Genomic DNA, 144,179 nt, shown 5'->3' on the forward strand with positions numbered 1-144,179 from the left:
TGGCCTCTCCAGTCTGTATGTGTGCGAGTGCTTTTATTTCTATTGAGTTCAGTAGTAAATCTGGTGATATTATGTGTGTGCCTGAAACACATAAAAAGCGGCTCTGTGAAATGGCACACCATGAGGTTATTTGAGCACCCTTATTGTCACTGATTTCTATATATGTTCTCTATTATAGATCAGTGCTTATTGTATTAAAGTATTCTATGCTGGTTCACAGCATTTTCAGAAGTTACCTACTTTCTGACAATTAATGAGATACTCCAGAGTGAGTTTCTTTAAGTTCTCTAGGCCAACACCCATACACGATAAAAAGGTATACTCATGTTGTGAGGCAGGAGAAGGAGGAGAAAAGAGGCATGTAGATACAGAGCTGTTTATAGCCTTCTTTCACCCCTTTGGTCTTTGAAACAAAAAAACTAATCAATTGAGGAAAAATGAACACTTAATAAACACTGAGAAGATACAAAAGTATCTGGCTCAGTGCTGCACAAATAATCATAACAAAAAAGTTTTTATGCAATCTCTATTGTAGTTAAAATAATTTATGACCTCTGATAAATTGGTTTAATAGACTTCAATTAAGTTTGTTTTTCTGTATCCACCTATTACACATTGATGGTCATGATGAGTGTTGAAAGAAAAGTCCTATCTGTGTACATACAGTATCTATGATGTACTTTTGTATAGGAGTTGCTTGTGTGTCTTGTGCATGGAATACCTGGTACATATCTTGATGACCTTCAAGAGAAGAAGTTAGACAATAGCACTTTTGGGTGGATGGAATCTGTGTGATTCTTGACATTAAATTTGTAGTTGTTGCTTCTTAAGAAAGGGTGGGTGGGTGTAGCACTTCATGGGAGTGGGCTTCAGCACACTGCATAGTCTGGAAATACAGACCTGACAAGTTTCATTCATCTGACCTCTTAGAATTTAATTGAAACCTGACTGAAACTCTACTTTATGCAGTAAATGTCAGTTGGGTCCTGTTTGTTGACGCAGGCCTTCCTTCTAAAGAAGTCCCTTTCTTTAGTAGTCCCAAACATGTCTTTACAAAACAAAGTTGTTTTAGCATGATACAAAATGTCAGAATTTCAACATTGCACATTTACATATCAATTTGCTAAATACACGACTGAAAAAAATAAATAAATAAAAAATGTTTAAAAAAAAAACGGCTGATTCTGGCCTGGTAGCTTTAAGGCAGTCTTATATGCAAGACGCACATACCAAAGCAAAGTCCCTCAGGCAGGTGAACAAGTCTCTAAAGGACATGTACATCCAGGCGTGCAACATTTAGCAGCAGAAGGACTCATTGTTCAAATAATTTTTGTGATCAGTTCTAAAAATGTTAAAGACTGTAGTGTTTTAAAGTAATTAGTTCTTGGTATTATTACAGCCCAGAAATGCTTAACGTGAAAGAAAACCTAAAATAATGAGTTCCTTCCAAATGGGTTCGAAATGGAAATATTGAATGTATCATCTATGAAAAGGACAATGAAAAAGTAATAACAATCGCATCCCCCATGCATTATTAAAAATTAAAATGAATGAATGTGCTGTTCAGTTGGGTTTTTGCTCTGTTGACTTTTGTTTTGCATGCTTTGAAAATGCAAACAGGTGTTGTATGTTTCTCTTGTTAATCCCCTTCAGATATACAACTCTGACTCGACTGGATTAAAACATGATCCTGCTTCATTTTATCAGATCTAGACTGTTGGGTGTCATTGAAATGCATATCAATAGAAGTCCTGTTCTGTGCCACCACTGTTAGATTCGCAAATATGGTGCTCATCTAAAAACGATTCCACCCACATGACTGATAGGTGGCTGCATACTTTAGTCTTTTATGTAAAGAATGTAACAATGTACATCTGAACTGCTCTCATTAAAATAAAACTGCAAAGGAAAAATTATTCAAACGTGCATCTATTTTATATGTTAATCCATGTTATCATATGTTAATTTTTATGTTTCAAATATTTATTTCAGTGCATGCTGTAAGTCAGCTGATGATCCTAATAAAGGGTGTGTCCATTCTTGTCATCAGTTCTTAAACCAAGAATGTTCTAGACGCAGATCTTTGTCTCTCATCATTACACATGACGCTTTTATACACAAATAAATGCTAATGTATGTATACAGTCAAACCAAAAATTATTCAGACAGATATTATAAAAAAATAAATAAAAAAAAAAAATTCTAGTGTGTGCTGGACACTATAGTTCATTTATGTGAGTCTGGATAGCAAAATAAAGTAAACTATGACATATTACACCCAAAAATTCTTCATAAAGTTGACTAACAGTTAAATTTATACAAATTTAGGACCTAAAATTATTTAGACACTTTGACCTGATCATGCTATTCTTTAGTGTTATCTGACATTATCAAGATGAATTTGTTCTGACACAGTTTAACACTGAGTTATTGTCATAAATAAATATATTACCATTTTCTAAACCCTAGCGAATAAACTGTGATAATGTGTGAGATGTTGAAGGTGTTTGAATACATTTTGGTTTGACTGTATATTTATATATCTCTCTTTATATGTGTAAGTGTTTATGTGGAAATCTAAATCATTAATATATTCTGTCCTCAACCTTGATGCAAACATATTTGCATATTCTTATTCACAATACACTAAAACTTGAATATTCATACTCATAATACACTATTCCAATTCAAATGCATTTGAATAATGCATTTGCATTGCAATAATGTCAAAGGTGACAAACCCTGTTATGTTATTAGGAGCAAACGATGCACTTTGGAAAATATTGATAATACACCTTAACATCAGGACAGTTAAACGCAAAAACAAAAACATGCATGCACACTGATAAGTGCACATGAATAATGCCCAAAAAGTAATGAACGAGTCTGCACACTCCAGAAAGCCCCTGACCAAACCCTTGTCTGATTACTATAATGGTTTGCTGCAGTAGCCCACAATGTCCTGGAGTTCCAGCCTGGACGTGCAGTTTCTTGCCTTTCCTGTGGTGGAGTTTAGAGCCATAAAACACAGCTACTGTGCAGAAGTGTGTGTGTACATTTTCCAGTATCAGTACAGATGGAAACTGGGGTTGGGGGTGCCCTGTCGGTTCCAAACACTAGCAAAAGTAGATGGAAAAAAGCCATTCATAAATGTGAAAGTTGCTTCGCGGCCCACCCTGCTGAGAAGTTCAGAGGTTACTCACTAACTATGGTTGCCCAGCCAACCAGATACTGAGGAAGAAACACACCCGCTGGCAGACTCTGAGAGCTACACTGTCTTCTATCTTTTTTTCAGAGTTTCTACTGGAATGTCTGTCCAAGAGTCTCTGCCCCTCCTCCTGTTTTCTCATTCCACCTGGGGCAAAGCCTGGGGCAGGGTGTGACACCAGTTATCGCCACTTTCTCTCTGTACCTGACTAACAGGTAGGGCGTGTGGGAGAATGCATTATTATGCGAGTGTAAGTTTGTGAGCAGGTGGCTCCGCCTCTTGAGTGTGTGCATAAAAATCGGTCAGCCAGCTGCAGAGGGACACTCAGAGGGACTTTGACTCTCCTTTGTGAGCAACCTCCTCTACTCCTCTCTCAGAGAGCACTCTCATACCTCCTTCTCAGCAGCTCTAAGACACAGGCACCATGACAAGCACCAGGTCTGTCCGCTTCAGCACCAGTGGCTCCATGAGGAAGTCTGGCTACTCCAGCCAGTCAGCATACGCAGTTCCTGCCAGCTCTAGCAGGGTCAGCACAGTGACCAGTGTCAGGAGATCTGGCGTGGGTGCCGGTCCAGGCTTCGGTGCAGGATTTGGTGCTGGAGGCAGCAACTACAGCTTCAGCAGCAGCAGTATGAGTGGAGGCTACGGTGGTAGTCTTGGTGCTGGTTTTGGTGGAGGTCTCGGTGATGGCTTCGTTCCACCTCACATCACCGCTGTAACCGTCAACCAGAGCCTGTTGGCCCCCCTTAACCTAGAAATTGACCCCACAATTCAGGCTGTCCGCACTCAGGAAAAAGAGCAGATCAAGACCCTCAACAACCGCTTCGCCTCCTTCATTGACAAAGTGAGTATTCTTGGATTCAGTCTCTCTTAAAATAACATTGACTTTGACATATTATGCAAATATATAATGATATTGCTGTGCACAGAGCATGTGGTGTATTCAAATACAGAATTCTAATTTTATTACTAAGTATGACCTTTGAACCTGTGACTCTTAACACTGGATGCTTTTAGTATTACTAAATAGCATAATACCTTGCAGCTGAAAAAAAAAAAGAAAGAAAGAAAGAAAATGGAAAAGAAAGAAAGAAAAAGATTGACACAAATGTTTTCTCTTGCACAAGAGCTTTCTTTAAGCATAGCTGCAAGCTAAGTATTTTTCTTAGATGTAAAAGTTTAATCTGTTTACACAAGAGCCAGTGTGTATTTTAACTAACTGGGCAGAACAATCAATGTAGTAGCTATAATCTAATAATCTAATATATATGTAGAACCATTGTACTAGATCTCTCTCAGTGTGGCTTTAGCCTTGGAAAAAAGTCCTCAAAAACCCATGACTGAGGCTTTCCAAAAAATGGGTGGAGTTTGGGTAATAACCTAGCAACCATGTGAGCTATAGATACACACATACTGTATATACAGAGCACTAGAAGTAATCAGTGTGTTTGTAGTCCAAAGTCTATCGTGCATTTTTTTATTTCATCCTCTGTCTAAAAAAAAGTAACAGTCAACTCCGTTATGCTCATATTTGGCTGACAACGAACACTTCACAACTTTCTGAGCAAATGTGGAAAGAAGACACAACTTAAAGGCCATGTAATCAGCATATACACACACACACCTTTATTTTGTAGTGCCTGTGGGAGAATTTGCAGTAGGCAGTGTGTGTCCAGGATGAGTCATCTGGACCAAAGATACCAGATGCTCCAAACTTTTAGTCTGCTTTTTAATCTGTTTACAAGTCAAAGACTATGCCAATAAATGCCTTTGAACTTTTTCCGATGTTTAAGATAACAGTGACATGTAAATCATTATTAATGTAAGATAGTTAAATAAACATGTCTTGAAGAAAAGGGCACTAATATTTCCAAGGTACATCCAGGTTGTGTGTATATATATATATATATATATATATATATATACACAAGTTTAGTAGATTACTAGCTAGACAGGTGCTGTTATATATGGCTAATTTCCAAAGACCATACACAAAACTCTGCCTAAGGGTGTGGCAGTCTTGTTTCTCTGATGTTTTATCTGATAAGTAATGCAGGTTTGGGGCAAGGCCATTGGTGTTTTTTTTTCAGTCTAGGAGTTTGTAGCTTGTGTGCAGCACTGCCACACCCAACCAGTCCACTTTCACCCCCCCCCCCCCCCTCCACTCCACCCTGCAGAAAAATGCCTACTAAAATGACTTATGGCCATTTGTATTCCCCTAAACGATACTTCCAGGGAATATACACAAAGAGACTTAAAGAGCCAGGACTACAAAGGAGTCATACAGACAAAACCATCAATATATTTCATTTATTCATTCATTCACTATTTTATTTTCAGAATGCAATCTTTCTCCACTACATTTTTAACCTTCATGGAACTTGAATGTGATCATTTTCAAATAAAAACACTAATTTATTTATTTATTTCCCCAGGTGCGTTTCCTGGAACAGCAGAACAAGATGCTGGAGACCAAATGGAGTCTCCTTCAGGAACAGACCACCACCCGCTCCAACATCGATGCCATGTTTGAGGCCTTCATTTCTAACCTGCGCAGACAGCTCGATGGCCTGGGAAATGAGAAGATGAAGCTGGAAGGAGAGCTGAGGAACATGCAGGGCATGGTTGAGGACTTCAAGAACAAGTGAGTTGTAATTTTGAAATTGAATGAACTGATGGAAAAAAAAACACTGAAAAAAGAATAGATTTAATCACATTTTTCTTTCTCTTAACAGGTACGAAGATGAGATCAACAAACGTGGTTCAGTAGAGAATGAGTTTGTTCTGCTCAAGAAGGTAAAGACCATTAATCGTTTTCTTTTAAAGACTTCGATTTTTTTACGCCATTACTCATTTTTTTTCCTCTATTTTTCTCCTTTTTTCTCCTTTTTTCCTCATTTTCTCTTAGGATGTTGATGCAGCCTACATGAACAAGATTGAGCTGGAAGCCAAAGTTGATGCTCTTCAGGATGAGATTAACTTCCTCAGGGCAATCTATGAGGCTGTAAGTTAAATTCTGTTGTGTTTGGCCAACCAAAACTTGTTAGCATAGGCAACTGCTGCTTTGTAAGGGCAGGTAATTTACTGATTGTTTGGTCTACGTTTGCAGGAACTGCGTGAGCTCCAGTCTCAGATCAAGGACACATCAGTCATTGTGGAGATGGACAACAGCAGAAATCTGGACATGGACGCCATTGTGGCTGAAGTTCGTGCTCAGTATGAGGACATTGCCAACCGCAGCCGTGCCGAAGCAGAGAGCTGGTACAAACAGAAGGTGATTCAATCTCTTACAAATCAACTTACAAGATCTCCTCAGATGTGGCTACACAAGTACTCATTTGTGTCAATAAATGTTACAGTTTGAGGAGATGCAGTCCTCTGCTGGTCAGTACGGTGAGGACCTCCGCTCAACCAAGGCTGAGATTGCAGAACTCAATCGCATGATCGCCCGCCTGCAGAATGAGATTGATGCCGTCAAAGGACAGGTAATGATGAGCAAGGTTCGATATATAATTGTTTAGCATACTATTTACGTAAAGAAGATGACATTATGTATGTTATTGTCATTTTAGCGTGCCAACTTGGAGGCTCAGATCGCTGAGGCTGAGGAGCGTGGAGAGCTGGCAGTGAAGGACGCCAAGCTCCGCATCAGGGATCTTGAAGATGCCCTCCAGAGGGCCAAGCAAGACATGGCCCGCCAGGTGCGCGAGTACCAAGAGCTCATGAACGTCAAACTGGCCTTGGATATTGAGATCGCCACCTACAGAAAGCTGTTGGAAGGAGAGGAAAGCAGGTAGGACATTTTAAAAGAATATTTCTTTGACATTTATTTTCTTTGAAAAAACATCACTAAACAAAACTGTTGTCTTTTTTACTCTAGACTGTCCAGCGGTGGAGCTTCCGCCACCATTCACGTGCAGCAGTCCTCTGGAGGTCTCTCCTCTGGTAAATAAGTCTCCCTCTCTCTCTCTGGATCACTCCACCTTTCTTATAATCTCATTCTTCAGATACGTTTCTAAACTTCCTTTCTCTTGTAGGGTTCTCTGGTAGCGGCTCTGGATTCGGGTATGGCGGTGGTTTCAGTAGCTCTTCAGGATTTGGTGGTGGATCAGGATACAGTAGTAGCTCCATCCGCAAAACCAGTGTTTCCAGTGTCAGCAGTAAACGCTATTAAGGAGAAGCGTCCCCCAATCTATACCAGCATCCTATCTTCCTTACTTGCAACTAGATCACTTGAACCTTCTTACAACTCAAACCATATATGGTGCTATATTCTAGCCAGACAGCTATCCCCTGTTAATGAGGAGATGAGGACAATGATTTCTTAAACATAAAATAAGTTTTAGGTTGCTCTGTGAATTGATGGTAGTTACCCATAACATACATCTCTTGACTGGTGGTGTCACTACCATTTTAAATCATCAATCCAACTACACTAAAATATCACCAGAAAGAATGTGCTCCCAGACACTGAATTTGTTTATTTCTGCACTGATATATATGAGAAAAGTGAGACTTGAATGAAATATATAAGCATGGAAACCACTGGAGCCAATTAGACCTTTAACAACAATAGGATTTCAGTCTCATTAGCATAACCACAAGCAGTACCATGGTTTCACTGGATCAGAGATGTGCTGTACAGGTCCTGAATGTCCTGGTTGAATGTTTTGTGCTGTTACAAGCTCCCTGCTGTATTTCTGTTAACTAATATAACTTTTGTCATTATGCATTGGCTGTCAGTATTAGTTTACCTATTTACTATTAATAGTACAATACTGTCAGCCCGTAACTGATGACAATGACTTGTGGGCTTCCAATGTGCAGTTACCTCACATTCAAGGGAGATAGGAGATCTGTTACAACAAAAAACATGCACAATGGCATTTCTGTGGGCCATCCCTCTTAAACTTTGTGTACTTGCCAAGTTGAGAGCTTCATTTACTGTGGCGACTGTACTACCTGATACTTTCCCCTGTATTCAAACTGCTTCCAGAGCATATTTTTCAGTCCCTGTTATCAATGGAAAAATGCAACAAAACTGAAACCATGTTCAACCAGATTTATGTTGTATTGATTGACTTGACATCAAATGAATATCTGAATACAATAAATCTGAGACTACAAGTTTTGTTTGGATTTGTCTTTCATTGCTTTTTGGTGTTAAAATGTCTTCCCCATATATGGGCAATTTTTACAGTACATCAAAGAGCTCCATATGAATAAAAATTAGAAAATGGAACCCCAAAACTATAGACTATATTTACTATAAAAATATATAATAAAAGGATTTTTTTAAATACATTAAATATAATTACAATAAAGTTGATCCACTTTATGTTGAACATCTTGTAAGGTATTTTGTATTTGTTGCAATCATTACAGACTCCCTAGGTCTTATTTCTCTTATAACACTATAAGTTCATCATATTATCATATTATCAGCTTATCAACATATAATTTTAGCTAGAATCCCGCTTTCCCTTATGAAGCCAAATTTTAATACCTAAATACTATCTTCTCACATTTTCAGGAATCTTTGTACAAAATTATAGCAAAATTCACTTATCTCCTTTTTCAATATTTATCAGACATAACATTTAATGTGTATAATGCAAAAGACAAATAGAAATGCACATCAGTTAAGTTAAGTTAAGTTAAGTTAAGTTAAGTTAAGTTAAGTTAAGTTAAGTTAAGTTAATTTTTAATACTAAATTCTTACCAAAAATACTGTTTTGGCACACGCAATGTGGTGTTAATTGTAAAATGTAGCGTTTCTGTTAAAGCCAGAGCATTGAAAAACATAGTTGCAACAGGCTTAGATCTCACCGGCATCGCTGCGTGAGAAAAAAATACAAATAAAATAATTTGTAATGCCATTGTTTACCCACTAGTAATAATATACTTTATATAATAATATATATAATAAATAAAATCAGCAATAATATAAAAAAATGAAGCACAATTGTTAGTTTATCTAAATGTATTTTTGCTCATTACATTATTGCAGGTTTGTATTGCACTTTTTTAAATTAATTTTGTTGAATACTACATCTATTTTTTTTTGTTTGTTTTTGCGAGTGGAATGAATCGATGCACATTCACATTTATTCTAGAACTACATCATGTTCACACAGCGCACATAATGCCTCTGTACTTCCGATTTCTCCCAATATGGGGACAGGAGACTTGTCAGTCAATAAATGGGAAAACAAAGTAAATTGCGTTACCTTTTTGAAAAAAATATCCTGATTACCTAACTTGTGTTACTTGTAATGTGCTATAATATATATATATATATATATATTATAATGTAATATATACATATATTACAATAGACTGTTTAACCTTCTGCCCTCCGGGAGGCGCTTCAGGAGCCTCCAGCAGATTCAGGAACAGTTTTTTCCCTACATCTGTCTCCTTACAAAATTCTGCCCTCTGACACCCACCAACACCCCCCTAGTGTGATTTGTGAGAAACAGTTAACCAGTTGGTTCCAGGGAGGACAGGGAGGATGCAATAGTGTGAAGTTTGTGACAGGGTTGTAGTAATTTTCACCCTTTAAAAAGATTGGGGTGCACAGTCACTTTGGGAAGAGAGATGGCAGCTGGGATAGAAAGAGAGAAACAGAGTGACATTTCATTAGAAATTTCTGATGCATAATACATTAAGACATAATCACATGCATAATCAAACTTCCATACGACTAAGGTAACAGGGTTACTAAATTCAGAATATGGATTCTTCAGTTCAGTCCGAGTAGATTTGTACCAGCACACAATTTTTCCATCAAACTTGGCCGCCGCAGGGATAAGGAAATATTTTGTATCTGATCATCTGATGACCTTAGAGGTCACTCAGGCTTCTGTGGTTTCTGGGCTCTGTGAGGGGCTTTTCTACTTGCCCACAGACACAGTTATGGGATAAGGAGCACTCCAAAGGGTGGCACAAGCAACCTCTACTATAGTGTTTAATGCAACATTACTTTCATTTACTCTGAATTGATAGAGCATATGGGGGAGGTAAGAGACAGAATGAGAATGGAACAGAAAAAGAAAAGGGAGGACAACTTATTAATGACAGCAATGTCAAGCTAACAATTTTCTCCTAACGTGTTCCCTGGGATATATTTAGCAAAGAATACTGAAAAAAATGCATCTTGGTTTCCACATACAAAGGTGTGCAACATTGAAAATAATCAGAAACGTGTCTTGAGAACTAAATAAGCATTATTAGAATGATTTCTGGAGGATTATGTGACACTGAAGATTGCAATAATGGCTGTTGAATTAAAAATTCAGCTTGCAATCACAGGAATAAATAACATTTTAAAATATATAAAAATACAAACCACTTATTATAAATAACAATCTTTCAAAACATTTAAAAATTATACCAAACCCCAATAACATTGCAGAGCAAAAAAAGGTAAAATGAATCTTAAGAATCTTAATCAACATGTTACTGCAGGCATGATGAGCTTATTGCATATTATTACACATCTGATTCAATGATCATTCAAGTTTTTACACTACAAAATAGGCTATATGTACTTTTCTAGAAGAATCACAACAACCTAGAAATCTTTAGTTCATATATTTTTAGGAACAGGACAGGTTAGTGAGAATACTTCTTTTAACAACATGATAGATAAATGTAACTTTACAGGACCTGACTGAATAAAAAAATTGCACTTCCTACCTTGTACTACTACCTCAAACTAGTGGGTCTTACCCTGAGATGCTGTGCTTCTCACACACATTATCCAGCACACCAAAGCTACTGTATTGCTATAATAAAAAGAGTGATATACCAGTAATATAAGAGTGATTGCAATATACCAGCTAGCGTTGAATATACATTACAGTATATGAAATGTGCATGTTGCAATATTTTATAGATGGGGAAAAAAAACATGTAAACTCAGATATGTGCTAAAACAATAAAGCTATATTTACATTTTACAGAGTTAGTTTTTAGGCCTACTGTATGCAAATACATGTAACCCGGCTAGATCTCTAATCCAGCATGGCTTTACTGCTACTCTTCACATGACTGTGTTGCATAACTGTGAGAGAGCAGATTACTGACAATACAGAAGTTTGTTGCACATAATCCTAATTTCGACAGCTGTCTGCTGTGGGATACAATAGTCCTGCAAATAAACTGTGGTTAAATGATTATTATTATTAAATTTATGTCAGTGAAGGACTATAGGTAATCGATTTGTTACATATGAACTATAATATTTTTGGTTAAGACCAATTCAGTTCTGATGATGTCTGTAATTATTTAGATGCACCATTCATTCAGGAATTATTCTACATGTAAGTCATCCAATCAGAGACCTTAAAATGTTTGCTTAAACCTATAAGACTGACAGAAATGATCATTTCCCCAATAGGAAGCAGGACATGATTTTCGTGAGACAGGAATGCATCAGTGAAGCTTCAAAATGCGCTTCCTCTTTGTTCTCCACTGCATTGCTTCACCAATTCTGTCATCAAGCATTTCCTCACACACAATTAACTGTGGGCGTCTACAACCTTGAATGTTTTAAAGAGCCTATCTTAGTCATTACGCTTTTTCCTTTTTCTTTTATCCTTGTCTTTGCTTTTCAACTCTTTTTCCTTCTCTTCCTTTTCCTTCAATGCTTTCTTCTTCTCGTCCTAAGCCTTCTTATACTTCCACTTTGGAGGCTCCAGGTAACCTTTCTGCTTTTTATTCTTCTTCTCCTTTTTTGGGGTGGGCTCAGAGGATTTGGTAACTTTGATCAATGGGATACAACCAGAGGAGAAGACACTGTTGCGCCTTGATGCTACACTACGAGGAATGTGCGCATTCCAGACTGAGCAATAGACAGCAAACTGCCTCGTCTCACTGTATTCGCACAGCAGGACAAAGAGACAGACTCAGCTCAGTGGACAGATGGAGAAATGGAGGAGATGGAGCTGTTTCTCCTCCTCCAGCTGCTTCTGTGAGTGCTTCTGCATCAGTTCAGCCAGAGCAAGTCGACGTTTACCCATCTGCGGACAGGGGCGCCCCCAAGGGGTGGCCAGGGGTGGCCACGGCCACCACTGAATAAACTCTGGCCACCCCTAGGATGATTTTCAGTGTGTAACCTACTATAAATTTAAATGCAGAATGTAAATTCGTAATAGTTTAAGAAGTGGGGGAAAAATAAATAAAAATGCAACACATGCTGCAGCCATCAAAAAAGATCGCAGATTGGCAGCACCGGAGTCCTCCCCCCGTCGCCCTCCCCCGTCCAAACAAATCACAGAGTGTGCACATACGTCTAGATGGTCTAGACTGGTTCGCATACGCATTTGTAGTGCGTTCTTTCACTGGAAATTTAGAATTATCACATTTTTCAAGATATGGGGCAGAAAATGTTTAGATCTATATAGTTTATATAATGTCATATAGTTATTATCACACGAAGAGTTACATTTTTCTCTAAAAGTCAGCATAATTACAAGTGTGACATTGCTTTTATACAACAGTTCAAACAAAAATCATTCCAAACACAGACACAGTTTTGCGTCTCTGAGCAACATGACAGTGATTCGTTCCTGAATAAATCAACCGTTTAAATGATTCGGTTCAATCGCAATGACTCACTTATTAAACAGTGACTCACTGCCACCTACTGCTGGTTTTAATTTCATATTTACGGTACCTTCTTATTTTTTTAATAATTTCGAACATCAGTTTTCAATGTTTTATTTTTAAAATGTCAGAACATTATTTATTAATTTATAACTGCAGGCTAAAGTTACCATGTCCCACAGAGCTGCATTAAACAGTGTTTAAAAACATCTCAATGGCACTTCAGATGCAGCTTCTGTTTTCTCTGCATTGCAAAGATCATTTTTGTTGATACTGATTGAATTTGCTTGGTAACAGCCCAAATGCAAGTATTTGACCTAAAAGATGGTGCACACTTCTAGAAAAAAAATGGCGTAAAGGTAAAAAAAAAAAAAATTCAGGAGTCTTCTGTCAGCACAATTAGAAATAAGAAATCAGCACAATTAAAGTGACATTATTGTCTATTTATCGTTATCGATAAAATCCCAGAAATACCAGGGATACCATTTTTTGTGTCAATATTGGAAACCCTTAATTATTTTCTCTTTATTTTGGTGTGCCACCCCAAGATTTACTGTGGCCTCATCTGGCCCCCCCTTTTAAAATTTTCTGGGGGCGCCACTGTCTGCGGAGGGCTGCTTGGGTACAGCGGTCGTGTGGCTGTGGCTATGAATGGGCTGTGTATGCTGGTAGTCATTCGCACCATGTGATCCATGACACCATTGTCCTGTGGGTCACGTGGGAAACTGAAACCAAACGTACTCTTGAGATGGTGAGTCAGCTTCTGGCCAGCACTCTTATTGGCTGTTGCTTTGCAGACCAGCACCTTAAGGTTGGACCACTCTGGGACATAGGTGTCACAGAACTGTTCAACTGTGGGATGAAGTGCAAGGTGGCGCAGACGATTCAGTGTGTCAAAGCGACCTGTTTTCAGTCCCCAGTCACGTGCACATTTACCACAGTTGGAGTCTAGCCTAGTCATGTTGTTCCTTCCACAGATCTTTTGCTTGGCTTTACTTACACTTTTGCTTTAATTACTTAATTAATTAAACTTTGGATGCTAAACTAGCAAACTGGGTCAGTGCCAGCAACACCATTTGTGATTAGTTAGGTGGGTCTTTAGGTAACTTCCTGTCTCTCTCTACTGATGAGATGAATACAAACAAGGCCAACATTCTGAAGGATCATTTTCAGCACATCAATATGTGTGTGTTCAACTACTAACCTTGCATTATTAGAGCTGCCGCAACATCATTCCTGCCCTGTATGGCAGCTTTAATAAGGGGAGTGAATCCTCTGTTGTCTCTGATCTCTGTCTCTGCACCAGGGAAGTAATTCATGATGTAGTTACACATAGAGACATGACCTGTGTACAGAAAGATAAAAAAAAATATATATATATATATATATATATATATATATATATGTTACTTTGTATTTTGAAATATATACTGCATTAAAAAAACAATGAAACTTTTAAAAAACTATTATAGTATCATATTAACAAAAATCACTATTTGGCTGGGGCACTATTATTGCCAGCAGAATCCAGGCAGTAGTTCATCTAATTTCCATCAAAACAGTGAATTGACATCACACATGCAGAAACTGACGAGCTGCGATCATAAGAGCAGTGTTGCCGTCATTGTCTCGGTGGTTAATATCCAGATGAGGACAGCCGTGCAGCTTATATACAAAGGGAAGGAAAAAAAAGAGGGTATTCATAAATGCTGCTGCACCTTTAAGTCATTATCAGAAACCTCATTCTGCAGAAAATACAGCCATCAGTTTCACATCTTCATAGTATGTTGTTGTATTTGATGTGATTACAGATGGGCGTATACATACTCCTCAGGTCATTAGACTGACTAATGCCTTTCAGGATCAGAAAAGACCCAATACAGGCTTTCAGAGCATAATCACCTTTCAAACACACACTCACACACACTATCAAAATAGTTTGCTGTTCTTATGAGATCTCTGACAAACAAACGCATTCATACTCTAACTTGCTCACTAGAGTATAAGTATTAAAAGGATAATGCTTTGTTGACAAAAATATCATTACATGACCAGTTTAAATGTTGAATTTTGTTTAACTTTTTTCTTTTTTTCTTAACTTCAGGCATCTCCATAAAGCAGTCCCACAGAAATTTGCCAGTTTACTGTGGCACAAGTAAATAACAATAATCATTATGTAATTAACACCAGCATCAGTAGTAGGCTACAACAAACTATGCATATTTTGTGCATAATAAATCAACATACAGGCTCAAGATAAGCATTTTATGCAAAAATATATATAAATAAATAATGCCAAAACCACAAATTAATAGAATAAATACAATCAGAACAGAATTTACACAATTGCAACTGACAGGACTGAGCAATTTTGAATTATATAAAAAGAAAAGAAAGAAAGACAGAGAAAGCATATTTTTTATTAGTTTTTATTACTACAGTATTTCCATATAACTGAACTAAAACTATTCTGGAGTGTATGATTAATGTTTTCTATCTATTTCTATTACTTCCACAGATTTTTATAAAGATACTATTTAGTATGTTTATTGTTTTCTTTATGGGGACAAGGATATATAGATAAATGTCATGATGGAGACCTTCCATTGACTTCTTGTTCTAATTATAAGTCAATTAGACTAACCCTAAGGAAAAACCCTAATTATAAAATCCTGTACATATTTGTAGGATAACATGTTGAGCTCTTCCTCTTTTTTCTCTTGTTGCACTCTGTCTCTGCCCCAGGGAGGACAAGATGAAACAAAAGTGTGTTGGAGAAGTGGGAGTGAATGGGTGGTGGAAAGAAGAGGTAGAGAAGAGAAGAATGTGTGTCAGTGAGTCAGGAAGAGCTGAATGAGGATTACGCAGGACAGTACCAGTAGAGAAGACACAACAAAATAAGGCGGCAAACATTTCATTCATTTATCCAGAGACAGAGACAGAGAAAGATGAAGAGTTTGGCCAAACTTCAGGGAAACACAGAGCAACTGCTGATGTCTTTATCAAACACTCTCCCATCCTTGGCCCTGGATAATCAGCACTCGGTGAGCACACACACACACACTCTCTCACACACACACACACACACACACACACACGCGTAAAGAGTATGTAGACATTCTACAGATTTTTTTATAAAATTCTAATTCCTAAGTCCCTTTTGGGGACTATTTTCCCCCAAATTATAGTGTTAAGTATGTACATAGACATGTATAATAACTACTGTCCATATCAGTAAAAGGTGAAAGTTCTTTATATATATACTGTATGTATATAGTATATATATATATATATATATATATATATATATATATATATATTAGTATAGTAAATAATGTTTTTTTGATGAGTGTTCTTGTGAAACTTTACATTAATGTCTTTTAAATTAATGTTGATAAAATTCTGATGTTTTTGTTTAAATACCTTGGATGCTTTAGCAATAATGTAATAATGTACAATCATGCCAACAACACTTTGTTAACTCAGACCCACACACACTTAAACCAGTCAAAACAGGAGTGATTGAAAGCAGGTCTGTGTCTCTTTTCTTATGCCTTAGGGATGCATGTTCACTGTTTACCAGCAACACATCAGCAAAAAAGACATTACCACATGAGCATCTTTCTCAATTATTTTTAGTGAGTCTTTTTAGTTCCAGTCTTTTTGAAATATGGTTTGGTCTTATTTGAAATTCTCCAAACAGAAAATTATTCATTTACGGTTAAGATTTAACGCCTTCAACAGAAATTTGGCCAACTTGTCACAACAAGTCATCGGTTCACTGCTGAGATTGCTCCAACTAGGCCATACTGTCAAATGTTTAGTTCAGATGAAGAAAGCAGAAAATATAAGGATTCTTCACACACAGTATCATTAGGATCCATACAATAGGCATGCATAATAATAATAATAATAATACAAATCATTCTAGCTTAACCTGTGTTCTCTTGATTTTCTGTAAATGGAAAGACGTGCACCCCCCCCCCCCCAAAAAAAGCCTTAGACAATTGTATGAATTTAAGACATTTTCTCAATGTATCCATATATGTAGGTCCTCATAAAAAGGCAAATATCAAGACACCACTTGTATTGTTTAATTTTAATAAACAGATTTTTATTAAAAATAAATAAAATGTGCCCATCCTATTTTAACTTTTTTTTTTTTTACTATGGTAGAAAAAAATATATAATTGAATAACTGCAATGTTGAAATTAATGATATATTATTTAAGTTGTCATTGTTTTTATATGCCATGTAAATGTTGTGTTGTCTTTAATTTATGCTGATTTACTGTAAATAAACATAAAACCAGTAAAGACAATTACCATTGGGAATTCACGGGGAGTTCGAAAGTTTTGAGTTCGAGTCTCGGGTCGGCAGGAATTGTAGGTGTGGGGAGTGCATGTACTACAGTGCTCTCTCCACCTTCAATACCACGACTTAGGTGCCCTTGAGCAAGGCACCGAACCCCCAACTGCTCTCCGGGCGCCGCAGCATAAATGGCTGCCCACTGCTCTGGGTGTGTGTTCACGGTGTGTGTGTTCACTGCTGTGTATGTGCACTTTGGATGGGTTAAAAGCAGAGCATGAATTCTGAGTATGGGTCACCATACTTGGCTGAATGTCACTTCACTATACTTCACTATATACAAACATTCAAATAAGTCAATATTGGGATATATATATATTTCTTTTTTTCATGATATATATTTTTTTCCTTTGAATTTTGGGGTTAAATGTTTTCTTAAGACTCACAATGTGTTGTTGGTCTAGTTTGAGGATGTATGTGTTTATTCAAGGGTCATATGAATTGCTCAGGTATGGACATGTATTATCATAGCTGCTGTGATAGTAAAACTAGTTACAACTCTGCCCTTTCAGAGCTGGAGGATAACACACATTTTTATGACCCATTTCAGATTCAAGAACATACTGAAAGGAGTCTTTTGCTGGAAGACAAACAGGGTTGTTCAAAGAAGAGTACAGAATTGGAAAATGCAGAACAAAGCTGGAGCTCAAGACCCAAACACATACCTGAGGGCAAAGGTGAGGGGTCAAAGACACCCTTTCATAATGCTTATGTGAGGTAGAAGAGGTCTCTTTTTTACTGAACAGGAATTCTTTATTACATTCAAAACATGCAAACGCACTCTTTACCTAAGAAACTAAATGATAATTAATTTACTTTCTGTCAGTTTGTAAATCTGTGAATGTTAGGGAGAGAGAGAGAGAGAGAGAGAGAGAAAGAGAGTACCTTAAAGACAAGAAAAAACCCACACATTTTCAATTAAGCCATATCCAAAGATAATACGGTTCCTCAAGGGAACGAGATGCTTCATCGGAGGATGCTTTGGGAGCACCCTTAAGCGTGACCGGCTCTGAACCCTGTGTGTAATCAGTCCAATGGATGGGCAAGACGTCATAGGTGGGTAATGTCAGAGATCAGGAAGCTTAAAAGCATGTGCGGCAAAGCCGGCATTTAGCCTCTAGGAATGAAGCAAGCGCTCCCCCAGGGATGCGGGAAGTATGGCCCCGAGAGGCAGCATCTCGTTCCCTCGCGGAACCATGGTTATATGCGTAACCTGAGACGTTCCGCTTCAGGAACTCGAGCTGGGTCGGAGGATGCTTTGAGAATGACTATGCCCACGCCGCCAGACTTTCAAATCTCTGCCAAGTGTGGAAGAGCACAGCTAAAGTGAGAGAAGGAGCCAGAAGCCTGACAAGTAATCGGGGACATCCCACCCAATGGCCAAACTTCAGAAGGAGTGAGTCTTGACCCCCAAGAGAGGGAAGATCAGAGGACTCAAGGCTTTAGGTGAGCATCCTGATCCAGGATCAGTACAGCGCAGAGGAAACACATAACCAGAGGGTGTCTGCCCATTGACTGGCCACCGAGAGGGGTGCGGTAGGCCGCAATGGCTGCCAAGTAGACCTTCAGGGTGGAGTGGGTCAACCCTGTGGAGAGAAGGGCCTGTTCACGTGAACTGCGGCATTCGCCGGAGACCGCTGCGCCCTGGAACACTGGCAGGGTTGGCAGATCGATCTCCTGAGGGCACTAAGGAGAGACAAGTGAACACTGCTTTTCCCCAGTGGGGCCTGCCCTCCGAGGTCCTGAGCCACAGCATCAGGACTCTCAAAGCTGAAGTCTCCTATTAAAAACGATGGTCCTCAGACCCACATCGTCTGGTAGGAAGAATAGACCAGAGCCTGCTCGGGGCAGGACCCAATGAAGCACACTTGGCAGGGGCTCCCACACTGCCTTGTGACCTCCTTAGAAAACCAGTCTCACAATACTGGCCTCTGGTGTGCCTAGAGCAGCTAGCTCGGTGCCCTGAAGAGGTGGACCAGCAGGGGACGACTGCTGTACTAACTGCTCTAGAAACCTCCGTAGAGGTAGCGACCCTCTTAGTACTCCCATGTTTACTCAGCTTACATGAGGGATGAAACTCCAATAATGACGCAAGGTGTAACTTTTCCTGAGTTTAATTGAAATTTCCTTTTTTTTATTAGCTCATTACAGAACTAATAAAAAGCTACACACAAAACGCATTTGCACTTCTGAAAGCAACAGTGACACTAAATACTTAAAATGAGAACAATATATTTTAGTCCCTTACAGACAAATAGTGTCCAACTAAAGAGAAAATTTAGATGCACTATTTATCAAACCATGTGCTCTGGTTACTACTTACTAAATAAAATGCCTGAAAAGCCACTAGATGGCAGTGTTACTGAAGCAATAACTTCAAAATAAAAGTCCTGCTAGTCAAAGAAGGTTACACTTTTTGGAGGGGTTTCCCTGGTACAATTTGCAATTTTAGGGCATTTTTAGATATTTAGGGGCTAAATATCATGTTATTAGGGTCGCTTCAACAATCAATCAATCCGCAAAAATAGTGTTAAAGTAGCCAAATTCCATAGGAAAAACCCCAGACTTGGCAACACAGGCCCGAATGCTATGTGGAAGCATCCAGAGGAAATCTGCTGTTTTATTCCAGCACATCATTGAGTCTGATATTCGTTTCACTTTTATTTTCAGTGTGGATAGGCCTTTAGTTAGAAGCACATGTAAGGACAACTCGCTCAGGTGTTAGTATGTGCACAAGACTGGTGAATTTCATTGGCAAACATACACTATAAATATAAAAACTTTTTGGCACGTTTTAAAATGTTTTAAGGGGTGGAAAGAGTGTTTAAAGTCAATGAAATAAAAATGTACAACTTTTTGTATTATAAATGCTTGTTCTGTGCACATCATTTATTGCAGGGGTCTCCAATTCAGTACTAGAGGGCTGGTGTCCTGAAGAGTTTAGCTCCAACCTTAATTAAACAAACCTGAACCAGCTAATTAAGGTCTTACTAGGCATGCTCTGCGTCCCAATGTTCATATCCATCCTAAATAGCATACGAGAATAAGTGTGTCCCAAACATAGACTGTATAAAGACAATGGACGTAGTGTCTGTGACCTCATCGATAGGTTCCGAAGAGCGTTTTTGAAGCCAAAAGTGGGTGGAGGTGGCCATCGCCATCTTGGCAGTGCGTCACCATGCGTCACTCCCAGCCAGGTAGTCGAAAATGGGCAAAAGGCAGGAGCCGGTTGCTAAAACCACGCCCACATAGCCCGATAGTGGTGACAGCACCGGCAATCCACCTGTCACTCAAGTGGGCGCGCCCTTAATTATGCAGAACTTTAAGGCTTAATATAATTAAAACGGATGAGTTATAAAAAAAAATCACCCTCTCACAGGCAAAATGAGCTATATAGACCAAAATCTTTTTTTGAACCAAGCTTTAAACTTATTTTTTTGTTGTTGTTTGTTTTTTGTTTTTGTTTTTGTTTTTTGCTGTAAGGTTGGGCCTTTTAATATGGGGAGTTTATGGGATTAACTCCCTTTTGCAGCCAGCCTATAGCGATCAGTTGCATATTACAGTTTAAGTCACTTCCGTATGGGCTTCACGAGAGGAGGTGGGAGGTTACCACTTGGTCCCAAAGCATAGTATGTTGAAAAGACTATGCCAAAAGTCCCTATATGCCGGGTTGCCAGGTTTTCACAAATAAACCCACCCAATTGTTGCTCAAAAGGTAAACTTTGCATTTTAGGGGCTAAATCAAGGGCCGCTCCTGGCGAAATGGGTGCCCTAAGACGAATAGTATTGTTGTGCCCCTCCTTCAATAAATAAATAAATAAATAAATAGTATATGGGCTCAAATTAGAACTTTAATAAAGTAAATCAATAAATTTTAATTAAATTGTATTATTTATAAATTACAATTGTAGCTCTAGACAATTAACTAAGGCTATGATTTTATTAATACAGTTGTCTGATTGATTTTATAGTCTCAACCATTCAGACATTTTACTACAATAAAACCCTAGTTCATTTTGGTAAGGTTTGTTAAAGAAATTAAAGAGGCTGTAGCATTTTTATCGCAAAAATGTGGTAAAAAAAAATCTGATTTTAGATAAGATATTAAATAATAATAATATTGCAGCAACATAATATATAAATAAAATAGATAAATAAAAATAATATTTCAATTGTGGAGTGTATTTACTCCAAGGACAAATAGACCAATTTATTAGCAGAGACAATTTACATGAACTCTTCCCACCAATGCCAGGCTGTGATTAACAGTGCTGCAAAATACTCTTGCATTACTGAAGTATCAGTGGCGCAGTAAGCTGTATGCTTTTGATGCGATTGACCTGAGTTTGATTCCGGCTTATCTCAAATCTCGTTCTTCTCCTTTTCCCATCATATACCAGATCAGACCAGAAGTAAAACTTCTCAAAAATACACTGTTGTGTATGCTTTAGGTAGGTTTTTGTCCCAATGAAGTGACATTCATCTAATAAAATTTATTTATATGATAATTGAAACTGTTTTATATTGTATTACAGTATTGAAGTATAAATACAGGTGCTGGTCATATAATTAGAATATCATCAAAAAGTTGATTTATTTCACTAATTCCATTCAAAAAGCTATACTTGTATATTATATTCATTCATTACACACAGACTGATATACTTCAATTTTTGAGATACTTTCTATTTTGAGAAATCTTGGCCAACTGAAAAGTATGAACATGAAAAGTATGAGCATGTAAAGCTGCAGCAATGCGGTGTGGCATGGAGTCGATCAGTCTGTGGCACTGCTCAGGTGTTATGAGAGCCCAGGTTGCTCTGATATTGGCCTTCAGCTCTTCTGCATTGTTGGGTCTGGCATATTGCATCTTCCTCTTCACAATACCCCACATATTTTCTATGGGGTTAAGGTCAGGCGAGTTTGCTGGCCAATTAAGAACAGGGATACCATGGTCCTTAAACCAGGTACTGATAGCTTTGGCACTGTGTGCAGGTGACAAGTCCTGTTGGAAAATGAAATCTGCATCTCCATAAAGTTGGTCAGCAGCAGGAAGCATGAATTGCTCTAAAACTTCCTGGTATACGTCTGCCTTGACCTTGGACCTCAGAAAACACAGTGGACCAACACCAGCAGATGACATGGCACCCCAAACCATCACTGACTGTGGAAACTTTACACTGGACCTCAAGCAACATGGATTGTGTGGCTCTCCTCTCTTCCTCCAGACTCTGGGACCATGATTTCCAAAGGAAATGCACAATTTACTTTCATCAGAGAACATAACTGTGGACCACTCAGCAGCAGTCCAGTCCTTTTTGAAGCTAAATGCTTCTGACGTTGTCTGTTGGACAAGAGTGGCTGGACACAAGGAATGGCTGAAACCCATGTCTTGCATCCGTCTGTGCGTAGTGTTTCTTGAAGCACTGACTCCAGCTGCAGTCCACTCTTTGTGAATCTCCCCCACATTTTTGAATGGGTTTTGTTTCACAATCCTCTCCAGGGTGCGGCTATCCCTATTGCTTGTACACTTTTTTCTAACACATCTTTTCCTTCCCTTCGCCTCTCTATTATGTACTTGGACACAGAGCTCTGTGAACAGCCAGCCTCTTTTGCAATTACCTTTGCAAATGTCTTGCCCTCCTTGTGCTCGGTGTCAATGGTCATCTTTTGGACAACTGTCAAGGCAGCAGTCTTCCCCATGATTGTGTATCCTACAGAACTAGACTGAGAGACCATTTAAAGGCCTTTGCAGGTGTTTTGAGTTAATTAGCTGATTAGAGTGTGGCACCAGGTGTCTTCAATATTGAACCTTTTCACAGTATTCTAATTTTCTGAGATACTGAATTTAGGATTTTCCTTAGTTGTCAGTTATAATCATCAAAATTAAAATAAATAAACATTTGAAATATATTAGTCTGTGTGTAATGACTGAATATCGTATACTGTACAAGTTTAACTTTTTGAATGGAATTAATAAATAAATAAATAAACTTTTTGATGATATTCTAATTATATAATTTCCAGATAGGTGTGTTGAGGCAAGTTGGCGCTAAAGTCTGCAGGTCCTTCTGGACCTAGATTGGAGAAGTGTCAAGTGTCACTCAAGATTTTTATTTTGTTTTGATGTTCCCTCATAATCTTTACTCAAAAACAATAACTTTCCCTCCCCCACCAGCAAACTGGCAGATTTGAGCAATTAGTAAATGACAAGGATAGATACAGTCATTTTTTCTCGTTCAAGGAGCAATTTCACTCATTTGTCACAATACAGAAGAAAAGATTATCAGAATTTCCTGAAATTACAATATACCCTAAATAGCATTTTTGTAAATACATTTTTTGTGACCGATTTGTGTAATTGTTTCATTAAATAAAACATTTACTTTTGATTCCATTTTTGAATGAAACATCACATTTTAAAATCCAATTAACAGCTGATGTATAGAACTAAGTCCCTGCCCAGCATTGTTTATTTTCTGATTATTCGTTACACCTGGATATACGTTACAATACATAGGAAAATATTTGTCACTGTTTCCATTTCATTGCAATTTTAAGAAATTTGTTTGCAAATGAGTCAATAATTTTGTAGTTCCGTTTGGTGCCGCTAGAGACCATTTCTTTGAGAGACAGACTTCAAATGTCAAGTGTACATTGGTGGAGTGGAGAGCACATGAGGAGCCCAAGACATTAATAACATCCCTTCTTTGTCTCTGCATCCCTCTCTCACACTTTGACTGTCAGTACAGTACCATCTAACTTTAAAGTAGGATCGCTGTTTTACCTCCCTTCCTAGCTAATTATTTCACTTTGACCTTCCTCATTGCCTCCTGAAGGTGAAGAGGCAGTCTACAGAAATAATATATTTTTGAACCCAGCAATGATGTGATGAGAGTCTATGTGGATAAGAGCAGAGGGATTATACAGATGTAAACATCGTCACAGTGCCATGTGCCATGTGCCAGGATCAGAGGTGGGTAGTAACGAGTTACATTTACTTCGTTACATTTACTTGAGTAATTTTTTGGGGTAACTAATACTTATCGGAGTATATTTAAAGATGGGTACTTTATACTCTTACTTGAGTAAATTTTTGGGGGAAAATCTGTACTTTTACTTCGTTACTGTGGGCGACGCTCCTCTCGTTACTTTATCTTAATGCAATAAATGTTATAAATGCTTCAGTTTATTCCAAACGCGCCGTCTACTTTTCTCTGGGCAATGAGCGATGCCCATTCGCGAATGATTCATTCTTTTGAGTCAATTCTGTTCAAAGGCTTGATCAAAACAATTGGCAAACGAGTGAATTGGTTCATTAATCAGTTTGAATGAGTCGTTCAGTTCCCTGCCGCACGCGCTGAGCGTCTGAAGCGGTTCACTCAGAGTTGTAACGTTTAACATCAGCAGCGTTGAAAACGTGGCTGGAACTGCACTGAATTGAAAGCAAATCTGCAAAGGCTATTATTTGCTAGCGATGGAGATCCTTATTAGATGAACACCACGTGTGCTGTCTACTGTTTAACAGGTAATAACTTGGGCTACATTCGATTACAGTACACGATACCACTGTGACATTAGTGTGTTGTACGTGTGTGGCTTATAACAGAGGGGAGTCAAGTTGAATGCAGCTTCCAAAAGACAAAAAAAAGACGATTAAGATTGTATTAATTTTAATACAATCACACCGGTGCTAGTACGTCATCAGCTGCTAAATTCAGATCTGTGATCGCTTGCTGGCGCTTAGCCAGAGATAGATGCGTTTATACAGCGCTGCGCATTATAACCAATCACACATGATTCTTTTGAGCTTATTAAAGCATTGGCCAATCAGAGGCGTTCATATGAGTCATCGCTAAAATGCCGGTGCTTCCTTCACTCGCTCACTGACTGAATACCTCTTTCTGGCGAATTCTCTCGCAGGAACAACAAAGTGCAGATGTGTGTACGAATCTTTAATTAAGATATTGATTTCACAGTGTTAACAGTTTCAGTGATTTTAATGGGAGTTTCTGAGAGTGATTGAAATCTAGACTGTCAGTGAAAATTATCTTGAATAATGTAAATGTTATTTGCTCTCTTTCTGAACAATGAAGTAGCAATATTTATATCAAATTAACTTTCAATGTTAAATTCACATTTAATATAAAGTCAGTCGTATTAAAATATGTTATGGCATGACACCTATATCTGTTACTTAAGTAAACAGACAGGGTTTTATAATAAATTACATAAATTGGAGTAAAGGCTGATGAAATATAAACATTTATACACGCACACAAACATTACATACATTTTATCTATATATCTAAATAAAAATAGGCTCAGTATATATGACCCAAAGTAACTAGTAACTAACTACTTGAGTAGATTTTTTATCCGATACTCTTTTACTCTTACTCAAGTAACTATTCAAGACTAGTACTTTTACTTTTACTTGAGTAAATATTTCTAGAAGTACTTTTACTTTTACTTGAGTACAGTTTTTGGGTACTCTACCCACCTCTGGCCAGGATTGTACAGCAGTGTTTACTTGGATGTTATGAAGGGGCGTCATGGCCCAAGGGTGTGTGGCTGTGCATGCTTCTTTCAGAAAGTTTTGGCCAGGTGTGAGTGCTGCTTCAGACAGCAAGGCAAGAGATCCATTAGTTGTTTTTTCAGTTTTGACGTTTTTCTGAGAGTACTTTATTTGCATTTGTTTGGTTTGGTAGGTTTTGCCATTTTTACAGGATGACTATTCTGAATATGTTCCCAGCATACCTGATTAGACCAAAATTGTTAATTAACAATAAGATCTTAATTCATATACATTTTAGAGCTTGAAAACAGTTTATTGCATGTAAACGGAGTGTACTAATTATTACCATTGTTCTGTTGCTTCATCGTTTGACCTGTAGTTTGTAAAAATGCTGAACATGGATTGCCTATAGAAATGTATTTTGTGTTGACAAAAAACACAAATGTGTTTATACATTGTGTGTATGTGTGTGTGTGTGTGTGTGTGTGTGTGTGTGTGAATTTGTTGCAGGATTCTGGTTATGCTGCCTTTAGAAACAGCTAATCCATATTCCACACAGAAAAAGTAGAATCTCATTCTCTCTCAAAATCTTTTTTACCCTTCAATTCTTTCAAATAGGGCTTGGCCCCCCATTTTTCACATTAAAGCGTTTAAAACATGAAAAAAATTGCTGCTTATAAGGTAGAATCTCTTCCATGTGCTGCCAGTTATATTTGTTCCACCTTGCATGAGTATGTGGAAAATACAGCAAAAATAATATTAATTAATGAAAAAACAAACAAACAAACAAACAAAAAAGTTCTTCAGCACCAAAAACATCATATTGTACAAATGTTCGTAATAGATGTCAACTGAATAACTGAGAAATGTTTTCTTAAGCACAGTAAAAATGTTTCAGTAAAATAAATAAATAAATAAAAATACAACAGTAAGAAATGTTTTCTTTAGCAAAGTAACATATTTTAATTAAAAAAAAATTAAATGTAACTGTAAAAAATATATTTTTTTTAAATTTGGAAAAATATCAATACCATGAATTTTACTGTGAAGTATTTCAACACAGTCAGCAGATGTTAGGAAAAAAGTGTTTATTGTGTTTGAAATCTGAATATTTATCTCACAAAAAGGCATGAGTTCACTACAGGGGGACTTTATTCATCCCCCCAGAGCCGTGTGAGGGACGTTTTATTACAATTGCACTCACTTTATTTCACATCTTCTGAACAGTTGACAACAAACACCCGCTTACCCCCATTGAAAGTCTTGGAAGAGCATAGACAATTTTTAATATAAGTCACATGCACCTAGGATGCTTCGAGGGTAAGTAGAAGATGGACGAATTTTCATTCTCAGGTGAACTACCGCTTTTTTTATGTTGTTTTAAAGGTCTACTACTACATTTCTTCTCTCTTTCTCTCTCTCTCTCTCTCCTTCTCACTCTAGAGTCATACACATTGACAGGGCTCAGCGATGTCTCTTTGCCTCCTGATACACCTTCATCCTCCGTCTCCACTGATGACCTCTCTCCAATCTCACCCTGCAACCATCAGCCTCTTTTCACTAGAAAACAATCTACCACACCACAGCGCTCCGTCAAGGCCCTCAAGAGATGGTTGAGCAGCCCAGTTCGAAAGCTTAGTCTGGGCAGAGGTGGTAAGGGTCAGAGCTCAAAGGTCATTCAGAGCCCAGAAGGGTCAGCCCCTATGTTTCTCCATCTCTCATCTACTCAAAGCCCACTGAGCCCAGCGGAGTCCAAAAAACTGCCCCGCTCCTACAGATCTCTGGTATGGACATAATTTACAATCAGGGTTAGATGCTTCTACACCCTTGTTATTCACCTATAATTTACCTCTGATTTTAGGAATACATTGTGGGTAGTGTTAGGTTTAGGGGTAGGGATTAGGTAAGGTCTATATTTTTGGATAGTAATGTTTATCCAGGATCAACAAAAGATGTTGATCCAGGAACATGTCTTACTTGGCAAAATCACTGGGACCATTATTTACTCTATACCATTCAAAAGTTAGAAGACCGTAAGATTTTTTTTGTAAAATAAATTAATACTTTTATTCAGCAAGTATGCTTTAAATTGATAAAAAATTACAGCAGGGGCTTTTGAATTATTACAAAATCCTCAATGGATCCTGAAAAAATTATCAACGTTTCCACAAAAACAGATGCAGCCTTGGTGTTTTTTCTTTCAAAAACATAAAAACATTTACCAATTACCAATTTACCAAACTGTACACACTTTCTCTGTCTGTGGCATTTAGGACTGTGCTGAACTTTCAGGGCCAGCATCTCCTGACAGTCCCTATTACCCAAGATACCTAAATGATCTCCTGCAGGTAATACACAACACTGAACGATATTTAAATTTTTTATACTTATTTTCAGATTTGTGCTTGTGTCATCTAATGAGCCCAATTTCAGAGGTATCACTCTTGCCATGTGCATTCTGGGGAGAGAGATCCCGACTTGAGTGACGAGACACATGTACAGTCGCAGAGCATAGAGGATGATGAGCAGGAGAGAAGAACTGCTTTAGAGAAAAGCATGTTGGTATTTGATTGATAGTGACCCAAACCATGGTTTCTGGAAAACTATATTATTCATAATCCTTCTCCAAATCTGGCATATCTTATGTCTCTCTCATAGATATGTGCTGTCAGAGCTGATAGAAACAGAGAAGCTGTATGTGGACGATCTGGGGCTTGTAGTGGAGGTAACATATAAATGCATTCAGTCAGTAGATCTTACTCAATCATTCTTTTTAACTCTCATGTTCTCTATTCTTCAGGGTTATATGGCTACAATGAAAAGTGCTGGGGTGCCAGAGTATTTGGTGGGAAAGGATAAAATTGTGTTTGGGAACATTCATCAGATATATGACTGGCACAAAGAGTAGGTCACCTTTTGATAGGATATCTAACCATTGAGTTGTGTAAACCTGATCTTCTTATAGCTGCTGCTTTTATTTATCTTTTATCTCAGCTATTTTCTTGGGGGGTTGGAGAAATGTGTGTGTGAACCTGACCTGCTGGCACAACTGTTCATCAAACATGTAAGTCTATGTTTTATTTCCTTCTTGCAAGTTAAATTGCTAGTGATATAGTGAACATTAAATGCAGTAATCCATTTTACTTAATTTAAAAAGTAGGTTAAGAAATTAATATCTCTGTGTTTTTTCAAGGAGAGGAGGCTCAACATGTATGTGGTTTACTGTCAGAACAAGCCAAAGTCAGAGCACATCGTCTCAGAGTACATTGAAACCTATTTTGAGGTAATTAATGTTTCAATGAGGTAAAAATCTGAATATAATTATAAGGCAGTGTTTACTCTTTGGTGTATGAGGTCAAGGTCTATGCCTGTCCTGTGCTCTTTCTGCATGTAGGAACTGAGACAACAGCTGGGTCACAGACTGCAGCTAAATGACCTGCTCATCAAACCTGTTCAGAGAATCATGAAATATCAGCTTCTGCTAAAGGTGTGTTTGTGTGAGCTTGTAGACAAGTACAGTGCATACTCATTCAAAACAGTTACTTCTTCTAAAAATGCATGATTTAAAAAAAAAAAAGAAAAAAAATGATGGGTCATAATTGGACTCCGAAGTGGGAGTTTCCATTACCTAAGTGTTACTTATTCAGATGTTACAGAAAAATAGCCTGTTCATCTAATATTCTCTCTATATTCTGTGTTTATGTGTATTTATTTACAGGACTTCTTGAAGTACTACACTAAAGCAGGCAGACAAACAGAAGATCTTGAGGTAGGTGCAGTCTGTACTGGCTTATTAGACCGAGTAAACTCATTTTCAGCTTACATAGTGAATTATCATTCTGTCCTCTTCGTCACTTATCTCAGAGGGCAGTAGAGGTGATGTGTTTTGTTCCAAAGCGATGTAATGACATGATGAATGTTGGAAGACTACAGGGTTTTGAGGTAAGACGAGACAAAAATAAACTGCAGAAATGCAAATGGTTTACTTCACCTTGGACTGCTCCAGTATCCAAAATTAGCACAGCACGAGTCCATTATTTTTTTTTTATAATTATCTATTTAGGCCATTTATGGTTAGATTTATTATCAATCTTTTACATATATTTGAGGGTAAAAATGCACTCGAATGACTCGTGATTGATTGGGTTCAAAGGGTCAACTTAGAGCACAAGGAAAACTCTTGCAACAGGACACCTTCACATACACTGAGAATGAGAACAGCATCCTCTCCCGTCCCAAAGAGAGACGGGTGTTCCTCTTCGAGCAACTTGTCATTCTCAGTGAGCCAATCGACCGCAAGAAAGGATTTTCCCTGCCAGGATACATCTATAAAAACAGCATCAAGGTGAGAAATAGAGGAGAATGTAGACCAAACAAATATGAGGGCAATTGTTTATTTCTACATTTGTATCTTTCACAGATTAGTTGTTTGGGAATTGAGGATCATTGCCCAGATGACCCATGTCGGATGGTGTTGACATCTCGTAATATTGATGGAAGCATGCAACGATTCATTCTTCGTGCATCATCTCCAGAAATCATAATGACCTGGGCAAATGACATCATACAGATGCTGGAGACACAGCGCAACTTCTTAAACGGTATCATCATCGTCATGCGTTCCATGACCTTTCTGTGACCTTGCCTTAGAGCAGAATTCTTAATGGACACTGTTCTGTTTCATCTGTTTCATAGCCCTGCAGTCTCCTATTGAATTCCAGAGGAAAGGAATTAAATCTCTCAGCCTGGGAGAGAACTTGACAACTTCACCCTTACTGAACTCTGGGCTGCAACCTTTTTGCTCTGCCTCCATAGACCGTCACGGTCTGCCCTGTCTGCGCTCCTGCAGTTCTTCACAACCTTCTATGCCTCATTGAAAGGTTAGAGTTTGCTGAATTGTTGAGTTGACATCAGAATTTGTTCATTAAACATAGAGTCCACCTTTTGTGGAGAACTGACATTTCATTTAAAAAACGTTTGATTTCGCTCCATTCCTATAATTTTCAGCTCTCTGAAAGTCCTGTGAAAGCAGTTTCTCATCTTCATCTTCCCTCAACTCATACAATGGCCCATCCGTTACCCTCAAGAGAACATTATAAGAAGATAAAGGAAGACTTTGGCCATTTTTTAGTTAATTTCAATATAATTCACACAAACAAACTGTAAACCTATCACAAGCTTCAATCTTTGACAATGTTAACAATTTTGAGTATTTTATACCTACTAGGTTACATTTTCTACCATAACAAAAATTTTATGTATTTGACTATATATGCTAAACTTTGTGTCACTGACAGGATATAATTCATGAAGTCAATATGATCATAAAAATTATATTTGTAGCTACTGCTAATTTTATATTACTGAATGCAGAGGCTGAATTTAGGCATTTGACTTGGCAGATTCTGTAAATATCAGGTATGTGCACTTGAACCTTTTTGTAAATGGACACAATTTCAAGCTAGCCAATGTGTTACTATTTCTTATTTCAATGTAGATTTATCCATTAGCAGTTTATAGTCAATGACCGTAAGGATTTTCATATTAAAAGATGTCCATTTAAAGATTCTAAAAGATCGTCTATAGATTTACACAGCTCTTCAGGAACACAGAAGACATGGCACAAAATGTTATCACCAAAGCCTTTATCTCATTCCATTCAACAACAAATTATTTTTTTCTTACATTTACAAAAAAAAAAAAAAAAAAATCCCCCTTTATATTTAAGGGACATTTGCAAACTACATTTTGTTCTTTTAAAATATGATCAATAGGCAGCCATACTTTTTGGGAGACAGAAAATTAGCTACCTTCCTGTAGAGATACAAAACACCAACAGAAATTAGAAGTCATGCAGACTCAGTGAGAATCCAGAGATGAAGAGACAGAATCATGATCATTGCAGTGAAGTGAGGAGGAAGCAGGGAGGTTTTTGAGAAAAATGCTTTAAATATCATCAAAAATTCAAACTCTCCATTTAATACACAGCCAGAAAATCAGATATTCAGCTTCCAATATCTGTTCAAGCTCCTATCATCTTAAGCTCATCTGAAACTAATCGTAAGAATCAAGTAGCCTTACATCAATGCTTTTACATGCTACTTTTGACCTTGCGAATATGCAGGGCAGATAAATGGAAGCATTCTCCAAACAGAATCTTAGCAGCTCTATACTAAGTATTGCAGGACTAAATCCTTCAGTTGTCTTTTTCAGGACTGAAACAAGTATAATGACTGGTAGAGTGCGATAAAGAGCCATTTAAAAGGAATATATTTTATACCTTTTTTTTTTTTTTTGAGGAGCATCACATTCAAGATCCAAAGCAAGTGCACAAAAGTTAGTTTTCAATTCAATTTTACACCATTGCTTGTTATATTCAGCCTGTGTTCTCATTAAATCCATTATGTACTGAATTATGTATTATATAAAATTCATTATGTATCTCTTTTTTTAAACTCTGTTCTTTCACTTCCTTAACCTCTTTTAAGGCTTTCTAGACAGTCTCCTGTTTGGCACCGTTTTTAGACAGGATGGGGAAAACTATCCCACACATAGGTACTGTATAATCTTTGACAAGGCCATAATGTTGAACATTATTTAAAGAATCTGTGGTTCAATATATACTGTAAGCAAACAGTCATTAGGGCCTCATGCTGTTCATGAGCAACAATGAAAAGCACACTTGATGTATTTTAAAAAACACTTATCTCTCTCCCACACACACACACATAAAACAAACAATATGCAAACAAATGTAATTAAAATTATGCACAAGGATGTTATACATTGAATTAGACAGCTATTACATTAGCTTCTTACATGCTTTTGCTCTACAGGTGGCTGCATACAGGTAATTTTTTTTTTAATTATTTATTTATATCAAATATAGAGTACAAATTAAGGTTTGGACACATTTATAATGACCTTTTGATCTTAAAGGTTAATTTTGGTTAAGAAATATACATAGTGTCTGTTTATGAATGTCTTTTAAAAACCTAGTTTAAAAAAATGGATCATTGAGCAGAATTTGGCTACTTTAAAAAAGCTAGAGTATAACATTTAATTTTGATTTGTTTTTAGGTTCAACATTTTCATGACAAAATGTATGTGGAAAATAAGAAGAATGAATAAAGAATCAGTAGATGTGTCCATATTTTGACTGCTAATGTAGATATAGCCTAGCATTTGAATAACCATTTTATTTATTTATTTTTATTTGCACATCTGTGCCATTTAAGTTTATTAATTCTGCTTTTTTATTTTAGTAAAGTTAGTTGTCTCAGCCATTCTGCATAGCAAAAGCCACTGACTTGACATTTTCCCCAACAAATCTGGCATTGGATGAAATCCAGCTCAATCAAACAAACAAATAAATAAATAAAACCATTACAGTAAGCACCTTTGGAATATATGCTTATGATGGGATTGCAAACTAAATTTATAAAAGGTGGCATTCTGGCTGCTATATTCATGCTTCAGTACCTTAGGATACAATCTTAAAAAGATCCCAGAATAAAGGAAGTAAAAAAGTTACAAACAATAATACAAGGACAGTAATTAAGCCTTTGGCACAGTCACTCTTTTAAAATAATAATAATAAAATTCAGATTTTACTGATGTACAAAGAATCACCCATCTATCTTTTGCTGAGATATCTGTCGGAGTGTGTATGTGAGAGGGAGAGAGAGATAATGAAAGAGACAGATTGGATAGTCTGTGGTTTTAGCTAATGATGTTCAGTCCATTCCTTCTTTTTAGTGACGCTCAGGGTCGAGTCTCTCCAATTGAAGTCCATTTGGTTTAGTGCAAACGTACAGAGAGATGACCCTCACACAGACATACATAAGAACACACGATCAATGTACCAAAGAAATGGTCTCCCTTTAACTGGAATTTAAAAAATTCTAAAAGTCATTGTTCAAAATGTTTCCCTCGGCTGTCTTCTCTTTGTTCTTCCGTTTCAAAAGAAACCTCTTGTTTTCTCATCAATTGAAGGACTAGTTCTCTCAAAAATTTAAATTCATGTCATTGAATTACTTTCATGTCATGAATGTGCTTGAAAGTCTCTAATCAGATTGCAATACTGTAAACACTCTGAAGGCGCTGCCCATAACTGCATGTACACATGGGCGGAGCTTTTCAGATGTTTGTTTGTGGAAACATCTGAATGCTGTGGTTTGAGAAATATGCCAGTAAAAAAAAAAAAAACAGAAAAAGAAAACAGGACATTTGGCCAGTGATGTCACTCTGTCACTGTGAAAACTCTGTCTGTGACCCCCTACAAATTACCTTTATCTATGCAGCTCACTGGGTTATATGCATTTTAAACAACATCCACATGAGTAGATGATGACAGAATACTTTTTTCCCCTCATTATCCCTTTAAATGTGATACTGAAACACAATTGGCTAAGGAGAAAAAGAAGGCTGTGCATAATTTACAGAATGGTTTGATCAGCATCTAAAGAATTCTTGTGAACAAAAATAAAGCTAAAGAAAGGAGACACAAAAATACAACATCTTCAGGTATCAAAAAAATATTAACCAGCCATGACTGTGCATCTCATCCGTCAGTCATGTGTGATCACATTATGACCATTTCCAAAAGAACAGACTTGTTTGAACTCCCCCATACTCACATTGGACCAAATACAGTACATACACAGCACACTTCCAGTGTCTTCAGAGGTCCCTTTAGCTACTCGGGGAGAGAGTATTCAATTAAGGGGGGATGAGAGAAAGATAAGAAGGCATAGTCAGGGTGTGTTCAGTTGTGTGTTAGACACTGGAAGCGGTTTTTGAAGTACAAGAGGCCATTTTTGGTGTGTGTCGCATCAGATGAAGCAGGAGGGTAGCGGAACTTTGCGTAAGTTTTGTCACTTTCTGACTGTCCCCATGGCAGCTTGATTTTGGTAGCGTGGTTCACAATGACATCATCACATGACCCAACATGCAGGGAGCCGAGTCCATCTATAAAAAACTCTGTAAAACAAAATATGGAAATGAGGACATTGTTGTCCCTTTTTGTGAAAGCGTGTTTGTAATTTCTTATAATGACAATTGCTGCCGCTTTAAAGCAAAAAGGCATATATGCACATATATATATATATATATATATATATATATATATATATATATATATATATATATATATAGGATTCTTTGATGAATAGAAAGTCCAAAACCATTTATTTAAGTTTTTTTTCGTATTCGAAAAGTCTTTACTCTCTTTTGCAGATTTCAATAAAAATCTTTGAAAATGAAATCAGATCACAAAATGCAGATCATACTGTATAGCCAATTTTTGGTGCCTAAATTTGCATTATTTAAATTTACATGTACCCACTGATTTTTTTTTTTTAATATTTTATTTTGAATGTATTTATATAAAGTAGTATAGTTTTATTACATCAGTCATAATATAATTATCAGCAAAACACAAAATAATTATCTGTTTATCATTTTCTCGCCTCAGAATTTAATATTGGTGCATACCTAATTAAGGAGTTTTATTTTTGAGAAATGCAAAATACACCACAATCCTAGAAACACCTACTTTTGTGTTTGGACTCAAATGAAAACTCACCCAAATGTGCAACACGGGCAAGCCGGGGGTCAAAGCCCACCTGCTGCACTTTATCTGTCCTGGCAAGAAAGAAATTGATGACTCCATCAGTGACAACACAGTGAGGAAAGCCCTGGATGATGTGATGGAAGCCTCGCCGCATGTGCAGACAGTCCCCATCTTCCTCTCCAGCTTCAATTGAGATAGTCTGCCTGTAGGTAGCAGTGTAGCCTGTAGCTTCACGCACTGCTCCTCCAACCTAAACACATACACAGCAGAACACTAAGAACAATGCAGGGATGATAAACTGAACTGGAGAAGACTCTTTAGTACAGAGTATCTCTTCCTATTAATAAAAACACCTTTAAGCATTTTTCTGTCTCTTTCGCTTTTTTTAAAGCAGATGTGCTTGTCTGCTTATCGAAGGCATGACTCCAGCTGTATGACTGTGCACACAGAAGACCCGTTCACTGCAAAGGTCACATAGCTAGCTGATCCATTCCAGAGCAATAATCTGCCCTAGATCTGCAGCTGCCTAAAGCAAAATGTAATGAAAACTGTATTTATTGTACTCTTTCCTTAGCCATATTTTGTAATTCAAATAGATTTAAACTGTATTAACCTTTTAGGATGTGTCCACCAAAGCATTTTTAGCCAGGACCTCTGCTGAACACACCCAGTTTTGACCCCATTAGAGCACTTCTGCAACACAGGGTTTTTTTTTTTTTTTTTTTTCAGTGAGACGCTTTGGTTGCAAAGATATTGGATATCCTCGATATCTGCACAAGCAATGTGGCAGACACATCATAAATGAAATACTGCAATCATTATTTTTCCTATCAATATATGTAGTAGTCTGGGAATCAATTAAGACATGAACATGATCCCATGATTTACTCACCCTCAAGCCATACTAGGTGTATATAACATTCTTCTTTCAGACGAATACAATCAGTTATATTAAATAATGTCCTGGCTAATCCATGATTTATAATGGGAGTGGATGGTAGCTAAAAATTTTAAGTCCCAAAAATTGCACCCATCCATTATAAAAGAAGTCCACATGGCTCCGGGGGGTTAATAAAGTCCTTCTGAAGTGACACGATGCATTTGTGTAAGAAAAATATCCATATTTACAACTTAATAAATCTAAATGTCAAGCTTACGCTAACTGTCGCATGCTCATTCATGAGAGAATGGCATCCAGCAGATGACGTAGGCGTAGGCCAATGCGGTGATGAATGCGGAAGTGACGAACGTGGAAGCACAGAAGAGGAGCAAAACAAAACACCAGTCATTAATTAGTTGTATAAAACGAGGATTTGTAAAGAGAAATGTCAAAGGATTTCAATATAAGCCAAGAGGACACTGTTTTTCTTTGCTGTAAACAAAACTTGTTTCTCGCGAGACTAGCATATTCTCACTGGAGCTTATGCTATGCCTACGTCATCCGGATGCCACTCTCTCGTGAATGAGTGTACGACAGTTAACGGAAACTAGAAATTAAGGTTTATAACATTGTAAATATGGATATTTTTCTCACACAAATGCATTGCTTCTCTTCAGAAGGCCTTTATTTACCCCCCGGAGCCGTGTGGACTTCTTTTATAATGGATGGGTGCAACTTTTTGAAGTTCAAATTTTGGGCAACCTTTTACTCCCATTATAAAGCAAAGAGTAGCCTGGACATTATTTAATGTAACTCTGACTGTATTCGTCTGAAAGAAGAGTGTCATATACACCTAGGATGGCTTAAGGGGGGATGGGGTGATTTTAATTTTTGGGTGAACTATCCATTTAACGTCTCCTCCATTGTTGTTAAGCTGTAGAACAAAAATAATGTGTGACAGTTGGTCAGAATGATATTTGCCCCGCCCTTCCTCCACTGTGATTGGATGTCTGACTAAAATGTGAGTGTTAAGCACTGTGTTTTATATTCTTCAACTTTCTGTGCTGAGAACACTCCTGGGCTTTTAAAAAATGTGGCGCTCCCATTGAAAACAACTGAAAAAATACTTCAGCCTCGGGAACAAGAGTGACTATTTGAAACTCTTCCTGTGTAAGCAGGGTCCTAAAAACTGAACAAAAAAAATGTGTTCTAAAATTATCTTCCATTTTTGGACCATTTTGCCCTTACAGACTTGGACAATTGTATCCTCTGTTTGAATTCAACACCAATCAGTGCCAGAGACAGAGGCCGCATTTACACTGCATGCTTCAAGTGACCCAATTCTGATTGGGCACTGAAATGTGTTGCTTTTAAAACCACGCTAAATGCTCATTGCCACTGTTATCAGAGATGGTGGCTCTTGCACACATTAGTTCTTCAAACTATTGCTAACTTTTGTGGAGGCTCTCTGTTCCTGCTCTTGATATACAATCCCTGATGAAAACATTTGTTTTTAATGAGTAAAAAAACTATACTTGGGCAGATTAGAACCCAGACCTGCTAACTAAGCACAAGTTTAGTACACAGCGGATCTGTGTATATAATCACTGTCATGAAGATTCTGCACTTATTAAGGATTTTGAAGTAAGGATGACTAGCCTATCACTTTAAAACATTTTCTATGATCTCTGTCATTAAGTTAAACTCTTTGCTTTTGGTAGCTTTTGGTAAGATAGCAAAGTCCACTAAAGGAGGTAGAGCTTTTTCACATTTAGCTCCCAAACTCTGGAATAGCCTTCCTGATAATGTTTGGGGTTCAGACACACTCTCTCTGTTTAAATCAAGATTAAAAACACATTGCTTTGTCCAAGCATTTAAATAATGCATCTCATTAATTGTGACTGCAGTTGTATCTGATCAAATGCGCATTCTTATTCTTTAGCTTGGGTTAAACTAATTAATTTTACTTTGTTGGAACAGCAGCTACACTAATTATATCCCTATTTGTTTCTCTGTTTTGCCATGGCTAGGATTTACACAAGCTCCAGTCTGAATCCAGGACAACTGAGAAGAGATGATGCTGACCCTCAGAGGACCCCAGATGATGCTAACCCTGAAACAACATACAGAACTAACAAATATTGCTACTTACTATACAATCACATAATAATTGCTGTTAAGAGTGTTCATCGTCTGGTTGACTACGTCTTGTATTACATTTTCTGAAAATTCCTATCATATGCACATAAACTGACAGTCACCACTTATAAGCTACTACTAAATACTGTAGAAACACAACTTTCTGTAAATTTGTTTGAATAAACTTGAATTGAATTTGCATTCATATTCTGGACTCTTTACTATACAAAGAAAGCTTTATTAATAGTGTGTGCAGAGTTTGGTCTTTTAATATCACTGTTTAATGCATTGAGGCAGGTTGTGGTGGTTTTAAAGGTGTAAGTTTCTCACCAAAAAGGGACCTGAAAAAAAAAACACTTGTTTCCTGTGCAACGGAAAAAGTCCTCAGGGGGGTTTTAAGTCTTTGACGTGCACCTGATCCACTCAACATATGCCTCTGCAATGGCTCTTCACTAGATAAGACTGAATTATATTGTTTTGGTTGCTTTGTCTTTATTTGATGGCTAATATTCACTGGACTTAAGAAAACCTGTGAATGAGTGACAATTCTCATATATTGTGTATATCATACTACAAACCCGATTCCAAAAAAGTTGGGACATTGTACAAATTGTGAGTAAAAAAGGAATGGTATAATTTACAAATCTCATAAACTTATATTTTATTCAAAATAAAATATAGCTATCATATAAAACGTTGAAAGTGAGACATTTTGAAATGGCATGCCAAATATTGGCTCATTTTGGATTTCATGACAGCTACACATTCCAAAAAAAGTTGGGACAGGTAGCAATAAAGGGCTGAAAAAAGTTAAATGTACATATAAGGAACAGCTGGAGGACCAATTTGCAACTTACAGTATTAGGTCAACTGGCAACATGATTGTGTATAAAAAGAGCCTCTCAGAGTGGCAGTGTCTTTCAGAAGTCAAGATGGGCAGAGGATCACCAATTCTCCCAATGCTGCGGCGAAAAATTGTGGAGCAATATCAGAAGGGAGTTTCTCAGAGAAAAATTGCAAAGAGTTTGAAAATATCATCATCTACAGTGCATAATATCATCCAAAGATTCAGAGAATCTGAAACAATCTCTGTGCGTAAAGGGTCAAGGCCGGAAAACCATACTTCATCATAAAGAGGAACTAGAAGCCTGTATTAGACAAGAATGGGACAACATTCCTATTCCTAAACTTGGCAACTTGTATCCTCAGTTCCCAGATGTTTGCAGACTGTTATAAAAAGAAGAGGTAAACATGGCCTTGTCCAAACTTTTTTGAGATGTGTTGATGCCATGAAATTTAAAATCAACTTATTTTTCCCTTAAAATGATACATTTTCTCAGTTTAAACATTTGATATGTCATCTATGTTGTATTCTGAATAAAATATTGAAATTTGAAACTTCCACATCATTGCATTCTGTTTTTATTCACAATTTGTACAGTGTCCCAACTTTTTTGGAATCGGGTTTGTACATTGACTTTCTCACCAGGTCAAGTGTGGTTTTCTCCAGCACATCCACCAGCTTCTCCAGCTTTGTGTTGGTAGTAAAAATAAAGTCATCATCCACCCATAGCACATATTTGGTGGTGACCTGTGACACGGCCAGATTACGACCAGCAAACCAGCCCTGAAACATAGACATACATATTCAGAACCCATCATACTGCATGTAAGCACATAAATAAATGTGCCATCAATTCAACAAAGTGACCCACCTTTCCGAAGGGCATGATGTAATGTTCAATATATGGGCCTGATACTGTTTTCGGGTGCTCACTGTCATCTGCTATCACTATTGTAACTGTTGGATAGTACTGGCGTATGCTGTCAATTAAATCTTGGAGCTTGTCATAGCGCAGGAAGGTTTTAGTTGCTATGGTCACAAGAGCACTGATGTTATACTCTGAAATCGAGCAAACAGAAAGTCAAATGTAAATGAAACATGTGGCTTTAATTTCCTTACATTATAAATAGTGAATCATTATTTTGCCATGAGGAAGTGTAAATGTGCTGACACATCTAATATACAAAGAATAAATTGAATTGTAGCAGCATACAATTACTTACAATATTAATGTTTATTGAAGAACAGAAACCACTTAATGCACACTGAACATAACTGTTGGCTGATATTGAAATATGTAATTCTCTAGGCTTGCATTATAAGTACATTTCTAGTAAATTTCCTTTAGTATAATTTTGACTTATACCAAGAAAAACAAACACATTCAAATAATACTTATCCCTGCATATATCCATGACTGTATTCCATTTTAATTTCTTTTAAGATATAATTTATTACCGTGACAGTAAAAATGAACTTTTAGCAGACAAATCATTCTAATATACTGATTTGGTGATCAAGAAACATTTCTTATTTTCAGTGTTGATAGTAGCGGTTCTCAAACTGGGGTGCGCAATAGAACGATTTTGATGATTTTATGCAGGCACATCCATCTCACTAAAAAGGGTATTAAAGGGTTAGTTCACCCAAAAATGTCATTAATGACTCACCCTCATGTTGTACCAAACCCGTAAGACCTCCGTTCATCTTCGGAACACAATTTAAGATATTTTAGATTTAGTCCGAGAGCTTTCTGTCCCTCCATTGAAAATGTGTGCACGGTATACTGTCCATGTCCAGAAAGGTAAGAAAAACATCTTAGATGTTAGTCCATGTGACATCAGAGGGTCAGTTAGAATTTTTTGAAAAATCAAAAATACCTTTTGGTTCAAGAAGATCCAGTTACATCGAGTAATTCGTTCGAGAACCGGATATCACTAAACTTCAGTGTTTTGAACTCACTCACAACAGACATGGAAGAGAAGACAATGTTGAATAAAGTCGTAGTTTTTGCTATTTTTGGACCAAAATGTATTTTCGATGCTTCAACAAATTCTAACTGACCCTCTGATGTCACATGGACTACTTTGAAGATGTTTTTATTACGAAGATGAACGGAGGTCTCACGGGTTTGCAACGACATGAGGGTGAGTTATTAATTACAAAATTTTTTTGATGAACAAACGCTTTAAGTAATATTCTTTTTTAATGTATAACTGAAATGTTGATGTTTTCTAATATACAGTCAGGGCTTCACATTTAGTGACTTACATTTTAATACAATATTGTCTACGTTGACTGTTTTTGCTTGATTTGGTTAACAGCAGAACCTGGGCAACGCATCTCTGGGCAACACACAGTGGTGTTTCGTTACTGAATGATTCAGTGGTCCTTTCATAAAGGCAGGCAAGTTTCATTCTTTAGTGAATCAACTGTCTGAATGAATCGTTTGAATGAACGCCTCAATGACTCACACATTAAGACCATTGCTTGATTCCACCTACTGGTGGTTTACTTTCATGTTTAAAAGTAGCTTATCTTTGCATTTTTCCAAAACGTCATATTTGTATATATATATAAAAACTGATTTAAAACACCAAACTCACAACATTATTTATGCTGTTGTAATTCTGCAGTGTAAATGCATTCATGCTACATTTCAGCTTCATTAAACTGTCTGTGTAAATGCATCTAAATGCCACTTCAGCTGTTTCTGTTTCTTCTGCATGGAAAAGATCAGTTTTGGTAATACTGATTATATTTTATTGGGAACAACCCTTAAGTATCTTATTATAATACGTACAAATAAAAATGCCCTTTAAATAGGTGAAAAATGACCTGGAAATTGATTTAAATAAAATTAAAATTCAGTAACTTTAGTCCTATAAAATCTTAATTTTCCAACAAAATTGTGGCCAGTGAAAATGCTGAGCGGATAGTTACTTTGGAAAACCACTTGCCACAGTGGCTAGTGAGCAATCAAGTTAATGTCAAGCCCTGTATACAGTGATATTTTTGTATAATTGCAGTAAAAATGTGGTGTTTAACTGGAGTAAAGTAGTGGGGGTGCTTGTACACGTGTCAAACACTATAAAGGGGTGCACTCTGCAAAAAGTTTGCGAACCATTGTGCTATAGGATTTATTAATGTTATAAATTCACTTTTTTTTTGCTGTGGTTTTTTGTTTCATGTATTTATTTATTTTTTCATTTTGTATTTTATAATTCTATGATTTTTTTATTTCTATTTAGCTTTAACTTATTTTTATTTCAGTTTTAGTTGAAAAAATTTCAGTACTTCAAAAAATTCAAATCCGGGGCAACGATTATCTTTTTCATTCTTTTTTTAAGGTTTTCATCTAATATTTATATTTTATTTTAATTTCAATTAACAAATAACTATTTTTGATAGCTATAGTTGTAATTAACAATGATAACACTGACGTACTTACCTTGATCTGCATCAGAGCCTGTGTTGTAGAGTTTGGGTGTAACTCCATGACGGATCTTGACGGTAAACAGAGCTTGATGTCCTTCTGTGTCTAACTGCACTGAATCACAAGCACATAAAAACTACATATCAACATAAAGATTATCCAGTCCTGAGTTTACTTGTACATTTGAGATAATAATCATTTTTACAGGAATTACCCAGAGGCTTACCTGTGTCAGCTGTGCTGGGGTGGAACAATGTGTTAGTATATGTGATAAACTGGAGCTGTCGATTCAGACTGGACAAAAGGCTGCTGCTCAGGGTCATGTGCATCTCACCATCACCCGTGACCTTTACCCCCTCCACCTCTGCTGCCACATTAAATGTACCCAAAGATGCTGAAAAGTTCAGCTACAAAGAAAGATGAAAAACATAGTGTCCAGGAAGCATCCATCACATAAGGGCACAGAAAATAGAAAATAAATATTCATGACATCACTTACAGTATATTCATCTTGTGGCAGCTCTTTTAAGGCCAAACCTGAAACACATTACAGCCATGTATTCAGGGCCGGATTTATCTCTTATCATGACAAAATTAATTTTGGCATGTAGCTTTTCAGCTGCAAAAATATTTTGATAAAGTCACAAGGGGAAGTACTAACAAGAAGTTAGTCATTTTTATTATTTAGTTTTTTAATATTTCTTAGTCGATTTCTTTTTTCATGTGCCTGGCTATGCATAAATCTTGGGCTCGTGATTGGCTGTGGAGCAGATTGACCACCAGCCATCTGATTGCCAAAGCCTTACCACGCCCCCAACAAATTAGCCCTGTTATTTAGTGGCGCTTTGCTGTATATTCCATGCATTATCATTGAATCATTATCATTAATATTATAGTGACCGTTCGCAAAGACCCAACTCGTTTAGTTACTGTGTGACAAGCCAGGCTGCTCTCACGCGTCACGCACATCATGTTCTCACTCACGCAGTGAAAAATACATCGCAGGGGCAAAGACTAACCAAACACTGAGTGATTACGCGCCGACATACAAGAGAGAGCTCAGAGCAGCTTACTGGGTTGCCAACCGTACCGTATAATACGGAACTGTCCCGTAATTGACACATAAAAGTCTTGTTCCATATTGAACTGATACGGAACACACTTTATTCCGTATTTTTGAGAATGAATTCGGTGCAAATCCATGACAGACACACACATAGCTTCTAATATATATGCCAGACTATGAACGAAGACATTTGTAGGCTATGATAAGACAAAAAATACCCAGACGGTGCGGTAGATAGGCCTACTAATTTCTCCCCGTTTGTCTTTGATCAGCGTAGCTTTTTACCATCTTGGAACATCAGAGAATGCCCTTTTGATTGGTCGTTTCAGTCATTGTGAGTCACGTTATCTTAGCAACGATGACGACAAGTGACAACAGCAGTAAATGTAAAAATGACTACCTCCAAGCGGCCGGCGAAAAAGAAAAGAGCCCAAAGATATAGAATTGAATGGGAAAATAACTACCCGTGGCTGGAATGCGTGAGGGACAATGAATACAAGGCCAATTGTACCATATGCCGTCGTGTACAGTATTTTCTTTTTGTCACGTCGGAGTGTGTAATATTAAGCAGCACTCATCAGGCGATAATCACAAGAGGAGCGAGAGACTGCGGGCACAGGAGGGAGCGATGTCAAGGTTCCTTGTCCGTCAGACTCCAGAGGCTGATATAATGGTAGGCGATGTAATCATGTGGATTTTTAAAACTCAAATATAGTTTATATGAAAGTGATTATATTAAAAGAGATGGTACAGGTTTAGCCTAACATTCCATATACATCTCCCCAGTGTTCCCCCTTGTTGTGTTCCTGTCTCCCGCTCCCTCATAACGTGTCAATCATTTCTGATGAGTTTCTTAATAAGATATCTGGAGGAGGGAAATAATAATTATTTAATTAATAATCGTTTTTATGTATTATTGTTTTGCACTGGAAAGAAAGTTAATTATAATGAAAGTATAATTATATAAAGATATTTGCACTACACTTCCTTAAAATGTTGTCTAATTAAATTACAAATATTTTTGCACTGAAAAGAACATTCTAGAAGTCTAATTCTATTGAATAAGTTTACACAAGGCTACAGAAAACTGATGTGTTTATTTTTCTTCAAATGCAGTCTAAGCCAATGAGTTTTGAATGTTATATGTTGTATTTGTTTAAGTTAAAATTAAAACGTATTATAAACTAAACAAATCCATGGTTCATTGTTGGCAAAATGATCATGATAGCCTTTATATTTCACATCTATGTGGTTCAGTCTTGTATAATGATTAGGGCTACTTTGCTATTCTATAACTATATAGGCCTAATAAATTGTATTATAATATGCTATAATGTATTAAATATATTTATCTAAATGCATCAATTAGTTTCCACAAAATTCACCAGAAGTCATCATTTCAGGGGTTATTTTTTTAATTTCTCTTACGTGGGGGCATGTCACCGGGAGAGAATTCATTTTGTAAATGCTCGTTTTGAGACCATGGTGAACTTGAGACAGTTTTGCACAGGGCACTTGACTTGAGTTCAGACCCTGAGGTCTTAAAGTGACACAAGCTGCTATTAAAGCTGCTGTCGCCATTTGTGTCAGTGTTAATCAAACATCAGAAAGAAAGTAATTTAATGCCCTAGACTGAATCACTTTTTATTTTATTTTATTTATTTATTTATTTGATATGGACATAACAACAGCATTGGACAAACCAGATACATTGTTTTTTAGTGTTATAGCAAAACTGCTAATTTGCAACACTTATCCATAGGAGGCTAGATTAACTAAATATGTAATTGGTTGTAGCAGACTGTCCTGATGTTTTTTAATCAAGATCATACTTACGTTATGGATGTCTTTTGCCGCAGAGTTGTTCATATTTGTAATAATCTTTTTAACTTTATCAGAAGAGACTTCTTGGATTTTTAAAAAGGCCTGTGTTAGCTAAATTAACATCTTCAACACATGTCACCTTATTTTTTAATTTGTTTGCTAGTTCATGCACAGAGTCTATAAAAAATTATTAAAAACATTTGCCATTGACTCATTGTTATTAAAAAGGGTGCCATCCACTTTGATGGAATCTATCATAATGTGCTTTTTCTTTGCAGGGTTGGTTAAATAGTTTATGTGTTGCCACAATTTCTAACTGCTTCCATTAGCCTCTTCTATCTTTTTAGTAAAATAGTCGGTTTTGGCTTTACGCAGATTGTTTATGACTTGATTTCTAAGTGTGGTATAAATTAGATGATCTGTACCGTTTCTAGTTTTCATAGACTTTGTCACGTTTTTTCATAATGTGCCAAATATCTCCATTAAACCATGGGAGGGAATGTTTTTTTGGTTTACTTGTCCATGTTTTAGTAAACTTTTTTTGTAAAATAAATAAGAATGAATGTTGAATTTATAGTGAAAACTATGTATTGTATATTTGATTACTATATACAGTACAATATAATATTATTCAGTGCTTTAAGTTTTTCAAGTAGCTATTTTCTTAATTGTATATTGTAAAGGAATTGGCAACCGTTATTCTGAATGATTCTAGATTATATTTATGTAAAACAACTTCAGCAGTGTTTTAGAAAAATGCAGGTTTTTTTTCTCTCTCTATAGTTGGTGACCTAAAGTGGTGGTGGTGGGGGGGCCTGCAGTAACTCATAGCCCCGGGGCCCAGTGAGCTCTTAATGCGTCCCTGACTGTCCAGCCTCTATAACTAAATGAAAATGCACTCAACTGCCTCCTATTACAGTCACAGTACATTCAGTAACTTAACAATGTGCTCTTTTCGGATCTCAGTCATAAGCTTTTTATTATTATGATGCACATTGTCACTGCAATTCTGAAAAAAAGCAACCCAGGCTCATTGGAAGTACAATACAGTGGCTACATTTCTGCAAAAATGTACACACATTTCACTGCGGTTTCTAGGAGAAATGAACACTAGTGGCAGTAAAATCACCAAATAACTTTTGTTTCCTTTTGATTCAAATAATTATTACTGGGGCAGATTATCAATGAATAAAGCCTTTTTTTTGTGCAGTTCCTTGCCCAATACTGCATTACTATTACGTGAACATTTTTACTGTAGTGCATGATTTATAAACATGTTTTGTCTGGCAAGAGGAGAACTGGCCACCCGACAAAGCCTGGTTTCTCCCAAGGTTTTTTTTTCCATTTCTGTCACCGGTGAAGTTTTGGTTCCTTGCTGCTGTCGCCTCTGGCTTGCTTAGTTGGGGACTCAATATCTGGCAACATTGTTGCCTTGACTGCACACTGTTGCCTTGAAGCTGCTTTGACACAATCTGTATTGTGTAAAGCATTATATAAATGAAGGTCGCTTGACTATAAACAAATACATTTTAACAGTTTCATCACAATATGCGCTGTTGAATAAACCTGCAATTGAGAAAACTGATATAGCTTTTAGTGCCTCTTGTGGATCATCTAAAAAAAGTGCAGCAAAATGGACCTTAAGCAATGTTTTTTTCTGCAAGGTTTTGTAGAAATGTAGCCACAGTGACATATTTCCAATGAGCATGGGCTGCAGAAAAGTCAAGTATTATCAATAATACTCATTACATTAGCTTAAAGATTTATTATTATAATACTAAGTCTCATCACAGTTCTTCAGTATTATGGCAATACATTAATCTTACTAGGAACAGAAAGTGTAATACCTGGTATAAGGATTGTTTTAAGAGGCCGCACCTCCACACCCTGGGTTGGATACTGCAGAGGATTGTTAGCTTCAGCTACAATCAGCAGATCAGAAGGGGTCTGTGACCTATACACACAAGGGTTACAGTCGTTAACTAAAACTAAAACCATAAAAAATTACTATTTGCAAGATCAAACATAGTCTGTCATATACACACTTTTTTTGATAACATATATATGATTTATAAACCAAACAACTGAACATTTGCACTGGCATAAAATTATTAAATGCACCTCATCTGAAAGCTCTGATACTCTTTGGCACGCCGTTTCTTCATCTCATGGAGCTGGGAGGCCTGGAAGGCAGTGTGCAGCGGATGGGCAGACACTCTAGGGAACAACAGCTGAGCAAAGGGCAGGTTGACCCCTCTGCTGTCTCCTTCACAAACACAGCCATTGCGAGCCAAAAGCCTTGAGGAAGAGGAGGAGAGTTATCACATGAACAACCTGTCAATCTCTGAACAGAAGGAAATCTTTTGCATCCCCTAAGGTGACAGTAGACAATGTAGGTCTTTGTGTTTTATGTATACTGTATATAAATACATAAAAGATTTACAGGACATCAACATTACATTTCTGAGTTAACAAAATAGATTCATGTACAGAATTTAAAATGATGTTTAGAGATAAGTTTTCAATTTCAGAACAACTTTAATTTGGAGCACATACGCTACAGTTCAAAGGTTTGTGGTCATTAAGATTACTAAGGTTAATTAATTATTATATACAGCAAGGACAATTTAAATCAATCAAAAATCACAGCAAAGACATTTACAAGATTATAAACGATTTGTATTTAAAAAAAAATGTTTTTTCTTTAGAACTTTCTATTTATCAGAGAATCCTGAAAAAAAATGTATTTAGTTTCCACAAAAACCCTTAGATATTATAAGAATGTTAATATTTCTTAACGATCAAGTGACACTGAAGACAGAAGTAGTGACTGCTGAAAAATCTACTTTGCTATCACAATAAGTACATTTTTTAAAAATTATAATTAAATAATAAATTGTAATTAAATTTCACAATGTTACTGTTTTCCTATATTTCCTAAGCTTTTGAAGGGTTGAAATAAGTAGTTGTTAAACAGATACTCCACCCCAAAATTACAATTTTGTTAATAATCACTTACCCCCATGTCGTTCCAAACCCATAGCTTTGTTCGTCTTCAGAACACAATTTTAAGATATTTTGGATGAAAAATGGGAGGCATTGTGACTGTCCCATAGACTGCCAAGTAAATTACACTGACAAAGTCCAGAAAAGTATGAAAGACGTCATCAGAATAGTCAATCTGTCATCAATAGTTCAACTGTAACGTTAAGAAGCAACGAGAATACTGTTTGTAAGGGAAGAAAACAAAAATAATGACTTTATTCAACTATTCCTTTGTCAATACTCTCCTCTGTGTCTTTCCACATCACTCAAACTGCCTACGCTCTTCTGTATCAGCTGCGTCACAAGGATGCGCTGTTTTCTTTCAAATCAAAGCAAAAATACACTTAGAAACAGTGCATCCTTGTGGCCCAAAAACGAACAAAGGTTTTATGGGTTTGGAAGGACATGGGGGTAAGTGGTTAATGACAAACTTTTCATTTTGGGGTGGAGTATCCCTTTAAGAGTTGCAGTTGTTAAAGCCTCTACTTCAGCTGATGTTTCATAGAAAAACATTAATCAGCTTGTGAAGACTAACTGACCTGGCCACACTCTCCCTCACTCGGTAAGGGATGGTGCTAGTGCTGGGATCTAGTTCAGGAAGTCTCTCCTCCAACATCCGCTCAGCTCCAGGACCTGGTCTGTACCGGACATCCACAGTGCTGTAGACCCGAGTGGGCCAAGAATGTAGCACTGCCAAAACCAGCACCACTGATGCTACCAGAGCTAACAGCAAAGTCTTACGTAGGGAACGCATGCTACAAGCTAAAACAGAAAAACAACCGTGTTGAAACTTCATTCAGTGTAATTAAATTAAGTTGTAAAAAAAAAGGTTGGGGTTCTTCATGTGAAACTTCAAAAATTTGCAATCTCTAAAGTCAAATAAGGAAGCATTAACTTCAATAAAATTTTCTAATTAGGCTTCATTTAATTTCCCTTCACTTAATAACAATTTGGGGGAAAGCACTTTAGTAATTCCAAAAACAGTTTTTAACATACTCTATCCAATCAGAGCGAGAAGTACAGCAAGTTGCCATTACTGCTCCTAAAGGTCCATGGTACTGACTGGCTCAATCTTGATGTGCCTTACAGTAGCTGATGAGGCTGACCAAAGGCTCTCTCCATCTCCTAAGTTAGAAAAGAAGAATTGCATTAATTTACTGTATTTATTACATGAATCCAATGTACATAAATTAAATCACATAAGAGTCCAATATTTATTACATGAATCCAATGTACATAAATTCAATTACATAAAAGAGTCCAATGTACACTCTTTAAAAAAAGGTTCTTTATGGGATTTGTGGTTTCAGGACTAACTTTTAATATCAATTAAATATTTCCACCACACAGAATTTTCTTTATAGTAGAAGTATAAAAATGTCTTTAGCACAAAGGAAAAATGCTTTGTTTAAGAACTATTCTCTGAAAGGTTTTTGGGTTTCTCCCTTTCACACAGAGCGTTGATCCTTTAAAAATGCCAGAGTGCCTTCTGTGTGAATGCAAACACATCCTGGGAACCTAGTAACATTGTAGAAATCAGTCCGGGAACGTGCCCAGTGTGCACAAAAGGCTGGACCAATGTGATAAGGGGTGTGCCATGGTGATAACACACATTATGCAACCACATTTAAATGCATATCAACATTCACGACAAAAAACGTCCGCAAACTGTGATGAAGCAAAGACCAGGGAGCTCTTCACCATCCATGCTATGAGATTGTTTGCCAGCATAGTGGAATGATACTCATCACATTACGTCACTTCCCAGTGTCTTCACGGAATGTGTGGCAACACATACACATCCTTTTTTTGAGGATGGATCTTATAATATTCAACCGCAGCAAGCCTACATCTGCCATTTAACATTATATTGAGCAAAACCCATTGGTAGATCTACAATATTAGCCTAATATCAATTCACACGCAGGCTTATTCCAGTGTTAGTTGTAGTGTGTGACTTACTATCCAACAAGCTACAGTATTAAAGGGGTCATATAATGTTGCAAAAAAAACAAACAAACAAAAAAACATTATTTTGTGTTTTTGGTGTAATGAAATGTGTTTAATGTGTTTTAAGGTTCAAAAAACACATTTTCCACATACTGTACATTGTTTCCCGTTTCCCACTGCCCACTGGACGGTCAGTGAGATAAAGAAGAAAAACAGGCAGTGGACCAAACCACTGTGAGGCAAGGGAGGAGAGACTCAACTTTCTGAACATAAAAACACTATTTTTATACAACCAAACAAAAATGTATACAGTAAGTAGAAAAAAAGGTATTTACACTTTCACAATAGTTTAGAAGAGTCGATTTTAGTATACTGATGCATATTTCTGATGGGCAAACACAGTTAATGTATAAAAGACTATGTCTAAAACATATTCAAGGGTATGTAATGTAATGTTATGGTTCTTTATTGCGATCACGTTACAACAAGATAACATAGTCCCTCTACCAAATCTGCCAAAAGTGTACAAACAGAAAGATGTAGCACTCGGTAGCTGCTTATGCTTAAAGGTCCCATTCTTCGTGATCACATGTTTTAAACTTTAGTTAGTTTGTAATGTTGTTGTTAGCGTATAAATAATATCTGTAAAATTATAAAGCTCAAAGTTCAATGCCAAGTCGAGATATTTTATGTAACAGAATTCGCCTACAAAAACGACTCGTTTGGACTACATCCCTCTAGTTCCTGCAGTAATGACGTCACTAAAACAGTTTATTGACTAACCTCCGCCCACAGGAATACACAAAAGGGGGCGTGGCCTTGTTGCGCTCCGACGGAGAAGAGGAAGAGCTGCATTTGTGTTTGTCGCCATGTCGTCGAAACGCTGTTATTTTCATCTCGGAATCCAATCACCTTTGTTTGGGCTTCCCAGGGATCAAATGATATATAGGGAATTTTAATAATTAATCAGGAATATGATTAATATATATATCTCATATGACAGTTACATTAAAATTATTGAAGATGAAAAATAGGTCAATTGTATATATCAATAACTCATTACAAGGCACTGTAATTTACTCATTAATATGTCAATATTCCATTCTTCATATCAATTATAGTGATATCTCTTACTGTAAATTACCGCAAATCAAACAGTGGTTTGTCCAGCAAACGGCCGTAAGATTAATTTATCAACTTTCAATAAAGTTATCACTTCTTATAATTCAAGGAAAAATATTCTCTGGCCATGAAAACATTATCCTATCATTATGAAATTTCGGTTACTAAAAAGTAAAGAGCTTGTAGCTAAAGATCAGACATTTCATTGACTCGTGATGTGAGCATTTAGACAGAGGCAATCATGAATATATATTGGTTTTAATAATTGAACTAATAATACATCAAACTACAAATCACACAGAGTAAATACGCATACGACAATACAGACAGTAACTTTGTACAAGACATAACGGAATCCAAATGAGGGAGAGAGAGAGAGAGAGAGAGAATGAGTGAGAGAGGATGAGAGAGAGAGATGAGAGAATAGGCGGGATCACAGAATAAGCTCAGTTATGCAAACTCACAGACAGTAACCCTTGAAAGACAACAATGAATCAAATCACCTTGAAAAGGTAATAGACAAACTTTAAGCAGCATGTTAGGTGTGTTCTTTCATGTCTTCCGGGGCTGCTGCGGAATCGCGCGATATTTGAAAGGTCCAACAAACGTAATGATTCAGAATTCATCTTCCTCGTGTAGAGAGGAACTTAGTAAGTAAAAGAAATGAAAACAACGGAGATGAAAGCTCCCGAAGGAGCCATGAGAACGGCTGTTCTCTCATCCGCCGTGCTGAGATCAGAGACGATAGAAGAGCGGAACAAGCGGGGACCAAGAGCGCGAGAGACAAGACAGGAAGGAACTTCCTGGGTCAGTTCTACTTATGGAGTGACTGGTTCACGCCTCTGTTTGCGCAAACAACCAATGAACGTCCGCGATCTGAAGCGGGAAAAAGTTCCTTTGTCTCTGGGAAAACACCCACTCTAATAAGTTCTGGCTTATCAGATTTCAGCAGTGATATTCTAGCAAGTTCGTAATTCCAGATTAATACATTTTACAAACCTTTCCTATAGGTGGATAGTTCGGTCACAACATGACAATTCCATAGATACCATAAATGACATATATAACTGATAGAAACACGACGTTACATTCATATGCAGAATTACACACATTTAAAGTTTGATTAACACACGATAAAATTGCAGATACTCCAATTTATATGGGGAAACATCTACTGCACAAAAAGGCAACACAGTCAATATGTTTAGAAATACGTTTTAAAAAGGTACCAGTGATCTGGCTTTGCTGTTCTGTCAGTTAGGTCATAAAGTTTTACGACCTGGTCAGGGGGGTAGGGTTACAACTCATGATTCTATTTGAGAACATTAAAATTAGGAGAAACATTTCCAATTTACAAATCAGCAATTTATAATCCTCGCATAACAGGATTAACCATTTTATGCAACACACAAACCTATTCAAAATACATATTATAAAGGACTTACATAAAGAGCGAAAAGAAAAGTGTGTGTGTGTTTAGGAATGTGGGTGTTTTGTTTCTTCTTTGAGGCTGCTCACGTGACTGTGGAATTTCTCGTCCAGAGTGTCGTAAATAATTTAAATCCAGCCAGGCAGGCATTTAGTTGCCTGAATTCAAAATCTACAAGCTTTGGGTTTGCATTGTTTTAGATTCAACGAACCATGATTCATTAGTTCAGAACCAATGAATCGATGAACTGCATATCCGTTACAGCACAAAGATTATTCTTGAAAGATGGAGCAGTTCCTTCTTTGTTTGGAGAAGGCATTGTTTATGGACCACAACCTGTAAGTGTATTTTATTATTTAAGATGGTGCGTTTAACAGTTTCTGTAACTTATTACACAAAGGGCAACGCTGTTTAGCTTTGTTAACTAAAAGTTAGGACTGTGCAAAAAAATGCGATTTTCATGTGCATCCCGTCAGTAAAAACGCTCCTGTGATTAGAAGTACATCTCCAGCATGTGCGTTCTTTTACAGTCTATGGTTCAGATCAGGATTGCCAGGTTTTCAAAACAAATCCTGCCCACTTGCTTCTCAAAACTACTCCAAAACTAGCCCAATCGCGTTTCCAGGAGGGCAGCGTGCGCTCAGCTGCTGTCGAATCACAACACAGGAACCGCTGGCACAATCAGACACACACACTGTACACACACTGTCAACACACATTTCAGTTTAAACAACTTGTAAAAGTGCATGTAACATTATATGACCCCTTTAACCCATTAGAAAATTTAAACACATTTAGATTTAGAATTTTACGTTTTTGTATTTTACAAATACCTAGGTACTGCTCAATACTGCTCAATTAGTTATAAATTACAATGAGGGAAAACATGACAGACATCTAGTGCTTTTAGTGTTTCTTTAAATTGGAACAGTTCCATATTTGCAAGGACAATTTGGGGCTTCTGACTCACAGTATGCAAGTATTTTTACTAGTGGTGGGCCATTATCGGCGTTAACGTGCTGCGTTAATGGGAGACTCTTATCGGTTGGAAAAAAAAATATCGCCGTTAATCTATTCTCAAAGTTGGTTTGAGAGCTGGGACTATACTAGGCGAGCTATGATGACTTTCACCTAGATATTTTAGCACGGATGTATGCCTAACCGAATTGCACTGTAGGGGGCGAGAACGAGTCTTTAAACCTGTGTGTATGCCTACTGTGAAATTACCACATCAAACGTGACGTGCTAACATGGATGCAACTGAAGCCGTCGGGTTTGCTTCAGGGAATTTTTTTTTTTTAAAGAAGCTTCCCAATGGAAACCTCTACAAGACGCACGCCTTGGGTACGTAAACAATCGCTCCTGAAACGATCCAGCATGCCACACCGTAAATGCAAACATGGTATTTAATTAAAAATATTAATTTGACCTTAATCAGTTTTTATCAACCCCTTGTTTGTGAGTTGTGGTGAGCTATGGTTGTGTTAAATTGAGTTGTATTTTTTTTTTTTAACTGTCCCCTTCCAGGCTCAAGCAAATGGTGATCAATCCACACATTCCATAGTCCCAGCAATAACAGGTATTTTCAAATTATAACTGTATTATTATTGCATGCTAAAGTAAAAGTTATGCTTACATCAGAGCAATTGGATTACAACAAAAGAAAATCAATTTAAGAAAATCAAATTAAATCTTTCTTGTGTGTTAAAATTAATTCATCATTATAGTATATTTCATCATACAGAATATTTTCAGTGCATATTTTGAATTTCAAATATTTGATGTAATTAGTATTTCTGGACTGTCTCTATAGATACTGTGGGTTCGACTTATAGTCCATCATACCCAGGACTAGAGTTCCCTTGATGTCTAACCACATAAATGAGTCATTTATCATTTGACATTTACCTTTTGTACTGCTGTGTTCACTTGTCTTGAAGAAGTTCAGTTATTAAAAGCTTAGATTTTATATATTTCAATTAGATTTTTTTTATATATTTTTTTTAAATTCGATTTTTGCAAGGATTTAGTTTTTCCTATAGCTCTGGTATTTCAAGTCTAATACTGCATGTTAGTTTTTTTGTCTTTTTATGTTGCTAGGCTTGATGCTAAAATTATCTTTTCTTTCTTTTCAGATTTTTCAAAGGGAATAAGTACTGTGTAAGTTCTGCACATTTTGTGCTGAAAAGAGGGGCTACTTACTTAAGCATTACCGCTTAAAACATGGGTGCCACACTCAAATATCACCACTAACATGCCTTCATAAGGAATGCCTGTGCACATTTAAATCTTTCAATGCACTCAAAGTCCATTTATCAACATGGCACACTTAAAAGGACCTAGGGAACGTGGGTGAAACTGCTTTCCATTGTCAGTGGTGTGACTTCGTGGAGCCTTGCACTGAAGCTGACTTTTTTAACTATTTACGAAGACATTTGATGCTGAAGCAAAAGGTTTCTTGTCCATATCAAGGCTGTAACTTTCAGAGCAATGTTTATTAAACTTTTAAGGCACATAAAAGCGAAGAACATCAAGACCACAATAAGATGGCATTCAAACCTGAAATTGTGTCACATAATTAAATTGAGGAACCTTCACCTACTATAAATATTCAACCCGAGGATAGTGCCCCTGAAACTGATGAGGTTGAGTTTGAGGTTACTGAGCTCAGTGAAGATGTGGAGAACTTGGAGAGTCAGTTGGAACATAATGTAGCTGCTCTTTTTCTGAAAATGTCATCAGTTCTTAACATCTCTGAAAATGCCCTGCAAGAACTTATAGAGCAGATAAACCAAATTGATGTGCTTTGACAGCCATTGTTACATACATCTGTTGGAAAAATACTAAATTAACATTGTGGAGATGTTGAGGACTCTTTAGTGAGTGAGTTAGCTAAAGTATTTACTGAGAATAATTTATTCCTGAAATTCACTTCTACTGGGGGGTCATTGTCAACCACTAGCAAGAGAGCATCATACATTTCAAAAGAATTCTCAGTAGTAACGCCTGTTGAGTTTGTCCTAAAAAATGACAGGCAGACAGTTGTGTATATCCCCATACTAAAAATTCTGCAGACATTACTAAACAATGGAGACATTTTAGATAAGGCAATGTCACCTGAGACAAATTTGTCACAAGGATACAGATCTTACAGGGATGGTTCCCGGTTTAAAGGGGTGGTAAAACGCGGTTTTTCGAAGGCTTGATTGTGTTTGTGGAGTGCACTGTAACATGTGTTCATGCTTTGTTTTTTAAAAAATCGCATTATTTTTCATATATTTTACCTTTACTCTACACTGCTCTGTCCCTCCTTGTAAAACGGTCTGATGGTTTCCGAGTTCTATGAAGCCAGTCCCACAAAAATAGCAATGGGCTCAGATTGGTTAGCTGGCCCAGTGTGTTGTGATTCGCTAACCGCCTAGAGCACGTTTTTCGGTAACGTCACGCCCCTTACCTTTACCAGTAGTCTGTGCTTTGGTGGTATTAGAAACAATGGCGTCAATAAAACCATACCAATTTGAGCCCGAATCGGACCTAGAAAATTTTAATGAAGATGAACGAGCAGAACCTGTTCAAGAACGGCGTTTAAATGACGTTTCAGAATGGTATGTTTTTTGTTGTTGATATCTAATACTTTTTTAGATACGCTGTAATTTAATTGTACTAATTATAATAGTTGATGTTTAATTTATAACAATAATATGTGTTTGTCTATTAACAAAAGTGTATTCAAGAACCTTTTTTATTAAAAAAATATATATATTTTATTAGGTGTACATGTAATAACTGTGCAAAAATGCCAATTGAAGAGGAAAACATCTGCTGCAAAGAAATACAGAAGGTAGTGTAATAAGCTAGTACCAAAATTATGCATAATGTGTTAATAGTTCTGTATAATTCTTTTTTCATATTTAAAAGATGAACATAGGTTAATTGTACAGTATGTTCTCATTGTCTTACATTACTGTTTAGGTTGTAAAACGAATGATGGAGGTTCCAGACCCTCCTAAATGTATGGTTGAGCATCCAGGTTTTGAACCAAACTGCTTAAATCCGTATACTTTGCAAAATATCAATAATATTTACAGAGCCGACTATGGACCAGTGAGACGCAGAAATGAAGAGGAGTAAGTATTTATTAAATTTTATGAAATTATGTTGTGTAAAAGAACATAAATAAAAGACGTTAGATACAAAATATACAACCCGAATTCCGGAAAAGTTGGGACGTTTTTTAAATTTTAATAAAATGAAAACTAAAAGACTTTCAAATCACATGAGCCAATATTTTATTCACAATAGATAGAACATAGATAACATAGCAAATGTTTAAACTGAGAAAGTTTACAATTTTATGCACAAAATGAGCTCATTTCAATTTTGATTTCTGCTACAGGTCTCAAAATAGTTGGGACGGGGCATGTTTACCATGGTGTAGCATCTCCTTTTCTTTTCAAAACAGTTTGAAGACGTCTGGGCATTGAGGCTATGAGTTGCTGGAGTTTTGCTGTTGGAATTTGGTCCCATTCTTGCCTTATATAGATTTCCAGCTGCTGAAGAGTTCGTGGTCGTCTTTGACGTATTTTTCGTTTAATGATGCGCCAAATGTTCTCTATAGGTGAAAGATCTGGACTGCAGGCAGGCCAGGTTAGCACCCGGACTCTTCTACGACGAAGCCATGCTGTTGTTATAGCTGCAGTATGTGGTTTTGCATTGTCCTGCTGAAATAAACAAGGCCTTCCCTGAAATAGACGTTGTTTGGAGGGAAGCATATGTTGCTCTAAAACCTTTATATACCTTTCAGCATTCACAGAGCCTTCCAAAACATGCAAGCTGCCCATACCGTATGCACTTATGCACCCCCATACCATCAGAGATGCTGGCTTTTGAACTGAACGCTGATAACATGCTGGAAGGTCTCCCTCCTCTTTAGCCCGGAGGACACGGCGTCCGTGATTTCCAACAAGAATGTCAAATTTGGACTCGTCTGACCATAAAACACTATTCCACTTTGAAATAGTCCATTTTAAATGAGCCTTGGCCCACAGGACACGACGGCGCTTGTGGACCATGTTCACATATGGCTTCCTTTTTGCATGATAGAGCTTTAGTTGGCATCTGCTGATGGCACGGCGGATTGTGTTTACCGACAGTGGTTTCTGAAAGTATTCCTGGGCCCATTTAGTAATGTCATTGACACAATCATGCCGATGAGTGATGCAGTGTCGTCTGAGAGCCCGAAGACCACGGGCATCCAATAAAGGCCTCCGGCCTTGTCCCTTACGCACAGAGATTTCTCCAGTTTCTCTGAATCTTTTGATGATGTTATGCACTGTAGATGATGAGATTTGCAAAGCCTTTGCAATTTGACGTTGAGGAACATTGTTTTTAAAGTTTTCCACAATTTTTTTACGCAGTCTTTCACAGATTGGAAAGCCTCTGCCCATCTTTACTTCTGAGAGACTCTGCTTCTCTAAGACAAAGCTTTTATAGCTAATCATGTTACAGACCTGATATCAATTAACTTAATTAATCACTAGATGTTCTCCCAGCTGAATCTTTTCAAAACTGCTTGCTTTTTTAGCCATTTGTTGCCCCCGTGCCAACTTTTTTGAGACCTGTAGCAGGCATTAAATTTTAAATGAGCTAATTAAGTGGATAAAAGTGTAAAATTTCTCAGTTTAAACATTTGCTACGTTATCTATGTTCTATTGTGAATAAAATATTGGCTCATGTGATTTGAAATTCCTTTAGTTTTCATTTTATTAAAATTTAAAAAACGTCCCAACTTTTCCGGAATTCGGGTTGTATATATTTACACAAGACATGTTATTCAAAGACAAAAACTAATCAAAATATACATTTTTATCAAACATATTTTCACATCACATATACATGTTTCCAATATACCACTGGTTTTATACACAATATTGAGGTTTTCTATTCCTGCCATAGGCGTTTCCGTTATCTGGCCTATCGCAGCTTTGTCAGCTGGTGCTGGGGCTACCTAGGACGTAGTGTGAGGGTTGTCATCCCCTCATGTGTTGTTAACCGGATCCGTCTACAGTTTCCTGATCCAGCGGGACAGTATGTTGGGTTCCGGCCACCCCTCGACTGAATCGTGACACACGCTGGGCAATCACCTCTTCTTTGGAAGGTTTTTCATACTGTGATGACAGAGGAGGTGGAATGGGGATTGCATGCAGCTCTTCTGCATATGGCTTGGGGTCCACAAAGACTTTATGTAACAGATGGCTCATAAGGTCATCCACATAGTCTGTAAAAAACAGAATACTGAGTCACTCTATGGTTTTACATAATTACTGATAAATAATCTACCTTTGTTTTATAATTAACATTTGTGTAATATTTATAAATATTTTTTGTAAGCTTATATTTATTTTATTATAGGTTTTTTTTTATATATTATTGTTAATAAAACAAACTTACTGTATGTTGGTTCTATTTTCACTGGCTTTGCTGTGCATTCCCCTTTTTTGGACTTTGGAAAAACGATCTTATACACAGCCTGTCCTTCAGTTGTTGTTGCCTGCTCACGGTTAGCATTTTCATTATAGTGCATTGCTGCAAGATACCAGCCTGTAATCAGTGCACAATCCATAAAATATGAAAAGATTAGTAGACTGTGTTGTGACAAATAAACAAACAACTCAGAATAAGAGACAAATGTTCAATCAATGATTATAATGGTTTCTTTCTTGCAAGAAAGGCTCACAGTCGCACAGTCAGTCAAGAGAATGTGAGAGTTCTGGCCAAGATGGGAGGCTTTATAGCTCTTTATATCTCTGCTACTCATAACATAGATAACATACTGTAGGGCCACAGGCAAGGCTCCTAACCTATTTAACCTTTTTCTTCCTTATTAGGAAAGAACATCATTTATTATAGGTAAAGATCATTAATATTAATAAAATAACGAATAAAAAAAACATTTCCATAACAATTGTTAGAAACAATGCTTATAAATATTACTGAATATGTCAAAGATTATTACCTGCACAACATTCCTATGAAAGGGAAAATCACGTTCTTTGGGGCAAAACGCAAAATCAGACTGTGGAAAGCCTCCAGTGATGACGTCTGAAAGTTGTGGCTGAGCTTTTCTATATCCTTGAGAACTCTCTTGTTGTATAATAGCTTTTCCACTTTATGGAGCGCTATTGATCCTGTAACCAAACAGATAAAATATGAAGAAAATCTGAATTTTACTAGTTTACTGTCATTTTATTGTCATTTGTCTCTCTATACAGTCATACCTGGTTGGATCCATTTTTTTGGATCCCTGGAAACTTTGTCTGGGTGTTCACACTTGGGGAAGAGGTGGTTCTCATGAACATGTACATTTTGGATGTGGTTCTGCAGTGAATTCCACTTCGCCACCTTTTCTGGCCCAGACTCAGAGGAAATCACACTCCAGTAAACATGGTTTTTGATGCTGTGCAACCATTTTTTCAGCACCTCACAGTCCTTCATTTTTAAAAGTTTGTCAAGTTTCTTAGATAAACCTGTACAAAGTAAAAGCTTGGTTGTACAATCATTATTTCAAGATAATCAAATTACCACAAAACTAAAAATGTACATGTTAGGTTGAACAATTAACTGAATAAGAATCAATTAATAATACAAAGATAAATAATTACCTTTCTCAAAGTGCCACACGTCATAGAACTGAGTGATATTGCGGTCCCTCAGGTACTTCTGAATCTGCGGATGGCGATCGGTGACGATGTAGTCAACAGCTAAACCATTAGACTTGAGCTTATCGAGACAACGCTTCAATCCCTCCTTTTCCATATGATAACTTCCACCAACCTCGTTGCTCTGTTGTTGGGTACACAACATTTCAAATGTATAAACAGAGTAGAGTATAAACAATAACAGATAAAAGAAAATGTAAAAAAAAATTTAAATGCTTAATTACTAACCTGAACTAGTTGAAGATCCAGAATTTTGTTGGTTTCCATGTGCATAATGGTGTAGCTGCCAAATTTTGCTGAGTGTCCTATTGTAAACATCATAATCATATATAGAACATTACTGAGAACATCAGTATCATAATATTTTAGGAAAACTCAAAGACTATAAAATAAACGGCGTGATTTTTTTAAATATACTGTAAACGTACCTGGCGTGTCAGCACGCATATCTCCAGCCACAGCAACATTTCCTCCCTCTTGCAGCTGTCTTATAAGATTCAGTTGATCTTGGTTCCACTTGTGTATTATGGTAGGCTCAATGAAATTCCGGGCATGAATCCTAAAAGTTACGAAATGCATCATCTGGAGCTTCATGGCCTTGAAAATCTATTAACATAGAAATCATAGAAATCATACAGTACATACATACTGAAACAACACAGTAGTTTTTTGTGAATTTTATTGTAATTGTAATACCTTCTCTAGTTGTTTAAAAGATCCACCGGTAAAATACGTTGCAGCAGACAATAGCAGGTTTCCAAGTGGGGTACTCCCTACAATGGGCTGGCTCTGCCACTGTCTGTAGTAGTTACACTTTTCACAAAGCTGGGTGAATGCAACAAAAGTCCCCCTTCGTCTGCTCTGGACAACACACTTTGTCTTACAAATTGGACAGGACACAAACAGCTCTCGAAGACAGCTTTCAAAAACAATGTATTTGTTATCGCTTTGGTCGGGCTGTGGATCTATCCTAAGGCAATATAAAAAGAATAAATATTAGGAAGTTGCTGTCATGTTTTATATATTTTTTTAAACACAAATGTATTGGTAAAAAAGTGTGTAAATATGTATTTATATCTTACGCCAATTCTGATTCTTCAGTAACAACAGAATCTGGGTTATATGTGGAATCGGTGGGTTCGACATTTAATTCTGATTCTTCTTCCTCATCTAACACCAGACGAGGTCTCTTACTGGGCCTGAAGACTGAGCCCCTTACTGGTGTTGAAGACAGCTGCACATCAGGAAACATGTCAGTTGTTTGGGTGCCCACATCATGAACATAATATGTTGCCTGAATGCCTACAAGTACAAAAAAAAGTAAAAAATACAATTACTCATAACCATCTGTCATGCTATTACAATTTTTTTACAGTGAGAAACATAAGCCACTTTCTAATACACATAAGTTTCAGTAGCCGGTATAACAATTATAATAAAAAAGACAATATGTACTAGAACTGCATATGATAAAGTAACACAAACACATTTAATGTCTGTATTTCATACCTTTGCTCCTTAAGTGGAAACTGCTCAATGTACCCATTGAAAGTTGTGTGCCCACTGATCGCATCTTTGGCTTTATCTCTGTGGCTACAGTTTCGGTCTCTACAGGGTCTGACTGACATCCAACTTCATGAAGTGTAGATGTAGTGGGGAGCTCTTGGGAACTCGAACCCTGCTGAGATGTTGTCTGTAAGAAATAATGACAATATGTAATCAATGATCAAATTACAGCTTAAAACATACATTTGTCATGTAAAATAGTAGGAAAAAATTAATTACTGGATAATAATCATTGGACCACAAAAAATAAGCTTCATAAGCAAGAATTTCATATAATTGTTCTAACAAATTATATTAGTCCTCAAAGGGATTTTTTTGATTAAAGAGTGAAGATCTATAGTAATCGGTACTGAATGGAATCGTTACTTTTGTATTTTTAGAACGCTTATAGCAAAATATCTGTCGCTATAACTATTAACCCAAAACGAACACTAAACGTTGGATTTACTATAGTAGCCAAATCAAACACAGAACCATGTTTAGCATGCCTGCAGATAAACAAACATGTAGATAAACAATACATAAACGCTCTAATCAAATAATAATATACACTAATTCCAAGTTCGCTGTTGAGATTAAGAAAAAAAAGTTTGTAACGTTAACGTTAGGGGTTTGTCGAATGCATGAATGAGCATTTAACAAACTGGTTTGCTGAGCCAAACAGCGTTGTTATTTGTTCACTTCCTTGATACAATGTACAATAAGCAATACAAACTATTACAGTAAAACACATCGACGAAAAATAAGTCATACTTACAGGTTGTGGCCCGTAAACAGCTTCTGTTTTTAAAGTTGGAACTGCTCCATCTTTCAGGACAAGCCGTTGGGCGAATCCTGCATTGAACTCGCGAAGATTGTGGAAGCTTTCCTCCGTAAAATGAGCAGCACAGAGAGCGAGATTTGGGTAATAATTTTGAGGGACCGAGTTAAAAATAAATTTTAACCATTGATCCCTAACTTCCCCGTCCCTAGGAAGGCTGAACAAAGTGGACCTGCAATCCGGATGAAAATAACAGCGTTTCGTCTGCATCGCGGCAATGACACTCCAGCATACAACAACTCTTCTCAATCTCCACAGCAATATAAAATGGCCTCGCTCCCCACCCCACCCCCCCTAATTTATTATTCTCGGAGGAGGGGTTTTGGGCTTAGTGATGTCAGCAACCCTGGAGGAATGTCGTGTAGTCCCTACCGGCCGTTTGCTGTAGTCCTTAGAAATGGATTTCTTTAAAAGCAAATATCTCCCTTTGCTTAAAACTTTGAACGTTGTAACTTTGCAGATGTTTTTTATGCTCAAACAGGAACATTACACACTAGCTAAAGTTAGAAAAGTGAAATCGTGTTTTATCACCCCTTTAAAGACAATTCTCTCTTGACAGAGGAAGAATTCAGGATTGCTCTTTACTTGTACATAGATGATTTTGAGGTGGCTAACCCCGTGGGAACCTCCAGAAAGAAACACAAGCTATGTGCCATTTACTGGGTATTTGGAAATCTACACCCTAAATATCGCTCCTCTCTTCATACCATCCAGCTTGCTGTACTTTTCAAGGTCAGCAGTCTCAGAGACCATGGTTATGGTGAAATTCTCCGCCCACTCATTCAGGACCATGTTTTTCTTGAGCAACATGGTGTACAGTATATGTTGAACAGTTAGGAGTCTAAAAGGCACAGTATTATTTGTTGCAGCAGATAATTTAGCGGCCCATTCTTTGGGAGGGTTCTTTGAAAGCTTCACAGTATGTCATAAGTGCCAATTCTGTATGGCCACACAGGAGGAAATATAATACAAGGAAGTGCGGACAGGCTCATTTCAACCAAGAACCAAAGAAAATCGTGATAGACGTATGTATTGTACAATATGTATAATATGTATTGTAGGATCCTACCATGGCTCAACAATATGGAATGAAAAGAAGCTGCCCACAAAGCTTGGAACATTTTCATGTTGTCAATGGTTATTCTCCAGATCTTTTGCATGATCTTCTGGAGGGTGTTGTTCCGACTGAACTGGCCTTGTGCTTGGAGGCACTAATATCAAAGGAATACTTCTCACTTGATATCCTGAATGTGGCTATTAAAAAGTTTCCATATACATTTTCAGACAGAACAAACCAACCCCAGCTCATCCCAAAGAACATTGCTTCCAAAGGAACAATTGGAGGAAATGGTCATGAAAATTGGACACTCCTTCGCCTTCTGCCACTACTGATAGGTCATCACATTCCTGAGGGGGATGAAACCTGGGAGGTTTTAATGAACTTAAAAGATGTAGTGGAATTGTCTGTGTCTGCAAGCTTCTTAGAGGAGTCAGTGTGCTTTCTTGACTGCAAGATTGCAGAACATAGAGATATATTTCAGAAGGTTTTCCCGAACGAGAAGATACAACCGAAGCACCACTACATTGAGCATTACCCTCAACTAATTCAAACTTTTGGTCCATTGTGTGATGTGTGGACAATGCGTTTTGAAGGCAAACACAAGTTCTTCAAGAAAGTTATGCGTCACATTCACAACTTCAAGAACATACCCCTTACTTTAGCTGTCATACACCAGCATATGATAGCCTTCCATTTAGCTGCTACCTCCTTTTTCAAGCCATCTGTTGAAATTAACAAAGTGAAGTCTGTAATTGTTGCTTCATTTCCTGAAAATGTGAAGAACTGTCTCTATCTCATGAATAGTTATCAGAACACAGTCCTTGTAGCAGCTTCTGTTTGCATGGATGGCATTAAGTACAGTGCTAATATGGTTATTTCCGTTGGATCGTGCTCAGGGCTCCCAGATTTCAGACAAATAGCAAAGATTGTGGTGATCAGAACAGACATAATATTTGTCAGCAGACTCATGACATCATGGTACAATGAGCATCTTAGAGCATACAAGCTCTGTAGTAGCCATTTTTCCACGTTCTCTGTCACTCAGTTGTCTGAACTAAATGATGTTTTGCCGATTTCACTTTACAGAGTTGGAGACAAGCAGCTTGTCACACTTAAACAGCACATATTTTGCTGAGTGAGTCAACAGTTATCAAAATGGACCAGAGATTGTTGCTGAGAGTCATCATCGCGGAAGATGATATAAGGAAGTTGACTTTAAATAAGAGACCACAGTCCATTGAAGAATTCAAAGTGCAACTGGTGGATAAACTGTCTCTGCAATATGACTTTAAACTGCAGTATGAAGATCAAGACTTCAATAATGCCCTCTGCAATTTGACTTAAATAACTGATTTACCTGAAAGAGCTACAGTCAAAATCATCCCTCTTGTGATTCTCCATTTAACATCATTGTCATCACCCACCACAACATCAGACACTGAGTGCAGCACAGCAGACACTGAGATCCTGTTGACTGTTGGAGCATCACCATCGCTAAGACAACAGTGGCCAGACTTATTTGACATACCCAATTTCTCAGTAGATGTTGAGTATAGGCTCAGACAGGCAGATCTTGCCTTTAAGAAAGATGAAACACGTATGACTCTACCACGAGATATGAAGCATGACATACTAGAAAAGCTTGCTGAGACAATGTACCGTTTCAAGGCTTACCCTGAAGATGATGACTTCAGCAGTGTTGCAAAAGCACTGATTAGCAAATACCCCTGCCTCACTGAGCCTGGACCACACAGATGGTATGGCTGGAAAAACAGCCTTAAATTTAAGATGGCCAATTATCGCACAAAGCTTCGAAAAGCTGGATGTGAGGATGTAGCAATCAATGGATGCAAAAGAAGTAAAGGCAACCCAGAGGGAGAATCCTCAAGCAAGAATCTCAAATGGCCAAAAAGAGGTGAAGCAAACTACCTGCCTAACTTACCTGAAGGACATGATGAAACAAGCCTTGAAAATGCCAGAATGGTTCTAGTGGAAGAAATGAAGAAAAAACTACCAAATGGCACTCTAATTTCACAAATGATGGACCAATCATTCCCACTAAATTCTAAAAAGAAATTGTAAAAAAGCAGCCTGCTGTACTACAGGCCATGGTTGAACAATGGCCAGCATTCTTCACAGAGAGACAGATAAGCTATTTTGATTCTCAACCAATAAAATAATACCAATCAAAAATAAATTCAAGGTGTGTGGCTAGAAATCCAAACACTTGTTGTAATGTTAATACCTTTGCCAGCTCTCCATCCCTACCAACCCCTTCCCCCAGACTTCTTTGAGGCTCTGGACCAGTACGCCCCACGTTTCATCGAACTTTTCAAAACAAAAAAAGGGACCTGTTGGCCAGAAACTCAGGGAGCTGATGCAACACATTAGCTGGATGGTAAGTAGGTTCATTTTGCTTTTGATCTGCATGATAGTTCATCAAGCAAGTTCTAAATGAGCTGTTCCAGACCAACCTATTTTATTTCCTGTCTGCTCGTGCCTTGCAAATTACTCTGTTAACTCTGTTAACTTTTCTCTCTCTGTGTATCATTAGACACCAGACGTGACAGTACTTCGCTCTGTTGTCCTCAAAGGCATTCCCATTTTACTCGGTGACGACTCCAGTGAATTCTACAAGACCTGCTCTGTAAGTAGTTGCACATAAGAAAAAGTTTGGTCTGCATGAATATAAAACTATACCTGTGTTGACATAGAAGATGTAATTCTATCTGCTCAATATACAATATACATTTTGTACAGTGACTGATGTATTTTGTATAGCAATACCTCCACAACTAATCTGAGAGACATGTAAACAGTCAGGAAATAAAAATAAAATTTTCCAAATAAACGTTATACACATTCAATAATTTCAAATCTAAGGAGTAGGCGTCTAGGTTGAAAAGTCAGTGTCACTGTTCAAGAATGTATAGACCTTGTTGTATCTCCATAGCTTTAGTTTAACCATCAGACTGTGATGCTTGGACTAGGAAAGAAAAAACTCCCACCAAAACTGTTAACTCTGAAGAACAGTCTTCTGGGTTAGAACAGTAAAAAGCCGTCAGCTGTCAGATAGCACTCTGTAAGTTTTGCAGCCATTAATGTCCTCCTGTTATCAGAGAAAGTTTGATGCTTTCATGCAACTGTTCTCGCTTATTTACGATCTCAATTAAAAAAAAAAGAAGAATTCCATTGAAGTCTGTACCATGTTATGCAGGTATGCTAATGGTGGAAATAGAGTTGTTTGCAAAGAGTTGTTAGTTGTTATTAGATGATAATGTCAGAAAAGAACCTAGCAAGGTTGTCCGGTTTACATTTGTGTTTTGGGAACATTTTTAATAGTTGTAATGTAGTAAACATACAAACCCCAAGGAGTGATGTTTTTCTTTGTTTTGGTTTAATTTTTGGACTGTTCAGTTTGGGAAACAAAAGTATTTGTTGTACTTTCAGTTTTGATCAGAAATGCACTGATTTTGCATGCACTGAAGTCCTGTAGTTATCAGGTGTTTACCTGTTTAATATTGGGAGACTGTTATTAGCTCATAGAAATGTGGTTTTATTTTTTGTATTTTTCCATGTCATTTTCTACAGTTAAATCAAACAACAACTTTATTGTTTAGCTGCTGTTTGTACTTGAATGTGCATTGAATAAATGTTGTAATGGAGCTGAATCAACCCAGTGAGTGTTCTTTTAAAGTATATGTTTGTGGTGTGTTTGCCTTTATTAGATAGTACCAGTAAAAATGGATAAGAAATGGGGGAGATAAAAGGCCACAGGTTGGACCCAAACCTGGGCAGCTGCGACAAGGACCCGTTCAAGGAAATTGGGAAAGTGAAATTGAAAAATGAGTGAGCAGAAATAAAAGTGTTAAGTTGTAAGCATTTAGTAATTCTAAGTGGGGTTAAATTTATATCAAGCAATTCACACAAAATGAAAAAATTAAGTTAACACTAAGCATGTCTATTAAGTTACATGAACATAAAAAAACGTGTTAGTGATACTACTTGATTTAGTACTGCACACTTAAAATAAACAAGCTTTTCTAACTCACTAATCTTAAGCTTACTTTGCTTAATTATTTTGAGGCAACAAGTTTGAATGCTTTTTTTTTAAGTAAGGTCAACTAATTACATTTTACAGCCACAGATTTGCTGGTCTTGTCTTTTTCTTGCAGGACCCTGTACGTTATAGTAATAAATAAGGTTCAATTGTTTAATCAGCACCACAGCGTCTTGTCTCCATTGGCAACACGCACGATTTGTGTTGATTGCAAGTGACTTCACAGGTAGCGGAGAGTGCAAGTAGCGATTGCAAGTGACATTGTTATTTAGTTTCTTTTTTCTTGTCTTCACCACCTGGCTACTGTTATAAAATGTTTAAAGATTCAAACAAAAAGTAATAAAAAAATTAAACAAAATAAAAAATAAAGACTGCAAGTGATGTCACTAGCGGAAGTGCAAGTGTCTGAGAGTGCAAGTCTGAGAATGTAAGTCTGAGAGTTCAAGTGCAAGTCTGCAGCCAGACCCTCTTGAAAATATCTGCTTGATAACTTATTATGGAGCTGGGAACAAGCCCAAATAAGCAACTACACTTTAGAAACAAGCCCAAAAAAACGTGATTACCAATATTTGTAAGTGACTTTACGATGACGTCACTTCCCGGGAGGCATGTTGTACACGCCCCCATCCCTTGACTCAACCCCCACGTCAAAACAGTGCCAGAAAGTGAGACGCACAGGTAAATGAAGCGCAAAGGAAAAACGGCAGCGCAAGTTCAAACTAGACTGGCACGCAAAATAAAAGCAGCGTTACAAATAAATTAAAAGATATGACCATGGAAAATATGTATTGCAAAATCATTGCTTTCACACTGTTTAATTTTCTTTTGCAATTCTTTATTTTTGTTTGCAAAAAGCACATTATTATTATTTTTTTTTTTTTTTCAAATATGCGGCATTATTTTGATTCCATAAAAAGCGCCATATGGGACAGTCACAATGACTCCCAGTTTTCATCCGAAATATCTTAAAAATTTTGTTCCGAAGAGGAACGAAACTTTTACAGGTTTGGAATGACATGGGGTTATGTGATTAATGCCCAAATTTTCATTTTGGGGTGGAGTGTCACTTTAATTGCACCTACTAATAATTATTAATTAATAGCACTTTATCCAAGGTTATGAAGATAAAAAACATGCGTAGCCCCGTAGAGTGTATAAGCCCAATGGATGCGACTTCACTCCTAATACTGATTTGGTATAGTATACAGAAGGCCAATGTGCTGTGATTCCCAGCCCCCTGTAAACCATAGCCTACCTCACACAGGCCGCACATCTGACAGCATGCTCCATTGACCTTCGAGACAGAACCCATTCAAAGCCATGGCAAATAGTGATTAGCCATTAAGGGACTTGATAATTGGCGATCATTGCCACTGTTTAATGCTCATTCTGCCGCCTGTACACCAATACAGAGAGAGTTACCGAAAGCCCCTTGGTCTGTTGTCGCCATATGCAATTCTATAAATAAAATTAAACAGTTAATTACAGTCAGCAACAATACAAATAAAAAACAAGCCTGTAAAACAAAGGAACAGATAAAATAAAAATAGATGCACCATGTTTAAATTTGTGCGAGATAATTTGTGTATGTCAGCTGATTCAGCAAACAAGATAGGATGCAGTTGTCTTCCATCTAATGAGGAAGCATCAACTAGATTTGATTCAATTCAATTTAACTCACACTATTTGTATAGTGCTTCCCCATGTAGAGCTCAAAGTGCATGTCCCGTCTCAAACTTGGTGCCTGGGATGTTTTCAGCTCAGGGTAACCCACCACTGCATCAGAGCTGTGGCACCCTTTCGAAAACTTCTCCTTGCCTGTTTCAATCATTGCCTCTGACCTCCAGAAGGTAGGTAGTCACAAAAGATGCCTTCATCTTGGGTTTACTTGGGGTAAACAAAGCAGTTTATATCTGGTTCGCGAACGAATCATTCGATGTACCTGGATCTTTTTGAACCAGTTCACCAAATCGAACTGAATCATTTTAAACAGTTTGCGTCTCCAATACGCATTAATCCACAAATTACTTAAGCTGTTAACTTTTTTAATGTGGCTGACACTCCCTCTGAGTTCAAACAAACCAATATCCCCGAGTAATTAATTTACTCAAACAGTACACTGACTGAACTGCTGTGAAGAGAGAACTGAAGATGAACACCGAGCCGAGCCAGAAAGCGAACAATAGACTGACTCGTTCATGAGTCAAGAACCGGTTGCATCGGTTTTCGGATCACCAGTACTTCTTTCGGACAGTTCGATTCAATAAACCGGTTGAAGAAAATGGTTCACTGGTTCTTTTGCACTTGACGTAATGCCGTCATTGGCGATGACTGCCCTTGATTCAAGCCTGAATCACACATGCGCAGTATCATCAGCTCCTCGGTTCTCGAATCGGACACGTCTGACAGAAACGGTTCTTGACTCTTGAACGAGTCAATCTTTTGTTCATTATCTGGCTTGGCTCGGTGTTCGTAATTTTTGCTATTTTTGGACCAAAATGTATTTTCGATTCTTCAAAAAATTCTAACTGACCCTCTTATGTCACATGGACTACTTTGATGATGTTTTTCTTACCTTTCTGGACATGGACAGTATACCGTACACACAGCTTCAATGGAGGGACTGAGAGCTCTCGGACTAAATCCAAAATATCTTAAACTGTTTTCCAAAGATAAACGGAGGTCTCATGGGTTTGGAACAACATGAGGGTAAGTTATTAATGACATAATTTTGCTATTTGGGTGAACTAACCCTTTAAGGCTCAAGGAGAATAAAGATTACATCCCAAGACAGTTAAAATGATCTGGCCCGTCTTCGGCTCAGCAGAGGTGGACCTCTTCTTCTCAGAAGACAACTTACACTGCCAAATGTATTTTTCAAAACAGCGAGATGCCCTTCCTGGGGTCATCAGATGGATCAGGGAAGTCAGATGCTCTGTCCTCTTGGCTACTGTTATAAAATGTTTAGAGATTCAAACAAAAAGTAATACAAAAATTAAACAAAATAAAAAATAAAGACTTCAAGTGATGTCACTAGCGGAAGTGCAAGTGTCTGAAAGTGCAAGTGCAAGTCTGCAGCCAGACCCTCTTGAAAATATCTGCTTGATAACTTATTATGGAGCTGGGAACAAGCCCAAATAAGCAACTACACTTTAGAAACAAGCCCAAAAAAACGTGACCCGCAACTACCAATATTTGTAAGCGACTTTACGATGACGTCACTTCCCGGGAGGCATGTTGTACACGCCCCGTCCCTTGACTCCACCCCCACGTCAAAACAGTGCCAGAAAGTGAGACGCACAGGTAAATGAAGCGCAAAGGAAAAACGGCAGCGCAAGTTCAAACTAGACTGGCACGCAAAATAAAAGCAGCTTTACAAATAATTAACAGATATGACCATGGAAAATATGTATTGCAAAATCATTGCTTTCGCACTGTTTAATTTTCTTTTGCAATTCTTTATTTTTGTTTGCAAAAAGCACATTATTATTTTATTTTAATTTTTTTTGCGTATATGCGGCATTATTTTGCTTACATAAAAAGCGCCATATGGGACAGTCACAATGACTCCCAGTTTTCATCCGAAATATCTTAAAATTTTGTTCCGAAGAGGAACGAAACTTTTACAGGTTTGGAATGACATGGGGTTATGTGATTAATGCCAAAATTTTCATTTTGGGGTGGAGTGTCGCTTTAATTGCACCTACTTATAATTATTAATTAATAACACTTTAAGGTTATGAAGATAAAAAACATGCGTAGCCCCGTAGAGTGTATAAGCCCAATGGATGCGACTTCACTCCTAATACTGATGTGGTATAGTATACAGAAGGCCAATGTGCTGTGATTCCCAGCCCCCTGTAAACCATAGCCTATCTCACACAGGCCGCACATCTGACAGCATGCACCATTGGCCTTCGAGACAGAAGCCATTCAAAGCCATGGCAAATAGTGATTAGCCATTAAGGGACTTGATAATTGGCGATCATTGCCACTGTTTAATGCTCATTCTGCCGCCTGTACACCAATACAGAGAGAGTTACCGAACGCCCCTTGGTCTGTTGTCGCCATATGTCTCATCATGCACAGAAAATTCCATTAGGCAATGCAGAGCTATAACACCATTAGAAATGTAGCCTATCTAAGAAACCGAAACCCTTCTATTCTATTCAAATACCATAGAGTGAGTGGCGATCAATTTATTTTGCGGTGCATATTTAATCATATTCACTCAATCGTGCAGCGGAAACAAACAAATATGCCGTAAATGACTGATGAAATAATTATATCAGTGCCAATAACAGGGCAGATGGACGACGAGACACGTTCAAATAAATCTTACCTGTAATGTCGCCACCAAGAGGGATCTCCTACCCTTAAAATACTCCCTGCGCGCTTGCCATGTGAATGAAAATAGCCGATTAATGAAGAAAATCCGATTGCATGGAATCCACCTCTGAGACAGAATGGAGGAGAGAGGAGAGGAGTCTGGCTACCCCCTCTGTGAATAGCGATGTAGGGCTGCGGCGCGCTGAAAGGCGAGAGGAGAGAGGAGGAGAGAGTGATGCGGCTGCACAACACGCGCTCACGCCTGCTGCTCATCTATAGTGTTTATAAATGCTTAATTATCTAAATGGAGATTCATTTTTGTGGGAAAATTAACTAGATTTCTCGTACATGTATTTACTCACTGGATATAACTCAATGAAATAAAAAAGTTAGGCCTATTTTGCACACCTTAGAACGTTCTTCAACCAATCAGATTCAAACATTCAGCAGCCCCGTAGTGAAAAGCAACATCATTTATATGATTATGAACATTAACGCTTAAATTAATGCACGCTTTTATGGACAGACATCATTTTCAGAGAGGCAAGGGAAATTTCATGATAGCAATTGTAGGAGCCATTTATGTTTGCATAATATTTTATTTTGTTTGGATATATTTATAGCAGTATTTTGAACACTGGGTGACAGTTATTAGATGCACATGGTTGTATATAAGGGTGCATAGGTGACAGGAAGTGGTAGCCACAGGTAGGGGGAGCACAAACAGTTCTCACCAGACCACAGACCACAGACCACAGACAACAGAGCCACAGACAAAACTACAGAGCACGGATCACAGATCAAACAGCATAGGCCTACACGCAAACAACTGAAAACAAGATAAGAAATCAAAAGGTATGTTCATCTGTTTGTACAGTTTATTACAATAAACCACAAACCTCAACTGCAATAATCTCTGGAAAATCTTTGTGTGTCTGCGTATCAAACTTCACCCCTACCTGTGTGCATGATGGCAAAGTTATAGTAAAACAGGATAAGGATTGCCAAAACAGCAATAATAATAATACTAATAATAAAAAAAATCTTGTCGTGTGACATGTGACGCCTCTTTAATGAGAAGAGCTATATGTTTTCATCCGAAATACCATATGTTTGTTTCAGATGAAATCGAAGTGTTTTAGTTACTCAGCTAATGATTTTGAAACTTCTGTCTGCATGAAAAGACTTCTTGCATTCCTCATAGTAAAATGTATGATTTATTCAAACATTCTATAAATAAAATTAAACAGTTAATTACAGTCAGCAACAATACAAATAAAAAACAAGCCTGTAAAACAAAGGAACAGATAAAATAAAAATAAATGCACCATGTTTAAATTTGTGCGAGATAATTTGTGTATGTCAGCTGATTCAGCAAACAAGATAGGATGCAGTTGTCTTCCATCTAATGAGGAAGCATCAACTAGATTTGATTCAATTCAATTTAATTCACACTATTTGTATAGTGCTTCCCCATGTAGAGCTCAAAGTACATGTCCCGTCTCAAACTTGGTGCCTGGGATGTTTTCAGCTCAGGGTAACCCACCACTGCATCAGAGCTGTGGCACCCTTTCGAAAACTTCTCCTTGCCTGTTTCAATCATTGCCTCTGACCTCCAGAAGGTAGGTAGTCACAAAAGATGCCTTCATCTTGGGTTTACTTGGGGTAAACAAAGCAGTTTATATCTGGTTCGCGAACGAATCATTCGATGTACCTGGATCTTTTTGAACCAGTTCACCAAATCGAACTGAATCATTTTAAACGGTTCGCGTCTCCAATACGCATTAATCCACAAATGACTTAAGCTGTTAACTTTTTTAATGTGGCTGACACTCCCTCTGAGTTCAAACAAACCAATATCCCCGAGTAATTCATTTACTCAAACAGTACACTGACTGAACTGCTGTGAAGAGAGAACTGAAGATGAACACCGAGCCGAGCCAGAAAGCGAACAATAGACTGACTCGTTCACGAGTCAAGAAGCGGTTGCATCGGTTTTCGGATCACCAGTACTTCTTTCGGACAGTTCGATTCAATAAACCGGTTGAAGAAAACGGTTCACCGGTTCTTTTGCGCTTGACGTAATGCTGTCATTGGCGATGATTGCCCTTGATTCAAGCCTGAATCACACATGCGCAGTATCATCAGCTCCTCGGTTCTCGAATCGGACACGTCTGACAGAAGCGGTTCTTGACTCGTGAACGAGTCAATCTTTTGTTCATTATCTGGCTTGGCTCGGTGTTCATCTTCAGTTCTCTCTTCACAGCAGTTCAGTCAGTGTACTGTTTGAGTAAATGAATTACTCTGGGATACTGGTTTGTTTGAAATCAGAGGGAGCGTCAGACACACTAAAAAAGTTAACAGCTTAAGTCATTTGTGGATTAATGCGTATTGGAGACTCGAACTGTTTAAAACGATTCAGTTCGATTTGGTGAACTGGTTCAAAAAGATCTGGTTACATCAAATGATTTGTTTGCGAACAGGATATCACAAACTGCTTTGTTTTGAACTCTCTCACAACAGACACGGAAGAGAAGACAATGCTGACTAAATTCATAATTTTTGCTATTTTTGGACCAAAATGTATTTTTGATTCTTCAAAAAATTCTAACTGACCCTCTTATGTCACATGGACTACTTTGATGATGTTTTTCTTACCTTTCTGTATACCATTCACACAGCTTCAATGGAGGGACTGAGAGCTCTCGGACTAAATCTAAAATATCTTAAACTGTGTTCCAAAGATAAATGGAGGTCTCATGGGTTTGGAACAACATGAGAGTAAGTTATTAATGACAAAATTTTGCTATTTGGGTGAACTAACCCTTTAAGGCTCAAGGAGAATAAAGATTAGGCTACATCCCAAGACAGTTAAAATGATCTGGTCCATCTTCGGCTCAGCAGAGGTGGACCTCTTCTTCTCAGAAGACAACTTACACTGCTAAATGTATTTTTCAAAACAGCGAGATGCCATTCCTCGGGTCATCAGATGGATCAGGGAAGTCAGATGCTCTGTCCTCTTGGTGGAGGAATCGGACGTGGAGTTGATTCAGCTGAGGAAAGACAAATTTCAAGCAAAATGATGATTGGTGAAATCTCAGCATTGCGTGAATGTCATCTTGCAATCTGGTTTGTTTACATTTGCAGAGATTTACATTTATTATTTTTCTCTGTTGACCACAATGACAATCGAGCAAATAAGGAGTTTATTGAGACATTAAGTCATAGTTAATGGTTTGTTAATAGCAAACAATAGTAAAAGATTTAGACCTTAAAATAAAGTGTGACACTAATATATTGTCAGTTTATTTCTCTCATAGATTCTTTTGGTTCCTTTAACCTGAAAATGTTGCGAACACAATGTAGGCGTTTTCAAATTAACCACAGCGACCCCATGAGTCCGATGCATTACATTACTATGCAAATACTCGCAAAAACAGGTCCAATAGAAGTCATTTTCGTGGATGATGGGTGGCTATTTCCGCACGTGAACCAATCAATACACGGTCTAAGCTTGACTGACGTTGAAAATGTCCAATCACGTGTCGGCTTTGTACAACGTTGTCCAATCCACGTTCTTTGGCGCACTTTGACATGCACAAATAGCAAATCATTTGACAATGCTAGTTTGCGATATGAGAGAACTATGGCTTCCTCCTTGATTAAGTGGTTAAGAGGATTATGTGTTTTTTTCTTAACATGTCTCCTATCCGTCTTTGCTTTTTTGAATTTAGAAGAATTAAATGAAATGAAATATGGGATACAGATTCTGCCCGATCCAGTTATTATGGGACAGGTAAGGTTGTTTTGGCCGGGGATACAGTTAGCTAGGCATGTTTATTTGCTACAGACAGCTGTTAGCTTTATCCACAACTTGACTTATCAGACATTAAAACAGCTTGCCTAGGTGACATCGTTTCATACTAAATGTCTACTTATGCAATGCAGAATAACTCGTGAAGTAACGAGTGGGGAAATAGCTATGTGTCAAAAAAAAATTAGACCGTGCCTCCACAGGTAACGTTAACTTACTGTGATTTTGCATGTTTATAACGATATTAAGTTCGGTAAAAAAAAAAAAAAAAAAAATCAGCACAGTGGTGTAAATTTTATCGACTCCCTTTCCTGGTTCTCTTTTTTCTAATTCATTTTCTCTGTTTCCGTCACCTTCTTTCTGTTCCCGTTTTTAGATGGAAGATGTGATGGTGGTCTCTAACAAATATAAGCAGCTGTATGAGTGTCGTTTGCCAGCTCAGGCAGTGCGTTTCCATCAGGACCCGGTGTCAGAACCTGAAGTTCAAGGCTACAGTGGTCCTGGAGTCCCTGATCTCCTCAAGCCCATGCAAACTGAACCATGCCTTGTTAAGGTTGACATCACTTCTTGTTCTATGTCACAGTGACTTACACACATAGGAATATACACATACTGAATAAACACAACCACTTGTACTGGCAAAATTACATTTGGAGTAGCCATGATTGTGTGGATTATAAAATTATTGTCATTTGACACAACATGTTTATTTTGTTCTGCTTTTAGACCAAAGACTGGTGGACTTATGAGTTCTGCTATGGCCAGCACATCAGGCAATACCACTTAGAAGGTGTGTTAAATCATTAATGTCATGTGTCATTATTAAAAGTGATGTCTAAAGTATGTTTTGCCATGTCTAATGGGTTTGTAGTATATTGGTGTACAGTCTGGTATAGTTTTGGTATTTTAATAGGGAAAAAATAGCATTTTGGAGTTAAGGTTTTGCATGATTATGTATGGTCTATAATGTGTATTTGCACTATTCATTTTTTTTTACATATGTATATATTCCATGTCTTGAAAGATTCTGAGATCAAGGGAGTTGTGCTCTTTTTGGGATATTATGATTCAGAGTTTGACTGGACCAATGAAACTGCCAAGGTAAGGAAAAAAGTTAATGTGCTTCAGTATGTATTTATGTGTGTGTGTGTGTGTATGTATGTATTGCAATTTGAGTTATTTATTTAATAATTTAATAGAGAAATTGGAGGAATTAGACATTCTGATATTACCAACAATTTTTCATTTATAGCTGATTAACAATATTAGTAATACAGGGGGCAATATTATGAACATACTAACCCACATCTCCAGACGTATAGCATACTGTTTGTAGTTACTTTATTTATATTTCTGTATTTGATAACATATACAGATATACTACCGGTCAAAAGTTTGGGATCAGAACGATATTTAATGTTTATTACAGGAGTTTCTTATACTCAAGGCTGCATTTACTTAATCAAGAATACAGGGGAAAAAATTAATATTGTGAAATATTATTATGATGTAAAATATTGTTTTTCGGATTTAATATATATTCACTGTGATGCAAAGCTGAATTATCAGCAGTCAATACAACAGTCTTCAGTGTCACATGATCCAGAAATCATTTTAATAAGCTGATTTATTATCAGGGCTGGAAACTGTAGTATTACGTGATATTTATTTGGAATATGTAAAATAATTTCAGGATCCTTTGATGAATAAAAAGTTAATAAGAAGAGCAATTTTTAAAAATAGAAATCTTTTCTAACAATATACACTACAGTTCAAAATCCGGGGTCAGTAAATTTTTATTTTTATTTCTTTTAAGAAATTAAAATTTGTATTCAGCAAGGATGTGTAAAATTTTAGAAAGTAATGGCAAAGATATATATTGTTAGAAAAGATTTATATTTTTAGAATAAATGCTGTTCTGTTTAACTTTTTATTCATCAAAGAATCCTGAAAAAAGTATCACAGTTTCCCAAAAAATATTTGGCAGCACAGCTGTTGCTATCTTTGATCATTTCTAATAATAAATCCGCATATCAGAATGATTTCTGAAGGATCATATGACACTTTATACTGGAGTAATGGCTGATGGAAATTCAGGTTTGCATCACAGAAATAAATTATTTTTTAAAGGAGATTGATATAGAAACCATTTATTGAATATTATAATAACATTTTGCAACATTACTTTTTTGTTTTCTTTATTTTTGATCAAATAAATGCAACCTTGATGGTTATAAGAGACTTCTTAAAAAAAAAAAAAAAAACATGACAAGTCTTACTGATCCCAAACTTCTGAATGGCAGTGTGTATATATTTACATGTGTGTGTATATATATATAATGTGTGTGTGTGTGTATATGTGTTTGTGTATATATAAAATATGCATTTATTATTTTTTAGGCATCTAAGCAGCATAAGCTGAAGAGGTATCATAGTCAGTCATATGTCAATGGCTCTAAATGTGACTTGAACGGGAATCCCAGACAGACAGAAGTCAGAGTAAGATTGCACACACTCACAAATGTTCACCAGTGTTATAAAGAAAATGTACTATCAAAGTCAAACTGAAAGCACAGTACATAACTAAATATATGTGTGCACATGTGTGGGGATGATAAAAAAGGTAATATATAGTTTTATTCAGAAATAATACATTAAATTATCAAAAGTAATAGTAATTTTACATTATGAAAAAAAATCAATTTCAAAGAATCAGAATGAATCACAGTTTCTGTTTTCAACATGAATAATATCTAGAAAAGTTTCTTGAGTGCTAAATCATATTAGAATGATTTCTGAAGGATCATGTTACACTGAAGACTGGAGTATTGGCTGCTGAAAATTCAGCTTTGCCATCTCTGGAATAATTAACATTTTAAAATATCTTAAAATAGCAAAAGAGTTGTATTAAAATGTAATAATATTTCACAATATTTGTAAAATATTGCATTCTTGGTGAGCATATGAGACCTCTTTCAAAAACATTTAAAAAATCTTACCAACCCCAAACTTTTGATCAGTAGTTTACAAGAACCATACTTTACATTGTGCGCATGAATTGGAGCAAACCACTGCAGTCATTTTCCAACATCTATGGACCTTTTTCACATTTAACAGGTTTCTCAGCAGCAGGAAGTCATCATAGTTAGGTAAACTTTTATAGTGGTGAATGGGAGACTAAATAAATATGTGTTCCCATTCCCACTCACATAGCAAAAGAACAACTCCACGATAGTGTTTTCACAACTTTCAAAAAGAGGGGGAAAAAATAGAGAGAGACTAATAACAGCATTAAGAAGAGAAATGTCAATGTCAAATTTACCTTCACTCCCATAGATGCTGTGAACCTCATAGCAGCAGGAACTAGATTTTTTTGTAATTTGATGCAATGGCAATTATATAAAAAATAAAGTGATATAAATTTACATACAACTGAATTTTTTAAAACAAAATTTTAATGTTAAAATTTAAGTATATAAACTTTAAATATACATACATATTTTCATTTTTTTATTTCATTTAGTCATTCTTTCAAGTGACTTTCAAATGATGACAACGAAAGCGATCAAAATCAACAAAACAGCAAAGATACACAAGTGCTATAACAAGTCTTCGTAATCTTAACGCAGTACACATAGCAAGTTTTTTTTTTATCGTATAATAAAAAGAAAACCGATAGAATAGAAAAAGAATAGAGCAATCTAGTTTTAGAGGCCTTTTTTGCTTTTGTTAATTGTCTAATAAATAGAGAGAAAACGAATAGAATACAAAAAGATAGTAGTTTTTGTATGAAAACAAGCAGTTAGTAAATCTAATGTTTTGTGATTTGTTTTTTTTTGTCTAATGTTAATTTTTTTTAAAAGTATTTTTCAATGGAGAAAACATTATTATTATTATTATTATTATTATTATTATTATTATTATTATTAGTGATGCACCGATCATGATTTTTCATGGCCGATACCAATTTTTTTACAAGCAAACTTAAATTTTCTTTAATAAACAAACAAGAAAGAAGGAAAGTATACATAAACAAGATGTTTATTTGGTATTTAATAGGACAAACTGGCTTTTGGCTATTGAAAACAATAACTATAACCATCTGAAATTAACGGCAGTAACTGCACAGTAAAGTAGCCTACTTTCAATACAAACATAGATGCTACAGACATCAGCATTTAGCTTTTGTTTTTGAATTGGGTTGAAACTACATAGAACTGGTCTTAAATGAAAAATTAACTGTAACCATGTGAAATTAAAGGCAATAACTGCATAGTTCTACAATCCAAACAACACAATCAACACACATTCAATAAGATGTTTCTTAATCAGCATTCAGTATTTGTTTTAGTTTTTAAATTTGGTTTAAAAAATAATAATAATAAAAAAATTATTTTACCAGTGAAACTAAATAAAAGTATGCTATATAGACAGTTTCAACGGCAACAACATAAACAAATGTTACTGCACATGTGGCCCTAACTTAACTTCCGGTAGACATCCAAATATAATTAATAACAACAGCCAAGTCCCTCTATATTATATATATAATTTTTTTTTTTGATAACAAACAATATGTTTGCTATGTAAATCAGGCGGACTTAATGAAAATGCAAAATTTGGGGGGAATTGGTTATTTTTCATGAGTTGGTGGTAATGAAAATCTAAATTAATGTGTTTTTTCTTGCTTTTTTTTTTTTTTCAACAGTTTGTGTGCGAAGAGGGCTCTAGTGACTATATCACAAGGGTAGATGAACCTCAGTCTTGTCGCTATGTCTTAACAGTACACACCTCTCGCATATGCCAGCATCCCCTCCTGCGCCCAGCTTCCACTGCCAAACCACAAGGCATTGTGTGCCAACCTGCTCTCAGTGCCCAGCAGTATATGGACTATGTCAAGGCTCAAGTCTGTAAGTATGAGAGGTTCTGTTTTTTTCCTCCATCAGGGCCTTGTCATTTAATTTAACATATTGGGGCAATATAATAAATACATCTAATATGTTTCCAGTGACTTTGTGATACAAAATTAAGCAACACTGTCAATGTTGCAATGTTTAATTTGCTTTTATGTGGTCATCAAGAGCATGCCTTTCGACTGCTTTCACAATCTTTCATCGTTGTTATGCAATTATGTTACATTAAGACTTGGTGAAAAATGGTATTGAGATTCATTTGTCTGATTCAGTTGAAACCCTCCATTTCATTTAAATTGACTTTTTCATATATATTTGCATATGTGTGTGTAGGTAAATATTTTTAAATAAACTGTAAATCATATTTATGGATTATTTCATGAAAAATATTTATTGATCATTTTACAACATTTTGACTGTTGTGCCTTTTGCATTAAACATCTTTGACTACTTTTAGTTGAAGTAATGGAAAGAACACCCTTTAAATATTAACATATTTATTGAATAAATTAGAAGGATAAAACATTTAATATATTTTTTAAAGCTATATTAGTACTCCGCTCTAGTTCTAGCACACCAGATTTACACCTTAGTCATCTAGAAGAGATGACCTGTATCATATAATTTGTTAATTACAAGAGCAGGTAAAGCTGTAACTTCATTATAACAGTTGCTGGTTTCACCATTTTATAGTGCTGTAGAGGAATATTGTGCCAATTGGCTTGCTTACATGGTACACATTCAGGTTCAAGGAGACCTTTAGAAGCTTAATCAGACTTCAGGAGGAGTCAGATTTTGAGGCATGATTTTTTTTCTTTCGACTCATTACACTATTCATGCATAATGTCCCCACTGCGCAAGTCTAGTCCTGTTAGATGATCTCTCCAGAAATGCAGTCAACCTACATTTAATCTAACTCTAATTGAAGCATTATTTTAAGCTCATTGGCATCTCTCTTTGTAGCAATCATTCCCTCTTTCTCTGTACTCAGCTGACACTAAACGTAAAGTGGAGCAGATCTCGGAGGAGCTCAAGAACCTGGATGAAATTCTGTCCAAGGATGACAAGAAAAAGGGATTGCAAGACGACAAAACGGATGAGGACCCTGCGGTCCATTCAGATGATCCTCCACTTTCAGAGTCAGAAACAAAACGTTAGCATGCAACGATTTTATTTGTTTATACTTGTTTGGCAAGGCTAATTTGATTTAGACCATCCACAACACCTTTTCAACTACAGTCTCTCTGAATCCCTCACCTGAATCATGCAGTTACAAATGAATACATTGGGTGGTGCTGTGTAAATGTGACATTGATGTGGTGAAAGGTGACCCCGGCCAAACATAGAACATAGGCGCGCATAATGCAAATATGTTACACGTCACGGAAGTGGGATTCAAATTACTAACAACTTGTTCAGGTTGTACAGAGTCGATTCTTTATTTTGTGAGACAATAACTTTATCTGAGTGTCTTGGCAGAAGCTATTTACACACACTCCTTCTATCAACGTGTGATTCGGCTAGTCAAAATTACAAAAAAACAGCTGACAAACGATAGCTTCAGTGGCGCAGATGGTAAAACGTGCGTCATACTCATTTTGAAACGATTGACCCAGTCTCGAATCCTTTTCAAATTCCAAATCACATCAGAAAAGCATATATTTTCAATGAGAATTAAGGAAATAATCAAAAAGTTGAAAATAAAGTATCGGGTAGGGTTAGGGTAGGTGTAGGGAGGGGTTTATTGTCCCAGTAAGGTGGCATCCGTTTAATAATTTTAATTAAAATGTTATTATTGCATATTGTTTTATAATGTACTACAATATTGAGGTGCAGATAGTTGCCACTATTTGCAATAAGTAGTATAAATAGCAGAAAATCCTGCTATTTTATCATAGTGTAAATAGAATCTATATTTGCGCTTTGTGTAAATAGCAGATCACTAAAAAATGCTATTTACACTTAGTGTAAATAGCATCTATCGCTAAGAAAATATGCTATTTTAACTTCGTGTAAATAGCCTCTATCGCAAATGCCTAACTTTATTTATCGCGCACTTTCAGCTTTACAACTGCAATTACGCTTTGTATGAAAGGCAATATTGGAAATGGTATAATAGGGGCACTTTAACATAAACATTACCGTTCATTTATATTACACAGATTTTCTCCCGGTTAGTCTTTTATTGTTTTGCTTTTTATTCTTTTTTTTCCTCTCTCTTTCTCTTTTTTGTTTTGATAGCAGCTTCTGTACAGCATTCAAACAGTACAGTGTTTGTGTGTGCATTTGTATGTGTTAACAGAGGATGAAGTAGCTGAGGGGGACCTAGTGAGGGAAGAACCAGAGGACAAGGACTTCTGGGAGGGAGTTACCAAACCAGCAAGCACAGAGTCAAGCACGCCTGACTCAGAGGTACAGCATTGTTTAAAGCAAATCTTCAGTCTATAATATAAACCATATACTCTTTCTATTACCTTAACGCTTGTTTTATGAACCTTTTGAGGGGGCACTGATCATTAATGTGATCTACAACTGTCTTACAGAACCCTCAGGAGCCTCAGGACAACCAATTAGATGAAAATGACAGTAAGACAGTTATTCAAAGTTTAAATACACTTTGTGTAAATAATTTGTGACAAACCAAAAAATACTGCATCAATCAAGTTTTCCTTAAATAAAAGCAGTGCACCTTCATCTTTCTTTTTCTCATTAGGATTTGGAGAGGAAAATTTTAATTTTAAAATCATCACAGACCCTGCAGACCTCATGAAATTTGTACAACATCTCAGAGAGAGCAACCAAAAAGTAAGTATTTTTGAATTCTGGATACAGGCTTTGACAGAGGCTGATTTATCAGTCAACATGTATCCTTCTGGAAAATATTGGCCAGTAACTGTGGAAAATAACTAGGCAAAAATCACCTATGACCATTGCATGACCGTTGTCTTGCAGTTTTTCCAAATTTACTGCCATAAAGTAAAAAGCCACTCACCCATTAAAAACATGTATCGATCAACCATTAATTTCTGTGCTTTATGTTCAGAACAGGAAAGCTGAGCTGGAAAAAGAGCTCCAGCAGTCATCTCAGAAGAGAGAGGAGGAGGAGGATGAAGAGAAAAGAGAGGAGAGGGCAGCAGGAAGGGAGGTAGAGGAAGGGGACGAGGATGAAAAATTGCTGCAGGAGTTTGAGGATGAGATGGGAGATCTGTCCGTTCCCTCCTCCAAGATAGATGAGATAAAAGAAGAGATGCAGAAAGAGTTTGACAACATCATAGAGGAAGTATGAGTTACTACTGTTACAGCCTGTTATACCAATCAGCCAAAAGCTTTGGCAGTGAATATACTCTGTTTTTATCTCCCAGGCTCAGCAGGAGTTAGAGAATGAAGGTCTTAAGGGCGAGTTTGATCGCTCTCAGGCTACACAAACTTTAGAGAACACACTGGGCAAACTTCTGGACCGTCTTGAAGACAAGACTGGACATGAGAGTCAACCAGAAACAGAAGAAAATACGGAAATGCATAAAAGCACACACACCGAGCATAAGGCAGAGGGAGGGCCTTCTGCTGGCAGCCCAAACCTGGTTCCCAAAACACCAGGTAAATATACAGAATGGATACTGAGTGAACAGGTGCATGAACGAACTGATGGTAGAATGGATGGCCACCCAGGCATTCATAGAACCTGCTTTTGGGCATATTGTTCTATATACACACACACACACATATATATCTATTGTATATTGTCTGTAAATTTGTATTATTTCTATAATAGATATGGATGTATATGCATTATACAGTGGCCTCAAAGCAATAATCTGCAAACAAATGAAGCTAGTCCTTTTCTTCCTCCTGTGATGAAAAAGCCATTACTCCAGTCATGGAGTCACGTGATCCTTAAGAGATTATTCTAATATGCTGATTTGGTTCTCAAGAAATATTCCTTATTCTCAATGTAAAAAAAAATCAGGATTATTGATTTAATAGAAAGTTCAATACAACAGCATATATCTGAAATATAAATATTTGTTAAATTAATTTAATGCATAAAAAAAAGTTTCAACATTTTTTACTGACCCCGACCTTTTGAATGCTTGCATTAACTTCTAATCAACAAACTATGGTCCAAATACTTTGTGGGGCCACTGTATACTTTATCTGTATACTAAATCATTGTCACCACTTATACTACACAAGTATCATTCTGTTGTGCTATTGATGTTTTTGGAGAGAGACTATATTACATAAAATAGGGAGGGGGGATTTTCCACCATACCCGGGGTAACCTCCCCTTCCCTCTGTCTCTCATCACCCAAGCCCAAGCGGGCAGCAGTGGCGATCAGGTAAAAGTCAGGGTGACTAAGTATAAGTTGGGCGGAGGTGTGGCTGCAGGAGCTGTTACCGGGGGCAACGATGATGATGATGGTGAGGGGGGTGTGAAGGTGAAGGAACTGGGCGAGGGCGACCCCCAGTGGCAGCAGATTCAGGAAGTGGTCAAAGAGCAGCTAGAGAGAGCCGGCATCAAGGCCGAAGGTAGGCCGGAACACACTAATGCACTTACATAAAGTATTCTTATTTCCCTGTGTGTGTCTTTGTGAGTGGAGCAAAGACTTTATCCATCATCCTGAAATCTTAAATTATTCTTCTGACTGGTGCTGGGCTTTGCTCTCAGTAACTTATTTTCTCAAATAAGCACAACTTTTCTTCTCTTTGACACTTCCACTAAGGCACATCTAATCTTCATGATCCTCTTAGATTCCAGTAGTTTTGTTTTTCCCCTTGATGCTGGCTTATGCATGGCTACAGAGAAAGGAGGAGGATGTCCTTTTCTGTCTTAAGAATGGCTTTGAAAGAAGAAAACATTATAGGTTTCGTGTACGCTCACATTTGTCAGTAGAGGGTGGTTGCTGTTGCTCCTGTTTTTCTGGTTTTGGAGTAGAGTTGATGTTTAGGCTGATAGAATGAGAAAATTTTGGAGTGTGACAACACTTTGTGTCTTTCCTATATTCCATAGCCTTCATTACCATCTCTGCATGCATCATTTCTGTCTCTACTTATTTCTTTTATCAACTGTGCATATGGGAATGATAATCATTTTGTTATTCGTTAAACTATAACAGTATAATTGTTTATGTTAACGTAGATGATGACTAATGAATTTTGGGCCTGTTTTTCAGGAAAGATTGAGGTGAAGATTTTAACCCGTAAAACAGCAGAGGAAGAAGGAGACCAGTGGCTTACTGAGGAGGATACAAAATCATTTAGAGAACTCCTCATCAACCTTCTGGTATGACTCTATACACACAATTATACAAGTGATCACCTGCGATGTATAAAAGGCAACACGTACCTGCAAATTCACTAAAGAGGTCATACAAAATCAAAAGGTCTTCATCTTTTGAGATAAGAGTTCATTGCACAATAAAAAGTGTAACATGCTCACATTTACCCATCAATGAGACCTATTCAGTATTCCGGTGAATACTAAAAAGAAAGCTTCGTATATATTATTTATAATTTGGTCACATTTGTGACATTTTGGTCAAATTTCGAGGGTATAAGGTCCATTGTAAAAAGTATGGCAATGCATGAAGCTCACACAGAAGTCACTTTCAAACAGCAGCTTTCTATTTGCTGATGTGGCAAATTCAGGGAATTGTTTTCACCTTTATGCAAAACACCCATTTATGCAGGAATGTGGCCTGTAAAATGTTACCAAACAACGTTATGTGAGACCACACCTTAACAGCAAATAATAAGAGTAAAATGTGAGAAAGTTGGTCGAGCATTGTGTTTCTAGACAAGTGTAGCACCTGAAACTTTTAATTTTTTTTTTTATGAGGAATCCCAATATTACAAACTGTTCACACAACAATCCATGCTGAAATCTGCAATGTAATGCTTGCCTTGTACAGAATTTTATACTGGACTAAACTGAAATCCCATTGTCCACAAGCAAATATTAGCAGAAGGCCTTTTAAAAGCAAATATTAAAGGCAAACAAGCAAACATTTTATAGGCAGAGAAAGACCGGAGAAGAGAGAACTATTTTAGGTGCACAATTTTGAGTTTAATTAATAAATGTAAAAAAAATCATGATATGACTCCTTTAATATAAATGCACCTTACACATTTCCGTGTCGGTTAAGGAAAAGGCCTTTTTCATGCTTTGTTTCTTACATTCAGCAGGAAAATAAATTGGTTTACTCTTTTTGTGTGTAGACGGGAGGTACAGAAGAAGTATATAAAGAGCAGAAGAGACAGCAAGAGTTGGAGAATAACTACAAATTTGTCTGGGGAGAAAAACCGGAAGAGAGCCAGTCCACAGGAAACGGTGATTCTGATGAAACGGACTTTTGAGCCTCTTTTCTCTTCTCTCAAGCACTATTAACCTGAAAAAGGGTATACTGCGTTCTCTGAACTATAAACTGCCTGGTCATCACATGCATCAAAACCAAACTGCTCTCTTAGATCGTTTAAGTTCACATGACTGAATGAGTGTCTGTGAGTGGTTTATATTATTGCCTGATTTCAATCCTGGATGGGCTTTTTTTTTTTTTTTTTTTTTTTTTTTTTTTTTATATAAATAATCAAGTATACACATTTCATATGTGTTGTGCTTTGTTGTCTGTGTGTGACACAGACCATTCTCCTCTCTCGCCTGCAGACAAAACATCAGTTAGTATGCATGTTAAAGTTTTCTTTGCAAGACAGTCTAAACCAACATCTCATCCTTGGACAAACAGTGATTTTGTTTGTCTTGGTTGCTCTTGAAAGTCAGAAAATCTGGATTCAGTACAGTATGGCGGTGGAGCTTGATGCAGATTGAATGAATGACGAGTCACTGTATTGCAAATTGAAGCAGTGTCCTCCCAGTGTTTTCCTCTGGCACTTAATTCATATGTTTTGTTTTCAATATTGTTGGGCACAGGTTCACAACATATCCTGAGCCTGGCCCTGCCCTAAGCAAATAATTCAGTGTATCGCTTCAGTTTTGTCTTAATTTATGTTTTTCATTCAAGGTGCGATTTAGTTTAGAACTTGGGACAAAAACTGTTGCCAAACTTTGGGAATCTACTGCATTGAGCCACTGCTTCCATGTTGCCAGCTGACAAGGGCTAAATTATTTGTAAGTGTTTGGAATGATCATCATACATTTGTGGATTGTAAATAATGTTGCTACTGCATTGATTTGTTTGTTGATATTTAAGGCATACTTTCAGTTTATAATTTCTAGTGTACACTTGCCCTTTTTGAGAGGAATAGAGTGGATAAAGCTTATGCAATTAAGTAAAAAAAAAAAAGAAAAACACCACTGAATATGTCTTTAGGCATCACACTGTCTCAGTGAGAGCCCATGTGGTTGTTAAAAATTAAAGTAGAAGAAAAAGTCTGACGGAGGCCCACGCGCGTTAGCCAATCAGAGGACTTGGCGGCGAATCTCTGCCAGTTTGGCGCGGAACTACTTGTTTGTCCAAATGATGGTACGCTGGGGTATTGTCAAGTTTTCATTGCCTCGGACAGATCGCTTACATTAGCTTTAGGTTTTTTAAGTTCACCCCAGCAAACACAGAACTTTCCCTTAACATTCGTTTTTGGTTCCCATTTGTTTTTTGGAACCAAATACTAACGTTCTGGGAACCAAATATTGTGAGCTGGGCCATGAGATGCACAACTGTAAATTTTTGTACTGATGAAGAAAAGTTTAATCTCAAAAACCTGTTGAAAATGCATTGCAAGTTCTTGTATGAAAGATTATTGAACAATAAAATGTATGATATGCTGTCTACTATATATATTATTTAATTCATAGAGTTAAACCGTTTTGCCCTGCAGATCTCACATTTCAAATTACAAACTCACATTGTGTCTTCTGAGCATTGCCAAGTTAATATACAATGTGAATAAATCGGGTATAATATAAAATGGCGTATACCATGATATTAACATAACTTACAAAATATACCACTGTTACTGATAGCTTTAGAAATAATGTTTTTATACAGTTTGATTTAATAAAATGATAAATTCGTTTACTAACATTACTTTTAAATTGTGCTCATTTTATTATAAGGTTGTGGTCATACGCATTTGAGGAAACAGACACGACACGACTTGAACTGTTCCTTTTATTACAAACGTCGAACAAAATCTTTACAACTCTTGACATGATACTTTTGGCTCCATTCGCATGTGTTCCACGGTTGGATACATGTGGTCCAATCATAATCCGACGTTCAAATGACATACTCGTTTAGCGAAGATTGACAGTCCATCTATCCAATCAAATTGCGCCTCCGCGAACAGTTGACAGTTGCTCAAGCGTTTCGAGGACGGTGTGATCGAAAAGATTTCATTTTCTTTTCTGTTATTAAGTGACTCAACTTAGTTGGATGAGTGTATGCCACTGTCCAAGAAATAAAGACTGACAGGGAGGAGCTCTGAATAGGGTCGGCTAATTATAATACTGAACTGAACCGCCCCCATAACTCTCGGCTTGATACTTTTTTCTGAACACCTTTCAGTTAACATAGGCATAGATAGGAAGCACGTTGCTAGTTAGCTTTAAGTGAAACCTGAAATTATCCACCAGCCAAAATCTGCGTGAGGCAGAAAATAGGCCAGACATGATTTAGAAGCAGAATTGACTGATTAGGCTTTCGGATTTAAGTTGGAAACCACAGCTTAACTGTTATGTTAGCTCCCCGAGTTGGGTTGAAACGGCCTCACAGCCGAATCATGCAGTTTTTCTCACTTCAGTTCTGGAGGAAATAAGCTGTATGGTAAGACTGTGACGCCTTGTTACATAAAATAGGCTAAAATATTTCCTGAGGTACTTCTGCTGTAATCATGAAAAAGTTGCTTATTTTGAAACTTTATTGTTATCAGAAACAGAAGAGAGTATTTATAGATTGAAAATAACCTGCCATTCATTTTTTTGATACAAAAGGTGTAACGTTATGTTCTTTAATAATAACAAAGGAAACGGATGGTGTCGTTGTCGATGGTGTATGACGTCTTAACATTTTAGTTTAATATAATTTACTTAGTGTGTTATTTTAAATTGTTTTATTTACTTAAAATTTATGTTGCGGCCTCGTTAGAAGTTTATTTATTTTTTTAATTGATTTATTTAATACACGCTAGTTACATGACGCCTGATAGTGTTGCGTACACTTAATTTATTTTCCTAAGCAAATATTGTAATTCAGCATAAATTTCCAGTGTAGACGTTTGCGGTCATAAGTTGTATCCTGGTATGATGACGCATGCTGCTCTATCTTAACGTTGTCATTATCATTCATTAAGACCACACAGCTGATGTCACGCAGACTGCACGCGCCTAACATCGGGCTCATTATCAATTTTCTTTTTCTTTTAATGTGATCTGAATCTTGAACATAACCTACTGATATGCCTGATGAACACTAATCCATCTTCTGCTTGATGTAGCCAGGTATTCTTTTTGTCTTTCTGTCTGTGATCTAAATAGTCCCTCTCAGGTGATTGTCTCTACACATAGAGCTCGTGATGAAAGCTCTCGGTGCGCGCTCCGCGTTTTACGTGGGCTTCGTGGTAGGCACGTGCACCCTGTACGTGCTCCTGCGTCAGATTGGATTCACACGGGACTTGGGGTCTCGTCAGTCCGAGGTCCACGAGAAAAGCCTACTGGAGATGGTTGAAGAAGAAAACAAGAACTGGAAGAAGGAGAGGTTGGCTCTCTTCAACCTAAATCATCCTCACCATACAGGTAAATACAGAGAAGGAACTAATAAACCTTTACGACTTCTGTGTCTTATGTGGAACCTGAAAGAAGATGGGTAAAATGGCAAAACAGATTCAGTGAATAGTTTGAAATCAAGTCTAACAGGTTTAGAACAACATGAGGTGAGTAAATGATGGCAGAATCTGATTTCTTCTTCTTCTCCTTCTTTTGTCTTTAAGCATATTTGTCTATCTGGTTGGGAAAACTTAAATGGCATTGAAATAAATAAAAAAAACATTACGTGTGCTCTCTTATTTCACCTGTACAAGTTGCTCAACTTGTTTTGCATTGTTTTGTTGGATACCATAATGTGATGATGATAGCCCATTTAATTGCCTGTTACAGACAATCATGCTCAATTGTTTAGAAGTTGTTTGTCAGGTCTTTTGATCCACAAAGAACAAGTGAATCTGTAAATATTGTAATACCAAAAATAAAGACTGTTAGGTGTTAGATGCATATAGGTGTTAGACAGAAAGTGGCAGATGATGTATAAGGTACTTCGGCTTATTACACCCTTTTATTGGTATTAATTGTGGATATAATATCACCCTGATTTTACAACCGAAAAAACTTAACTTCTGAATGTGAAGATTTGAATGTGAACCGAGTCATTTGTGTACTCTTTGAGAAACTCTTTATGAGCATGTGTCTGTCTGTGATTACTCTCTGGAGAGATGGACTTTGCTCTTGAGTTTCGGCTCGCATCTAATGTGTTGACCTTGTTAAAGTTTACAGAAGGATTTTATCTGCAGCTGGTTATCAACAAACTACCCCAATAGTAATAAACTCAGGACTACAATATATCCATGGCTCTAAATTCTCTGAAAAAGTATTAGACAAATTTAAACCGATAGTAGTATTCTATGCTTCAAAATTCTGTCATTTACTCTTTCCTCATCTTCGAAAAACAAATGAAGATATTTTTTTATGAAACCTAACCTAAGGGATTTCTGTCCCTCCACTGAAAGACAGTACAAAATGTCTTAATGAGTAGATAAAATAATAATAATAATAATAATTTGTGTTCCAAAAGAAGTATTAAAGTCTTATAGCTTTGGAATGACATTAGGTTGACAAAACGATGAGGAAATGTTTGTTTGAGTGAACTATCACTTTAAACGTTTTGCAGTTTGACAAATAAATTATTCTCATTTAAAAAAAATATCACTATGATAATGCAAATTCAAAATATTCTTGTCTAAATGGTAGCATGTGATTTTTTTTTTTTTTTTTATATATATAAAAAAATTAGGTCTATATCATTTATTTTTCAGAATAATCACAGTTTGTCTTTTGTAGGTGAGGATGGCACACTGGCTGACACTCTCTTTAAGCATGTACGCGTTTTGTGCTGGGTCATGACCAGCCCTAATAATCTTGAGAAGAAAGCACAGCATGTGAAAGCCACATGGAGTCGCCACTGCAACATTGTGGTTTTCATAAGCTCTGTGGACGACCCTGATTTTCCCACGGTTGGCCTAAACACCAAGGAAGGTCGGGATCAGCTCTACTGGAAAACCATTCGTGCTTTCCACTACGTCATGGACAAGTATGGAGATGAGGCAGACTGGTTCCTCAAAGCGGATGATGACACTTACGTGATCGTCGACAACCTGCGCTGGATTCTGGCCAGCCACTCTCCAGAGGATCCAGTGTATTTTGGCCGGCGGTTTAAGCCATTCGCAAAACAGGGCTACATGAGTGGTGGCGCAGGTTACGTGCTGAGCAAAGAGGCTCTGAGGAGATTTGTGGAAGGATTTCACACCAAAGTGTGCACTCACTCTAGCTCAGTGGAGGACCTAGCTCTGGGTCAGTGTATGGAGAAGGTTGGAGTTGTGGCAGGAGACTCCAGAGACACCTTACAAAGAGAGACATTCCATCCTTTCGGACCAGAGTCCCATCTCACTGCCACATTTTCTAAGACCTTCTGGTATTGGAAATACTGTTTTTATCCCATTGTGGAGGTGAGTCCGAATTCAGATAGCATCAAAGGCTACAAAACCTCCATTATCAATATCTTAGTTTTTTTGCTTTGAGTATGGTGTATCTTAGTTTATCCATGCATATGGTTTTTGCCTCATTTACATATTTTTTATTAAATTATCAGAACTTGATCTTCCAGTGAAATGACAGACTTCTCCAAGCATTTTGCCAGTTTAAACCCCACCCCTTTTTACAATCAGCTGCAATTTTGTATTCCGATCTGCCTTTGTCCATTCAACAAATGTATTGAACCAAGTCCCTGCCCTACATTTTTTTTTTTCTTTTCAGTAATCTGTTTGGAATGCTACAGTGTTTCCCATAGACTTACACGCTATGTGTGGCAGCACTTCCCCTGGGTGAATTATATATGTATATAATGTAAATATAAAACATCAAAGAGGCTTATTGAAAGTTCAAATTCATTCTCTGCCAGCAGGAAGCACTTTAGGAACAGAAGAAATAGTGGTTTCCCCTGTAATGGGTGTATTCAAAGCAGGGCTGTTCTCATAAAGGCTACCTTATCAGGCATCATAGGAAAGATTCAATGATAATGAAATTAAAACTTTACTGAAGACAATCGGTTACCTTAAAAAAGATACATTTCTATTAAAACACCTGTGCCGCATTTTGATCTTGAAACTTCAGTGCTCATGTTTAATCAACCAAGTCAAAGCCAGTTGGAAAATATATTTGTGGCTTGTCACCACAAATGAATCAATGTATGGAAAACACTGATGCGACATTTAGGCAGTTAAGATATTTGCATATTTGCAAAGGGGAAAATCAGTCTTCACTGCCTGTGTTTGCACTTAGTGCATCCTGAACGTGTGAATCTAGCCCTTAACATCCTTTTCAAATAAATGACACAAGAACATACACTACATGTGCTTCAAGTCAAAAGGCATTCATCCCTGTGTCACCAGCCCAAGTGAGCATGAGTTTGTTTTGGCGCAGAACAAAGTCTACTCAATGCATCAGTGTAGGCACCCATTACTTTAAGCACTGTTGCCTGGTTATAGTAAAAACAAAACCAGTTTATAGCTAAGAGTTTTATAAATGAGAGAAACTTCTGTCATTTGTTATAATAATCCTTGTTTTGATTCAAACCTGTGTGGATTCTTTTTTCTTTCTCTCTGGAACACAAATTAAAGATTTTTTTTTCATTGTTTACTCATAATGTCACCAAAATCATAAGATGTTTCTAATTGTCGTTTTCTATTGAACACAAACATGTTTGCATAATATGGGCTCTTTTCCATTTCTATTACACTGAATGGGGACAAATATTTTCTTGTTTCGGCAAGGATCTAAAAGCACCATAAAATTAGTTGAATTGAATGGTGATTATATTCCAAGTCTTTTGAATTGGAGTCTGGAACTGACTTAAATCGAAGTGATTTTTCACTAAATCTTCCAGTTAGCTGTCAACTTTTGCAACTGTATCTTTGAGCCAAAACCAAATCAGTGTGATTCAATGTATTATAATCAGTCTATACAATATATTGTAATTTTATGGAGCTTTTAATTCCTCTTAAAAGATGCAGACCACTTTCATTGGAAGAGTAAGACGTGGGTTTGGAACCACAGGATGAGTACTCAATTACAGGATCTTTCTTCATTCTTATTTATAGAATAATACAATTTTTCTCTTTGTTTCTCTCAGGGCCCACAGTGTTGCTCGGACCTGGCTGTTTCTTTCCACTATGTGAATCCATCAAACATGTACCTGCTGGAATACTACACTTACCACCTGCGTGCCTTTGGTTACAAATACCGCTATCAGCCCGCTGAACCCAGTGTCATACAAGACTTCAATGCCCCAGCCCCAGACAAAGTGGAAATCGGAGACATAGAGGAAAGGCTGGGGGTAAGAGCAAAGGAAGGAGAAAAGAAATCCCCTGAACTCAATGAAAAGCTATAGCAGCTTTTTGCATGGAAATTTAAAATCTTCCAAAATAACTTTTTGGGACGGCTTTGCATTTTTTGGATAATGTCTTTTTATATTGTGCCACAGAAATGTGTGCATGACATGTTTGTGTAATTTAATGAACTGCTACAGCTTGGGAGTGCTCTTCGTTATAAGAGCCAGAGTATGTGGTTCTTGGGGTATGAGTATAGGAGCCTGCCTTAACAGTATAATAACATTGGATAATATTTTGGGGCAATAAAGGAAGGCTATATATATATATATATATATATATATATATATATATATATATATATATATATATGTATGTATATATATATGTATATGTATATATATGTATATATTCTGTGTTTGCTCTGCACTGTGAAATCATAAACACACCGCCATATATGATTTAACAGCAGTGCCATGAGTAAAAGGGGCCTTGATTCTTCTTTAATTTATTTATTCCATTGAATTTGTGCCTCTGCTCTGATCCAGAAAAATCATCCACTTCCATATGTCCCTGGACCGCATTTGTATTGAGTTAAAGCAATAATTGTAGTTGAGCAAACATTCAAGCTCCAGCAGTGTTTTCTCTACACTGTATACCAAAGTTGAACGTGTACAATTTACTTTGACTAAGATTACATCCATAGAAAATTAACCAGGATGTAGTCTTTCAAATGACACCAGAACAGCATATTACCCTTCTCTGAAAGGGATTAAAGGAATAGTTCAACCAAAAATGAAAGTTTTCATCATTTACTCATCCTCAAGTTGTTCAAAACTTGTATTATTTTCTTTCTTCTGTTCAAAAATATATATTTTGAAGAATGTTGGTAACCAAACAAATGCAGGTAGCCGTTAACTTACACAATATTGAAAAATACTATGGAAGTCAATGGCTACTTGTAATAGTTTGGTTGCACACATTCTTCAAAATATATTTTGTGTTCAACAGAAGAAAGAAATTCATACAGGATTGAAACAACATTAGTAGAGGATGATAAAATCATAATTTTTGGCTGAACTAGCCCATTAAGAAAGTTGCAGGGATACAAATTAGTAAGATCTTGTTGGCTGGGCAAATAGAGAGCCTGGGAAAGAAGTAAAGGTAGATAAGCCTGGAAGGTTTTTATTTTTATTTTTTTAATTCTAATGGGAGTTTGTAGATGAGTGCAATAGTGTAAAATACTGTAAGGAAAAGCAGTTTGAGAGTTGGGTTTTTCAGTCCACACAATAAATTATTTAATTGACTGGAGTGCATCTGTGAAGGTTTTTGTTGCAGGCAGTGCTCAAACGGTCCATTAGAGAATCTTCTGGCACTTGCAAGCATTTTGTCTGTGCACTATATAGTATGACACTTGGCACAGTTATGAAGGATTTCAAATAAAGTTAATTTGAATTAATAAATTTACTTGAAACGAAAAATGATTTTTGTTTAATACAATCCTCTACTTTCCTTTGACCACTCCAAGCAAATTGGCACTTTAGCATTTATTGTAGAACTGAAGTGAATTCAATTGTAGATTGAAGTGATTCAATCTAATAAGCAAATAAAAATTACAAAATACAGATGTTGTGACATTATTATTATTATTATTATTATTATTAGCAAAAATATCTTTATTTTAGTACCTAAATCAAGTTGTGCACATCAATTATATTTTTCATATTTTTCATGATTCTTAATCATATTAAGGTACTGTATGACCACGAAAATTTACAACATGTGGCTTACATATTCTACATTTGTCTTTTCATCCCAGGATTGTTGTCATTCCTGAAATCTAAGTAAATTTGTCAAAACATCCTTTATCTGATTTGAGTTTGGTACTTTCTGTACTCAGAAATCTTAATGGCTTAAATGTAAGAATTCTTATCCAACATTAATTACTACAATGTTAGTACTGCAATAAACACTGACAATAAATTAAAACTCATACAGCTCGGTTATCTTAAAAAGACTTGACTTTTTCTTTGGGATGAGTTCTGGACAGAAGAGATCAGGCTTCAAACACCACAGCAAAACCGTCATGGATACAAATACATTCAATTAAATTGTGCAGAAACCTCCTAAAAAGAAAGACCATTAATTTTAACATTCTAGCTAAAGTGAACTTCATTTGAACTTGAGCTAAATAAATTCTTACCCCAGCCTTCTGTCTTTTCAGAAACTGTTGCCTCTTCCCTCTCCTCTCCAAGCAGGAATGGCTGATAGTCAAAACAAACTCATACTGTAAGGCTAGTTTTTTAAGGATATTAATTTATTACAATTCTCCACAATGCCCGGTAGAGGTCAGTGTATTCCCTGCAATATTCTGTCTGTCACTCATTCTGCAAAATTCAGCTGTTACAAACGAGGTAGATCGGTTTGCTTGACTATAGTGACACTGTAAATGTAGACAATTATTTATAAATTAACCTCAATGTAATGCAATTTTTTTATACCCCGTTTGCTCTTTACATCTCCTATCACAGACTTACTAGACTCTGTGTTTCTACGTCCTAACAGTCCAACAAAGATATCCTTCATTCACTACAACGGACCAAAGAGAAAAATCCCATCAAGCCCTGGTGTTAGGCTACTTTAATTAATAATAGATGTATCATAATCGCCTAAAGTATGTTAGAAAATTGCAACTTACGTCTAAATGGTGTAGAAATACAAATGTTCCTGTGAAATACAAATGAATAATATAGCATAAATACCCTTGACCTTGAAGGAGTAGTTTTTCATTATTATTATTATTATTATTATTATTATTATTATTATAACATGTCATTCTGTGTTTCATACTCTTGAGGAGTAGATCTCAATAGATTTGGGGAACTATGATGTCACGTTGTAGGCCGATCGGCTGTTAGCATCGCACTGGTTCCCTCGACAAAAAAAACAATAAAATTTTCCCAAAGGCTTTTGTATTATTGCAAAAAATAAGCTCTGTGTTCAGTCATAGTTCATGAAACTTACGCATTTTGTCCATCAAAATCATCTAAAAAAATTTAACTGGTATCTGGGTGTAACTAGTGTGTTTTATGTTGTAGAATAAACTGTGAAAGTCTACTGAGCTTGTGTAAACCAAGGACCTTATTTTAGGGGATTTAACCAAACTCCCATTTAAAAAAAAAACACTGACCTTGGGACAATGGAACCGAAAGTGCTAAATTGCTAACTCGCTTCTGGGTTTTTACAATGTGACTTCATAGTGTCTTTTATTCATCCTCACACTGTTTCAAACCTTGATGATTTTTTTTTTTCTGCAGCACAACATGGAGGCGAGTATATTATGGCATTTATTATTATTTCCCAATATTGTGCACTTTTAATACTGTTTTTAAAACACTCCTCCTGCCCATTAGGCAGATGAAACTTCTGTTTGAGCCCATATTAAACACCCAGATATCACTTTAATGGAGCCATTAAGGTTTTAATGGATTCATTATGATTCATTCCAGCCATCTCTTTACATTCTCTCTGTATCGGTTGCCTTTTTGAGTGATCATATTCCCAATATAGCTACAAATAACAGCAGAATATTAAATGGAAATTACATACACCTATAAAATAATAAATTAAACATCTACATTACTGAAATATTCTTTGGGAATTTTGTCCTCCAACTGTCTTCCGAAGATGAACGGAGGTCTTACGGGTTTGGAACGACATGAGCGTGAGTCATTAATGACATAATTAAATTTTTTGGGTGAACTAACACTTTAAAGAGAGAAAGCAGAGAAAGAATTAGAGGAATCGAGGGGGCTTGAGGGTAAATAAACAAAACACCCAGAACACATTGATCCTCTCCACGTGATGTCACATTCATCACTGGGCAATGAGAGAGAAGGGGACAAAACGAGAGAAAGGGAGATATATATGTTTTTGTGAAGGCTGGATTCCAACACAGAGGTACTATCGGGATTTTTATAAACTAAGAGCCTTATTAATCTTATGCTAATCTGAAGATCAATGATTTCAAAGCATGCAAATGCAAAGAGTTGAGATATAATTTCCTCTGTAATTTAGTATTTTTTTTTTTTTTTTTTACTGACAGACTGCATGTTTTAAAATTATATGATGGAACCTTATGATAGAACATTTAAAAATATATATATAAAATATAAATAATTGAACAAACAAGACAAAGATAATACATTTGCAAATACAAAGCAAAGTTAATGTTATTTTATTTCAAAACTTGAAATTTGCTAAATATATGCCAGAAAGTGTAGAGTATGTAGAACAGCATGGAAAGACTTTTAGAAAAAAATTATTTTATTTTCTTCCTTCCTTACTTCTTTTTGTCCAGTTTCACTTTGAAAACATCAAGCACACAAATACACAAAGTATCCCCTGCAGATATTTGTGCAGATACAGTATTTAAATAAACAGCTTCATGGAAAGTGCATACACAATTTAAAGGGACAGTTTACCTAAAAATGAAAATGAAACCTCATTTACTCACCCTCATGCTGTTCCAAACCTGTATGACTAAGTTACAACTTTCTTCTGTGGAACACCAAATATATTTAGAAGAATGTTATTATCTAAACGGTTTCAGGTGCCATTGATTTCCATTGTATGGACAAGTCAGTGGGACCCGACACTGTTTAGTTAGCAACATAAAATATCATACCATCAAAATATCACATTTTGTGTTCCACAGAAGAAAAAATACATACATGAGAAAGACATGGGGATGAAAAAATTATGACAAAACTTTCACTTTGGGCAGGACGGTTCCTTCAACACATTCAGCTTCTCCTTTTTTAAATTCAGAAACCATAATTTGCTTGATGTTGCAGGTCTCCATAGTTCAACATGGCTAAAAGGAACTCAAAACTCAAATGGTTACTTCTCATCCACCTCTTACTATCCGATGTGGTATTTGGCAGAGTGCCACTCCCTCAAAGCAAACTGAGGCCCTTCAGTCACTTCAGAAATATTTCAAGAAGATAAAAAATCACAAGTGGTTGAAGATCTTTCTGCTGCCCATCAATTGGTCTTGTAACTCTCAGCCTCTCTACAAGGTCAGCTGGACCTCCAATGGAAGCTGTGCAAGCTGTGCAGAGCTCTCTAATGGAGGCTGGAAAGGAAAGGGTTTCTCTCAAGAGCTATTAGGGTTGGCAATGGTGCCAGTGCAGGTGTCAGCAGGATGTTTGTTTGAAGCCCAAGTGTTGATAATGCAACTATATGCGGTGTTGGGGCAAAATGATACACATACATTTTTTTAGGACATACTGGTAGTGATTAAGAGAGGTAAAGAGAGGGATTCATCACACATGGTTCATCACAGCTTTACCAATGGATTCAAAACTCCTTCATCTCCTTCTATGCTGAACTCTGAGTCACCGTGCTATCTACAGGCTGTTATATTTAACATTCATCAGCTAGCTGAGGTGGGTGAGAAAGATGAGAGTAAAGTTAGGAATAGGGGGCAATGCAATGGCTGGGTGAGGGTGAAAGGTACTCGGTTTCTCGGGCAGGCTGCAGAACAGAGCAAGCAATTGTGTCTTGAGGAAGCACAGCAGGCTTGTGGAAGCTTGGGATTCCAGTGTGCAGGTGTGACCCAGGATGGTGATTCTGGATAGTAGCGTGTTATCTCGAGGCCTGGAAGCCGCATAGTGTCTTTATCTAACGCTGAGAGCTGGATTCAAACTTGCAAGGTGAGATCTGTACGTTGGCACTAAAATGGGGATCCTCAGCATCAATGTGTAATTAAAAAAGATGAGCAAGTGTATACAGTAGTGGAGTGGATTCTGGCAGTCTCCACACTGTATAATCTGGGAACAGCCGTTTACTATGCTTTGGTTAGCTGCTATGACACTGCAAAAGAGAGAGCCATCTTCAGCACTGTGGATCTGGGCACAGATGCACTTATGGCTGTAACGGGGTGGAACTGCAGGAGTTGCCGGTTATGTGTTGGGGGCTGGATTAAAAACAGGTGTGAAGGCAGAGATTAAATATCTACTGAACAGCATGAAAGAGGAAGCTGACCTTGTAATGAACCAGAACAGCTGGGAGGACAGAACTATCACTGTCCAATAAAAGACCAAGGAGAAACCGATGAAGAGAGTCAAGAACAACAGTTGCATTGCTGCAGGGCCTCAAGGATTTTTCCATCTGTATTAAATAATGTTTAGATCACTCTATTTGTCTATATGTTCAGTCATAATAAATATGTTCCCGTTCAGTAATAAATACCTTAATATCCAAAAGGTATTTAATGACATCAGAACGAAGTGACTTAATTTCTTGTGCGGAAAAAAATAACAACACAAACTTGAGCTAATTTTAGCATTTTTCCATTCAACATTCTACTTTTTCAGAAATTGATATAGAAAGTTAAAGAACCCTGTATGATTTATATATATATATATATATATATATATTATACTATTATAATATGATACAATCAATATTTCAAAATACTTCCTTTTTATGAAATATGTTCAATGTACTTGTCATTAGTCCCTGAGCTTGCGCATATAATTACAGTCTGGTATTTATAGAAATAATATTTTAAAGGGATGGTTCACCCAAAAATGAAAATTCTGTCATTAATAACTCACCCTCATGTCGTTCCCAATCTGTAAGACCTTCATTCATCTTTGGAGCTAAAATTCATATATAACCTCACTGACCCTGGATAGACAGCAACAGAACTACCACGTTTCAAGGCACAGAAAGTAAGGTCATCATTAAAATAGTCCATGTGACAAAAACTATACTGGTAGACTAAAGGCCTGTTTACACCAATAACTTTAACTATAGCCTCAAATATGTTGCCGTCCAAACCAACTGATGATATTGTTCTTTTTATTTCCAAGTGCACTGTGAACATGATTATGCTTTATATGTCAATTATTCTTTTATTCATCAGCTGGAAAAAAAATATCTTTTTGGTAATAGTTTTTGATTGTAGAGCATTCATTTTTGACAGCTATGCATTTTTACATTTGCTTGTATGCAGAAATACCAAGAGGAACCCTATACTCTTGCTACTATTATCAACTGGTTCCTGGTGAAGGAGAAAGGGATCTTGAATGATGCAGAACTTGCACAGCAAGTTAGTGAATTAAAGTATCATCATCATCATCATCATTATTAATATCATTATCAGCATCATCATCAGTCACTTCTGATTCTCTCTCTCAATGATTCAGGTGCAGATGTTGCAGGTTCAGCCAGCTGCAATGGAGTTGGAGAGCCAGAGACAAGTAGAAAATAGGTTAAAAGACCTTAAGACCAAAGTAGAGGTGTGTGTCTGTGAGTATACACTTATACAGGTATGTGTGTGTGTGTGCGTGTTTGTTCAAGAGCATGATTCATTGTTTCTTTTGACAGGTGATGGAGCACAGCGTAAGGTGTTTGGAGGAGCAGCAGGATGAGTTTGATTTTAAATATCAGACGCACCTAATGGACTGTGAGGCTGCACACTAAACACACTGTCTTTGATTTCACTATATGTGGTGGTGTTAATATGTGTGTATATTTAATGTGTCTTTAGCTTGCACTGAAGAAGAGAAGAAAAAGCAATTAGAAGGGCTTCAGAAGATGCTCAATGCACTTGATAACTGCAGAAGGGTAGGCAAATTGTGTGTGCATGTCTATTCTATTCTATTCTATTCAGGATTATTATTGTTAACTAAACTTTTGAAATTAGGTTGCCAGAGAAACTAACTGAAAAGAGCCTAAAACAAAAACAAAAAAAAATATATATGTATATATGTGTGTTTATAAACCATGCTGTTTTTGTATCATTGTCTTAGAACTTCCTGTCTGATATCTCGGCTATGTTGGACGCTGCTGATGTTCTGCGCTCAGCACTCATAGATGAGGAACTGGTGGAGTGGAAGCGGAGACAACAGAAGTCCTGCATTGGTGCTCCTGATAATACAAGTCTGGAACACTTAGAGAAATGGTAACTGCTCATGAATTTCTCTGAGCGGTGATCAGTACAAACACCATTCAGTACTACTTTTAAGATGTTTATGGTCTTCGACAGGTTCACTCAAATTATAGAGTGCATGTTCCAGCTGCAGATGTTCTTACAGAAGCTTGATGAGCTGGTAGGGAAGATGACCTACGAAAATGACCCCATCCCGGACCGAAAACCCCCTTTAAAGAGTAGATTGGACACTCTATTGACCAAACTAATAAAGAGGTACACTCAACCATGTACACAACAACAAATACACAACTCTGTCTTCATGCTTATGTGCTTTATTATATGTTGGTGTGTTTTTAGCTCATTTGTTGTAGAGAATCAGCCATCCATGCCACAAGGTCGAGGCCTCCTGTTGCTGCGCACAAATGTTCAGTTCTCAGTCAAAGTCAGGTCAGGCTCTAACATTATACTGCACATTACTTGTCACCTGTGAAATTTTTGTGAAAGTTTAGTTCAAGTTGAGATGAAAAAAAAAAAAAAGGTTTTCCCTCAGACCTAAAAGGACAATAACTCTCCTCTCTACAGATTGTTATATAAAGTTCCTGAACTCAACCATGTTATGAAGGTGACTGTTTCTGTTAACAAGTAAGATCACTGTCTCTCTTTCTTTCCTCATATGGTATGATTTGTCTTTCTGAGACTATAGAATCTGGGAGTCATTCTTGTAAGATATATATTTGGTTTAGAGCTGTAATCGGGCCATAAAAGTTAGGCCCGACAGGACCCGAGCCCAAAAGGAATTGGCCGAGCCCGACAAGTACATTTTTATTGACAGCTTTTTAAAAGCCCGAACACGTTCACAGCCCGACATTATTCAAATGTGCGCACACACACAGCTGTTTTGCCTTTTGTCAAGAATGAGTAATTTATACATGTTTATACATGTATACACATTTATACATGTATAAACATTTCAAGGCACAGAAAGTAAGGTCATCATTAAAATAGTCCATGTGATGTGGTTTAACCTTAATTTTATGCTACGAGAATACTTTTCTGGGTCTTGAACGTGGTAGTTCCATTGCTGTTTGGTACAGAAAGCTCTCAGATTTCATCAAAAATATCTTAATTTGTGTTCTGAAGAAGAATGAAGGTCTTATGGGTTTGGAACGACCTGAGGGTGAATTAATGACAAAAAAATATATTTTTGGGTGAATTACATGAGGGTGAATTAATGACAAAAATATTATTTTGGGGTGAACTATCCCTTGAATTAGTTACAGACTTCAAAAGGTAGTACATAACAGGAATGACCAGTAGCCACTTATAAGCTACTCAATATAGCAGTTCTCCAGCTTCAGCTGAGACTTTGACTTGCGTCAATCATGGAAAATATTTAAGTTATTATATCGTTGGGAGGAACAGAGCACTACTAGTAGAATACAAGATAAACAGAAATGATAGAGCATAAAAACCAGAATTACGTGTCATGAGAGTTATTTGAATACGAATATGTAGTTACGAATATGTAGTTAATTTATAACAGTTGCACGTAAAATCAAATAGAAATGTTTAAACCAGTATCTCAGTTTGTAAACTCATTTTTTTTAAAATGTATAATCGTATTTTATATATGGATAGTGTAAAATAAATAAAATATTTCGTGAAGAGATCGTATGGCATTTCTGTACATCCATCCATTGACTTTCACTTCCTCATTTCTTGGAACGTGAGAGCTCGAGAGTTTCATTTCTACCGATGTTCTATCGACACCCCTCCGCTCTGAGTTGATTGACGGAAGCTTCTACCAAATATGGTAGTCAAGTGTGCCCTTCTGCGCCAATGAACTGACGCGAAGTTTCCCTACGTAACAAGATGGGTGGGATTTAATAATTCAGTAGGTGAGGAAAAGAACAACGCGCTGGAAGAAAAGCACAGCAGAGGGGGGTTTAGTGAAGAGCCGACGGTTTCCTGAGAAGTGCTAGTCATGTGTTTCTAGTCAGCTGATGATCAGTTCAGGACTGTTGTTGTCTTTCTTGTATGTCTGCGGAAGACACTTTTCAAACTGAGGTTTGACGATAGGTTCTTCAAACGTGCAGACGATTGTTTCAGGTAAGTTATTGATATTTTACTATACGCTAATATGACAGTTATTCATCATGGGATGGTTATCCAGTCGTCATCATCAGTCATTATGCTGTCAAATGCATCGGATTAGTGTAAGATTACTGTATATTAGTAGTCTATAACTTATCTTTATTATGACCGTGGTGTCACACTTTGTCCTCATGGTTGGTTAGAAACGCAGTTCTTGAGTCAGTATTTCCGTTTGTTGTTTGAGGGCAGTGTGAAGGAACTGTAACTGTGAGGACAGAGAGCGTGTAACATAAGCATGTGTTTCAGTCCTGGGCACCTTTGGCCCTGTGGAAATTTAAACGGTCTTCTAAAACACGTTTTGTACTCCCATTAGTTAGTTTAATTTGGTAATACTTTAATATGTCTTCTGTCATTTTTAGCATGGACATTTCGACACAATTTCAAACAGATCTCAAATTACGTATTTTGTATGATAACATCATATGATGGAAATGATGACAGTGGGAATGGACTACGGTGGAAGTACAGTAAATAATATGTAATATTGTATAATACTGTAATATTGCGAAAAATTAGTTTTAAAAAATTGCTTAATTCTTTTGAAAAGTGTTTTTTTTTTTTTCAGGATTCTTTGGTGAATAGAAAGTATATATATATATATATTTGAATTGTGAGTCTTTTGAAACATTATAAATGACTTAAATGTCTAAATATATATTTTTTAAGAATCTCTATTGTGCTTTTCGTACAATAACATTTCTTGCTGACCAAAAATGCTCAATATGCCACTCCATTTGCACAAAAATGTCAGGTTGAAGAGTCATTCCATACATTATTATTCTGCTCTTCAACTTCCAAACAAATCTCTCCATGGCTTGTTTTTAAAAATAACCACTGGAACAGTGATTCCGTTCTGACATTTGACTTGCCAAGTAGTGGCAGGACAGGTCCAGTCCCAGTCCTGACTAGTCCTTGATCTTTCGGCAAACATGAAATGTTTATTATTGTAATTATTTTGTAGAATGACACAGTGGGAGCGATTGCAGCAGCTGGATACAGTGTATTCACAGAGGGCTTTTGATCTGTACAATGGAGATGAATTCCCAATGGATGTGAGACATTACTTGGCACACTGGATCGAGGGCCAGGACTGGTGAGTGTATTCCCTATGTGAGCAAGAGCTAAAACCTGTGGATTGATTCTTATAATTCAATATCCTAGAATGTATTAATAACCATGGATAAGGAGAAGCACACAGCTGCACCAAGGAGTATCAACCAGGCGATACAAGCAAAGTTTCTGTCTGTGTGTGTTGCAGGGAACGTGCTTCTCGGGACTCTTCCCAAGCTGCATTCCTGTTTCAGGTGCTTTTAGAGAATCTGGACAACCAGTTCAGTCGTTTTGCGCACGAGAGAGAGAGTTTTCTACTGCAGCGTAATTTCAGACGCTACAAACAAAACTTTCAGGTAAGTGTACATCTGTTGCCAAAACCATCATGCCTGATGACCTCTTTGGATTTGTGAGGCTCTAAAATTGCTAAACATGCTAAACAAAAACTATACTGGTAGACTAAAGGCCTGTTTACACCAATAACTTTAACTATAGCCTCAAATATGTTGCCGTCCAAACCAACTGATGATATTGTTCTTTTTATTTCCAAGTGCACTGTGAACATGATTATGCTTTATATGTCAATTATTCTTTTATTCATCAGCTGGAAAAAAATATCTTTTTGGTAATAGTTTTTGATTGTAGAGCATTCATTTTTGACAGCTATGCATTTTTACATTTGCTTGTATGCAGAAATACCAAGAGGAACCCTATACTCTTGCTACTATTATCAACTGGTTCCTGGTGAAGGAGAAAGGGATCTTGAATGATGCAGAACTTGCACAGCAAGTTAGTGAATTAAAGTATCATCATCATCATCATCATTATTAATATCATTATCAGCATCATCATCAGTCACTTCTGATTCTCTCTCTCAATGATTCAGGTGCAGATGTTGCAGGTTCAGCCAGCTGCAATGGAGTTGGAGAGCCAGAGACAAGTAGAAAATAGGTTAAAAGACCTTAAGACCAAAGTAGAGGTGTGTGTCTGTGAGTATACACTTATACAGGTATGTGTGTGTGTGTGCGTGTTTGTTCAAGAGCATGATTCATTGTTTCTTTTGACAGGTGATGGAGCACAGCGTAAGGTGTTTGGAGGAGCAGCAGGATGAGTTTGATTTTAAATATCAGACGCACCTAATGGACTGTGAGGCTGCACACTAAACACACTGTCTTTGATTTCACTATATGTGGTGGTGTTAATATGTGTGTATATTTAATGTGTCTTTAGCTTGCACTGAAGAAGAGAAGAAAAAGCAATTAGAAGGGCTTCAGAAGATGCTCAATGCACTTGATAACTGCAGAAGGGTAGGCAAATTGTGTGTGCATGTCTATTCTATTCTATTCTATTCAGGATTATTATTGTTAACTAAACTTTTGAAATTAGGTTGCCAGAGAAACTAACTGAAAAGAGCCTAAAACATAATATATATATATATATATATATATATATATATATGTGTATATATGTGCGTTTATAAACCATGCTGTTTTTGTATCATTGTCTTAGAACTTCCTGTCTGATATCTCGGCTATGTTGGACGCTGCTGATGTTCTGCGCTCAGCACTCATAGATGAGGAACTGGTGGAGTGGAAGCGGAGACAACAGAAGTCCTGCATTGGTGCTCCTGATAATACAAGTCTGGAACACTTAGAGAAATGGTAACTGCTCATGAATTTCTCTGAGCGGTGATCAGTACAAACACCATTCAGTACTACTTTTAAGATGTTTATGGTCTTCGACAGGTTCACTCAAATTATAGAGTGCATGTTCCAGCTGCAGATGTTCTTACAGAAGCTTGATGAGCTGGTAGGGAAGATGACCTACGAAAATGACCCCATTCCGGGCCGAAAACCCCCTTTAAAGAGTAGATTGGACACTCTATTGACCAAACTAATAAAGAGGTACACTCAAACATGTACACAACAACAAATACACAACTCTGTCTTCATGCTTATGTGCTTTATTATATGTTGGTGTGTTTTTAGCTCATTTGTTGTAGAGAATCAGCCATCCATGCCGCAAGGTCGAGGCCTCCTGTTGCTGCGCACAAATGTTCAGTTCTCGGTCAAAGTCAGGTCAGGCTCTAACATTATACTGCACATTACTTGTCACCTGTGAAATTTTTGTGAAAGTTTAGTTCAAGTTGAGATGAAAAAAAAAAAAAAAAGGTTTTCCCTCAGACCTAAAAGGACAATAACTCTCCTCTCTACAGATTGTTATATAAAGTTCCTGAACTCAACCATGTTATGAAGGTGACTGTTTCTGTTAACAAGTAAGATCACTGTCTCTCTTTCTTTCCTCATATGGTATGATTTGTCTTTCTGAGACTATAGAATCTGGGAGTCATTATTGTAAGATATATATTTGGTTTAGAGCTGTAATCGGGCCATAAAAGTTAGGCCCGACAGGACCCGAGCCCAAAAGGAATTGGCCGAGCCCGACAAGTACATTTTTATTGACAGCTTTTTAAAAGCCCGAACACGTTCACAGCCCGACATTATTCAAATGTGCGCACACACACAGCTGTTTTGCCTTTTGTCAAGAATGAGTAATTTATACATGTTTTAACATAATTTTTTCATAACTAACATAGACTACACCATTTGGAAGTTGGAATACAGAAATAAAATAAGTCCTCTGTGACATCGTAACATCTCAGCAATCTAAATATAGACATGGGCTCATTTAGCCTTTAAATAGACCAACGCACCAATAAAAACAAGTATTTTTTAACAAATTAAATTGAGATAAATTTTACATTAAGATTGGTATTTGGCAATAACAAAATTAAGATAAAGGCTCCGCCGGATTAGCTTCGCCACTAGCAGCTGACATTTAATAAAAGAATAATGCCAACATTAGCGAAAATACTCTGTCCACATTATGCATTTAAGACTCAATGAATATTTAGTTATCATTTGAAAAACCTTTACTCACAGAGATTAGGCTAAGCCTACATGTTTTTGTGGAGGAACATTATTGAATCCACTGAAGATGTCTTCAGCGTTTTCCTGCGCTCATTGATGGTGCGTCATTATTCACTCATTATTCTCATTATAAACATGATCAAAACTTTTCCACACCTCAGACTTTGCTTAAGTTGCTGGTGCAACCAAAACGTAATCACCAGAGGCAAGCCTCCGTTACACCTACTCAGCATCCATTTTCGCATCTTTCTCACACTAATCGAAACACATCACATGACCGCTCGTTTACCTCGCATACCGGAGCGCAAGCCCGAGACCGGCCAAAGCCCGCGTAAGATGGTATAAATAAAGGCCGAACCCGTCAGGTCCCACCGGGTCCCGTCGGGTTCGGGCAAAGAAATCTTCAGCTCTAATTTGGTTTGACATGGTTTTAAGGTTAGAACTCTGAATTCTTACTGTCTTCTCTTGCTTTTGTTTTTATTTTTTAGTGAAACTTCACAACTGAAAGGGTGAGTGTTTCCATACACACTTCCCCATCGCTCTGCTCCACAAATCCATGACTATGATTTTAAATAACATGTTAAATGTGTTTATATGGTAGGTTTCGGAAATTTAATGTGCTGGGTACCTTAAGTAAAGCCCTTAACATGGCTGAGAGTATGAATGGGGGCATGGTTGCTGATTTCAGACATTTGGTGAGTCCTTCCAGTGTGCATTTGAACGAATAAAAAGTAACATGTTATTACTACATACTAAAACCTTTCATATTTAATGTTCAGTTGACATTAAGCGATGGCACAATAACATCTGATTATTTGGTATTGGATTGTGTTACATTTTTTAACCAGATTTTGATCATAATGATAAAACGATAATAAAAAGCTTAAGCATTGTCTATGTGTGCTTTTTCACAGAGTTTAAAAGACCAGAAAGTTGGTGGTGGAGGAAAAGGAATCAATGATGTGAGTTTTCTAAAGGTTCTAAGGATGAACTATACAGTAAATGCTAGTAATTACATTGCTGCATGTAACATGTATAAACCCAGTACCTGAGGCAATACATATTAAGAGTGTTTCCACATGTGTAGATTATTTGGTTTGTTCCAGAACAGGCTTAAATTGTTACAATGCACTGAATTCTCCTTGGGTTGGTTTGCCTTCACAAGTAAACGTTTCAAAACATACCCAAGATGTTCTTATGAAAATCACAAACCACACCAGGTTTATGAAACAAACACTCCAAAAGAGCCAAGTGTAAAAGTGCAAAATAGTCACTATAAAACACATTTAATTACAGTGCTTGGGATAATTAGATAAATAATGCCACAAAATAGAAATAATTGTGCAAAACTGTAAAATAATCAGAATTGGAGACGAAGCGATAAGTAGTGTTCTGTTTGTAAATCCTGTTGTGTGTTTTATGCAGCTCTCATTGAGTGTTACTGAAGAGCTGCACAGAATAACTTTCAAGACCCAGTTTGATTATCAAGGCATGTCTGTCCCTTTGGAGGTGAGACATCTTTTCCTCATTGAAAACATTCTCAGTAAAGTTCCATAGATTTCCCAGTCTAGCTTTTATGATCATGCTTCCTTTTTCCATCTCAGAACTCTTCTCTTCCTGTTGTGGTGATTTCAAACTCCAGTCAGCAGCAGAGTGCTTGGGCGTCTGTTCTGTGGTTCAACATGCTCTGCCCAGATCCCGAGGTCAGGAGCAGGAGTTACTTTTGGCTCATGAAAAGCTGTTTTTATTCATATTTGCATCACTAAAATTGGTAATAACTTTTTTGTGTGTGCATCTAGAACTTCAAGTTTTTTGAAAGCTCTCCTGCAGCCACTTGGCCACAGTTTGGGGAAATGCTAAATTGGCAGTTTCTCTCCAGTGGGAAACGTGGTCTAGACAATGACCAGTTGGAGACCCTTGCCATCAAACTATTTGGTATGTACATGCCACATCTTTCATTTATTAATATATCATAAAATATAAAGGTCATAAAGTTATCTGGTATATGTTAATAATGTAATATTTCTTATAAACAGGTAAACAACAGAGCTATGAAAACTGTACGATATCCTGGACCAAGTTCAGTAAGGTAAAAACAGATAAACACAGTTTATAGGTCTTTGTAAAATGCCTGGTGTTGATGTATGAGTGTTTTGTTTTCTCATGGTTGTCTGTGTGTGATTTAGGAGAACCTCCCTGATACAAACTTCACCCTGTGGGTGTGGCTGGATGGCATTCTAAACCTGGTTAAACTCTACCTGTCAGACCTGTGGAGTGATGGGTATGGATGCCATAGATAGATATATGGATAGATCTTCATTTTCAACAAAAGTTTGTTTGTTTTGTAGGTCTATAATGGGTTTTGTCAGCAAGGGGAAGGAAAGACTTTTATTGAAGAAGAAGCAGAATGGGACTTTTCTGTTGCGTTTTAGCGAAAGCATCAAAGATGGAGGAATCACGTTCAGCTGGGTGCAGTACGCTAATGATGGTAAACCATGTCATTAAAGTTATACTTAAAAAAAATATACATAGTTCAATATTTGGCCACTTGGGGTCCTGCAAATGTGAGCCTGAATATACAATGCTTTTTTTTAGGGTCTCCGAGTGTGCAAACAGTGAAACCATTCACCAGTACTGACCTAAAGCAGATTGCTTTACCTGATATCCTCTGCAACTTTCGAATCATGGAAGCAGAAAATATTCCAGTTAACCCACTGTGTTACCTTTACCCAAACACTCCCAAAGACCAGGCTTTCGGCAAATACTACAGTGAAAAGACTGAAGGTGAGTCTAGAATGTGGTCAATTTCAGACTTTACTACTTAAAATAAAAAAATTTCAACATTATAATTTTTTTTGTTAACAACATTTGACAAATCTGTGTATAAATATTACACTTTGACCATTTTTTTTTATCAATATTAATATAAAAAACAACCCTAATCAACATTTACTTAATTAGAACTTTCATTTCTTTCTTTTTTTAAATGTAGTATATATATATATAGTTGATATATAATTAATTTGAGCTAAGTACTAAATCGTTTCTGCTGTATTTAGTCATCATTTTCTTTGTCTTATGATGTTTTTGTTTCAGAGGAGAATCCTTACCTGAAGTATCTCAAAACCAAACTGGTTTTTGTCTCTAAAGAGTAAGTCTGTATTTGTTTATTGGTTTATATTTGAGTGTTTGCATGATTATGTAACATTTATGACAGCAATATCCCTGGTCTGGTGTTGACTATTTGATATTTTAACCTTTCTTTAAATGCACAACTTTTGTTTCAATCAGACTGAATTCATTCTGATTAATGAATCTGAATGTAGTGTCAACGGTAAATAAAAAACAAACAAACGCTAAATAAACTGATCAGGTTGATGTGCGTTTTAATCATAGGCATTATTATTATGCTCTCATATTTGAATACTTGTGAAGAAATAGTGACCTTATTTACAAAAAAATTATAATAAGCGCTTTACTATAACTATTCATGAGATTGTTTTGTTTAATCACCATCTAATTTATTGTGAGCTGAATATATCACCCAGCCTTAATTCAGTGCTTCATTACAGCAAATTTAGTCTTGCATACATGCAGGCATAATTTTCATCCTCAGCACAGCCTGCTGATGTTTTTTAAGGAGCGGAAACGGATAAATGAAGTATAACTTGGCCTTAGAAACGAGATGTACTTTGCCATACTTTTTATTACTCCCTGTGTATAAATTCTACAGGTTATTGCTAGAAGTTACCATTTAATGATGTGAGGTTCGCATTATGAGATTACAGCATTCAAGATGTTACCACAATATTATTTGAAGATAAGTACACCATCCATGTGATGTTGTAAGTTCAGGAGCGAACAGACTGTAAGGCCCCTATCATACACCCGGTGCAATGCGACGCAAGGCGCAGCGCAAGTGTGTTTGCTAGTTTCAGTCCGGCACCGTTCGCATTTTCCCGTCTAGCACCACGTCGTTTCATTAGCAAATGCTTTTGCGCTCATTTTTGCGCCCATGGGCGTTAGGGCTGTCACTTTTAGTTCGAAAATCGATTGCACAATCGATCGGACCAGCCAAAAAAAGTTTCGAAAATGAAAATAGGGAATCGATTTTAACCAAATATGTACACTATTAATTTTAAAATAATTAAACAATTAAAAAATATAAATGTAACAAAACTCAGAAACAAGCAGAAAAAGAAAATAAAGAATTTCGAAAGTGCAGTATGCCTTGCGAAAGCTAGAAAATACCAGCAATTTTACGCGCCTATAAGACCAAATGACGTCGAAAGCGACCTCTTATGCTGCGTTCATTCCAAACGCGAATAGAGAGTCTGGCGCGAATGACTTCAATGTTAAGTCAATGTAAATTAGCGTTTACCTGCGTCTGGAGGTCTCACGGCGCGGTAGACGCGAATTCGCCTCATTCGCGCATCTAGTTACAGGAGATTCTGAGTTATGAAAAGGACCATTGCAAGCTGACAGCGACCGGCTTTTGTGGTGGAGAATTGGCAGTAATACCCCCACCTTGCGCAGCTGTACCTGAGTGTCCCTGGGACATCAGTGCGGTCGGAGCGCGTCTTCTCAACAGCTGGACATATAGTGGATAAAAAACGCTCTGCTTCGCCTAGCCTAAGTGTCGGTTACGTTCAATAAAAAAACACACATGGCCTGTTCTCAAGTCCATTTTAAGTTTCATTTTTTTGAACAGTTGTTTGAAATTGATTGAATCATAATTTAAAATAATCTTGGAGATTTTTGAATTGTCTAAATCATAAATGCAGCCGGGTTGAAGCCTGCAGTGATGTTTTTCTTTTGTTATGGCAGCCGTCCCCTCTGCAAATATATTTTTTAGAGAATGTTGCACTCCTGTTGCTATTTGTTATTCTGCACGAAACTTCATGCCAATAAATAAGAAATATTGCTGACTTGTGTGTTTCCAGCGCTCTCTTTACGTTCGTCCGTTATTTGACATTGAAAAAGGAAACGTCTTTTTTTTAGACATGGAAAATCGATTTTACAATCGATTCAATAAACACTTATGTCTTAAAAATCGAAAATGATTTTTTCACAAAAGTGACGGCCCTAATGGGCGTGCTAGTCTAAGAAAAGAGGTGTGTTCAGGCGCAGCAGGCGCATTGCTATTTTAAGGAGCTGAAAATAGACTGCGCCATAGACCAACTCAAACCTGGTCTAAAGTCTGGCGCAATGTTTTTTCTTTATTTAAAGAGCGTACACGTTGCTTATTAAACACAGGGACGCACAGCAGCACACAAACATGCCAAATATTAAAAAATAAAGGATTGCAATGCATAAGACCGTTTAGACCATGCGCCCGGGCGCGCCAACTGTTTTTCCGTCGTTAAAATAGCAAAAGTGGATTTGGACACGCCCTGAGTGCACCTGCGCCGTGCGCTTTACACTTTGCATTTAGATCATTAAAAAAGGGCCCTAAGACTCTGGAATGAGTAGACACTGAGAGGGCTGTTCTGTTGTTTACTGTTGCTGCAGGAATGGCTGTTCTGGCGTCAGAGAGGGACCAGAGTCTGACCTGTGCACACAGGACAGAGGTGAGACTCGTCTTCACGGCCCTTCCAAATCCAATCAGCTCAACCCTAACCTGCTTCTCATTCGCTGGATAATCACCAAATGTGTCTTGATTGCAAAAGGCTTTCTGATGAATACAGATGTTACCTTTATGGATGCTTCTCTTTCATTCAGAGGCTAGGTCAAATTCATCTTGTTTAGACTCTTCCTCTCTTTCCCTACCATCCCTACCATTCCCTGCATTTGATTCACTGTGTACAAAGTCACCTGCTGTTTGTGTGGTGGGTGGTGACTGTAGTGTTTCTGTATTTCAATAACACAAACCTAACCTAACCATTCTGGTAACACTGATTGAAAAATGTTTATGGAAGCTTGAGCTTGCATGCCACATGCACATGGAAAATGTAGGGATGCTCCAGTATAGATAAGCTGATGATATAGCAAATGTTAAAATCTTGTACCCTTTTGTTTAAAACAAATTACATAAAAAAACTACAATGAGTTGTTTTAAATGATTGTATTATAATGTACAGTATAAAAAATGAATATTTTGACATTTACATTTTAAGTGTTTTTTTTTTTTTTGGCATGTTGCATGCCACAATTTAGGGATGCACCGATATCAATTACCTAATATTTTTGCAACTGATTTTATTTTTATCTGATAAATGGCTGATATTAAAATTCTCAACAGTTTTTATTTTTTTTACATAAATGAATAATAACTATGATTTTTTATATGTTGTTATATTATGATGTACAGTATGATAAATGGATATCCATTTTGAGATTTGCTGAAGATAATATTTACTAAATATCCACCTATCTCAAAAATGAAAAAAAAAAAAAAAAAAAAATCTAAAACTGGCTAATAACTTACCTGGTACCGATATATTGTGCATCTCTAAACTGACCCAACAGTCTTAAGAATAAAGTTTTTTTTTTTTTAATTGGCATTTATGGTTCCATAAAGAACCTTTTACATCCATTGGACCTTTCCATCACACAAAAGGTTCTTATAGTAAAAAAAACAATATATAAAAATTTTCTTCACTCTATGAAAAAAAAAAAGGTTCTTTATTGAAAGGCACTTTGGGGATCTAAAAATTGTTCTTCTATGGCAGAGCTGCGAAAACCTCCTTTTGGAACCTTTATTTTTAAAAGTGATGCTAATCAGCATAAAAAATACATGAAGTCATTATTATTGTAATGCAGCTATTGAGTTAATAACTTCTCTCTTTTGCTTTCTCATCTCCTTCATGTTTAAAAGACCCTCCTTCCTCTTCTGATGCGGGTGATGATGATGTGTTGCTCAAGGGGTCCGAGAAGTCTCCAATGATCTCCAGCTCTACCACTGATGCTGATTTTTTTAACAGTATTTTGGACATCGATGGCGAGAGCACTGTTCCAAATACATTTCCTGTAACCTCTCCCCACATTTCACACTCATGCCTCCAACAAAACCTTCCAGAGAGTGTCGAGGATAACCTTGGTGAAGCACTCTCTACAGACACTGATGTTAATTACACATTGCAAGAGTTTTTAAATGACATAAACCTTCATTTGCTGCAGGAGGAGCCAGATGACTTCATCCTTGATTCTAATTTTTAAGATCTTGGCAATCCCAACATACCATTGACCCCCTGAATTTGATCCATTTTACACAAAACCATGATCCAACTCAAGCCGTATAATTCTTTCCGTAGCTCTGATTTTTTGTAATCAAGTATCTTCATTTTCAGTACTGATTTTTTAGTATTACTTTATCAATTTAGTGTTTATATCTGAATGTCTACTCAGCCAATCATCTGTTACTTACAGTATGTCTATTAAATTTTAGGGGAGTAAAACCTTTGACAAAGATAAGTGAGGTCTTGTGAACTCACTATTCATAAGCTGCTAGTAAATATTTGTCCCTATAAAAATAAGCTGGAAAGAAAAAGTTACATTGAAATTGATTCAGAAAATATTAGAGCTCCTTAGCAATGAAAGTGGAAATTAGAGTTTGGATGACTTTATAAAATATATATATATATATATATATATATATATTAAAAAAACACTTCTGCCATTTAACCTAAGTTAAGCTCATGCTTTTGTGGTCCAAGTAAATGATCAGCAGAACAGTTTGTATTCTTCTATTCTAATTAACTGGGCCTTATTGGAGAGATAATTTGATAGTGAAACCGATAGACTTTATTAATGTGTCAAACACCTTTAGTAATGTGAATTAGCATTAGCTTTGAGCTAATGGTTTTAAAAGCGTCTTAACAACAGCCATTTCTGCGCATGCATTTATAACTATATAACTAATTCTCCATCTATATGGTGCAATTTTAAAGTTCTAAAAATTTAAAAATGTTTTTTTTTCAATGGCAAAAAAATTTATTACAGCACTTTAAACCAAACGCAGTGCTTGGTTTAAATGGCTTAATTTGACTTTTAAAGTCACTGATGTTGATAATGCTTTTATAGTAGTCTTTAACTTTCACTTTTATGATATGTTTATTTTGTATAACCACTATCGAGACTGTTGAAAAGTACCTGAATGCTTTGCTTTTAAGTCAACTCGATTTTTTTCCTTGTAGTTAATCATTTTAAAAGTGATTTGATGGCTTTCACTAAACCCAACTTCAAGACTATAGAAATACTTATAATTTTCCTGTTTTTGGTGCTGGATAGTTGAGTTATCAATTACAGATTTAATGAGGCAGATACTGGGATTAACTTATATATATAAAAAAGGGAAATGATCATTTTGACGCTTACATTTTCTAGAATTTCAAAAGCAGAATTTAGTTCGGATGTTCTGTTATCCAGCTGGTGAAAATACTTAATATTTGTTTTAGATGTTTTTATCTTTTAAACAAACTGAATTTGAATCCGACTGATTGTATGATTACTCTGAGAGTAACACTGAGATTTCTGATGACAGAAAAATGCACTTAAGTTAGTTGTTGTGTAACAATGTTTACAGATCAATTAAAAGTCCTAGAGGAGATTGAACGGTCTCTGAACTCTTTTAGAGAACAAAAAGAAAAAAAAAAATATATATATATATTTTTTTTCTCTGAAATGAAATAAGATATCATAGTTATTTAGGTAGCACTTTATTTTACAGTCCTGTTCCTCATGTACATACTATGTACTTATTATAGTAATTACAATAACTATGTAATAACTAGGTACTAACCCTGAACCTACCCCTAAACCTAACCCTACCCCATGTAGTTACCTTGTATTATCAGAACGTTCTTAGATAAATACACTGCAAGTACACTATAAGTACATTTTAGTACACATACTGTAAAGTGCAACCGTTATTTAATCACTTTATCTTTTAGATCTAAATACCCCATAGCACTTCTGTTTGAATTTGTAGACTTTGCTTCAAATGCATGTAACCATGTTTTGCATTGTGTCCACTGTCAGCCTTATTGTAATATGTTTTATATCTGTTAACAAGACTTTGTAGAGTTGAAATATGAGTGTTAACAATGGTACAATATTGGTCCAATAAAACATCTAATGAGAGATAAATCTGTCATAATGTCATTCTAAATGAAAACCAAGAAAACTATAACTGATCTGGCTAAATGTTTTATACAGTCCCGTAGTGGTGAGATGTTGTGTTAACAAGTTAAAACCAGTTAGGTTTCCAAGACTATCTGTTCCCTTACTCAAGGAAAAAAATTTATTTGTCCCATGTCATTGTACACATGCCTTTTAAACAGATAGACAGAATTTAGAATTGGTGTGACATATACTGTAATAGCTAACACTTGTGGCAATTCTGAAATCCATGAGTATGATACCCAGAATTTTTTGCCTGATGATCTTAAATTTTTAAATACAATATAACCTTAGTTATGACGTCATTTGTGATATGGCTGATCCTTTAAGGAATGTCACGAATTTGGACTTGCGATATGCTTGGTTTCAGTACCGCTGCTCCCTGTACGCAGAGTACACAGTTTGCTTAGAGCACCAACTCCCAGGGGGGCACCACCATCCCAGTTGTAAACATAAATAAACGAGGCGCCATTCCTCCATCCGCGCTCGCGACCGCTCGCACCTCATGTTTGCGGCTGAATGTAATTGATGGATGGATGGACATCTATGCCCGTGAAAAGACATCAGCAATCCTAATATTCTCTCTGACTTTCCATGTTCCCTTACGAAAATTTGCTATGGTTTTAACACAACATAACACCTAAGCCATCAATAGCCTTTAAGATGACTTAAAATGCATTATATAAAAAACTGATGCAAGTGTGATACACACAAAGTATGTATACAATTGTTTTTTTTATTTTTCACTGAAATCTGTATATTTTTATAAGTTCAACGATCACCTTATTTTTTTTTTGCAGTGTGCAAATTAACGTATGTATATTGGTTTACATGGACAGAAAAAAAAAGGACTCTTATTTTGATATTCTGGCCCGGGAGTCGCGAACGGACTGGTGAACTGCGCATGCTTCCTCATACCAACAGAGGAGCTGTGAAGAAGCAGACGTGACTCCTCCCGGTCTTTTCATTTTATCCTGTTTTTACAGGTACAGTAATCTGTCTGACGGGCCTCCGGAGGCGGGGCCTGCAACAGATTCTTGGGGGCTTGTCCAGGATCCACTCCATGTGACGCTAGGAGGCGGATCCAAAGATTTCAGAACAGTAGGGACCAGGCGGCGTTGGGGCTAGAGGCCGGCGGCTGCTACATCCACGGAGCAACGAGACAAGAGGGCGTGTGCCAGGCAATCTCCGAGTACTGTAATCATCCTGAGGTCCAGGCTACCACGGAAGGGACGACAGGCGGTGACATAATGGCCGATCGTGCAAGGAAACAGGTGGTGTGGGACATCAAAAGAGAGCTAATTTCCTTACCTGCTGACGAACTGTTCCGCATCGCTAAGATTATTGGGTCAACAGCTAAACACAGCACCAGTGAACTGGAGGACAGTTTTGTTTTGGCCTTATCAACGCTTTCATGTCCAGTGAACTTTTGCTAGAGACTGAGGACAAAGGTATGAGTGAACTGTTGTCATTGCAAGAGATGGTAAAATCAGCAAAATAGATTTACACAACTACATCTGATGTTAATAAAACACGCACCCTATACATGTTTTACATCCACTCACCTCTCATGACACTCATCAGACACTACCACGTTACACCTGATTCAGGGGATGTTAAGGGGGCCATATCTGAAACAAACACAGAAATGCATAACATGCTGGCAGAGTATGAAGAACTTGGCCGAAAAATCCAACAGTTTATGACACCGACCCAGAACACTAACTTGACTCACACTTTAGCACAGGGGGGCGCCACTACAGCACACGTGAACCAGACTGAGCAACCCAAACGTGTATCTCCTGACTTTGCGTTCCCTATGGGGGGTTTTCAGTATATCCAGCCCAGTTAGTTTAAAATACATGGAGGCCAGATTAGAGATCACTCATCAGACATCACGTTCAACAATGTGTGGAGGCAAATAGAAAACGCTTAAAAGAGAACTTCAGCAATACCGATGTTGTTAGAGGTGTGCTGCGAATTATCAAGCCCGGCATTTTTAAAGATATGCTGATGAACAAAGATGACATGACTGTTGAAACAAAAAATACTCTTTGCTGCAAAACAAGCTGACTCAGACAGGAAGTATAGTGCTGCTACTGTACAGGATGTGTTCTTACACACTGTCTACCAAGGACTAAGCCACCGGTGTAAAGATATTCATAGTGAGCTGAAACCCTTCTTGTGGTGTAAGGAAGGATATAGCCAAGAGGATCATACTGGCTAGCAAGAACTCTGTAAATATGACGCATAGTTGGAGTGGTAGATTCAATGGCTCTGTGCCTGTATCTGAGGGTATCTGTATGGCAGTTCCAGAGGAGGCCTAGAGTCGACTCCAAGGGATCAAGAGAAGGATGGTGTGATAACCAGAGCTCTGTTTGTTCTGACCTGGCTTCAGGAGGAAGGTGACAGATGACCGGAGGATCATTACTGGCCCATTGTCTGATTTCGAAGCCACCAGAGGAGAGGGTAGTGCGCAGACTATGAAGGAGATCTCTGGCTTCCTCTGGGGTAGGGAAACTCTGTAGACAGGCTGAAATGTCCTTTCTCTCCTAGGCTGGCAGCGGGCTTCTTGTTGTAGCCAGTTGGAAAAATCTACGAGGTTATAAGAAAGGGAACCTGGTCTACTCAAACATATCCATCTCTTAAACTGGCAGAACTGCTCATGGGGAAGCTTCTCTAAAAGACGCTCAACATGTGAGCCACAGGTAAGCTCAGATAGACCTTCAGGGCCCATGGACTGAAGGAGGCCCACTAATGCCTGCACTCGAAGCGAAAATTGGTCTAAGCCTTTACCATCACCTGTACGAATAACAGGCATCTCCATGATGGTCCGGAGCTCCTTCAAAGCAAGCTGTCTTGGTTGACCATAACGCTCATCTAGGGCTCGTATAGCTTGTGTAAGGATCTGGGGCATAAACATAAGCCAAAGCAAGTCTCCTCGCCTGGTCTACCTTTAGATGATCCAACAGGATGTGGGATTTATATTGCTTTGATTCTCTTGGATCTAACAAGTTGGATAGGGCCATCTTTAACATCATGTACTGACATTCATCTTCCCTTGTGAGATCAGGGAAAGAAGGACCTTCTACCCTCCTATGGTTTAACTGCAGGGGGCAACTAGGAGGAAATAGTTGGTTTAAAGGGGCAGCCGATGTCAGGTGGTGGGGCTGCACATTGAGAGACTGATATGCCGGCTGAACAGAATAGGACAAAACACCAGGCAAAGGTTGGTTTGGCAGTGTATAGGCTGGGTACATGGGGTTATAGTAGGCTGGTCCTTGGCAAGTGGCAGGAAACTGACCACAGCCAAGAGGATGCGTACTCTGCAATGACTGTGGCATAGGTTGGGTAGGAGGGGCACGACTTACAGGAGGCAAAGGAGATGGAAGCTGTGGCTGAAGTAGGAGAGAAGGGGGCCTATGGTCCTCCGTATGGGCTTGTGGAGATGCTGCTGATTGAAGGTTAAGATTATCAGGGCAAGGGGATGGCAAGCGAGACCGTGAGGAGTGAGTGCTGCTTCCAAGCATACACTGCTGGATTAGTCTACCCTGATTTCTTAATTCTTCTACTAATTGTTGTAGGAGTGCAGTTTGAGCATCAGGAATGGGAGCTATTGGAGAGGTATGTGGGTGCTCAACATCAGGGGTTTGCACTCTCTCAGATCTGACAGGCGAGTGAGGTTGTGGAATGTCCTCCTGAATGTCTCCCTCCGTGGGCAATTCCAACTCCTCTGGCTCTTCCTCAGACTCATCCTCTTTCCAGGGTTGATAATGAGGACCAGTACCAGGAATATCTGCAGGATGGAACGGTTGTGGTTCTGGTGCTTCTGCTGTAGGTTGCGACCGCTGATGATGTTGTAGGATGAAATCATCATAACGTGCGGGGAGCTGAGCCTGGCGACGTGGGCGCTCATGCGGAGACAATGAGGGCAGGGAGTGACTAGACATATCCACTGATCATCAATGAGCTCCGGCTCGAAGGACCATGAAAAGGAGTAGGAGGATGCTTAGGTAGCTAGCTTGAACCCAATGGGGCTGTCAATAAGAACAGGTCCAGTCTAGTCACTCTGATGTTAAGGTCTTTATTTTCCTTCAAAAATCAGGCATTAGGTATGGGTGTGTATGCAGGGGTGTATGTGTGCGAGCGTGTGGTCTCTACAAAAAGGACAGAATTACAATGATTTGGTTAACAATAAACATAACATTGAATTCACAGGAGATAACGTAATTTAAACAATGCAGAAGGCCATCTACTCATACTATAAATCTCAAATACATATCTAAATAACATACGCAAGCAGGAAATACAGCAAAATAAACACACTTAGGACAAACTTAAGAAATACAGAATAATAGTTAAGTGTCAAACAAAAGTACTTACATGGTCAAATACACACACGCAGGAAATAAACAAAGGAAAAAGAACTCAGTCCTCTGCACAGTGCATCCATGTGCACCAGAATGAAGGTGCTGTGGGCACAGGTGCAATTTATAGTGTCCTAATTGGCTTGAGATCAGGGGGGTGGAGCTAGAGGTTTATCGTAAATTAACAAGCCAAGAGGGGTGTGGCACATGCTTGGCACCTTGAAGCTTAAGGACACATAGCTTTTCAACAATGTAGTTTATCCAGGGAATGGAGACAAGAATAAAACCAGAACGCTGCACCGGAACCTACTACTACTGGTCAATGACTTACCTGTGGAAGCTCCCACGATGACACCTTGATCGCCGAAACCTGGAAAACAGAGAAAGACAAGAAGTCTCTTATTTTGATATTCTGGCCCGGGAGTCGCATGCTTCCTCATACCAACAGAGGAGCTGTGAAGGAGCAGACATGACTCTCCCTGTCTTTTCATTTTATCCTGTTTTATCCTGTCTGACGGGCCTCCGGAGGCGGGGCCTGCAACACAATAATGATTAGTTAACACTGTTAAAATACATAATGTAGGCTAATACAAAATAAACAATTTATTTACATAACATGTAATTACAAATGCCTGCAAAGGGAGTCAAAGGCCTGGTAATTGCTTTTGCTACACTTAAAGAACAATCAAATCCTTTTTTAGCCTGTTGGCCAAACATTTAATTCAAATATTGACTTTATCTTCAATTTTTGGACAGCTTTTTGCTATAGATGACACAGCCTCTATAATTTCTTCAAGAAAAAAAAAAAAAAAATGTGGACATCACAACCCTTATAAAAATAAACCATGATTTTATTGTAGTAAAACGGCTTAATTTTTTTTGCATGATTTCTGAATGCTTGAAACTATAAAATCAGTTAGACAACTGTAGGCCTAATGAAGTCATAGCCATAAGTAACTGTTGAGAGCTGCTATTGTAATTTGTAGTACAATTTATTTATTTACCTTTTTATTTTATTAAAGTTATATTTTGACCCCTATTGTTTTTTTTTTAAATAATATTTGAGGAAGGGGGCACAACAATACAATCCTGCTTAGGGCACCCATTTGGCCACCATTTGATTTCTATCTGAATGGCTCCTTTTGAAAGAAAGTAACTGGTTTTTAGTAACTTTCTTTCTGGAAAGAAAGTAATGTGGTTTTGTGTCAGGCTCTAAAAAAAGCTAAGCTGACTTGAGGTGGTAATATAAAAACACATTAAAATAGCTAATAAAAATGGGGATCTGGATATATTCAGACCTTAATCTCAATTAGACCCAACAACTCATATGCCAGAAGCAAGTGCATATAGTTTAAATATAGTATTTTTGCTTACTATATATTTTAAGTTACTTTCTTTCAAAAGGAGCAATTCAGAAAGAAATCATAATACATGTTATCATTTTATATAATATTTTAATAGTAGAAACTGGTAACATGTACAATATACATGTTACAGGTACACCTGAATTTCAAAGAATTGTGCAAATAATCCTTAATATAAATAAAATCATACAACTTATTTCATATTGTGGAGGTCAATCTTAAACCGTAAATATATCATAATGGAAACATTACAGCAAGCAAAAGATAATTAAATAAACTCTTGTGGTTTCCGGTGTGAGGTAATAAACAAGGTTACAAATTAATGTTCTTAATGTCATTATGAATAATTGCTTTGGTGGCACGCATAATTACTGCCTATGTGCAATCAGAAAAATTAGGAAATGAAACTGAGAAAGTTTGTGCATTTTGCAGTGAAAAGCATGACACGTTTTCTTTCTGATCTTTGATAGAACTGGAAAATCCCACTGCTTAAAAAGAAATGCCTTCAGACCATGATAGTCAAAGATGAGCTAAATAAAGAAGTACACGCTATTTGACAATATAGAAAGTGAATGGAACATATAACTGTACATAATACATAAAATGTAAATATGGTGTGCAGTTTTGAGTTAAAGTTGGTTCTATTGCTTTAATTGTGCTTTATATGCAGCTGATGGAGATGAATAAAAACAAACCTGATAACTGTGATGTTCTCCACAGAATGAATGGAGTGCAGCTCGATATTTCTTTATACATGATATGTGAGGTCACTGAATATCAATAGCGCAAGACCACTTAAAAAGCAGAAGCCTTCAGTCATATTCAGATTGAATTGACTCGGATAACATATGTAATTATCACTTAAATTGTTCTGAACCGATGGGTTCCCCATATCCAGGTTAATAGATGTAGAGCTTTGTACAGTAGGTCTTTGTATGCCTGGTTAAACTGCCGGTTCATGGCTGCATACAGCAAAGGGTTAATGCAACTATTTAGCCAAGCAAGGTTTGAACAGAACATATGAATGACCTGTGGCGCATGGTTGGCCTTATCAGCGACATTCAGCAACAAAAATGGTGCAAAGCAAACTACAAAACACAAGAAAACTGTAAAGCACATTCGAGTTACATGCTTAAATTCACTGTCCTCTCTTGAGCCGGCAGCTGGAGTGGTCTTTATTGTTACCGGAGATGGTTTAGAAGACGTTTCTATGTCTTTTGGGGCATCTTGAATGGAGTTTTTTGGTTCTTTTTTTTTGGTTGTGTGGCCCTCAGATTTCTCCTCTGCTTTGTTCCTATTCTGCTCCTCTACTGCTTCATCATTACTGATCTCACAGCTTAGAGTTGTTGAAGCTCCATCACTGATTCCGCCGTCATCCATCACCGCTTCAGCTTCGGCCCACTTGCGTTTTGATGAGCGATGACTGAGCCTGTACTTCAGAAAAGCCTTGGCAGCTAAACACACCTTATGGTAGATGAGTAAGTAGAAAAGGCCCACACAACCCAAGCCCAAGGAGAAGTACAGGTAAAGCAGTACAGTGGTGTAAGGCCGCCCTTTACTGCGGTGAAAACTGCAGGTGCACACTTGCGGGGCAAACACATAGATGGGCCAAAGTGGGGCGAAACTGGCTATACCCAGTAGCCAGGATGAGATGAGGAGCACTGCCACTCCACGGCGGGACAGGATCAGACGGGCACAGTGAGAAGTGCGATGTGCAACAATCAAGTAACGGCTCATAGCGATGAGGCATAATGTTATAATGGACACGCTGTAGGACAGGAATAGAAGGAATCCAAACATCCGACACCACGTGGCTCCGCCTCTCCAGTGCAAGTGCAGGTATGAGTCAACAATGACCGGTTGGAGCATCATGCAGTAAAGAAGGTCAGCGAGGGCAAGGTTTACTATGAGAACATTGAAACGTGTCCTCAGGCTGGCATCAGTGGCAAAAGCGAGGACCGTCATAATATTCCCTATGGTTCCTACTAATGTCACACCCGATCCCAAGAGGACGCCAAAATAACGGTAGCCCTCTACAGTTGGGGACGCACAAGAAAAGGTATCATTTTTCAAAGGATCAGTGCTGTTCCACATCCTGAGGAGACACAAAACAGTAAATTAATCAAAAATCAATGCAATGTCACACATTTTTTATGTATTTTTTCAAGCATTATGTTTTATGTCTACATGTCACTTTAAGAGCCGCTTGGTTTCATTTTTCTTTCTGAAACTGAATGCCACAGTCTAAGGTCACTACATACCACATAGATTACCATCATAGATTTAGTTTGCTTAATTCTTAAGGAATTAAAGGGATATTTCTACACCAAAATAAAAATTCTGTCATCATTTACTCCCCCTCATGTTCTTCCAAACCTGTATGGCTATACAACCTTTATAACACAAAAGATGATATTTTGATGAACCAAACAATTTTGGTTACCATTTTCTTCCATTGAATGGACAAAACACCTATACATTTTTCAAAATATCTTCTTTTATGTTACACAGAAGAAAGAAAGTCATTTAGAATTACTTTATTTTCCCCACTATCCCTTTAAACTGTCTATCAGCACATTGGCTAAATATAAGCATATGAACACAAGGCCATTTTATCCTGCATTTATTTGGGGGTAATATTTCCACCAGCAATTATTAATGACATGAGGTATATTATAGGCCAATAGAAAACTAACAACACTACAAAACTAACAACAGTTCATTAGTAAAAGAAAAAAAAAATCTAGATATATTTTTTCCGTCAGTGGCTTACCTTGCAACAGCTGTGGCATCCATCCACTATGGTTTCCTCAAGTTTTTATAAACATACCTATACTTTGTTCTTTTTTGTTTTTAGCACAATTTTTTCATATGTCTCAGTTTTCTGTTTTGTCAGATAGACCCTACAGCCACGACTCCATTGTCTCCTTTAGTCTCATAACTGGTACTGATGGTTTAACACAACATGTTATGTGCTTGAGACATCTGATTAAATGTGAGGTCTCTGTGAGCAGGGCCGGTTTTGTGCCCAATTCTGACCCCCGCCAGATTTTTAGGTGTGGGGGAGGGGGTTAGGATTAAGGGTGGGGTTAGGATTAGGCAAAAATGGACACAACACCGGTGCTTTCGGTTTCAGAGAATACGTGAATATCTGTTTTTAAGTTTTCCGGACATGCAAGTGAAACCAAGTGGAACCCCTGATCTATAATATAGATAGATCAGTGAGTGGAACTGATAATTTCAGTTCACGCTCCTTGCATATCAACAGGTTTATATATATATATATATATATATATATATATATATATATATATATATATATATATATATATATATATATATATATGTATAAAGGTAAATATATTTCCAGCGTTGAGGCTTTCAAGAAACTGTGCCGAGGCGATATCTGGTGGTCAGACTTGGTTTTTTCACCAAATGTAACAAAAACATCGCGGAACAGAGGATGGGTTGAGAAAAGTTTTGAATCTATGTCAACTCGTGTCATGCGTAGTCCGGTCAACGTATTTACATATTGATAAATAATATAAAATATACAAGTGTGTGATTATAATTAATAATTGACGCGAGTAGCGGCAAAGCTATTTTGGGTGAGCTGTTCGGAGTCCCAGAGCTGAGAGCCATAACGGACACAAACAGTTCTGTCGCTGAAGAACTGAAATGTAACCAAAGAAATTAAGATCCATATTACAACGTTATTGCTTCGGCCAAACGTGCTCCATGAGATGTCGTTCAGCGGACCCTTACCTTTCTAACTAAACCGGGATTTACAGCAGTGGATGTGTTTATGACTCGTTATAACTACGAATCTGGTATGTACAGCGTTTCCATAGGGATAGTTTTTAAGGGGTGTTCAGGACGCCCGCGTTCTGGTGCTGGCTAACAGGATAAACTATAAAAATAATATTAACTAATCTTTATCATTACAAAAGTTAATCAGCGACTATAGAGTAGTGAAGTGAGTTCTCCTTTTTATTTTGTTCTTTGATTTACATCAATGACACTTCAGATTTCACTTTAAAAGCAGCGCTATCTCTTTAAACCTGATGCACACGTGGCAGATAAGAGATTTTACCATCATTTAGGATTCACTTAAGGCCGTGTTTACGATGTTATTCGCAATAACCGCATCATTTTCATATAACTGGCTGCGTTTTTGTCTGCTGATGCGGCTCAGCAGTGAATGTGGAAAGTTAAACGCACAGCCTTTCTAACTCCATTTGACAATCAAGTACGGTCATTATATGAATTTAAACCAAAGTTGTGGATATCTCATAATCCCGTCACATGAGCGCTTTTCCGTGAGTGTATTCCTTTTCTTTTTCGGCTGTGAAACAACGGCCCGTGCCATGTTGACACCTTGTGGACAGTACTAACAACTAATTAGAGCAAAACAATTCAAGGCGTGTGTACGACTCCCGAGACGGATAAAGATGATTGGCGGGCCGCCAATTGAATAGCCCTGCTTTAGAGCATGATAAAGTGCAATAGAGGTCTGACATTCAGTTTCTGTCTGGTATGGAGGTTATGTTATTCTAAACCATTGTACTGAATCTTATATAAGTGAACACACACACACACACTCACAACCAAGTCAATGTAAAGTAAAACTCAAGAGTCATGCGAAGCCCCGATTTTTTTTTCAAACCAGCTGTCTCGAACTCCCAATACTGCATGACGTTGGAAGTTTCAAACGGTCATCAATCACGTGGTATTGTGATTTCGATACATTAATCAACACAACTGAATCGGAGCGTCGGAGCTTTGGTATCAATCGTCCCATCACTAGATCGCATTCGCCACACGGGTGCCTGCGAATTCTTCTTTGAGGTAAATAAAAGTTTTACTGGTTATGTTTAATGTAATACTTTTTAAAAGTGTGATATTTTGTATAATCGGGTGTATAAAAATATTTTGTGTAGATGGCAATGATGGTTCGTCGTAGCTAGGTATGAGATATAGCCTATATGAAGTGTATATTTGTTTTATATTGTGCTGTCCTTTTCATTGTGTTGTAAATGTATTGAAATGTGTATTTTTGTATTTATGATATTTGATGTGTTATTATTATTATTTAGCCCATTAATAGTGTTGGTGGTTTTAAAAATGTTTTTGAATGTTATAGCACAATAATGAAAGTTTTTTTCTGTCTCTGCTGTTTTTGGAGCTGGCCTTTGTTGGCTATTTTGAATTACAAGTTAACTCCGATGTAAATTTTTGCACATTTGCACGTGGGGTGGGGTGGGGCGGAACCCTTCCAGTATCAACTTGCTTCCAAGTAAGCCTATTGTCTGTTCTATAACTTTTGATGAGTTGATAATAAATTATGATTACAAGGATGATTGGGATGGAGAAATTTATTGCTGGTCATAGATCGGGTTTAAATATACATTTACACAACTAAAGATTATATCAACCAAAAAACTGTGTAACTGTGTATCGTTCTCTTTAGGTTCCTTCTAATAAATGAGTAAGAAGCATTTAAAACAATAAACCGAGAATACGCACTGTTGCTCAATATTTAATTACAGCTTCAGATTCATAATATTTTAATTTGCTACAAGCAGGATACACAAGAAGCACGTTCAACGCTGACACACAGTCAGTTTTCATGATAATAATAATCATATACAGTAACCGTTAGCATGTCTGCGATTAATGTGCACCATGAAAAACATTTTAGGGGGCCAAAGGCAGTCCTCGGCCTTTGACTAATGGGTAAGTCCGCCCCTGATGTGGACCTCAGAGAACACTAAGAAACAATAAAAAAAAGGCAGTTCATGACCCCTTTGAAGAAGTAACCACTCATTTGTCAGCAGATATTCATAAATGTTCAAATCAATTTTAAACATTAGGTAATTATATCACCTTTTTTTATATAAGAAAAGACAAATGCTTAAACAAAGGAAAAAAGTTGCCCATGCCTACAATTGACACTAAATAATGACATGCTAGAAATTGAAAGAGGAAACAAAAAGAGATGAGGATTCTACTAATTGAGTGAGGTAAGCACTGTTAGACATACAAGTATGTTGAACATAAACAATATGCATTTACAGCCCTGAGTGAAGTCAGTGCAGCAGTTCTTTGACTGTTGCTCATTCCTGACTGCGCAACTCATCCAAAGTGGTACTGAAGTAAAATCTCCAAAGATCATCTGATTTATGTGCAAGTGACATGATTTTAAGCATGTGATCAAATAATCCATGGAATTATGAGACACCTCACACTGCAGAGACACAAAAACAAAAATATAAGTCATGAGAATGAGCAAGAAAGAGTTAATTTTGGTCTATAATTTTTGGAAATTTAAAGTATATGTTTAATGTATTTTATGGTGTGCAGTAATTAAAAATTACGTATTTAGGTATGTAAAATGTATGCATATTTGTATATCTGCATTATGTACCAAAATGTGAAAGCATGTGGCATTGATTTTAAAGAAACACTTTTGAAGTAAGACATTTCATGAAGAACTGGTAACACTTTAAAAACATTGACTTTATACATCCATTCACAATGAGACTATCCAATTAAACATGATTTTAAAAAATGCTAAAAGCAAAAAAGTGAAGCAAGCTAAGAAAAATGACTAGCATAATTTGTTTGCAGACGCCAAATGATGTGATATTTTGTTTCTAATGCAACAAAAAAATTTATATTTTTAAACATCTGTAAGTATTACTGAAATGAGTGTGTTTGGACTTACAGGCACAAAGCTGTCTATAATCTTTGCAGCAGTTTAAAATGCAGTTAGTATTGCAGTTGCAGCGGAAGTTACTGTTGTACTTCTCATTACATCTCCCGCTACAGGAGGTTGAGGCTGCACATACAAACCAGCATTAGTCAAACAAGTATCCTCTGTTAATTGTGTATAAGCTGTGTAGGTGTCTGAGAGAATGTTTTACTTAGGCTGGCAGAGCATGAGTTTGAGGGACTGAAGGTGACAAATCCAGGCAGGTTTTGTCCCAGGTTGTTTGTGATCCAACTCTGATATCGAGACACACTGGTGTAAACTCCAGGAGAGTTGGGCCTGGCACAGCCGTAACCCCAGCTAGTGATACCAGACTGAACCCACACTGTACACTGCTTACTCACCATCGGACCACCAGAATCCCCCTATAGAGAGGGACAGAAAAAGAGAGATAGGAGGTTTTTATTATTATTATTATTATTATTATTAGGATAGTAATTTTAACAGTAAAAGACTAAAAAATGCTCATGTAAAAACCTGTTAATTGGTTAATGGTAAGCTTTATATGTTGAAAACTGTAAACTAATGCAGGTGTCTTAACCGGACGGCCATGGCCCACTAGGGGATTCTCCAGGGGGCCACAAGATAACAGGTAATTCATTTCAACATATTCTATAATTCAGAAATTGTATGATTTATAGGTTAATTAAAAAAAATAAAAATAAAAAACAACAGCACCACCACCTCTCTTGTGCATATTCTGTGATTGTTTAGGAGCAGGTCAAGCTGTTTCTAATTCACTTCTAATTCACTGTGTGAAATTCAGACTGAACAGCAGCTCATATGCAGGAGCATTTGAAAGCAAACATCAGCTCTCGGTTGGATAAAGCAAAGCAATGTTGCGCTAGTAAAGTTTTGATGGATGATGATTGTAATCAAGCTAAAGGCTATTACAGAAGTAATCCTGACATACAGGAATCATACTTTAGGTGTGTGTTTGTTATTATTGATGAGGAAACAAACAGTATTTATGCTCTCAATGCACAGATCACTATAACATTGTATTTCTGAATTAACACATGTCAAAATGAATGTACTCAGAGTGTTTTTATCGTGGATGCTGGCAGATGAAGTGTGCTTTGGAGGAGTTGGTGAAGATCAGTGATGTTTGTATGGGTACAAGTCACTCCAAACACAGACATGATTGCTTGTAACAGAGGAACGGTTCACTGATTGATGTCAACTCACATTTAGATAGTATTTATCCTCAATAGACAATGTGAATGCAAACAATTTACAATAGGTCTTGTAGTATGTTATACGGTAGCTTTACATGCTTCGATGTGTGCCAATATTCTGTTTGTTCATTGTACCTGGCAGGTGTCTATGCCTCCCTGTATTAAACCAGCACACATCATGTTGCTAGTAACAGATCCAGAACCCATCAGATTATTACATTGAACATTGTCGACCACTGGAATCATAGTCTCCTGCAGAATCCCAGGAGAAGGAAGGCTCACTGAACACCAAAAACACAATCATTAATGAATGATTTTAGGAGTAAATGCATTATGAATTAATGGGTTTGCATGTGTTTGTACCTCCAGATTGAATATCTCCCCAGCCTGTGATCCAGCTGCTGGTGCCAGAAGGGAAGACGCTGTTCTGGGCTGCCAGGCACACGGGTCTAATGTAGTTATTAAAGGAGACTGTGGAGGACAGCCGGAGCAGAGCAATGTCATTGTCGTTTGTGTTGCTGTTATAAGAGGGGTGAACGATTATCGTTCTCACGGTTCTTCTGATCTCATTGGCATTGACTCCCTGCTGTGTCCTCCTTCCCAAATACACAAGCAGACTGGATGTGCTGACACTAAATACAGTCAGAGAATGTGAACAATTTTGCAGTGTCATCTGACATAATTTGGTATTTTGGCATTTGGTAAAATTGACTTAAATGTCTTTGAATGCCAAAGGTTTACATTGCATTTGAATGTCAAGCATGACATGTCTTTTCAGTCTTTTTCCCAATTAAAACAAAGCTGTTGCATATGTGTGTTTAGGTGAATCTTACCCAGGTAAACAGTGAGCTGCTGTCAGCACCCATTCGTTGTTGATGAGGGAGCCTCCACAAAAGTGATATCCAGAATGCTGCAGACTGACCTGCCACGGCCAAGACCCATCAGGTGCGTTCACACCACCAACAATACGGGTGTTTAGAGGAGCTTGTCCACAAACTATGAGAAAGAGATCAGAGATTATTCAGTATTTTAGAATTTCTACTATATGACTTGATGTTGACATATGAATGAGAGGAGCTCTTACCAATCAACTGAGAAAGTGAACCTGCAAGGGAAGAAATAAAGTGCACATTAGAAAAATGTTATCTTCATGTTTTCTTTATAATGACCCTGCACACATTATTGCATTATTGCACTAATAATGGTAGATTCAGTTAACAGTTTAGTTGGTGGGCATAACTTTTTGGTAAGTTTGGAATATATTTAGTAGTCGTTGCTGAATATTCATCTTTTCCATGATATAATTTAAAAATACTTTTCAGTTATTTAATAATATTTAAATAAAAAAAGTTATTTTAAATTATTTTATTTCACAGTATTTCACATTTCAAATTTTTCACTTTTTGTAAAATCCATAAATCCAGCACTCTTTTTTCAAACACATAAAAAATCTTAATTATTCCAAACTTTTGACTGGTAGTGTATTTTTTGACATGACATCACAACAGTGTTTCTTGCACCAGCGCTCTTCACATGCTTCATTGATGCTTGCATATAGAACAGCCACAGACTCAGCACCCCTCTATTTCCACTCACTATTACGAATCTACTAGCTAGTGAGCGACGCCTCGTGGTACCTTCACAGAGAGGCTCAAAATCACTTTCCAGAACATTCTCGTTCACCATTCCTGGCTGGTGGAATGATCTTCCCAGCCCTATCCAGAATGCTGAATCCCTGACAATCCCTGAAAACCCATCTCTTTCTAAACTACTTTCTAAAATTCTAGATTTGTACTTATTTGAACAATGTCTGAAACTTGGTATTACAAGCACTTTCTGTGTCTGTTTGCCTCTTTAAGAATAATCACTTTATGCATCTCCTGATTGTAAGTCGCTTTGGATAATAGCGTGTGCAAAATGACTAAATGTAAATGCAAGTACAAGAACCGACTCCTAAGAGTAATTTATTTGTGAATCTGATTACACAGCAACCTGTTTAGTCTGATTGATGAACAAATGATTCTTACAAGTCGGCTCTTTTCATAAAACATTAAATATGAGTCACTACGAATCAACATATGATACTGGACTGCAAGTTTCATGTCATATTATTTTAACAAAGCATTTGTTCCCTTTGTATTATTTCTTTGTTCATGGTTATCCTTACCGTAATAGATGTATCATGAGACCTTACCTTTGGCACATATGAGCAGGGTCATTGTGACGCATGTTAATCTCCACATCTTCACACAGTCCCTCTGTTTGCTAGCAGAATGAATGCTGCAGGTAATTTTGTTCTCTGAGACTCTTCCAGTCCCTTTTATATAGTTGTGCTTCTCGGTTTACTCTTCTCATCCGTCACTCACCTGCCCACTTCTTTTCTCTTTATGCTCCTCCTCCATTTTTGTCATTCTCTTTCAATCTTCATATTCTTTTTAGTATGAAAAGCTGTCAAGCACATAGCCAATCACTTCACTGAGAACATTTTTACAGAGTTTGTACTTATTGTTAATTAATTGCAGGTATATTTGAGCAGTCATGATAAATACAAACTCCTATGAGGTCATTGTTAGAGAAGTCACAGAGATATTACATTGTAGTAAATAGTGAATGATTAGCTTTTTTACTTATTTGATATCATGTGGTATTTGAACTTTCAGCAGAATTTCAAACTGGCCCTACAAGTTAATTTACATTGAAAAACATAAAGAAAAATATGGAATGGCAGAAGGAATTGAATCTTAAATGTTTCACATTGAATTTTAATGTCAAGCATGACATGTCCTTTTTCAGTCCTTTTTTCTTTTAGTCTGACTTTCTTTCCTGCTTGCTTCATTTCTTTTAGAAACCCTTTAGAAAGTAAGACACAGACAGTGTGTTACTTTTGACAACTTATTGTCAGATGGCAGCAACAATTACTCATAATAAAAGACATACACAGGATAGGTGTATCAGTGTGTGTGTGTTTAGATTTTTTTTTTTTTTTTACATTTTAGGAGTTTTACTTGAAGGCAGAATTATTTATAATAAGATTATTGAAGTTAGCCAAAGATTAAACTTAAGCTGTAAAGCTTGCAATGTTTCTTTAACATAGGGACACCAATTGTGTGCTTAAGAATATTTGTGTTAGATTTATATTGCTCTTTTATGTTTGGCCTTTACAATGGGATCGCTTTTATGTTTTTTTGTGATTGTTTAGTGGCTGTGTAGACGTGATCAGGCTGGCTCTCAGGTTCTGCTCCACTTCTCTCACCTCTCTCATCTCTCTCAGATCTCAAGATCCAGCAAAATGAAGAATACAGAATCCTGAAAACTGGTCTTAGAATATGCCTTTTGTCAGCCTAACATTGAATTGTCTTTAAATTTGCTCATTAATCAGGGATCTGAAGGCTTCAGAGCTGACCAGAACACTAAAAATAGGACACATCAAACAGAGAATTACTTGTTTGTGAATCAGCCTTTATTTAAAGGGGTCATATGACATTGCTAAAAAAGAACATTATTTGGTGTATTTGGTGTAATGAAATGTGTTTATGCTGTACATTATTGTTTCTCCTCTATGCCCCACCTTTCTGAAACACGTTGAAAAGCGAGGTGTGCTCTGATTGGCCAGCTTTCCAGTGCCTTGTGATTGGCCAAATACCTCAAGCGTGTTAGAAATGTTACGCCCCTTAACACTGTGATGCCATCTCCCGGCATGGCGAGACAAAAACAATAAAACAAATTACAAACGAGGCATTTGTTGCATCCAGTGGGGACATATTTATGAATTATAATGAGTTAAGCTGTCTTTTTACACGTTGCGTTGCATATCACGCAGAGTAAACATATAACCATGTCTGCATTTGTAATCAGAGAAACTCGTGTTTGAATCATCAGTGGTAAATTCTTTAAATATGAAAACGTACTTACAGACTGTGAGTCAGAACAGCCGACATTGTAGTCTTCTCTCCCAGGTTCAGGAAACGGTCCTCCGTAAAATGCGTTGCACACACACACAATTCTTTACAAATTTTTTGTAAATACAATTTAACCACTGATTTCTAGTCTTGTCCTTTTTTGGAAGGCCAAACAAAGTAGCTTTGCTTTCAACAACAAAACACACAGCATCTCCACAACATGGTGGTGGCGGCAACAATACTGCAGCGGGAATAAAAGTTACATCTTCTTTCTTTGAGTAAGCATTAAATCTTCCCACACAGTGACGTAGACGTGGGGGCGTTTAAACAAGTCATTTAGGAGGGCTTGGACTAGTCTTAACTTTTATAAAAGAATATCTCTTTGGGTTTAAGACTTTAGTCTTTGCAACTTTAGGGATCCTATCTATTCATGAACAGCTTGTAACACTCCAAAGATAAAGGAAAACATGAAATTGCATCATATGACCCCTTTAAGTTCTTCGTTCAAGGGCACAAGGACTAAACAGGATTTCGGAAATGTGCTAAGTTCTTAGTGTTACTTTAATATGGTTTAAAAACCATTCTATTTTTTTAAAAAAAATCAGTTTATTTCAAGGAAATATGTCAAGTACAAATTCAAATGATTATTTTTTCAAACATGACATTAATTCATAAAAAAATTAAGATATATTTGATTTGGCAGACAGTTTTCTACAAATATTAATAAGCAGTATAGCAGTTTTGTTCAAAAGTTTCAAGAATTTCATTTTAAAGAGGCTTTTTTATGTTATGATATGAAGAAGTCATTATGAATGGCATTTTTATGTATTTTGATTAATACATAATTTTATTCACTTCATTATTATTTTCACAAGAAAGTGTTAGTACAAAAATCAAAACTGTTCACACTTGTATCATATCTCATTATTTCTAAAGCTGATTACATACTTTCATTACAGCCACACATATTTTCTTTCCTCATTTTCTTTCCTTACCTAAGACGAACTTCTATTACTGGTTGATAGATAATAAAGTTTTTTGAACTGAATTGAATTGAATTGAATAATATTTTTTAAAAAGACAGATCATTGTATTACGTAACCAGAACATTTGGTTTAATCACCAGAACACAACAGTATGATTCTTTCGGTTTAACAGTCAGTTATTTAACTAGCAAAAAATGCAAGACACTTTTCAAATCACCCTTTAGTACAGACCATGGTTAAATTGAATTCAATTTACTGGTATTACTATATTTGTGGGGACATTTGGTCCCCATGACATAAGGAGTACCAAGATGACACACTCACACTTTGTGCAAATTTTGGTTATAAAGTGAAACAAATCACTTATACAGTAATTATCTTGTTATATTAAATCATTTGTTTTGGAAATTGCAAGAAATCTATAGACATGTAATTTGTGTTTTCTGTAACATAATTAAAAAATATGCTGAAATATTTGGGGGGAAAAAGTGCATTTTTATGATCTGTTGTGAGATTGTTTAGAAAACTTTCTTGTGAAAAGCACTCCAGAGCAATCAAAAAAAAAAAAAAAAAAAATCCAAAGACAAACATTGTCATTTATTAAGCACCCGTAATGCAGTATTCATTCAAACCTGGAATTTTAAATCTTACTTCCAAAATGCATCAAAACATAACAGAAAAAGTGGCATATCTCAAAACAAGATTATCTCCTATACATCAAAACCCTTTGTCAATCATAAAACAGTGACTTTAAAGGTAGCATTACAAGGTGCGTTTTTTTTCTTTTAAGTGTTTTGATTATGTGCCAAACCCAAATTCTTTTACTACATACTAGGACAGGTTTGAGATATTGGCCAAGGGCTGGTGATCAGAAGGCTGCTGGGTAAAGGAGCTATAGCTCAGGTTGCTGCAGAGGGTTTTCTATATCAATAATACTGTTAATTGCTTTGGATAAAAGCATCTTATATGACTACTTGCTTAGTAACTAGAGCACGAATGGCATCATTTTATTGTGTAGGATTCACTGCAGGACGTTACAAGAATAATTCAGTTTAAGTTGCATAATTTGCAGTTCTTATAAAAATAAATCAGAAATTTTGTATTGTACATATTTACAGAGTAATTTCAGGATATTAAGACTGAGAACCTACAAAACTCCTTAACCCAGTTCATGTCAATGTGGTACATATGCAATGACTCTGTTACAATGATACGAAGGAATTTCACAGGAATTTCAAAATAGCAAGTCATTATGTGGAAAAGGTCCCCTAAATAAGTACCTCAGGACCTTCAAGATTATATACTGCACAAGGATGTAAACTACACAGTAAGACATTACAAACGTTAAGTCTTTATGTAACATCACACGTGTACCAGGTAACTATAATTGAGTGTACATACAACTATTTGAGGAAAGGATGGAGATTTATTAAGCAATTGTGATGAGTGGGGCGGGGCCGAGAGCCGTGGGAACAGGAGCAAGGCTGGTGGAGTGATTGGAGATGAACGACACCTGTTCGACCCACCGGTCTCGAGTCCCACGGAGGAGATGGAAGGATATAAAACAGGAGCGACGACAGTGAAGGACGAGAGAGGACAAGGCCTGGGCTTTAGTTTGTGTTTTGATTTTTATTTGTGCGCTACAGTCGTCCGCGAGGGGCTGTTGCGCTGTTTTATTTTGTTTTATTTGTTTATTTTGTAATTAAAGTTTCAATTTGATTGTCCGCCGGTTCCCGCCTCCTTCTTCCCGATGATTAGGAAGGTTTTATCATTACAGCAATGTTTATACTCTGGGATCTAGAGATAGAAATGTCATATTGTGTTTTGTACTGTTAAAAATGTCACTTTCTGATGTCAGATAAATGAACACTCTTCTGACAGGACACTTCATGACAAATTGGTTTTGACGCTGTTAGTCATGAATCCTTTTCACTTGAACTGACTAAAATATTACCCTTTCAGCCATTTCAGAACACATACATACATACAGTACATACATATATAAAGATATACTTAATATAAAGATATTATAAAATCACTAAAAGAATAACAAATATTGAAATGATGCTTCAATGTTTAAATCTACATTGAAGTCCTGATCATTCTGTTTTGCAATAAAGATTCAGGCTACTAACCAAATGAATAAACATAGACATAAAATACAGATTTTATGAGTATTTCCAACTGTCCCCAGCATCTTTCACCACCTATCTTCCCTGCTAGCAATGGCCCTGGTTAAAATATTCACATGGCGGAATAAATGATATAGGATTATATTCACAATAAAAAGTTATGTAACTTCCTATACTGAGTTAATAGTTTAGTCAATTGAGTCGATTTCTATAGCTTACTACTTCCTTATTAAAGACCATGATCTTATCCTGAATTATAACTTTCCAAAAAGCTCCTCCTCTACTAACTCAGCCATTAACCCTCTTTTCAAAACTTTAACAGCTATTGTAGTGAAAATCTGGGTGGCAGCGGTCCTTTGTGGCCTGTGGCTTGTTGGTTTATTGTTAGTGAGATGTTACGTGCAGGAGCTGTAGTGATGATTTATTATCTCCTCGTTCCTACCTTGAAATTTAATACAGCAGCGATATTTGCTGATGTATAGCCTATTGAAGGTAAACTGAAGTTTAATTTTATGACATTTTTAATAATGGTGGGACACTACACAACATCATTTACTGAACCTTTTTATTGTATGTTTTTAAGTTCCCCAATGACTTTTAGATGTATTTAACATTGTAATACAACAGGATTTTGTTTCTACTTAAAAAATGTATATGATCTTTTTTATTATTACTAGTTAATCAGTGCTGTTCATCATAGGCAAGGCTGAATTTATCATACTTTGAAAAACAAACTTTCTTTTCGTTTGTTTGTGTGTGTGGATGTGTAACATAAAGAGTAAATGTTTTATTAGAAACATGACATCTATGCTCGTTTTGAACAAGTCAGTCAATTTCATCAAAGCAGTCCCTCTATGGAATTACATTTGGTTCAATAAAAATGAACGTAACTTTATAAAACTGAACATAACTTTTTTTTAGAAACTATCAAAAATATGCCATTACAAAAGAAGAAAAACACAATGAAAATGAAAAAAAATTAACTCAGTCGCACAAATTTAACAGGCTCTTCAAATATGCTTCATTCTTTGTTAATGTTTTTTTAAAGATTAATTTTCGCTAATCGTGGATTCTGAATGCATTGCCACGGATTTCGCTTATGATTCGCAGTTTTTCGTTTGGTGTTTTGACACAAACCTCTCGTGGGGGCTGGCTTAACAGTGATCTACTCTGATTGGATAGTGAGCTTTTGATGGACAGGTGCTCTCTGAACGGTAAGTACAGACGTCACTCAAGCCCCTTTCACACTGCACGTCGGACCCGGCAAATTGCCAGAACATTGCCGGGTCGCCTTCTGTGTGAAAGCAAACACGTCCCGGGATTGATTCCGGAATTGAACCCGGGTCGGGGACATTGCCGGGTTCAGTCCCGGAATGAGCGCTGTGTGAACAAAAGCCAGATCTAATGCCATGTCGAAGTGATGACACACATTATCGCGCGACTCTTTTACTGGCTGTTTTGAAGGAAGATCAACGTTCGTGACAAAAAATATGTGCAAACTGTCACGGCTTACGCTGCTGGAAGGAACACGGAGCCGAGGGATAAACGAAACAAGGATTTATTAAATAAAACATAGGCAAGGTAAGAAGCAAATAACAGGTGGCAAGTAACAGGTAACAAGTGGACGAGTAGACGAGTAGACCCGACAAAACAGAACTGAAAGGACAAGGCTTTTATACAAAGGATAATAGGGAAAACACAGGTGGATGGAATGACTAAATTAACACAGACATGGAACACATGCGGAAATGACTAGACACACCTGGGAACTAATCAAACCACATAGAGACAGAAACTGGGTCACAGGGGCAAAAAACACACAAAATGAGTCCAGGTGCGTGACACAAACTGTAATGAAGCTAGGGCTGGACGATTATGGCCTAAAGTCAAAACCTCGATTAATTGAACATTTTCCCTCGATTATGATTAATGAACGATTATTTTGTTTCTGTTTACAACCCGAATTCCGGAAAAGTTGGGACGTTTTTTAAATTTTAATAAAATGAAAACTAAAAGACTTTCAAATCACATGAGCCAATATTTTATTCACAATAGAACATAGATAACATAGCAAATTAAACTGAGAAAGTTTACAATTTTATGCACAAAATGAGCTCATTTCAATTTTGATTTCTGCTACAAGTCTCAAAATAGTTGGGACGGGGCATGTTTACCATGGTGTAGCATCTCCTTTTCTTTTCAAAACAGTTTGAAGACGTCTGGGCATTGAGGCTATGAGTTGCTGGAGTTTTGCTGTTGGAATTTGGTCCCATTCTTGCCTTATATAGATTTCCAGCTGCTGAAGAGTTCGTGGTCGTCTTTGGCATATTTTTCATTTAATGATGCGCCAAATGTTCTCTATAGGTGAAAGATCTGGACTGCAGGCAGGCCAGGTTAGCACCCGGACTCTTCTACGACGAAGCCATGCTGTTGTTATAGCTGCAGTATGTGGTTTTGCATTGTCCTGCTGAAATAAACAAGGCCTTCCCTGAAATAGACGTTGTTTGGAGGGAAGCATATGTTGCTCTAAAACCTTTATATACCTTTCGGCATTCACAGAGCCTTCCAAAACATGCAAGCTGCCCATACCATATGCACTTATGCACCCCCATACCATCAGAGATGCTGGCTTTTGAACTGAACGCTGATAACATGCTGGAAGGTCTCCCTCCTCTTTAGCCCGGAGGACACGGCGTCCGTGATTTCCAACAAGAATGTCAAATTTGGACTCGTCTGACCATAAAACACTATTCCACTTTGAAATAATCCATTTTAAATGAGCGTTGGCCCACAGGACACGACGGCGCTTCTGGACCATGTTCACATATGGCTTCCTTTTTGCATGATAGAGCTTTAGTTGGCATCTGCTGATGGCACAGCGGATTGTGTTTACCGACAGTGGTTTCTGAAAGTATTCCTGGGCCCATTTAGTAATGTCATTGACACAATCATGCCGATGAGTGATGCAGTGTCGTCTGAGAGCCCGAAGACCACGGGCATCCAATAAAGGTCTCCGGCCTTGTCCCTTACGCACAGAGATTTATCCAGTTTCTCTGAATCTTTTGATGATGTTATGCACTGTAGATGATGAGATTTGCAAAGCCTTTGCAATTTGACGTTGAGGAACATTGTTTTTAAAGTTTTTCACAATTTTTTTACGCAGTCTTTCACAGATTGGAGAGCCTCTGCCCATCCTTACTTCTGAGAGACTCTGCTTCTCTAAGACAAAGCTTTTATAGCTAATCATGTTACAGACCTGATATCAATTAACTTAATCAATCACTAGATGTTCTCCCAGCTGAATCTTTTCAAAACTGCTTGCTTTTTTAGCCATTTGTTGCCCCCGTGCCAACTTTTTTGAGACCTGTAGCAGGCATTAAATTTTAAATGAGCTAATTAAGTGGATAAAAGTGTAAAATTTCTCAGTGTAAACATTTGCTACGTTATCTATGTTCTATTGTGAATAAAATATTGGCTCATGTGATTTGAAATTCCTTTAGTTTTCATTTTATTAAAATTTAAAAAACGTCCCAACTTTTCCGGAATTCGGGTTGTAGTTTTTTTGCCCTCATAGTTCACTTTAAGGTTTGTAAGGTAAACAGGGCCATAGTTGGGGTTTGCGGGGCCCCGGTTCAGGTTGTACCAGTGGGCCCTGTTTGAAAATGTTTAATTTGTATGTTCCTTCAGTTTATTTGTTCATCAACATGCCTGCCACGTCCCAGAATGCAACGCGGCGCCCAAGCCCTATAAGGCACGGTCACTTTAAGAGACAATGAATGCATCCAATATAATACACATACGATTTTTTTTTCTCAACTGTTTACTTTAACTTAAGACATAAGTGACAGTTTTTTTTCGAACATACTATCCAAGATGGGTATTTTCACGTATTTTTATATATTTGTCGGTACAAGAGCAAAAACAGACAAATTTGGTGTTCAAGTGTTTTGAGACGCCTCTCTCTGCGTGAGCCGAACACCATAGCAGCATTATGTCAACTGTCCTGAGCGTCTTTTTAGACTGGCCTCAGCCAGACGGTTGAGATCGACTATTAAAGGTGGGATATTTTTTCTTATTGAAAGAACGATCATAGCTCACTATCAGCAGTTATTTTATCTATGTTCGTAACATTTCTTACATATTATTGCTCGGTGTAAGAGATAAATAAAAATTAAAGGTAAACAGTACCAGTACGAGTGATTGCGTGTGTGAATTAGTCATACCGTCTCTATATTATTGTGAAACTGGGGGTTGTAAATAGCCTAGTTCCTTCAAACGTAGAAAAATATCCTATAATAATTTTTGAGATTCTAAGATACTTTAGTGATAAATCACAGGACAGGGCTGACAACTGCGTTCCTCTGTGCGCGCGATCTTCACAGCTATGAGTTTTCATGCCATAATGCAGCTGCGTGAACATGGTAGCTCGATATAATAATACACATCCGATCGTCTAATCGCTTGAACGTCCAAACCATAAAACAAATACAACTGACAAAGTTTAGTGAAGACTGAAGGCTCACCGCTCGCGCGCCATCACTGTGTGTTGAACCAGCGTTCACCTCCTTGTTTTGCTTTTATGCCACTGACTGGCAGAATCATGTGGCTACACACACTTTTAAGGGGGAAGTATTAACAGGAAATAATCAAAATAACCGACATGGGAAAATTACGTCGGTTAGAGGTTCTAAATTTCGGTTTCGATTACTTTTTACTTTTTACGTCCAGCCCTAAATGAAGCAGAGATGAGTTTGTTCCGCGCTGACGCTGAGATCGTTTACTAGCTTGAGTGAAAGTATATTGTGCCTAGTGTTTTCGCTCGTACATTACACGTCACGCCCTGATGTCACGTGTCGTTATGGGATCTTTATGGGTCCTGTGTTAAAGCATGCACATATCCCGGGTAATCACTGGCAGTGTGAAAGTGCAAAATCTAGTGACCCGTGAACAATTGCCGGAACACTTTACCCGTGTATTTGCCGGAATCGCAGTGTGAAAGGGGCTTCTGTGGCACGCATATTGGAAAGCTCTCGCTGTGATTAAATCTGGTCTCTGCCGCAAAAATTCTTTTTCACAGACAAGTGAAATAAATTTCTTTTAATCTCATACACAGGTCCTAATGGAAAACTATTTGAATTAGGGCTGCAACTAACGATTATTTTGATAATCGATTAATCTGTCAATTATTTTTACGATTAATCGATTAATCGGTTTATGTACTTATATTTTAGTTTTTCCCATTTTTTCCCCAAGTAAATTATTAATAAATGGTCTTTATCATTCAGCATAGATTTAAGAGATTTTAACCATTTTGCACTGTCATATCCTCATCAAAAATATACCTGGAGTTGTTTTATTGTGTTAGTAATCCTTTGTCG

General features: G+C 37.1%; 9 protein-coding genes and 2 pseudogenes across 14 annotated transcripts; 6 read left to right on the plus strand and 5 right to left on the minus strand.

The window, feature by feature from the left end:
• The first annotated feature begins 3,524 nt into the window (after window positions 1-3,524).
• On the plus strand, window positions 3,525-8,335 carry LOC132151751 (intermediate filament protein ON3-like). The gene is made up of 9 exons (XM_059560096.1): window positions 3,525-4,052; window positions 5,644-5,852; window positions 5,944-6,004; window positions 6,117-6,212; window positions 6,318-6,482; window positions 6,568-6,693; window positions 6,781-7,001; window positions 7,089-7,153; window positions 7,246-8,335. Exons 1-9 carry the CDS (start codon window positions 3,633-3,635, stop codon window positions 7,380-7,382), a joined length of 1,500 nt encoding a protein of 499 aa, XP_059416079.1. The 5' UTR covers window positions 3,525-3,632; the 3' UTR covers window positions 7,383-8,335.
• Window positions 8,336-11,605: 3,270 nt separating this feature from the next.
• LOC132152242 (ankyrin repeat domain-containing protein 33B-like) lies at window positions 11,606-14,524 on the minus strand (annotated as a pseudogene).
• Window positions 14,525-15,504: 980 nt separating this feature from the next.
• LOC132151754 (rho guanine nucleotide exchange factor 25-like) lies at window positions 15,505-31,499 on the plus strand. Its single transcript, XM_059560099.1, has 15 exons — window positions 15,505-15,864; window positions 17,740-17,866; window positions 27,151-27,491; window positions 27,981-28,055; window positions 28,141-28,265; window positions 28,366-28,432; window positions 28,508-28,611; window positions 28,702-28,771; window positions 28,901-28,990; window positions 29,102-29,194; window positions 29,426-29,476; window positions 29,572-29,649; window positions 29,861-30,052; window positions 30,128-30,308; window positions 30,403-31,499. Exons 1-15 carry the CDS (start codon window positions 15,769-15,771, stop codon window positions 30,582-30,584), a joined length of 1,872 nt encoding a protein of 623 aa, XP_059416082.1. The 5' UTR covers window positions 15,505-15,768; the 3' UTR covers window positions 30,585-31,499.
• A 2,471-nt stretch (window positions 31,500-33,970) lies between these two features.
• LOC132151753 (beta-1,4 N-acetylgalactosaminyltransferase 1-like) lies at window positions 33,971-72,745 on the minus strand. Of its 2 annotated transcripts, none has more exons than XM_059560098.1 (12): window positions 72,583-72,745; window positions 49,512-49,637; window positions 49,055-49,277; window positions 47,592-47,768; window positions 47,318-47,424; window positions 43,080-43,117; window positions 42,807-42,987; window positions 42,596-42,694; window positions 40,016-40,203; window positions 39,787-39,927; window positions 35,294-35,531; window positions 33,971-34,689 (listed from the first exon to the last, which is right to left on the minus strand). In XM_059560098.1, exons 3-12 carry the CDS (start codon window positions 49,267-49,269, stop codon window positions 34,475-34,477), a joined length of 1,599 nt encoding a protein of 532 aa, XP_059416081.1. In that variant the 5' UTR covers window positions 49,270-49,277; window positions 49,512-49,637; window positions 72,583-72,745; the 3' UTR covers window positions 33,971-34,474. The 2 variants fall into 2 exon arrangements, with proteins under 2 accessions (XP_059416081.1, XP_059416080.1); XM_059560097.1 differs by having other exon boundaries at window positions 49,512-49,640.
• LOC132151282 (uncharacterized) lies at window positions 59,473-63,354 on the minus strand. Its single transcript, XM_059559389.1, has 7 exons — window positions 63,058-63,354; window positions 62,277-62,427; window positions 60,963-61,039; window positions 60,678-60,858; window positions 60,294-60,542; window positions 60,032-60,203; window positions 59,473-59,601 (listed from the first exon to the last, which is right to left on the minus strand). Exons 1-7 carry the CDS (start codon window positions 63,328-63,330, stop codon window positions 59,589-59,591), a joined length of 1,116 nt encoding a protein of 371 aa, XP_059415372.1. The 5' UTR covers window positions 63,331-63,354; the 3' UTR covers window positions 59,473-59,588.
• Window positions 72,746-76,166: 3,421 nt separating the features above from the next.
• Window positions 76,167-87,873, plus strand: LOC132151755 (protein OS-9-like). Of its 2 annotated transcripts, XM_059560101.1 has the most exons (15): window positions 76,169-76,365; window positions 76,760-76,936; window positions 77,110-77,173; window positions 77,408-77,484; window positions 78,784-78,882; window positions 81,092-81,293; window positions 82,288-82,449; window positions 83,599-83,708; window positions 83,840-83,882; window positions 84,010-84,101; window positions 84,340-84,576; window positions 84,659-84,893; window positions 85,611-85,826; window positions 86,471-86,580; window positions 87,516-87,873. In XM_059560101.1, exons 1-15 carry the CDS (start codon window positions 76,216-76,218, stop codon window positions 87,651-87,653), a joined length of 2,112 nt encoding a protein of 703 aa, XP_059416084.1. In that variant the 5' UTR covers window positions 76,169-76,215; the 3' UTR covers window positions 87,654-87,873. The 2 variants fall into 2 exon arrangements, with proteins under 2 accessions (XP_059416085.1, XP_059416084.1); XM_059560102.1 differs by lacking the exon at window positions 85,611-85,826 and having other exon boundaries at window positions 76,167-76,365.
• Window positions 87,874-89,622: 1,749 nt separating this feature from the next.
• LOC132151756 (glycoprotein-N-acetylgalactosamine 3-beta-galactosyltransferase 1-B-like) lies at window positions 89,623-95,230 on the plus strand. Of its 3 annotated transcripts, none has more exons than XM_059560103.1 (4): window positions 89,623-90,076; window positions 90,787-91,044; window positions 92,362-93,026; window positions 94,709-95,230. In XM_059560103.1, the coding sequence occupies exons 2-4, from the start codon at window positions 90,825-90,827 to the stop codon at window positions 94,964-94,966; spliced, it is 1,143 nt and encodes a 380-aa protein (XP_059416086.1). In that variant the 5' UTR covers window positions 89,623-90,076; window positions 90,787-90,824; the 3' UTR covers window positions 94,967-95,230. The 3 variants fall into 3 exon arrangements, with proteins under 3 accessions (XP_059416086.1, XP_059416088.1, XP_059416087.1); XM_059560105.1 differs by having other exon boundaries at window positions 90,817-91,044; XM_059560104.1 differs by lacking the exon at window positions 89,623-90,076 and having other exon boundaries at window positions 90,331-91,044.
• Window positions 95,231-99,802: 4,572 nt separating this feature from the next.
• On the plus strand, window positions 99,803-101,017 carry LOC132152243 (uncharacterized; annotated as a pseudogene).
• A 3,745-nt stretch (window positions 101,018-104,762) lies between these two features.
• Window positions 104,763-116,256, plus strand: LOC132151757 (signal transducer and activator of transcription 1-alpha/beta-like). 2 transcript variants are annotated; one of them, XM_059560106.1, is made up of 24 exons: window positions 104,763-104,958; window positions 105,965-106,096; window positions 106,262-106,409; window positions 106,747-106,842; window positions 106,940-107,032; window positions 107,121-107,199; window positions 107,284-107,360; window positions 107,563-107,714; window positions 107,799-107,957; window positions 108,042-108,131; window positions 108,269-108,328; window positions 109,472-109,492; window positions 109,585-109,678; window positions 109,898-109,945; window positions 110,409-110,492; window positions 110,588-110,686; window positions 110,783-110,918; window positions 111,020-111,072; window positions 111,170-111,264; window positions 111,332-111,471; window positions 111,579-111,767; window positions 112,080-112,134; window positions 114,495-114,553; window positions 115,801-116,256. In XM_059560106.1, exons 2-24 carry the CDS (start codon window positions 105,966-105,968, stop codon window positions 116,139-116,141), a joined length of 2,499 nt encoding a protein of 832 aa, XP_059416089.1. In that variant the 5' UTR covers window positions 104,763-104,958; window position 105,965; the 3' UTR covers window positions 116,142-116,256. The 2 variants fall into 2 exon arrangements, with proteins under 2 accessions (XP_059416089.1, XP_059416090.1); XM_059560107.1 differs by lacking the exon at window positions 114,495-114,553 and having other exon boundaries at window positions 115,801-115,968.
• Window positions 116,257-123,956: 7,700 nt separating this feature from the next.
• On the minus strand, window positions 123,957-125,928 carry LOC132151283 (G-protein coupled receptor 84-like). The gene has a single exon (XM_059559390.1). The coding sequence runs from the start codon at window positions 125,926-125,928 to the stop codon at window positions 124,696-124,698; it is 1,233 nt and encodes a 410-aa protein (XP_059415373.1). The 3' UTR covers window positions 123,957-124,695.
• Window positions 125,929-130,000: 4,072 nt separating this feature from the next.
• Window positions 130,001-134,277, minus strand: LOC132151284 (serine protease 33-like). Its single transcript, XM_059559391.1, has 8 exons — window positions 133,979-134,277; window positions 132,869-132,889; window positions 132,618-132,780; window positions 132,148-132,416; window positions 131,920-132,065; window positions 130,761-130,971; window positions 130,562-130,675; window positions 130,001-130,081 (listed from the first exon to the last, which is right to left on the minus strand). Exons 1-8 carry the CDS (start codon window positions 134,025-134,027, stop codon window positions 130,077-130,079), a joined length of 978 nt encoding a protein of 325 aa, XP_059415374.1. The 5' UTR covers window positions 134,028-134,277; the 3' UTR covers window positions 130,001-130,076.
• Between the last annotated feature and the right edge of the window lie 9,902 nt (window positions 134,278-144,179).

This window comes from Carassius carassius, chromosome 10 (genome assembly GCF_963082965.1).
Source record: "Carassius carassius chromosome 10, fCarCar2.1, whole genome shotgun sequence".
NCBI lineage: Eukaryota > Metazoa > Chordata > Actinopteri > Cypriniformes > Cyprinidae > Carassius > Carassius carassius.

Excerpts from the sequence above, each read along its gene's own strand:
- LOC132151754 (XM_059560099.1), top strand. The coding sequence starts at position 15,769 with ATGAAGAGTTTGGCCAAACTTCAGGGAAACACAGAGCAACTGCTGATG. Across the intron at positions 17,867-27,150 it reads ACACATACCTGAGGGCAAAG|AGTCATACACATTGACAGGG; the intron begins GTGAGGGGTCAA and ends TTCTCACTCTAG. Across the intron at positions 28,612-28,701 it reads ATATATGACTGGCACAAAGA|CTATTTTCTTGGGGGGTTGG; the intron begins GTAGGTCACCTT and ends CTTTTATCTCAG.
- LOC132151755 (XM_059560101.1), top strand. The coding sequence starts at position 76,216 with ATGGCTTCCTCCTTGATTAAGTGGTTAAGAGGATTATGTGTTTTTTTC. Across the intron at positions 76,366-76,759 it reads ATCCAGTTATTATGGGACAG|ATGGAAGATGTGATGGTGGT; the intron begins GTAAGGTTGTTT and ends TCCCGTTTTTAG. Across the intron at positions 78,883-81,091 it reads CCAGACAGACAGAAGTCAGA|TTTGTGTGCGAAGAGGGCTC; the intron begins GTAAGATTGCAC and ends TTTTTTCAACAG.
- LOC132151282 (XM_059559389.1), bottom strand. The coding sequence starts at position 63,330 with ATGCAGACGAAACGCTGTTATTTTCATCCGGATTGCAGGTCCACTTTG. Across the intron at positions 62,428-63,057 it reads CTGTTTACGGGCCACAACCT|ACAACATCTCAGCAGGGTTC; the intron begins GTAAGTATGACT and ends TATTTCTTACAG. Across the intron at positions 60,204-60,293 it reads AAAAAAATGGATCCAACCAG|GATCAATAGCGCTCCATAAA; the intron begins GTATGACTGTAT and ends GTTTGGTTACAG.
- LOC132151757 (XM_059560106.1), top strand. The coding sequence starts at position 105,966 with ATGACACAGTGGGAGCGATTGCAGCAGCTGGATACAGTGTATTCACAG. Across the intron at positions 109,679-109,897 it reads TTGCTGATTTCAGACATTTG|AGTTTAAAAGACCAGAAAGT; the intron begins GTGAGTCCTTCC and ends GCTTTTTCACAG. Across the intron at positions 112,135-114,494 it reads CTGGTTTTTGTCTCTAAAGA|GAATGGCTGTTCTGGCGTCA; the intron begins GTAAGTCTGTAT and ends CTGTTGCTGCAG.
- LOC132151753 (XM_059560098.1), bottom strand. The coding sequence starts at position 49,269 with ATGCGTTCCCTACGTAAGACTTTGCTGTTAGCTCTGGTAGCATCAGTG. Across the intron at positions 42,695-42,806 it reads CCCCAGCACAGCTGACACAG|TGCAGTTAGACACAGAAGGA; the intron begins GTAAGCCTCTGG and ends CTTGTGATTCAG. Across the intron at positions 35,532-39,786 it reads AGAAAACCACACTTGACCTG|GTTGGAGGAGCAGTGCGTGA; the intron begins GTGAGAAAGTCA and ends GTATGTGTTTAG.
- LOC132151751 (XM_059560096.1), top strand. The coding sequence starts at position 3,633 with ATGACAAGCACCAGGTCTGTCCGCTTCAGCACCAGTGGCTCCATGAGG. Across the intron at positions 6,005-6,116 it reads AGTTTGTTCTGCTCAAGAAG|GATGTTGATGCAGCCTACAT; the intron begins GTAAAGACCATT and ends ATTTTCTCTTAG. Across the intron at positions 6,483-6,567 it reads AGAGCTGGTACAAACAGAAG|TTTGAGGAGATGCAGTCCTC; the intron begins GTGATTCAATCT and ends TAAATGTTACAG.
- LOC132151283 (XM_059559390.1), bottom strand. The coding sequence starts at position 125,928 with ATGTGGAACAGCACTGATCCTTTGAAAAATGATACCTTTTCTTGTGCG.
- LOC132151756 (XM_059560103.1), top strand. The coding sequence starts at position 90,825 with ATGAAAGCTCTCGGTGCGCGCTCCGCGTTTTACGTGGGCTTCGTGGTA. Across the intron at positions 91,045-92,361 it reads AAATCATCCTCACCATACAG|GTGAGGATGGCACACTGGCT; the intron begins GTAAATACAGAG and ends TGTCTTTTGTAG. Across the intron at positions 93,027-94,708 it reads GTTTTTATCCCATTGTGGAG|GGCCCACAGTGTTGCTCGGA; the intron begins GTGAGTCCGAAT and ends TGTTTCTCTCAG.
- LOC132151284 (XM_059559391.1), bottom strand. The coding sequence starts at position 134,027 with ATGTGGAGATTAACATGCGTCACAATGACCCTGCTCATATGTGCCAAA. Across the intron at positions 132,890-133,978 it reads CCTGCTCATATGTGCCAAAG|GTTCACTTTCTCAGTTGATT; the intron begins GTAAGGTCTCAT and ends CTTCCCTTGCAG. Across the intron at positions 130,676-130,760 it reads CTCATGCTCTGCCAGCCTAA|CCTCAACCTCCTGTAGCGGG; the intron begins GTAAAACATTCT and ends TTGTATGTGCAG.